Genomic DNA, 144179 nt, shown 5'->3' with positions numbered 1-144179 from the left:
TGAAGCACGAAGGAAGGAACTGGAAGAGAAAATGGTGGCTCTTGTTCAGGAAAAGAATGATCTCCAACTGCAAGTCCAAGCGGTATCAATATTCAAAGTCTTACAAAGTAAATTCTGCTGACAACTTGTAAAAAAATAGAACTGGGAGTAATTCATGGTGTTCTTTTTCTGCAGGAAAGTGAAACTCTAGCAGATGCAGAAGAAAGATGCGAGGGATTGATTAAGAATAAAATTCAACTGGAAGCGAAAGTGAAAGAAGCTAATGAAAGACTGGAAGATGAAGAAGAGATAAATGCTGAACTTACAGCTAAGAAGAGGAAACTGGAGGATGAGTGTTCAGAACTGAAGAAAGATATTGATGACTTGGAGCTCACTTTAGCCAAAGTTGAAAAAGAAAAACATGCAACAGAGAACAAGGTATGAACAGGTGGTCTTTAAAATGTATAGTAGATCTATAACTCACTGCAGAATGCTCATATCTGTTGATTACACTTTATGAAATTATTCTGAGCACTTGATTTTTGATGAACACAGGTGAAAAACCTCACTGAAGAGATGGCTAGTCTTGATGAAGGCATTGCAAAAGTAACTAAGGAAAAGAAAGCCCTCCAAGAGGCCCATCAACAGACCTTAGATGATCTTCAGGCAGAGGAAGACAAAGTCAACACGCTGACCAAAACAAAGACTAAGCTGGAGCAACAAGTTGATGATGTAAGTCTTCTTAAACACAATGAGAGCAAATGGATTTGAGGGTACAATCACTGTTTGTGCCAAATTTTGATCAATTTTGTTTTCCTTTAAAGCTTGAAGGTTCTCTAGAGCAGGAGAAGAAACTTCGCATGGATCTTGAACGTGCTAAGAGAAAGCTTGAAGGTGACTTGAAGCTGTCACAGGAAACCATAATGGATTTGGAAAATGATAAGCAGCAACTGGATGAAAAGTTGAAAAAGTCAGTATTGATCTTAGTTTCTGTGCACCTTCCTTTGCTGGAATTCTGAACCCATCTGTCCTATTGAGTAGATTATTGGAGACATTGACACTTCAGGCAGGGAATTTCCAGTAATTAACATGATCTTATGAAACATTAGTCATTGAATGATTAGTCACTGATCTAGTGTATGTAATCAAGAGTCATTGTTCAGAAAAGAAGACTCCTCATTGGGAGTAAGATGTTAACATAAGAATTGAGGTTGCATTTAAAGTATTCCATCATTTCAGCATGTCAGTAAAAAAAGATTTCATACTATCAAAGAATCCCAGCAATGCAGGAGGCGGCCATTCGGCCATTGTGTCTGTTCTGACATTCCATCAGAGCATCCCACCCAGGGCCCTATATCCATTGCCCCATGTATTTGCCCCGCTAATCCCCCTAACCAACACATTTTGGGACTCATAAGGGGCAATTTAGCCTGGCTAATCCACCCAACCTGCATATCGTTGGATTGTGGGACAAAACACACGCTCATACGGGGAGAACACGCAAGCTCCACACAATCACCCAAGGCCAGAATTGAACCCAGGTCCCTGGTGCTGTGAGATAGCAGTGCTAACCAATGTGCCACTGTGCCATCCTGCTAGGAGTTCATTAAAAATGGGTGGCATGGTGCCTTAGTGGTTGGCACTGCTGTCTCACCAGGGACAAGGTTTGATTCCACCTTTGTTGACTCTGTATGCTTGTTCTCCCTGTGCGTGCATGGTTTCCTCTGGTTGTTCCAGTTTCCTCCCACAGTCTAAATATATTTATCGGTCAGGTGGATTGACCAATGCTAAATTGCCCCTTAGTGTCCAAAGGAGTGGAGGTTAGATATAGGTGGATTTGCCACGGTAAATGCATGGAGTTATGAGGATAATGTTGGTGGGTTTGCATGGATAAAGTGCTCTTTCAGAGAATCGGTGCAGATGCAATGGGCCAAATGGCCTCCTCCTGAACAGCAGGGATGAGAATAATACAATAATTTCATTAGTAAGTGATTTTGTTGAATTTTTCACTCTTACTATTAAAGGAAAGAATTTGAGATCAGCCAACTTCAAAGCAAAATTGAAGATGAGCAGGCTTTGGCTTCACAACTGCAGAAAAAGATTAAAGAATTACAGGTGATTTATATGTTCAGTAACATTAGCGATCCATTCTTTGCAAAGGTTATGTGCATGAACTGATGTTACTTGTTCTAAAATTATAATCAATACATATTCATCTTAAGGCTCGTATTGAAGAGCTTGAAGAAGAAATTGAAGCTGAACGTGCCGTTCGTGCCAAGACTGAGAAACAGAGAGCTGATCTTTCTCGGGAGCTTGAAGAGATCAGTGAACGTCTAGAAGAAGCTGGCGGAGCCACTGCAGCACAGATTGAAATGAACAAGAAACGAGAAGCAGAATTTCAGAAGATGCGCCGCGATCTGGAAGAGTCCACCCTACAGCATGAAGCCACGGCTGCTGCTCTTCGCAAGAAGCAGGCTGATAGTGTTGCAGAACTTGGGGAACAAATCGACAACCTGCAACGTGTCAAACAGAAACTAGAGAAAGAAAAGAGTGAGTTGAAGATGGAAATTGATGACCTTGCCAGCAATATGGAATCTGTGTCTAAAAACAAGGTATGGTTCCAAATGTTACTAAAGCTTCTCCTTCCTATAAATATGCTAAATAGTTGTTATCTCTTTGGTTTCACATCCTTTGACAATTCTGCATTTTGGTTTTAGGCAAACCTTGAGAAAGTGGCTCGGACTCTTGAGGACCAGGTCAGTGAACTGAAGACCAAACATGATGAGCATCAGCGTTTGATCAATGATTTATCAACTCACAAAGCACGTCTTGGAACAGAAAATGGTATTTATCAGTTGCACAAGCATTTTTTTTGGTGTCTAGAAAATTTAAATTTAATTTATAATTTTTTTGCTTGGAATCACTTCTGATTTGCAGGTGAACTGAATCGCCAATTGGAGGAGAAAGAAGCCTTGGTATCTCAACTAACAAGAGGCAAACAGGCATATACTCAGCAGATTGAGGAGCTCAAGAGACAGCTGGAGGAGGAAACCAAGGTACCAGAGTAATTTAAGTAACTAATTCATATTAGTTTTAAAAGAAAATATTATATATTCAGTTTAAATTGTGCAGTTTGCAACATTTTAAGATTTGATTGTCTAGTAAATAACCTCAGATACTCCTGGGTAAGACACTCTGTCACAGAATTAGTGCAGTCTTGATGGGCCAAGTGGCCTCCTGCACTGTGGGGATTCTATGAATCAAGATTTACCAACACAGTAATAATCACAGATATATTAACTATTATGCTATCACCAATTTCAGGCTAAGGGTGCCTTGGCACATGCCCTGCAATCAGCCCGCCATGACTGTGATTTGCTCCGTGAGCAATATGAAGAGGAACAGGAAGCAAAGGCCGAGCTCCAACGTGGCATGTCCAAGGCGAACAGTGAAGTTGCTCAGTGGAGAACAAAATACGAAACTGATGCAATTCAGCGCACGGAGGAACTGGAGGAGGCCAAGTATGTTATAATGAAATGAGAATTTGGTTTCCTACAAAATGCTGTTTAAGATGATGTTATTAGAACATCTTTGGTTTTGCACATTTTAGGAAAAAGCTTGCTCAGCGCTTGCAGGATGCAGAAGAGCACATTGAGGCTGTGAACTCCAAATGTGCTTCACTGGAAAAGACAAAACAGAGACTGCAAAATGAAGTGGAGGATCTAATGATAGATGTGGAGAGGGCAAACTCAGCAGCAGCAGCTCTTGACAAGAAACAGAAGAACTTTGACAAGGTAAGAGTTTGTTTATTATTGTTTCACATTCTCTATCATTCTATAAATAACAGCAACTTCATATTAATGTTAAGTAAATTCAGCTCTAGATAGATGCAGGTTTGACATAGGATTAGACTGAATTTTTGAATGGACCATGCTCTTCAGAAAACCATCCAATAACACTTAAATTTCACAATACTTGGAGCGCAATTCACTTTCCCACAAAATGCTGTGAATGTTGTCCAAATCAAAATGATGAAGCCTAAAATCGAAAGATTTTTGTTGGTAAATTTATTAGGTATTTGTAGGGAAGGAGATATATGAAGTTGAGGTACATGATCAAGTAAGACAGCAGAATAAAGCTGAGGGGCTGAGATATCTACTTCTCCTTGAGTTTTTATAAACAAGTTTTAAATGCATTCATTGTGCACTGAATTTCAAGCACATTTAAAATTTAGTCCTGAACCTTTTTAGATAATAATAATAAAGCTAAAACCATCCCCTGTTCTGCCTAACAAAATATACATAAGAACATAAGAAATAGGAGCAGGAGTAGGCCATCTAGCCCTTCAAGCCTGCCCCGCCATTCAACAAGATCATGGTTGATCTGAAGTGGATCAGTTCCACTTACCCGCTTTCTCCCCATAACCCTTAATTCCCTTGTCTATCAGAAACCTATCTACCCGTGACTTAAATATATTCGGCGAGGTAGCCTCCACCACTTCAATGGGCAGAGAATTACAGAGACTCACTACCCTTTGAGTGAAGAAGTTCCTCCTCAACTCTCCCCTTATTTTGAGGCTGTGCCCTCTAGTTCTGCTATCCTTTCTAAGCAGGAAGAATCTCTCTACCTCTACCCTATCTAGCCCCTTCATTATCTTATATGTCTCTGTAAGATCCCCCTCATCCTTCTAAACTCCAATGAGTACAGACCCAGTCTATTCAATCTCTCCTCATAGGCTAGCCCCCTCATCTCTGGTATCAGCCTAGTGAACCTTCTCTGCACTCCCTCCAAGGCCAATATATCCTTTCGCAAATGCGGCGACCAAAACTGCACACAGTACTCCAGTTGCGGCCTCACCAGTGCCCTGTACAGTTGCAGCAAGACCTCTTTGCTTTTATATTCTATCCCCCTCGCTATTAAAGGCCAACATTCCATTCACCTTCTTGATCATCTGCTGCACCCGCAGACTGGGTTTTCGTGATTCGTGCACAATGACCCCCAGGTCCCTCTGCACCGTAGCATGCTGCAGTTTTTCGCCCTTTAAATAATAATCCCTCCTACTATTATTTCTACCAAAGTGGATAACCTCACATTTGCTAATGTTATACTCCATCTGCCAGGTCCTCGCCCACCCATTCAGCCTATCCAGATCTCTGTGCAGACTTTCCGTGCCTTCCACGCAATTTGCTTTTCCACTCATCTTCGTGTCAACAGCAAATTTCGTTACCCTACACTCAGCCCCCTCCTCCAGATCGTCTATGTAAATGGTGAACAGTTGAGGCCCCAGCACCGATCCCTGCAGCACTCCACTAGTCACCAACTGCCAACCAGAATAGCATCCATTGACTCCAACTCTCTGCTTCCTATTAGACAACCAATTCTCTATCCACGCTATCACCTTACCCCCAACTCCGTGCACCCTAACCTTTTGCAGCAAGCTTTTGTGAGGCACCTTATCAAATGCCTTCTGGAAATCTAAAAATACCACATCCACAGGTTCCCCTCTGTCTACCGCACTCGTCACATCCTCATAGAAATCCAATAAATTTGTTAAACACAACCTCCCCTTCATGAATCCATGCTGTGTCTGCTTAATCAAATCGTTCTTTTCTAGGTGCCTCGCTATTTCTTTGATGACGGATTCTAGCATTTTTCCAACTACGGACGTTAAACTAACTGGCCTATAATTCCCTGCCTTTTGTCCGCTACCTTTTTTAAACAGCGGCGTAACATTAGCCGTTTTCCAATCTTCCGGCACTTCCCCAGAGTCCAGCAAATTTTGATAAATAATTACTAAGGCATCCGCAGTCACCTCTACCATTTCTTTCAGAACCCTGGGATGCATTCCATCCGGTCCCGGGGACTTGTCTGCCTTCAGTCCCATTAGTCTATCAAGCACTACCTCTCTAGTGACAGTAATTGCATTAAGGACCTCATCTCCTACCATCCTTTTATCTTTAATATTCGGCCAGATATATAGGACACTAATATATAGGACACTATCTTACCAGCTCGCCACATTCGTTGATCAATGGAGTAAGTGGAAAGATAGCACAATGATGAGGGAGGGACTTACATGCAGGCCAGGAGCCACACAAGTGTTGCGCCGCAGAGGGGGTCGTAATGGAGGTGATGTGTCAGGAGTCCACCAGGGACTCAACGGGAGCTTCCAGATGGTGGTGACCTGCATTGTGGAGATGGGAGGTCGGGGGGAGGGGGGTGAGGTGGCAATACCACTAATAATGAGGGTAGGGGTCTATGAGTGCGGGTGGGAAGCAGTCTCCTGGTTCAGTGGAGGAGGTCTTCTGGTTCAGTAGAAGCTCAGGGCGCCCTGTGCATGGCTTCACCAGTGTACTTAGGCTCTGTCCCCCTAGCAGTGCAAAGCTTCCAGTTGTCAAAACAAATAACACAGTGCTGACAAATTGAAGTGTTGAATTCACCCAAAACACTGGATTCTCGTTTTCACACTATGATGACAAAATCTTTTGGGTAAATGCTGCTCATATTTTTACAAAAGCAGACTGTTATGCATGCATCAAGTTCTCTTGCAACAGCAGAAAAGTTTAGTTTCAGCCTTGCAGTCTGCCCTCAATATTCCCCAGCTATCATGTCATGTCAGCATTGGGATAGAACTTCATTCTCACATTTCACTTGTACCTTTTGCAATCGTCCACTACAGATCCTGGCAGACTGGAAGCAGAAATATGAGGAAAGCCAGGCTGAACTGGAATCAGCCCAGAAGGAGTCTCGCAATGTGAGTACTGAGCTCTTCAAGATGAAGAATGCATATGAGGAGTCTCTGGAACAACTTGAAACTCTTAAACGAGAAAACAAGAATCTGCAGCGTATGTCTTAAACCTTCCTTATTATTTTAAGCATTTAAGAATGTTAATATTAATAAATGTATATGTATTTACATTGCTGTTAAAATCTACAGTAAAATGCTTTTCTTACCTATTGTGCTTTGCACAATTAACTCAGTCTCACATCATAATTATAACCATATGGTGGTCTGGTAATCTTAGTTTCATCACCACAAAATAGTTATAATTTTAAACTTTTTGCATAAATTAGAGGAGATTGCTGATTTGACTGAGCAGCTGGGTGAAAGCAGCAAGGCCCTCCATGAGATAGAAAAGGCAAAGAAGACAGCTGAGCAGGAGAAGAGTGAAATTCAAACAGCTCTAGAGGAAGCAGAGGTAAAACTAATAATTGTTTTATTTTAGCCTTTATACAATAGAAATAGAAGTTTAGAATAATAGTATGCCTCATTCTGCACTCTGGTGATTCTATGGTTTGTTAATTAGTCCATATTTGCTCAACTGACTACTAATTTTGTGACAGATTACATTTTTTAAAAAACTTTGCATCACCAAGGTTAAACTAATTGGCCTGTAGACTATGGGGTTTCCATGCATCACTTTTTAAACAATAAATTTTGTCATTATAAATTGCAAATCTTCAATCCTCTGTATCTAAGGTGGATTGGAAGATTATTGCCAATGGATGCATACTTTCAACCCTTTTTTGCTTTGTGCCCTGGAATGCATCTAATCTGGTCCTAGTAGTTTACCAACTTTAATTATAGCCAGCTTTCTTCAACAGTTAATCAAATAGCATCAACAAACAAATGGGTGAAAAAATTTGGAAATCTCTTCTGCATATGGCAATTGATGCCTGATCAATTTTTAAATCAGAAATCGATAGATATTTTGTGAACTAAATATTCTCAGGGCTATGAGGCAAAGGCAGATATATGGACTTAAGTCACAGAGTTAAGTCAGAACCTCATTGAATAGCAGAATATCCTCTAGTGGCTAAATGGACTTACTCCCTTTCCTGTACTTCTATGTTACAACAATGTAATAGTCTTGAAGAATGAATGAATTTGATACACAGCAAGAACATAGCGAGTACAAACAACTTTTATGACAGTAATATGTGAAATTTTGAAAAATTATAGGCTTCTCTGGAACATGAAGAGAGCAAGATCCTCCGTATTCAGCTAGAACTGAACCAAATCAAATCTGAAGTTGATAGGAAAATTGCAGAAAAAGATGAAGAGATTGACCAGCTGAAGAGGAACCACCAGAGGGTTGTAGAGACAATGCAAAGTGCCTTGGATGCAGAAATCAGGAGCAGAAATGATGCTCTAAGAATCAAAAAGAAAATGGAGGGTGATCTGAATGAAATGGAGATTCAGTTGGGACATGCGAACCGCCAGGCTTCCGAAGCTCAGAAACATCTCAGAAACCTGCAGGGTCAACTAAAGGTTTGTTTAATAGGGCATTTCTCTCTGATTTATTGTCAACTTTAATCTACTCCTAAATTCTGTGCAACTTTCTGTCAATAAAGTAAATATAATGCATTTTTCCATGAGCTAACTAACAGTTTTAGAATTATCAAACTACTCAAGCTTTTATTCAAAAAAATCATTTGAATTTTTGTTAATATAATATAAATACCATGCTTCACTATGATGTCTGCTTTCAACATATTTCTGCCATCTAAATAGGATACCCAGTTACACCTGGATGATGCTGTCAGAGGCCAGGAAGACTTGAAGGAGCAACTGGCCATGGTTGAGCGCAGAAGTGGTTTGCAGCAGGCTGAGATTGAAGAACTGAGAGCAGCACTGGAACAGACAGATAGATCTCGCAAAATTGCTGAACAAGAGCTTGTTGATGTCACTGAGAGAGTACAGCTGCTACACTCACAGGTTTGTACAGACATTGATGACAATTTGAACTTTGAACAGCGTGGCTGAAGCTTAAGATCATCAAAGGAGCTGGCATGGCCTGTGTGTGGTGATTCTGTTGGAATGAATGGCAGGAACTCATTAATGGTATTAGATACATTTCCCATCCGGAACAAGATTAACTGGTTGGTTTGAAGGAACGTCAGTGACAGGAGGTTGCAGCATATGCCACCCATTCACTTTCTTAATTCCCAATTTCTGAAAACCCACAGTAAAATGTAAATTGAATTTCCATTTGTTCAGTCATGGGACTCACAAACAAAGCTTGAGCCTATTTGTGATTGTAGTTTACAAACCCTACAAAATGTGTTCTTATAGACTGACTTTCCTTGCAGAACACAAGTCTCATCAACACCAAGAAGAAGCTGGATGCTGATCTGAATCATCTCCAAACTGAAATGGAGGAAACAATTCAGGAATCGAGGAATGCTGAAGAAAAAGCAAAGAAGGCTATCACAGATGTAAGCCACAAGTTAACTTAATTATATGCTCATATTTTCACAAATGGTGATTTGTCATACTCAGTTACTTTGTTCATACTATTTCAACTTTAAACTTGAATAATGATTTGCTCCATTACCTCACCATTATAAGGCTGCCATGATGGCTGAAGAGCTGAAGAAGGAACAGGATACCAGTGCTCACCTTGAACGAATGAAGAAGAACCTCGAGCAGACAGTGAAGGACCTGCAGCATCGTCTGGACGAGGCTGAGCAACTGGCAATGAAAGGAGGAAAGAAACAACTCCAGAAACTGGAGGCTCGGGTAAGTGGCATGACTGTGTTATCATGTGCTGCTTGCTAAGGTTTGTGAATATAATGAAGTTTTGGCTACAAAACAAAATTCATAATTTTGCAGCAGTACATATCTTGCACAAATGTAAAATAATTAATGCCATCTGGTGACTGGTTTAGGTGCGTGAGCTGGAAAATGAACTGGAAGCTGAGCAGAAACGAGGTGCTGAAGCCGTCAAAGGTGTTCGCAAATATGAAAGAAGAGTCAAGGAACTGACTTATCAGGTATTTATAAGTTGGTTAATTGACATGGGAAATCATTGTGGGAAGTGGTGGTAATCATTACTTTTACAAAATATCAGTGTAACTGCTGCCTCTTTTGCACTATTTACAGTCTGAAGAAGACAGGAAAAATGTTCTGAGACTGCAGGACTTAGTTGATAAACTGCAGCTGAAAGTTAAGGCTTACAAGAGGCAATGCGAGGAGACTGTAAGTACCAAGGACAGTAGTTCCTTCAAAATGTTTTCTGATAATTATTTCATAAAGTTAAAATTTAGATTTCAAATATTTGAGTTTTTTTCTATAGTGTAAAGTTTGTCAAATACTTGTGCAATTTACATTAAAGGCAACTCAGGAATATCAAAAATCTGATTATACATAAATCATATGGGTCACCACCTCATTTCAATGATTTATGTACCCTGTTCAATAAGAATATATTAAGCATTGTAAGCTTCAATTCATATTAACATGAATCCAAATCCAGAACTATGGTACAGAATCATTGCTGTCATTATCAACTGAATTGTCAAATTCATTAAAACTTTCTGGAAATCAGGTACCCCAAAAATATACTCAGTATATTAATTAACTTTTATTGTTACTTATGGGATTTTGGTATGACTGGCTGGGCCAGCATTTACTGCCCATTCCTAATTGCCCTTTAATTAAGTGGCTTGCCATTCAACCACATTACTGTAGATGTTACCACTTGTCGGCAAAACCAGTTCTTTCCCTGAAAGCCATCAGTGAGCCAGAAGGTTCTTTGTAACATCAACAATGGTCATTATTAAACTTTTAAAATTCCAGATGTTCAGTGAATTCAAATTTCACTACCTGTCCTGGATCTCTGGATTACTAGTCCAGTGACAATACTACTTTGCCATCGTCTCCCCCTGAGTTCACTACCAATAAATAGTTACAATTAACTATATTATATTCAAGCGCTTTGAGAATTATCTCAGTTTTTTTCTTCTTTGTTAACATCATAAGCCAGAGCAGGGGAAGGTTTCAGTGAACTCGCATTAATCTGAATATTTTCACCTTTCATTTTATACCCTTTCTGTATTAAAATCTGGACCATTGCATATTGCAATTAATTGGTCTGGATGTATGCGATTGCATTTAATCACCTTTTATATTTGTCATATAACTGCAACATAATTTAAGAATATTGTGACCAAGGAAATCTGAATATGACATTCACATGAAAAATCATATATGACAGAGTTCTTCATTTTATTTTCATTCAATTCCTTACTTCTAAGTAAACGTTCGGTTTACCTGACAAATACACGCTGTTCCCTTGGTCCTGGTGTTTTAAAAATTACACATGGTTCCTCAAATCCAATGGTAATCTTCATTTGCTATAGTTCCAGAAACTGAGTCTGATTTATTGTTCTTTGGCTCTGCATTGTATAATTCCCTTTCACATATTTCCCAGGAGAATTAATTATGATTTCCTGATTCATATCTAACTCTTTTGAATATTATATGATCCAGACTCCAAATGCCATTCTTATGGAATTTGTAAAAACATTTATGAAGCTACACCTATTTTATTAATGAATATGTTGTTTTGCACCATTTTGGCACAAATATTACGTCTGCGTTTGAGATGTAAATCAAACATTGTATATACTAATGAAGTCTCGAAAAACTGAAAAGGCAACATAGAAAGTGAAAATGCTTTCCTTTGCCCACCGCATGGAGACTGAAGTCCCAAATATAAAAGGAAATATTTACACATATTGCAGAAAGCAATGTCCAATCAGTGTATCGAGTCTTCCATCCAATTTAGGCTGGATTCAAAATCAAGTCGCAAATATAAAAGAACAATGTGATAAGACTGAATAATGAAATAGTTTATCTCACAAAGTAAAGATTGTGCAACTTGTGAATAGTTATATTCTAGATGTCAAATTGTGTGGATCACAGCATTAGAACTGATAGTCATCCCTCCCTCCAAACACATTTGCCAAAACCTGTGTAAAAGATTCACTCTTATTATTCAAGTGAACTGCTACATTCTCCTACGGTCAATATTCTAACCTGCAACCTAATCATTTCTTCTACTCCAACTCCTTTAGGAGGAACAGGCTAACATTCACCTTTCCAAGTTTAGGAAGGTGCAGCATGAACTGGAGGAAGCTGAGGAACGTGCTGACATTGCAGAATCTCAAGTCAACAAACTGAGAAGCAAAAGCCGTGACATAAGTGTGAAGGTATACTGGATGTAAATTATTTCAAAACTGAATAAATAGTGAAGCTTAAAATACATTGACTAAAAGTGTTGGTAAAGATCTCTATTGTTTGTCAAAATATAAGTAATATTTTAAAAGCAATCTTTACATTATATTGGTTTAACCATTTGCTATTTCTTTTTGCCCATTAGAGCGCCGCTGAAGAGTAGATGACAATTTGAAATGGTCCAAAGAAGAAATCCACAAAATGTGTGTTTCTTTGTAACATAGTTTCATAAAAATAACTCTGTCAGTCGAAATAAAAGAGCATCTATGAAAAATCTTTCTTTGTCATCTTTGTCTGTTAGTTGGTTTGATAATCATTCTAGGAATAAAAATGCAGTACAGAAAAATCAAATGAAATTATATTGTGAAAAAAGCTTGGTGTGGCAATGGGAAGGAGAACCCATTAGATTGGTGCACATGAAATTTTGTAACAGAAGCACTTCCTCCCTCCCAAGTGCTGGTCCCACGCCACCCTGTGCCTCTTGCCTGAGCTCTGAAAACCATCCCTTCTCTTAAAGCCCAGAACTTAGCTGTCTCTAGCAGTCATCAGTCTTCTTCCTGCTCCTTCTTGCAGCCCAGCAGTGCCCACCACTGAGCTCTGGGGCTGTCAGATCTGCTGGCTACTCCAGCATCTTCAGATGTGCCAGCTGCCAAATGCCTTTGTTCCAGGAGGCCAGTAAATCTGCAACATTCCCCACTCTCCCCCACAACTGAACAATCTCAATTTAACAACCCCAATGCTCAGAACACAAGTTTTGTTCTGTGTTTCTTCCAATCTCACAACACCAGCTTAAAGTCCAACAAGTTTATTTGGCAGTAAATGCCTCTAGCTTTCAGGGTTTGCCCCTTTGTTAGGTCACCTTAATCTGGTGTTGTGAGACTTCTTACTGTGTTTATCCCTGTCCAATGCCGGCATCTCCACATCATTTCTTCCAATCAGCCAGGCTTTGTTAGAATTTCTGCTACTGTTCTTTAAGCACCTTTATTGTACAATTATAAATTTAATTCTGGGAATAGACCATGGAACATTACTTTTGTATAATATCTCTATACTGTTGTCAAAAGTTCTTCTGCAACTGAATTTGACTTCCCCACATCTTTGACACTGGAGTAGCGCACAGAAGACCACTGATTAAGATGTACATTAAGATGCTGGATGCATTAGCTGACCTGTAGGCAGCCATCTATCACTCTCAAGTAGCAACGGTGAGTCCTGCTCTGACTTGGCATCAGGCATTGCCCAGAACTTCCCCGCTCAGCAGTCTCTCTGCTCCACTGTCCTGTTGAGGTCTAGCCCAGGGGCACTGAAACTGCAGCTCCCATATCTGCTGCAGCTTTTGGGGGGATAGTTGACTAGTTTTCTGCCCGACCTTTGAGGGTGTAGCAACACTTCCTGACAAATCCAGCAACTCATTAAATGCTTCCAAAATCACACCATACATACTTCTGGAGGCTTTTTAATAGGAGAAGAAGTTATTCCAAATGACCTTACCTCCAAGTTAGATACCTGGTCCTTTAAATAATTCCAGAGCTCAGCCCCTGTAGTTGCATGACAAGTAAGTATGTTGAATGGACTTGTGTGGTCTAAGTTTGTAAGTCATGCATCACATCAGCCAATATGGTTCTTTCCTATCACAATCGCACCAGTCGGGAGGCTTCCAACGCACACAAGGAACATCTGCAGGAGCACCCTTCCCATTGCAGGTGCCACGACGGCCATGCCTGAAGTGGTTGGAGGCGTTGCACATTTCACTCATCGCCAAAGAGATGACTTTAAGGTCTCTCAGTGCCTTAAGAGAAAACCCCTGAGAAATCAATGAGCAATGGACACAGAAATATTAGATCTTGTTCATGTTTTATTGCATAATCTTACACATTATAAATTCATAAAACCGGAACAAATCAAAATTGAAGATGTGGAAGACAAGAGTCTTACTCATAGGTGAGGAACCTTTAATTCTTCCAGCTTCTCAGGGTGATTTTAATTATATATAAGGTAGCTTGTTGCAGCACCAAACATGCACCTGAGTCTGTAACCATTGAAGGTTATGGGCTGGATATTGGGGGAATAAAAACACTAAGACTAATAGCATTCACCATTATTTGTGTGAAAATTGGACAGCACATACAACAAAATACAGGAATCACAGTAATCAGCAGGTTACTCTCCCAGATGCTGTTCTTCTCTCAAAGTTATGCACTAACAACATTTTACCATCTGGACTCACCATTCAAATACACTGAAAGGTGTGAGATTCCTCTATTTTCTTTATAGAGATAGATCAAACTCACTGAAAAAAAGGTAGGGCTTATCCATCAATAGCATGTTAAACTGTCAAATATCATTTCTTGGACTGAAGATTTATATTTTACAAGCATAGAGTCTGATCCCTTTAGACTTCAATTATTGTTTAAGAGTTTCAAAAATAAAAGCATAAGTTATGGTTGGTTTTATTCTTCCTGTTTCTTTTGTCTCTCAATTTAATCCTGTCCTTATTTTATCTTCTGTACCTGATTTGCCATTGAATTGAATGTACTGACATAGCTTAGTTCAGACTCTGCACTGATTGGGAAACAATTCAAGGAAACAGCAGTCATTTGCATGCTTCACACAGCTTTCACATGTTCTGTGGAGGGTGCTGTAGCTTAAATAGCTGGCTGACAAGGATATTTCAATGCACAATCCCTTAATTATACATGGGCTAGCACAGTATAACAAGATTATTTTTAAAAATAATTTAAGAATCTAGCAATTAATCATGATGGCAAAAGGTGTTCGGCAACACTACACAAACATAAAATGATTTTTACAGCATCAGATCTTTTGTTCTTACTCAGTTCAGGGGGAGGTGGAAAAGTCATGGTATTGTCACTTGACTAGTAATCCAAATGCCCGAACTAATGCTGTGGGGACATAGGTTCAAATCCATTTAATTAATGAAATCTGGAATTGAAAGTTAGTCTCAGTAATGGTGACCATGAAATAATTGTCGATTGTTGTAAAAACCATTGCCAATGATCTTTAGGGAAGAAAATCTGCCGTCTTTATCTAGTCTGGCCTACATGCGATTCCAGACCCATGACAATGTGGTTAACTCTTAACTGCCCTCTCAAATAGCCCAGCATGCCACTAAGTTCAAGGGCAGCAAGGGATGGGCAACAAATGCTGGCATTGTCAGCGACACCCACAACCCATGAATGAACAGAAGGAGTTCACTGTTAAAAAAATCCAGTTATACCAGATTGAATAGATGTAAGTTCTTATGGAGCTTCAAGCAATGAAATAATGGAAAGTGGAAATTCTCCCTAAGAAGTGTCCACAACATAGCCTGTGAATGAACAGTGAATGACAGACCACAACTTCAGGATTTTAGTGTCAACCTGCCCATGTGCTAAATCCTGAATTTCTGATCAGTTTCAGAGAGGTAATAATGGTAAATGCTAAAGCATCTGCAAAATCTGGACCTTTGTTTAAGTAAACATAGTTTGTCAAGTGGGCACCTTTTCCACCCCAACTGCTCCTAAATCAATTGGTATAGTGAGAATTTCCACTTTTCATTCTTACATCACTGCTTGAAGCTCCACAAGAAGTTTAACTTAAGTTTATACAGGATGGGAAATGGGAGTCCAAATAGGAGAGCATGAAATAGCCAGGTAGCAATGACATGAAGAAAGGTTTCAACAACAGATCAACTGAGGAAGAGATGGAGTCAGGTGGTGCTACACAGGTGGAAGTAGGTAAGGGAGGAGGGGGAGGAGGGGTGAGGGAGGAAGGGGAGAGGTGAGGGGAGGGGGCGGGTGGTGAGGGGAGGGGTGAGGGGGCAGTGGTGTGGGGAGGGGGAGGGGTGAGGGGTGAGAGGAGGGATGAGGGAGAGGGGTGAGAGGAGAGGTAAGGGGAGGAGAGGGGTGAGGGGGAGGGAAAGGGAGGGGTGAGGGGAGGGCAAAGAGGAGGGTAGGGGTGAGGAGATGGAGGGGAGGAGGTGAGAAGAGGGAGGAAGGATGGGGAGGGGAGGGAGAGGAGGGGGAGGAAGGAGGAAGGGGAAGGGGAGGGGAGGGGGAAGGGGAGGAGGAGGGGATGGAGGTGAGGCGAGGGGAAGAAGGGAGGGGGGAAGAGGAGGAGAGAAGGAGAGAGGAAAAGGGGAGGGGAGGAGTGGGGGAGGAGCAGGAGGAGGGGGAAAGGGGAGTGAGGGGTGAAGAGGGGAGGGAGGGGTAAAGGGAGGAAGGGAGTGTGGAGAGAGGAGGGGGGAGGGAAAAAGAGGTGAGGGGGTGGGGTGGAGGAGGGGAGGAATGAAAGGGGAGAAGGGGGATGGGGAGGGGCAGGGGAAGGGGTGGGGGAGAGGGGTGGGGCAGGAGGAGGGGTAGGGCAGGTGGGAAGGGGAGGGAGTAGGGGAGGGATGGGGAAGGATGGGGGAGGGATGGAGAGGGGGAGGGGGAGGGGGTGGGGGATGGGTGGGTTGAGGATGGGAGGGGTTGGGGAGGGGAGGTGAGGGGTGAGGTAGGGGTTGCGGGTGGGGCAGAGGTGGGAGACGGGTAGAGGTTGTGACAGGGGATGGGGGAGGGTTAGGGGATCGGGGAGGGGTGGGGGAAGAGGGTGGAGGAGGGTGGAATAAGGGGGTGGGTGATGGTGAGGTAGGGTAGGGTTTGGGGGGAGATATGGGGAGTGGTAGGGGATGGAGGGAGCAGTAGGAGGTGGGCATAAGGGTGGCAGGAGAGGTAGGGTATGGGGGAAAGGTTGAGAGTGGAAAAGGAAGGGGAGGGGTAGGTGGGAGGGGGAGGGCTGGGGGAGAGATTGAAGTAGAGGGATGGAGGAGAGGAGGGTTAGGGGGTGGGGGAGAGGATGGGTCGGGGAAGGGAGGGTTAGGGAGTGGGGAGAGGGGAGGGGTGGGCGAGGGGAGGGATAGATGGGTGAGGGAAGGGGTAGGAATGGGAGAGGGGAAGGGTGGAGAGGGGAATGGTAGGGGTTGAGAAGGTGGGGGTGTGGGAAGTGGTAAGGTTGTGGGGAGGGGAGGGGGGTAGGGGATGGGGAAGGAAGAGGGAGGGGTAAGGGGGTAGGGAGGGGAAGGGATAGAGGGGGGTAGGGAGGGGAAGGGATAAAGGGGGTAGGGAAGGGAAGGGATGGGGGGTAGGGTAAAGGGAGGGGAAGGGATAGAGGGAGGTAGGGAGGGGAAGGGGTAGAGGGGAGTAGGGAGGGGAAGGGATGAGGGGTGGGGAGTGGAAGGGATAGAGGGGTGGGTGGGAGGGGAGGAGTAGTGGTGTGGGTGGAGCTGGTGGAAGGTTAAGGGGTGGGTGGGAGGTTATGGGGGAAGGGGGAGGGAAAGGGATGTGGGGACGGGGGAGAGGTAGGGGAGGGGATGGGGAAAGGGAGGGATAGGGAAGGATAGCAGAGGGGGAGGGTTAGGGGGAGGGATAGGGGAGAGGTGATAGGGGAGGGAGAGGGTAGGAGTTGAGGGGAGGGGAGGGGTAGGTGGAGGGAGGGGTGAGTGGAATGGACGGATGGGGGAAGGGTAGTGGAAGGCAGGAGTAGGTGGAGGGAAGGGGTAGTGGAAGCATAGGTGCGAGGGATGTGGGAGCAGTGAGCTGGGCGGAGGTGTTGGGGGTGGGGATGTGGGGGTCAGAGGGGGATGGGTGGTATTGGAGGCAGCGGGTGAGTGATATTGGGGCAGGGGGTGGGTGGTGTTGGGGGCAACAATTTGGAGTGGGAGGTGGGTGGTGTTGGGGGCGGAGAGGGTGGGTGGTGTTGGGGGCGGAGGGGAGTTGAATGGTGTTGGGGGCAGGGGGGTGGGTGATGTTGGGGGCGGAGGGAAGGGTGGGTTGTGTTGGGGGCGGAGGGATGGTGTTGGGGGTGGAGGGGAGGGTGGGTTGTGTTGGGGGCGGCGGGAGGGGGTGGATGGTGTTTTAGCCATTCTGCTTTAATAACATTACAAAAGGAACAAAAACATAGCGGGGGGGTGGTGGTGGGCGAAGAATAGCAGCAACATGTATTCATTTACAACCTCATGATTCCTTCTGCTATTAGCTGACTCAATGCTAATTCTCTTCCCCACCTCGATGGTATCTGCCCTCATCTTAAGTAATGCGTACTGGTGTCTAATTTTGCTTGATAAGACTCTTCTGAAGCTCCATGGGCCATTTAATTACAGTAAAGGAGCTATATAATATGTAGTAATGTATTTATAACACAAGTCAAAACTTAGCAGCTTTCAGGATAAGGCAAGTAATTTGTTGGTCATTACATTTAAACCTCTGTATTAATTTTAGTAGAAAAAAGCTGGGTGTTATGAACAGACGAATACACAATATTATGAGCCCTGATTAAATGTCATTTAAATTGATATATGATATTTTGTATACATCATTTCTGAATCAGTTGCTTGTAGTAAAGTATTGAATGACAACCGGGGTACAGTGAATAACAAGCTCATTGCCTTAGATTGAATAATCAGCATTTACAATAAATTCAACTTTAACGTGATCGATTAAATCTTGTTTTTGCTTAAGGCTAAATAGATTTGATTCTACTATATTATCATCTCTTACCTTGATGAATTCAGCCTTTAAAAGGTGCACAACGGCCACTGTTACAAAAGAAGAGAAAAGAGGCAAGTGAATCAACTGTCTACCATTTCTGAAAGCAGACAGTACTATTTAGAAATTATACAATACGGTGTACAAAGTCATTACATATTAAACAAGGTCCTCACAAGTATAAACATTTCAATATTTTAAGCAGCACAAGATGTCTAAATAAATATCTGAAAATCACAAATCTCATTCAGAGCAATACTCTAATATCATGAGTAGCCTCATGAGCATGAAGAAAGTTAATGTTGAAGAGACAAGATGATTGGACTTCAGAAACATTCGATGCTCTGTCTGACAACTTATATGCACATTTTCTTCCGCCTACACAGCAGTTTCATTCCCATTTGATACGTGAAAAGCCCGACCAGCAGATTTAGTTATTACATGAACTCTTGTGTTCTCACATCAGGATAAAATTAGAGAAGCAATGTCAGTAGTTCTGTGTGGAAATGATCCTGCCCTCATCAAATGTCTTCAGAACTGACCATGTACAGCTAACGTGGCAATTTTTTATCAAGTGCAAAACCTTGATGAAATGGAAACTTTAATTGAGACAAGTAGCTTTTCTTTGGCCATTACAAAGCGTAAATAAATTTAATTTAATTAATTCACCCAAAATACCCTGCATTACAGAAACTTAGTAATGCCTTCATTATTACCATTGATTGGAAAGCAATGCTTGACATTTACTTATATCGATTAAATAGTGTTTAACTGTGGTTTATATTTTTAAAACAAAAAAGTTGTCTCCGACCCTAGGAATTCTCGTGGATTATATGGTAGGTTTCCAGAGAATTTTAGGAACATCAGAACCTGGAAATATGAATTAAGAGCAAAAGTAGGCAAATTCAGCTCATTGAGCCAGCTCTGCCATTCAATCAGATTACGGCTGGTCTCTCTCTGGTCTCAAATCCGTCTGCCCACCTGTTCCCCATATCCCTCATTCCTTTTTTTCATTAGAAATATGTGTAACTCCCTTTTGAAACCATTCAACACTTCAGAGTCCATCGCGTTATGGAGCGGAAAGTTCCACAAATTCACCACCCTTTGGAAGAAGTAGTCTTCCCCATCTCAGTTTTAAATCTACCATCTCTCAACCAATACCTGTGACCTCTTGTTCTAGATTGCCTCATAAGAGGAACCATTTGGTCTACATTTACTTTATCAATCCGTTTTAAAATTTTATATATCTCAATCAAATCTCCCCTCCATCCTTCTAAACTCCAAACCCAAATAGTCTAATCTCTCCTCATACGTTAATTTCTTCATCTCCTGAATCAATCTGGTAAACCTCTTCTGCAGTGCCTCCAATGCTGCCTCATTCTTCCTCAAATAAGGAGACTAATACGGGACATAATACTCCAACACCCTATATAATTGCAACAGCACTTTTCTACTTTTATATTCCAGTCCCTTTGTAATAAATGCCAATATCCCATTTGCCTTTTTTATTACATGATGCATCTGTATACCAACTTTCTGCAATTCATGAACATAAACACCCAGGTTCCTCGTGCCGAGACGCATTTTGAATCTGCTTTCCGTTTAGGTCATAATTTGCCTTTCTATTTTTTCTGCCAAAATGGATAACCTCATACTTATCTACATTAAACTCCAGCTGACAAATTTTGTCCCAATTTCCTAGCCTATCTTTTTTCTGTTTGTAAAATCTTTATATGCACTGCCTGCTTTCCTACCTATTTTAGTATCATCCACAGATTTTGCTATGTTAAACTCTATTCCTGCTTGCAGATCATTTGGATAGATTGTAAACAGTTGAGGTCTGAGGACTGACCCCTGCAAAACCCCGCTAGTTACATTTCGCCAGCCAGAGAAGGACCCATTTAATCTGACTCTCTGCTTTCTGTCAGTCAGTCAACCTCCAATCCAATCTAGTACTCTACCCTCAGTCCCCTGCAGTCTTACCTTCTGAATCAGGCTTTTATACGGCTCCTTGTTAAATGCCTTCTGCATGTCTAGGCATAGGCTCCCCACTATCCACCTTGCTGGTTATATCTTCAAAGCACTCAAACAAGTTTATCCAGCGTGACTTTCCCTTCATAAAAAGGGCCACATGGTGCACACTGGGGACGACATGGTGGCATAGTGATTAGCACTGCTCCAGGGACCTGGGTTCGATTCCTGGTTTGGGTCACTGTATGTGTGGAGTTTGCTTGTTCTCCCTGTTTGTGTGGGTTTCCTCCAGGTGCTCTGGCTTCCTCCCACATTCCAAAGATGTGCGGGTTTGGTTGACTGGCCATGTCAGTATGCCCTTTAGTATCCCGGGATGCATAGGTTAGGGAACTTAGCGGAGTAAATATGTGGGGTTATGGGAATAGGAGCTGGGTGGGATTGTTGTCAGTGCAGACTCAATGGGCTGAATGGCCTCCTTCTACACTGTAGGGTTCCTTTCTATGATAAAACCATACTGACAATAGTAGATTGAACTTTGTCTTTCCAAATGCTCAGTCATCTCCTCCTCAATGATTGATTCCAGCAATTTCCCCACTGAAGTCAAGCTAATTGGCCTATAGTCTCCTACTTTTTGCCGCTCTCCTTTTTTGAATAAGGGTATCACATCAGTGTGTTTCCAATCCACCAGCACCATACCACATTCCAATAAATTTTGAAATATCACAACCAATGCATCTACTTTCTCTGCTGCCACCTCCTTAAATATCCTAGGCTGCAGGCCATTAGGTCCCAGAGACTGATCTGCCTTTGATCCCATCAGTTTATTTAGTACCTTCTCCCTCGTGATGGTTATTGCATAAAGTTGCTCTGCATTAACTACAGCTTTTGAAAAATCTTCACTATTTTCTGCTGTGAAGAGGCAAAATTTTGTTTCGATGCCTCTGCCATCTGTGCTCCCCATTAATATTTCACCAATATCGTCCTCTTGCTCTTTCGCTCTGGAAAATAAACAAGACAAACTTAAAACGAGACTCACTTTTCAAAGAGAACTGAGGGACTGCTGTGTTCTCTGTTTCACAGAAACATGGCTCATTCCTGGTTCACCAGACAGTGCCCTACAACCAGAGGGCTTGTCAATCCACCAAATGGACCACACAGTGGCCGCAGGGAAGGCTGTGGTGGTGGGGTCTGCCTCCTAATCAACACCTCATGGTGCCTAGATGTAGCAACAATGGTGAGTTTCTGCTCCCCGGACCTAGGACATCTGACGCTAAACTACCGTCCCTTTCTATCTTCCACGGGAGTTTACCTCTGTATCTTGGCAACAGTTCACATCCCAACACACGGGGACGTGAAAACCACGCTGGACGAAATATACACCATTATGGAATCTTCAGGGGTGACTTTGCCATTGCATTGCACCCATTTTTGGGCACAACATGGTGGTGAAGTGGGGTGTAAAGTGTAATTGGCACCGGTTTTTGCAAAAACCGGCGCCATTTTATGAGCAGCGGATTTCCAGCACAGTCAGCCTCTCGCTGGAATTGGGCGAGAGGCAGGTTAATAGATGGAAATTTAATTAAATGTTACTAAACACTCAATCATCCAGGCTTGGCACTGCTTTTATGGCCTTGCCAGGAAAGATTCTCACTGGCAAGGAATAGACAAGACACGTGAACAGAGAGTGGCCAAATTGGCCTCACCGGAGGCCACTGAGGCTCCCTGGGGAGACCGAGGGCAAGGGGGGGTGCCCCTTTGGCAGAGCCAGACTGGCAGTGCCACCCTTGCACCTGGACAATGCCAGTCTGGCATCTGGACAATGCCCACTGGGCAGTGCCAGGGGATGGGGCTAATGGGGTGTGGGGCAGTGATACTGGGGGAGGGGGCCGGCTGCCACTCTGCAGCGATTAGTGGAGGGGGTTGGGCAGCAGGACTGCAATCAGTGGGGGAGAGGGCCACGACTGGTCTGGGCAGCAGGGCCTATATCTCGGACTGCAGGTCCCCATGATTGCATGGAGACAGGGCTGCTTCAGGCTGCCTGCACTAGCAGGGGCCTGACAGCTCTCTCTTTTCTGTCAGACCCCTGCTACTGCAAATGTGCATGTGCAGCATCAGAGGCCTGCACATGCGCAATACCTCCCTCTGCAGGCTTTTGGTGCGTGAAGCCTCACCCACAGGCTTCTGCAGCGAGCAACAGCCTCGCTCGCAGGTAGAGTGCATATGGGGGCTTGAAAACATGGCCAAAACTCTCTCAGTTTCAAATCCACCCAGCACATAGAAGCAGAATGGTAAAATCACCCTCATAGAGTCTTAGAGGTTCACAGCATGGAAACTGGCCCTTCGGCCCAACTTGTCCATGCCGCTTTTTTTTTTAACCATTAAGCTAGTCCCAATTGTCCCATTTGGCCCATATTCCTTTATACACATCTTACTCATATAACTGTAAAAATGCTTTTTAAGAGACAAAATTGTACCACTTCCATGAATATCTGGCAACTTGTTCCAAACACGCACCAACCTCTGTGTGAAAAAATTGTCCCTCTGGACCCTTATGCATCTCTGCCCTCTCACCTCTAGTTTTAGATTCCCCTACCTTTGGGAAAAGATGTTGACTATCTACATTATCTATGCCCCTCATTATTTTATAGATCTCTATAAGATCACCCCTAAGTATCCTATGCTCCAGAGAAAAAGTTCCACTATACCCAACCTCCCCTTATAACTCAAACCATCAAGTCCTGGTGGCATCCTAGTAAATCTTTTCTGCACTCTTTCTAGTTTAATAATATCATTTCTATAATAGGGTGACCAGAACTGTACACAGTATTCCAAGTGTGGCATTACCAATGTCTTGTGCAACTTCAACAAGACGTTTCAACTCCTGTATTCAATGTTCTAACCAATGAAACCAAGCATGCTGAATGCCTTCTTCACTACTCTGTCCATCTGTGACTCCACTTCTAAGGAGCCATGAACCTGTACCCAAAGATCTCTTTGTTCTATAACTCTCCCCAACACCCTACCATTGACAGAATGAGTCCTGTTCTGGTTTGATCTACCAACATGCATCACCTCGCATTTATCCAAATTAAACTCCATCTGCCATTCATCAGTCCACTGGCACAAATGATCGAGATACCATTGCAATCCTAAATAATCTTCTTCACTGTCCACTATGCCACCAATCTTGGTGACATCTGCAAATTTACTAACCATGCCTCCTAAATTATCATCCAAATCATTGATATAAATGAAAAATAACAGTGGACTCATCACTGATTCAAATTCATGAGACATGATTTTCCACTCACAAAGCCTTACTAATTGTCGTTAATCAGTCCTTGTCTCTCAAAATGCATGTAGATCCTGTCTCTCAGAATATCTTCTAACAACTTATTTACTACAGATGTGAGGCTCACTGGCTTGTATTTCCCAGGCTTTTCCCTGCAGCCCTTCTTAAACAAAAGCACATTTGCCACCCTCCAATCGTCAAGCACCTCACTTCTGGTGTTGATGATTCAAATATCTCTGCTCGGGTCCTACAATTTTCCTCCCCAGCTTCCCACAACATCCTGGGATATACTTCACCAAGTCCCAGGGATTTATTTACCTTGATGCACTTTAAGACTTCCAGCACTTCCTCCTCTATAATATGTACACTCCTCAAGGTATCACCATTTATAGCCCGAATTCCCTAACATCTAAGCCTTTCTCAACAGTAAATACTAATGAGAAATATTCATTTAGGATCTCACCTATCTTTTGTGGATCTGCACATAGATGACCTTATTGATCCTTAAGAGGCCCTGCTCTCTCCCTCGTTACTCTTTTGCCCTTTATGCACTTGTACAAGTTCTTTGGATTCTTTTTTGCCTTATCTGCCAAAACAATCTCTCATCCCCTTTTTGCCCTCCTGATTTCTCTCTTAACTTTACTCCTACACCCTCTATACTCTTCAGGGAATCTACTTGATCCCAGCTGCCTATGCATGTCATATGCTTCCTTCTTCTTGATGAGGGCCTCAATATCCATACTTCTATCAGCCTTGCCCTTTACAAAAAGCCTTGAGATGAAACATCCCGAGGCCTTGTTCATCATGGCTGGGGACTTCAATCAAGCAAAGCTCTAGAGTGTCCTAAAAAAAACCACCATGTGTCCTTTTCCACCAGAAGCCCAAACATCCTAGACCACTGCTACACAAACATTCCTACCGCTTTCTCGCCTGCCCACACTTTGGCAAATCAGATCACAATCTGTGCTCTTGCTCCCAGCTTGCAAGCAAAGACTGAAACATGAAAATCTGTCAAAGAAAGTCATGCAATGTTGGTCTGAGGAATTGGGTGATCTCCTACAGTATTGGACCAGTAGACTGGTCAGTATTTAAAACTCTGTGACCAGCCTGAAAGAACACTTCATAAAGTAACTGACTTCATTAATAAGTGTGTAGAAGACTATGTGCCAAATAAGCAAATCAGTGTGCTTCCCAACTGGAATCTATGGATGAACAGGGGTATCCACTGCTTGCTGAAGTCCAGGCGTTCAAGTCAGATGATCCTGACCTATACAAGAAACACAAAGAAATCCCATAACTCCGAGATTTCTTTTTGTTTTACCTCAGTCCAACGCCGGCATCTCCACATCATGACTATACAAGGAAACCAGTTATGATCTAAGGAGATTCATCAAAGACGCTGAAAGACAGTGCTGGACCAAGCTAGAGTCCCAAGCTAGCTACATAGACCCCTGTCGACTATGGCAAAGTCTGCAAGACATAACAGGCTACAAGATGAAGACATGTAAAATCGCCAGCACCAATGCAACCTTTCCTGATGAGCTCAATACATTCTTTGCCCAGTATAACAAGGGCTCAGGAGAGCACGCCCTCCACCTGGAAGACTTGGATGAACCTGTATCTGGGGTCACCACTGCAGATGTCAGAGCAGCCTTCTCAAAGGTCAACCTATGGAAAGCAACTGGCCCGGATGGGGCACCCGGGCGAGCGCTCAGGTCCTGCATGGACCAGATAGCAGGGGTATTTGCAGACATCGTCAACTTCTCTTTACAACAATCTGAGATCCCTATCTGCTCCAGGAAGATGGCCATTATCCCAGTACCAAAGAAAAGCCTGGCACCATGCCTTTAGTGACTATCATCCGGTAGCTCTTACACCCATCATTATGAAGTGCTCCGACAGGTTAGTCATGGCACAAATCAATTCCAGTTTCCCAGATTGTCTGGATCCACTACAGTTCGCCTATTGTTGCAATAGGTTCACAGCAGACACAGGGCCATCTCCCTGGCCCTGCACTTAACTCTGGGATACCTAGATAACAAAGACACCTATGTCATACTCCTATTTAGTGACTACAGCTCAGCCTCCAACACCATTATTCCTATAAAACTGATCTCCAAACTCCATTGTTTGGGGCTCAGCTCCCCCCCCCCGCCGCGACTGGATCCCGAACTTCCTAACCCACAGACCACAATCGGTAAAGATAAGCAACAACACCTCCTCCATGATCATCCTCAACACTACTGTTCGACAAGGCTGTGTCCTCAGCCCCTTACAATATTCCTTATACACCTATGACTGAATGGCCAAATTCCCCCCAACTTGATTTTCAAGTTTGCTGATGACACCACCATTGTAGGTCGAATCTCAAACAATGATGAGATGGAATACAGGAAAAAGATAGAGAATCTGGTGACTGGTGTGACAACAATAATCTCTCCCTCAATGTCAACAAAACAAAGGCGATAGTAATCGACTTCAGGAAGCATAACGGAGGACATGACCCTGTCTATATTAATTGGGACCAAGTAGAAATGGTCAAGAGTTTCAGGCTTTTTGTTGTCCAGATCACCAACAACCTGTCTTGGACCCTCCATGCTGACACTATAGTTAAGAAAGCCCATCAACGCCTCTACTGTCTCAGAAGACTAAAGGAATTTAGCATGTCAGCTACAACTCTCACCAACTTTTCCAGATGTACCATAGAAAGCACTTTTTCTGGTTATATCACAGCTTGGTATGGCTTCTGCTTTGTCCAAGACCGCAAGAAACTACGATGAAGCCCAGTCCATCACTCAAACTAGCCTCCCACCCATTAACTCCATCTACACTTCCCGCTGCCTTGGAAAAACGGCCAGCATAATTAAGGATCCCACACAGCCCGGACGTACTTCTGTCAGATACAAAACTCTGACAACACATACCAACTGACTCAAGAATAGCTTCTTCCCTGCTGCCATCAGACTTTTGAATGATTCTAACTTACATTAAGTTGATCTTTCTCTACGCTCTAGCTATGACTGTAACATTACATTCTGCACTCCTTTCCCTCTCAATATATAGTCAGCTTTGTCTGCATAGCACACAAGATACAATACTTTTCATTGTATAGTAATACATGTGACAATAATAAATCAAATCAATTCAAATCACATACTTGCAGAAGCTTTTGGTATCTGTGTTTACAGATTTTTGAATCTGTTTCGTCGAATTGCATGGAAATACCAATTAAATGGTAAAAACTGTTTTGAGAACAGGAACACATTTATTTGACACTGAATTAAATTGTTAAATTCAAACACCTTGTGCAAGTATATGAATAGAACATTGCAAACGTCGATTTATATGTAGACACGTTATTATCACACAGAATCGCACAGAATCCCTACCGTGCAGAAGTAGGCTTTTTGGCCCACCTGAAAGACCATCTTACCCAGGAACACCCTCCCTTCCCCAGCAAGCCTCCACCTACCTGCACTATCCCTGTAACTCTGCTCGTTCACCATGACCAATTCACCTAACCTCTGTATCTTTGGACTATGGGAGGAAACCGGAGCGCCCAAAGGAAACCCATGCAGATATAGGGAGAACATACAACTCCACACCATCACCCAAGGCCAGAATTGAACATGGGTCTCTGGCACTGTAAGGCAATGGTACTAATTACTGTGCTGCCCTCAACTTATTATCATTTCCATTAATAAATGAATGGAATAATTATGACTTATTGGCGTTCCATAATTCACCTGAGCCTTTTCTGTGAATTAGTGTGTGTGAGTCAAAATGAGTCCACATAATTTGGCATTTTCATTAGTTAAACTTAGTTCTAAAATTAGAAAATGCCATAAAGGTAATTATGAAACTAAAAATGAGTGAATATGCATTGATTCTCCAACTACCAATTTAAATTTAGAAGAAATTGCATATCTTAAAAGCATTTCTGATAGCACAATAAGTTACTCATATATAAATATATTTGCTGAAGTTAAGTGACGCAGGAGCCTCAGATTGGTGAAACAGCTGAGGCAAGACATGCCTTACAATTGCATTTCTATCTATATCTAAAATTGGCATGTCTGGATGGGGTTGAGTGGGATGTCTCATACTGCTAAATATCCCTTCAAGTATGACATTAAACTGCCATTTGGGGAACTACTTATTGGGCACTAGTCTGAGAGTTGCACAGTTGGTAAACCCATCGTGTTGTCAAAGGCAACCTTAACTTTGGGCCATTTAAATGCTGGTACTAGAAAAGAACAGGTCGTAATATGACTAGTTCTTGAAGTGGTGAGGAGTCTGAGCATTAAAGTTTCTTGGTTTTCTACTAGCAATCTTACAATATTTGTTTTTAGTTTTCTGCCACTACATCTTCCAAATGCATCTGAAATTATTTTGAATTGATGTGAAAATGGTAGCATGACAACCGTGATAGTGATTCCTGATGTTGACATAGGAATTTTTGTTAATGTACGATGCAGTGCAGTTCATGTTGAATATTGAACCGTACTCTAGTATGAATCAAACCAGCTGGCACGGTGGCACAGCGGTTAGCACTGCTGCCTCACAGTACTAGGAACCCTGGTTCAATTTTAGCCTTGGTTGACTGTGTGGGGTTTTCACGTTCTCCCCGTGTCTGTGTGGATTTCAACTGGTTTCCTCTCACAGTCCTAAGATGTGCAGGTTAGGTGGATTGGCCATGCTAAATTTGTTCCTTAGTCCAAAAATGTGCAGGTTAAGGCGATTAGCAGGGTAGAAATGTGGGGTTACAGCATAGGACCTGAGTCAGATGCTCTGTTGGACAGTTGGTGCAAATCCAATGGGCCAACTGTCTTTCTTCTGCACTATAGCGTTTCAATGATTCAATGCCTTCAAGATAGTAGAGAATGGGAGAAATGCAGTGTATAGTTGTAGAAAAAAGGCTTTCTAATAGAATGGAATATATAAAAAAAGTGCTTGAATTAGACCTCTGCACGCAACACCAAAATGATTGAATGGCAGAAATACTTTATCATTGAAAATGGACTCATGGTGGCACAGTGATTAGTACTGCTGCCTCACAACATCAGGGCTCTGGGTTCAATTCTGGCCTCAGGTCACTGTCTGTGGGGAGTTTGCATATTTTCTCCTTGTCTGCGTGAGTTTCCTTCAGGTGCTCCAGTTTCCTCCCACACTCCAAAGATGTGTGGATAAGGTGGATCACCCATGCTAAATTGACCCTAGCATCAGGGGGATTAGCTGGGTAAATATGTGAGGTTGCAGGAATACAGCCCGAGTGAGAATATGGTTGGTGCAGACTCGATGGGCCGAATGGCCTCATTTTGCAGTGTAGGGGATTCTGTGAAAACATGTGTGGCTAACATGAAAAATTGAATACTGAGAGTCAATTTATGTGTCCTCGTGAATGTGAATACAATAACGGGAGAAAAAAAGAAATATTCTCATTTAACCAATTATTAGCACTCACACCTAATTAAATCTCTCCAAAAATTGAAAATGCTGGAAAATCTCAACAGTCTGACAGCATCTGTGGAAAGAGAACACAGAGAAGAATCATTCAATCTTGAAACATTAGCTCTGTTGCTCTCCACAGATGCTGTCTGACTTGGTGAGATTATCCAATATTTGCTGTTTTTGTTTCAGATTCCATAGTAATTTGTTTTTTAATTAAATATCTAGTTCATACGGAACCATGCAGCAAACATCTATGTCATATGCTTTACTTTCTTTCTCTATCTTTACTTGTCACAGATTGCTCCATTTATGGCGTAATGGGGTTGTGTGTGTCATTGTAACCTGTTCGCAGGAAATCGCAACGATTTTTGATATTTATGAGATCTATTAAACCTTATTGGGTCAAATATGGCACGATGGTGTAAACAAATCAGCAATTCATTCAACTGATAAACCAGGTACTTAAATCTATAATTTTATAGCATCCGGGGAAGATACATAAATATTTTGCACGTGTTATTTTGATTTAAATATTATGTTGCATAGTTACCAGATATCTTCATCTCAAAGAAGTGTTATATTTCAGCCTGAAATGTAAACACTTGCTGCTGATGTTATACGAGCCCAAATATTTGCACCATCCACATTCTGGAGGGTAATGTAACATAATGCTTCAAGGAGTATTAGGAAATTTTGAAGCATTGCTTGTTCATGAGGCAAATATATTCATCCTTTCCAAAAGTTGCGGGTCCGTTTAAAATTATGTTCTTTAAATCGATGTTCAAAATATTTTTAGATTTAGCTACTGCATTTCAAAAAAAATGATCAGCTTTATACCTGAGGTTATAGTGAGAGGTCAAATTTTAAGCCTGGGATTTTCCTTCATAAAAATTAACCAACCAAGGATTAGGGGTATCATCAATAGTTAATATTAGTACAGTACAGTATTGATAGGAGTACACTTTCTTGATATTTTCTTCACTAACTTGGGGAATTAACTCAGATTTTTTCATAAAAAGTCTGCAATAATTAGTTTGCTTTCCCTTACAGTTCAACATGCTCAGAAACCTATGTTTTTCTCATTCCTGCTACTAATTTGTGCTACAGCTAATCTGTAACTGAGCATTCAATCAAGAATTGGGCACAATAGCTAGCACTGCTGCTTTACAACACCAGGGACCCAGGTTTAATTCTGGCCTCTGGTCACTGTAAGGAGTTTGCACATTCTTCCTGTGTCTGTGTGGGTTTCCTCCGGGTGGTCCAGTTTCCTCCCACAGTCCAAAGATGTGCAGGTTAGGTTGATTAGCCATGCTAAATTGACCCTAGTGTCAAGGGGAAGAGCAGGTTAAACACGTGGGGTTATGGGAATAGAACACAGAACATAGAACATTACAGCGCAGAACAGGCCCTTTGGCCCACGATGTTGTGCCGACCAGTTAAAAAACAATGACCCTCTCACCTAAACCAATCCCTTTTCATCCATAAACCTATCCACGGATCTCTTAAACGCCCCCAAACTAGGCGCATTTACAACTGCAGCAGGCAGGGCATTCCAATCCCCCACCACCCTCTGGGTAAAGAACCTACCCCTGACATCCGTCCTATAACTACCCCCCCTTAATTTAAAGCCATGCCCCCTCGTGCTAGCTTTCTCCATCCAAGGAAAAAGGCTATCACTATCCACCCTATCTAAACCTCTAATCATCTTATATGTTTCAATAAGATCCCCTCTTAGCCGCCTTCTTTCCAGCGAAAACAACCCCAAATCCCTCAGTCTCTCCTCATAGGACCTCCCCTCCATACCAGGCAACATTCTGGTAAACCTCCTCTGCACCCTCTCCAAAGCCTCCGCATCCTTCCTATAATGTGGGGACCAGAACTGCACACAATACTCCAAGTGCGGCCGCACCAGAGTTGTGTACAGTTGCAACATGACGCTGCGACTCCTAAATTCAATCCCCCTACCAATAAACGCCAAGACACCGTATGCCTTCTTAACAACCTTATCTACTTGATTCCCAACTTTCAGGGATCTATGTACACATACACCTAGATCCCTCTGTTCATCCACACTATTCAGAGTCCTCCCGTTAGCCCTATACTCGACACATCTGTTATTCCTACCAAAGTGAATTACCTCACACTTCTCCACATTAAACTCCATCCGCCACCTCTCGGCCCAGCTCTGCAACCTGTCTAAGTCTCCCTGCAAACTATGACACCCTTCCTCACAATCTACCACACCTCTGACTTTGGTGTCATCAGCAAATTTACTAATCCACCCAACTATACCCTCATCCAGATCATTAATAAAAATTACAAACAGCAGTGGCCCCAAAACAGATCCCTGACGCACACCACTCGTAACTGAACTCCATGACGAATATTTACAATCAACCACCACCCTCTGTCTCCTATCTGCTAGCCAATTCCTGATCCAATTTCCTAGATTACCCTCAATCCCATACATCTGCATTTTCTGCAGAAGCCTACCATGGTGAACCTTATCAAACGCCTTACTAAAATCCATATATACCACGTCAACTGCCTTACCCCCATCCACCTCTTTGGTCACTTTCTCAAAAAAACTCAATAAGGTTAGTAAGGCACAACCTACCCGCTACAAAACCATGCTGACTATCTCCAATCAATTCATTACTCTCCAAATAATTATAAATCCTATCCCTAATAATTTTTTCTAAAACCTTGCCCACAACAGAAGTAAGACTCACCGGTCTATAAGTCCCGGGGAAGTCTCTGTTCCCCTTCTTAAACAATGGGACAACATTCGCTATCCTCCAATCTTCCAGTACTATACCTGAGACCAACGACGACCTGAAGATCAGAGCCAGAGGCTCTGCAATCACCTCTCTTGCCTTCCAGAGAATCCTAGGGTAAATCCCGTCCGGACCAGGAGACTTATCTATTTTCAAACCCTCAAGAATATCCAGCACATCCCCCTTATCAACTGCAATACTGTCTAGTTTACACCCCTGCAACCCAGTGTTCTCCTCAGCTACATTCATGTCCCCCTGCGTGAACACCGAAGAGAAATATTGGTTCAATGCCTCTCCAATCTCTTCCGGTTCCACACACAACTTCCCTCTGCTGTCTGTAACTGGCCCTAATCTTGCCCTAACCAATCTTCTGTTCTTAACATACCTATAGAACGCCTTAGGATTCTCCTTGATCCTATCAGCCAAAGTCTTCTCATGTCCTCTTTTAGCCCTTCTTAACTCACTCTTCAACTCCCTCCTAGCCAATCTAAAGCTTTCTAGTGCACTACCTGAGCCCTCAAGTCTCATCCGAACATAAGCCTCCTTTCTCTTTTTAACCAACGAATCAACTTTTTTAGTGCACCACGGTTCCCTAGCTCTACCAATTCCTCCTTGCCTGACAGGGACATACCTATAAAGGACTCGCAGTAGCTGCTCCTTGAAAAACTCCACATTTCGGACGTTCCCAGTCCCTGTAGTCTCCTAGTCCAACCTATGCTTCCTAATTCTCTCCTAATAGCCTCATAATTACCCTTCCCCCAGCTAAAACTACTGACCCGAGGTTCATGCCTATCCCTTTCCATCACTAAGGTGAACGTAACCGAATTGTGGTCACTATCACCAAAATGCACACCAACTTCCAAGTCTAGCACCTGGTCTGGCTCATTTCCCAGCACCAAATCCAATATAGCCTCACCTCTAGTTGGCCTATCTACATGCTGAGTCAAAAAACCTTCCTGCACACTTTGTACAAAAACTGACCCCTCTAACGAGCTAGAGCTATAGCAATTCCAATCAATATTAGTAAAGTTAAAGTCCCCCATAACAATTACCCTATTACTTTCACTCCTAACCAGGATCGTCTCCGCAATCCTTTCCTCAACTTCTCTAGAACTTTTAGGAGGTCTATAAAAGACTCCCAACAGGGTGACCTCTCCTCTCCTATTTCTAATCTCCGCCCATACTACTTCAACAGACAAGTCCTCATCAAACTTCCTCTCTGACACTGTGATACAGTCCTTGATTAATAATGCTACCCCTCCCCCCCTTCTACCTCCTTCTCTACTCCGACTAAAGCATTTGAACCCCGGAACCTGCAACAATCATTCCTGACCCTGCACTATCCATGTCTCTGAAATGGCCACAACATCAAAGTCCCAGGTACTGATCCACGCTGCAAGTTCATCCACTTTATTGCGAATACTCCTCGCATTAAAGTATACGCATTTCAAACCCTGCTCCGCCCCACCCCCACGATGCCGTGCATTGCAGTCCCCATCTATGCCCCCCTCACTTTCACCCCCTCTACTCAGGATCCCACCCCCCCTCCGAATCAGTTTAAACCTCCCTGCATAGCCTTTCCAAATTTACCCCCCAGGATATTGGTCCCCCTCTGATTCAGGTGTAGACCATCACTCTTATAGAGGTCCCACCTTCCCCAGAATGAGCCCCAATTGCTCAAGTACCTGAACCCCTCCCTCCTGCACCATCCCCTCAGCCACGAGTTCAAACTTTCCCTCTCTCTATTCCGCTCTAAACTATCCTGTGGCACAGGCAAGAGTCGGAGATAACCACTCTTTCTGACTTGGCCTTTAGTTTCCACCCCCACTCCATAAATTTCTGCTTAATATCCCCTTCCCTTAACCTCCCTATGTCATGCGTCCCCACATGAACTACAACTTGGGGTTGATCTCCCTCTCCGCTAAGAGTCCTGAATACCCTTTCCGATACATCCCGGACCCCAGCCCCTGGGAGGCAACACACCAGCCCTGAGTCCCTACCATTACTTCCGACTCTCCTATCCGTCCCCCTAACTGTGGAGTCCCCAATCACTAGGCCCAATCTTTTACATCCCCTAACCACCTGAGCTTTCACAATAGGCTCACCCCCAGGGACCTGCTCCCTTTGGCTATCTCCAGTTGATTCCTCCTCAACTGTAGCCTCCAGGACCGAAAACCTATTTTGGAGGGGAACAGCCCCAGGGGATTGTCCCCCCAATTGCTTCTTTCCCCTCTTCCTGGCAGTTACCCAAGACTCATTTCTAGGAGTGACTATCTCCTTATAACTCCTATCGATGTCTGCCTCCGCCTCCCGAATTATGCGGAGTTCCTCCAATTCCAACTCCAGCTCCTTTACTCGCTCCTCCAGAAGCTGCAAACTTACACACTTCCTACAGGTATAATCAGCAGAAACTACTGGTGTCCCTCACCACAAACATACCACAGGAGATTTAGCTTACTGCCTGAACTGCCATCCCTGAAACAATTACCAGCAGAAAAAAAACAAAAAAACTTCCCACACACTTATAATTAGGTTAGAGGAGGTGGGAGGGTGGGATTCTCTACCAGTGTAGAGGATCGGGTATCCTCTCTGCGCTAATTTATAGGGTCAGGGACTTGAGAAAAAAAAACTACAACTACCGATAAGCGTCCTAGTGACGACTTCCGGTTTCTAACTAATTAAAAAAAAGCCGATACTCGTGACTTTAAACTAGAAATAAAAAGTTAAAAAATACAAACAGAAAATGTACCTTCCTTGCGGCCTCCTCACACACCCAAAAATCGCTGCCTCTCGATGCTGCTCCTCAGGAACAATGAGGCCGATACTCGGAGGTAGGTGCTTATAAAACCGAGAAAAAAAACTACAACTATCGGTAAGCATCCTAGTGACGACTTCTGGTTTCTAACTAATTTAAAAAAAACCGCCGATACTCGTGACTTTAAACTAGAAATAAAAAGTTAAAAAATATAAACAGAAAATGTACCTTCCTTGCGGCCTCCTCACATGCCCAAAAATTGCTGCCTCTAGATGCTGCTCCTCAGGAACACTCTTATTCAAAAAGAGAGGGAGGCAGAACGTAGGAAACTATAGACCAGTTAGTTTAACCTTTGCTGTTGGGAAATGGTTAGAATCTATTATTAAGGAAGGAATAACAGGACATTTGGAAAGTCAAAGTACAACCCATCAGAGTCAGCATGGTTTTATGAAGGGTAAATCATGTTTGACTAATTTGCTTGAGTTCTTAAAGATCTACAACTAGATATAGATAGGTTAGGTGAATGAGCAAAAATGTGGCAGATGGAGTTTAAAGTGGACAAGCGTGAGGTTATCTGTTTTGGTTGGAAAAATGGAAAAGCTATTATCATTTATCATCTAAATGGAGCAAAACTTTGGAATACTTTGGTGCAGACGAATCTGGGTGTCCTTGTGCATGAGTCGCAGAAAGCTGGCATGCTGTTACAGCAGGTAATAAGGAAAGCAAATGGAATTTTGGTGTTTATAGCTAAAGGAATAGAGTGTAAAAGTAAGGAAAGGTTGCAGTAACTATACAAGGCATTGGTGAGACTGCATCTAGAGTACTGTGTACAGTTTTGGTCCCCTTATTTGAAGAAGGGTGTAGTGGCATTTGAGACAGTTCAGAGGAGGTTCACGAGACCGATTCCAGCAATGAGGGGTTTCTCTTAACAAGATAGATTGAGCAGTTTAGGTCTATATTCGCTAGAGTTTGGAGAATGAAAGCAACCTGATTGAGGTATATATGACAAAAGGGACAAAGTAGACGTAGGACACATGCTATCCCTTGGGGAGCAATCTGGAATAAGAGGCCATAGTTTTAGGATAAGGGGTAGCAGATTTAAAATGGAGGTGAGGCGAAATTACTTCTCTCAAAGGGTAATGAATCCGTGTTATTCTTTACCCAAGATTGCCATGGATGCCAAGATTTTGAGTGAATTTAAGGAGATAAGACAGATTTTTAATTAGTAAGGATTGAAGGATTTTGGAGAACGGGCAAGAAAGTAGAGTTCAGGCCAAGACAAGGTCAGCCATGATCGTATTGAAGGGCGGAGCAAACTCAAGGAGTTGAATTGCCTACTCCGGACCTGAAAGAGGGGGACTGGAAGATTTGAAGTTCAAGATTTAAACTAGTATATATCTTTGAAATCATACAATAAACTGAAGGCTTCAATGAACCAAGCTGTGCAAGTTCTGTACAAATTTCAGAGATGACACAAAGAAGGGAGAAGCAGACTTACAATGAAACACACAGTGCTGCAGCGCAGGGCTCCAGACAATGGGGGGGGGACCCAAAATGAGAGGTGGCTGTTTGAGCATGGTAGCTCAGAACTTGCTGACAGGCATAAGAAATTCGAAAGAGCTTATCAGCAGGCAATGGAGCATAGCATCAGAACCATTTACAGCAGGAAAACATTGTCTGTCCCAGTTGAGAGGCGGTGGTGACTTGAGAGCAGTTCAGATGGATTCTTGGCTGTTTCTGAACATTTTTCTGTTAATAAAGCAGCAGCCTTCTGGAAGTCAAGCATGAAGCCTGAGGCAATAGTTAGGGGGATGGCAAGGCCTTCAGACAAAAGTCAACCTGAAAAGGCACACAAAGGTGCAACCCTGGAAGACTCCTAAAGAGCTGATATGTAGCCATGGGGAGCCAATCAGAGTACAAATCCTCAACATTCTCAACATGAGTCAGCACACACGGAAACTTGGGGCATGCATAGAAAAACTAGCATTTTGATCATACATGGCATAAGTGAATGACCAAATATGATGGTACAACATGAATAAGGCACTCACTGGGTGTTAAAATAGGTGGCGCGGGCTTGTAGGACCAAAGGGCCTGTTTCCTGTGCTGTGCTGTTCTTTGTTCTTTGAACAGCAGAAAAATCCAAACAAGGGAGCTACTCCTTTACAGCAAATGGCTGATCAGGAGGATGGGATCTCATGAGCTGAGTACAGAACTACCATCAATCCCAGATGTTCATGTCCCCAAGAATGGCAATGGAACCTCAACACTTACCACAACACTCTCTGGACAGTGAACATCACCCAGGCGAACTGTCAATGTCAACTCGCACATGTACCAAGCATAATTGAAAGACTGGATGCAATGCCAGTGCAGAGATTGATAAGTGGAACAAACAATTGTTGACGTAGGAGAACAATGGGTGTATAGTGGGTAACTTGAATATCTCAGTCACACATGATTATGCAAGCAAATCTGTTCTTGTTTGCTGGAAAGGGGGGATACTTGGATCTTTTGCCTGTAATGTAAATGATGTTTGGGTTTTGAAGTTTTACACATCCCATCTAGCTTTCCACAGTCAGATGACCTCTGCCATGAGCCAGCTCTCTTTAAGCTGACATCTTATGGCAGCTCAATAAAAACCTCTCAGAGAGACAGACAATGCAGACGCACTGCTGTCCTCAAACATAAAACACAAAGACAGGCTGTTCATCAGTTGAAGAAACACCCAGAAAACAACTTCATCCCATCAAGAGTATTTCTCCAAACCTCCTCTACGCTGACAGTTGAAATGCCTTAACCTATTCTTTGACAAAAAAAGACCTTTCAGGCAGGTCTGAAACCTTGAACTTCAGGTTACATCAGAGAAGTGATAATATGAACTTTAGCTTTTCCTTTACCCCTGTAAGGTGAGAGTAGTATTTCAAAAATCAACAATTATCTTCTTTCAAAACAAATTCCCAAACGTCTGCCATACAATTTCTTGACTACAGACACGGGGTTAAAGCAAACACACACGGGGTTAAAGCAAGCACAAACACGGGGTTAAAGCAAACACGTACACTGCTCCTACTCCTTGTTTATTCATCAAGGCAATTTGAAAAAGGATAAGGGTCATCGGGTGCCAGCCAGCATCTGCATCACCAGAATGAAAGCACACAGGTAGGCCGAACCAAGAATATTCCCAACTCCTGTACCCGCCTCAAGGATGGCTTGAGTGCTCACAGAAGTGCCAGTGGGTGCCAGTAACAAAACAACAAACTGAATTCCTATGCAAGCAGATCATTATTAGACACAGTATGAGAAATGCTTGTATTATTGTGAGAGTGGAACATTTTCACCTATGGTGCAAAGTTCGGTATAATCACAGACCACAAATCATTGTTAGGTATCTTCACTAAGCAGAAACTAATGTCTATTAGAATTGATAGAATTACAGGACAGTTAAAACACAGGAGGCCATTCAGCCCATCATGCCTAAGCTAGCTCTCCAAATGAACAATACATTTAGTTCCATTCCCACACCTTTTCTTTATAACCCTGCGCATTCATCCTTTTCAGGCACTAATAAATACCTCTTTAAAGACTCAGTTGAACCTGCCTCCACCAGAGTCTCGGGCAACGCATTCCAGACTTCAACCACTTGTTGCGTAAAAATGTTTCTTCTCATGTCTCCATTGGTTGTTTTGCCAATTACCTGAAATTTGAACCCACTCATTCTCGAAAGAAGACCCATGTCCGAAAAGAGTGCTCTAGCCTCCAGCTACCATCCTGAAACAGGGGTCTAGTTAACAGATTTATGCAAGCGGACAGGCTAATGGAGCTACAAGAAGACCTCATACTAGGGTCCTCAGCATCAGCACAGTGGCTAACATCACAGAGATAATAATGAACAAGCTTCAGTTAAAATAACATTCAACAATTAGTTTGTAGTGTAGTTATGTGTAATGATCAAATTATCTAAGTTTATTAATCTATTAACCTAATATTGTATTTCACTTAACAGATGGGACTGTGATCGGTGCAGACTCGATGGGCTGAATGGCCTCCTTCTGCACGGTAGGGATTCAATGATTCTATGAAAAACCTGCTATAATGCCAGTGAATTGCCAAATAGCCTGCATAATAAAAACGTAAGTGCCATACGTAACACTCAGCACATTATGCAAGCTGTTGAGTCAAATGAATGTGAAATGAAGAGGACAAGGAAGTCCAAAAAAAGGCGTACTCCCAGACAATATTTGCAAGTGGCTTGAATGTCCTCATTTAGCAGGACAATTCCAATCTAGCTAATTACCATTTCATCATTCTACTCTCAGTCATCAGCAAACTAATGGCAGGTGTTGTCGACAGTATCAAGTGGTATTTACTCACCTGCTCATTTAAGATCACTTTAGGTTCTGTCAGGGGAACATGGCTCCTGAACTCATTGCAGCCTTGATGCAAACATGTAGAAAAGACATGAATTCTGGAGGTGAGGTGAGTGATTGCCCTTGATATCAAGCCAGTATCTAACTATGTGTGGTATCAAGGAAAATTTGTGAAATTAAAGTCAACAGGAATCAAAGAAGAAAGTTCTCAACTGGGCGGAATCATGCCTAACTTGAGGGAAGATGCTTGTGACTGTTGGAAGCCAAGCATCTTAGCCCCAGAACATTGCCGTAAGTGTACCACATGGTAGCAGAAACGATTAATGTTCTTGAACTGCTTCATTGATGAATTTTTTTCTATCATAAGGCCAGAAATGGGGCTTTTCATTGATGATTTCACAGAATTTAATAAAGTCTCAGATTCTGAAGCAGTTCGCATTTTTGTGGAAGTAATATTTGCACAACACATGTGAAAAGACATTACCATCTCCAGCAAAAGACAATCAAACGATCCACCTTGTAATTCAACAGCATCATCATCACTGAATCTCCACCATCAACTTCCTGAGAGTTACCACTGAGTAGAAACTTAACTAAAACTTAAATACTGTGGCAAAAAAAGCAGATCAGAAGCTTGAAATTCTGCAGCCAATAACTCACTTTTTGACTCCCCAGAACCTGTTCAACATCTAAAAGTACAAGTCCTGAGTTTGATTGAACTCTCCCAACTTGGTTTGAATGAGTGCAGCTCCAACAACACACAAGAAGTTACCATCATCTAGGTTAAAGCAGCCTGACTGGTGTACCTCATCCACCACCATAAACATTCACTCCTTCCATCACCAGCATACAGTGGCAGCAGTGTGTTACATCAAAAAATACACTTCAGCAGCTGCCAATGATCCTTTGATAGCACTTTTCAAATTTGTGACCTCTACCACCTAGGAGATCAAGGACAGCTAACGTATGGGAACACTACCGCATGCATTTTTTCCATTCACTTACCCAACATCCTGATTTGGGATCATACTGCTTTTCCTTCACCATCAATGAGTGAAAACACCTGAAACTCTGTCATTTTTCAGGATTGTGGATGTATCTACCTCACATGAGCTGCTGTGGCTGAGAAAGACGGCTCACCACCACCTTCATCAAGGCAAATTGGGATGGTCAATAAATGCTGACCTTGCCAGGCATTTAATGAGTTGCAACCCTCTTGTTCAATGCAAGTTTTGGGCCAGTAGTGCTTGCACAAACTGGCTGATCCTATGACATAGGGATTTATTGTTGTAGTGTCTATTCAATGCCTTATCCACTGAGTCCAAATGGGTGACACTTCTCATCTATGCATCCCGAATGAAAGCCAATCTCCTCAAATGGAATTCCCTTGTTCACTCTGACATGGTACATTTAGCCTGGAGTAATTGCTTCCTTATCAAGTTAGCACTAATCAAGTTAGCACTGGATTTTCCTTTGGGGAGAAATTCTCACATCCCTGCTAGTGTTTCTTTTTGCCTCATTTTTACTGAAGAATTGCTTCAAAGGAATGAAAATAACACTAAAACAAGTAATGTATAGGATTTACAGGTGAAGTAGTCATTCTATAATCAGAATGACATCATTAGAATATTGGAGCATTTATTAAACTGACTGGTTTTGTTCTTTTAAAGTCATGTTGATCAGTTTGCAATTTTGCGCATCGATCTTTCCTGATACGAAATGAAAATATTCCATGTGCAGTTAAAATTGTGAGCAGAAAACACTATTCAGCTTTCCAACTGGCAGCCTTTTACCTTTGTGTTGGCAGAATGATAAGGACTCACAAAATAAAGTTCAAAAGATAAGGACTCACATACCAATGCCACCCCACCACTACTCCCAAGACCAGTGGCAGAGGGTGGAAGATTAAAGATGCAGAATGTAACCTGAACTGATTATAATCAGACCACCACCTTTTTTATGGCAGTAGATACCAGGGCATTCAAATATTTCATTGTGGAGTGGCAGCATGTTCATTAACAAATGTAAATTAACTCCTTCAATGCCATTAGGATCCTCATTTTAAATTAACAGCCACTCTTCACTGGTTTCAGGAGGCATTAAAATCAGCAGTGAAATGGAGATGAGATTGTGCAGCATTTTTATGATTAAACATCAGAAAGCTCGATCCCAATAGAGGTTTCATGCTCTAAGCTAGTTTCTCAGTTTCCTCTGGGATATAGTTTGACAAACATGTCTGCTTTATGAGAGTCTTGAATTCATCAGATAGAGGAACACATGCTGTTTGGTGCCACAGTTACTCTTGGCTTCACCAGAGGTGGAGAGTAATAAGCATAGCGTTGCCGCTATAAATATGGAAGAAGTTGCAAATAGCCAGCAGCGAAGGGAGCAACAGAGTGGCTGAGCCCTCGCAAACACTGCCCATTTAACAGATTGTACAGACAGAGGCTCAGCTTCCTTTGTGTTTCAAAGAAACTGCACTTCTGATGGCTTAGATTGATACTTCAGGTGGACAGTATATATCCTCAGACTCCGAGATGAAGACCTGTTGCTTACTGGACCTTGCAGACACAAATTACCTGTGGTGCCTGACCTCTGATTTCTTCCAGGAAACTTGGAGGTACTGTCAGCTTTACATAAATGCATAGGATATGCAATGTTTGCCAGGGCTGGGTGATATATAAACTTCCCCATGGTGAAATTAGACAGAGTGGACACTCAGATTAACGTCACTGGCTGGCTTGCTACAGGTGTAAGATGCAGTCCACTGCACTTCTTGCCAAGCTATTATGGCTGTAAAATTGACCTCTTTAGTACCAATGGTGTAGACACTGTGCAGACTCCAAACTGAAAAATTGTGTACCAAAATATTTCTGGCCAATTTTAGGGCAATTATTGCTGTGTTGATGGAGGTACTGTCTGTGTCTGTGTTATTAGAGGATTTTTGGATTTTCCAGGGAGCAATTCTATTTCTTGACAAGGATGGTTAGAGGAACTAGTTGGCCTGTTAGGAAGGAGTCAGCTTCAGTAATAGGGCTATAGCTTTTGCCTCTCTGGCTTGCAGTATGATTAGGAAATGGAGCACAGGAAGTAAAGAGGAAATGTATTACACAAAGGGAGCAAGAGGATTTTCAACATAAAGACCTACTCACAAAGAGTTTTAAAGAAGTGCTTCTCCTGCTGCAACCTCAGCCAGGAGCAGTGTGGCTTCTTAGGCTGTGTTTCACCAAGGTGATGATTACTGAACTGTGCCATTTCCTACAACTTGACCTGCAGCCTTATACCAGGGTGGGGATGATGCTGCCAGTGGTTGTCAAAGTTACCGCTGCCTTCACTTACTATGCCAATGGATCTTTTCAGATATGAAGAGGGAACAGTAGTAACATCTCACAGTCCACCACTGTTGTTTGCTATATCAGAGAGGTGGGCAAGGCCTCTTTGTTGGAGAGGGGCCTTCATCATCTTCTTAAATGCCAGAGAAATGCAAGACTAGAAAATCATAAAGTCCATAGAATCCAAGAATCCAGGAGAAAGTACAGGAGGAAGCCATTCCGCCCATCCAGTCTGAACCAAAGAACAAAGAACAAAATCAGCCCGGGAAACAGGCCCTTCGGCCCAACGAGCCCGCGCCACCATCTCAACACCACCAGTCCCCCTCTCCACCCACGACCCCTGTCTAATGTTTTATGGCCATCCAGATTGAGGGAATCTGATTTAGGGACAATTTATTCCTGCCAATCAGCCTAACAGCACATCTTTGGGGTGTGGGAGGAAACCGGAGCACCCGGAGGAAACCCACGCAAGCACGGGGAGAATGCGCAAACTCCCACAGACACCGGCCCAAATCCATGTGTCTGCACAGCAATCAGCGATAGTCACTGAGCTGTCGTCTTGCCCAGTATCTGGTCCAGTTTAGGCTCACACTAACGACATGAAGCACTAGGCCAATCTCGAACAACCAAGAGCAGCCCCAGTACGACCTATCGTGTGTATGCCCCTCATTGGACACGAGGCAGACCAACTTAAAACCTGTGAATGAAAAGAGAAAACAAATTATTATCATACCATATCCAATTACATTACCAGGGACGCCCCAATGCTAATGACCTTTATTTCAAACAATCTCCTATATCCACCCATCTCCAACCCAGTCATGTGCCTGTCTAAGTTACTCTTAAACAACTCTAATGTGTTTGCCTCCACCACAGTCGCACCCAAGCCCTTTCCCCAAACATTTACTCCGCTAATCCCTCTAACCTACATGTCCCGGGACACTAAGGGGCAATTTAGCATGGCCAATCAACCTAATCTGCACATCTTTGGAATGTGGGAGGAAACCGGAGCACCCACAGGAAACCCACGTAGACGCAGAGAGAATGTGCAAACTCCACACAGTGACCTAAGCCGGAAACTGAACCCAGGTCCCTGTGAGGCAGCAGCGCTAAGCACTGTGCCACTGTGCTGCCCCATATAAATTTGCCAGACTGGCAGGATTCACAATGAGGTGCAATCAGCTGCACTTCTGGCTTTGGCAAGCTCCGCAAGTAAACAGGTGTAATCACAAGCTCTACCACATGGTGTGCGACCTTTTCTCAAAGATAATTCTTCTTGAATACTTGCAACACTGGCAATAACTATAATACACCTATCCTGCACCAAGAAAACATTGGCATAATGAAACAACTTTCTGGACTGCTCATAAGAATCCTCTAGAATTAACAGGAATGGGTGTTCTAAGGCTTCTCCGCAACCTTGCTACCATGAGGGCATAGTGTTTGCCACCACAACTTTGGATGTTACCTCAAATAGAGAAAGAAGACTAAGAGGAGGAAAAGCAGTAAGAAGATGATTAAAAGAGAACTATCATAATAATAGAGTAAAAAACACTGAATTATGTCTGGAAAGATTGAGCTTTAAATAAGACCTGAGACTTTTTTTTTAATGGATGCACAATCCATTGGCTGTATTACTGCAGGGTAATTCTCTAAGAGACAAAAGAATGCCTATCCTGTTGCCAGAGCAATCAGGGAGGAATTGCCATATCTGGTAGAGGCAATTATATGTAATGGTCATCTCATAACAAGATTTCTTGTGTATTACCCAGATTTGTGGATTTGTCTTCACACTTGGAATGTTCAATGCTGGGGGTGGAGGAGGGCAGTGAGGAGGGTGCAATCTTATCAAAAGAATTCTAAGTCCAGGGCGGGCATGAAAATGGGGAAGATTCAAATCCATTTCTTGGGTGAGTTCAAATCTGTGATCTTACGCACTCAGTGCATGAAAAAACAGCAGAAATGGTTTCTTGCCTGCACAGGGAGGGCAGCAGGGCTTAAATACTCGAACGCTGGCTGAGAGCAATGGGACGCCCTTGCACCTGTGCAGGTCTCTAGCAGTAGAGGCCTGTTACTCAGCCTCTACTGTTCTCAGCCAGCCTCCCTGCCTAAACAAAACACCCTCTAGCTACCGCGGCCCCATCCTGCTTGGACTGATTCCCCAACCCCAACAATCGCTAGCCGACCCTCCGCCCTGATCACCGGCCTGACTGCTCAGTGATCAGCTGCCCCCCCTCACCCCGCAATCGGCCACCCAACTCCCTGCCAATCGTCTGACCTTCATGCCCAACCTCATGGCCAGCCCAGATTCTCCCCCTCCTTCAGCCCACTGATCCCTGATACAGAGTGCACAGTGGGTTCCCGTCCCTGCTCCCAACAATCTCTAATGCAGAGTGCAAAGTGGGATCGGGGTTGAGGAAGAACTTCTTCACTCAAAGGGTGGTGAATCTCTGGAATTCTCTGCCCGTTGAAGAGGTGGAGGCTACCTCGCTAAATATTTTTAAGACGCGGGTTGATGGGTTTTTGATAAGAGAGGGCATTAAGGGTTATGGGGAGAGGGCGGGAATGTGGAACTGAGCCACGACAGATCAGCCATGATCTTATTGAATGGCGGGGCAGGCTCGAAGGGCCAGATGGCCTACCCCTGCTCCTATTTCTTATGTTCTTATGTTGATCCCTCACCACCAACTGGCTGCCCTAGTCTGGCTCCTGCCCTGAAGGCCCCACCCTCTCTAGCCCTGCCTCCTTGGCACTGCCTGGTGCCCGTCTGGCAGTAAAAGTCTGGCACTATGCAAGGGCCACCCCCTTAGCCCCCAACCTTCCCAGGGGGCCTCAATGACCTCCAGATCTACCGGCGAGACCATCATGACTGGTCCCTGTTGCTGGGTACCAGATATGATCCTCCATTCCAGGTTCTTGCTGGCAAGGTCACAGAGGCAAGTGAATCCGGACGGTATCATCCCGGGTGCATTAAATCATGTAAAACTAATTTAAATATAGTTAAATAAATTATTCAGCCTTGCGCTAGAAACGGGCATGAGACTGATCATACCAGATATCCAGTGCCAGAGGGGAGAAATTGGGTGTAAACATGATTTCTCGGTTCCTGCATGATCAGCCATCAGCCCAGAAGGGTGCAATGGTAAGATTCACCTCCGAAGAATGGGTTTAAAGCCAGCTGAAAAGCAGCCCAACACTGTCTGCCCGTGTGTGCTCTGTGAGAACAAGTGCTGTAAATGTTGACACAGAAGTAAAAGCCAACAAGCACACTCGCATTCCCTATGCAAATAGCCATTTTGCAAGAATCTCTCTCTCTCTGACTGTGGAAGTCAATCAAGTCAGCAAAGACTGCAGCTGAACAAGAACCAGATAATGTCTCTGCCACACTATGGAACACCACAATCGCAAAACTGACAATGTGGCAAAGATTTGTCATAAGACAGAGGATTGCGCAAGTTTTAGAAACCAACAAAAGTTGACCTAAAAAGTAATAAAGAGGGAGCAGATAAACCAGGCAGGCAAACTCACAAGTAATATAAAAATGCACAGTAACAGCTTCATTAAATATACAAACAGGAAGAGAGGCCAAAGTTAAAATAGGCCCCTTAGAATGTGAGACTGGTGAAATAATAATGGAGAAGCAGAAAATGGCAGAGGAGTTAATTAAATACTGTGCACCAGTCATCACAATGGAAGATGCTAATATCATTCCAAAAATATGAAATAGTAAAGGGGCAAAGGGGTGGGGTAAAAGCATGGAGTTGGGGAGAAAATAAATATAACTAGCACTAGAAAAAAAAGTACAAGGGAAACTAATAGAGCTAAGCGCTGATAAGTCCTCCAAACCTGGTGGGATGCATCCTTAGATATTAAAGAAAGTAGCTACTGAGACAGTGAATGCACAGGCAGCAGTAATCTCGTAAGAATCCTTAAATTCTGCAAAAATGCCAGAGGATTGGAAAACCGCCAATGTAAGACTCTTTTTCAAAAAGGGAGACATGAAACAGGCAATTACAGTCCATTTAGCTTAACACCCATTACAAAAGAACATCCAGCAGAGCATTTAGAAATACAAAACATAATCAAGCAGAATCAGTAGGGCTTCAAGAAGGGGAATCATCATGTCTGACAAATTTGTTAGAAGTCTTTGAGGTAGTGAGCAGGATAGATAGTAGGGATAGTAGAGATGTTGTATAACTGGAGTTCCAAAAAGCATTTGATAAGATGCTGCACAAAAGGCTACTTAATAAGAGTCCATAGTGTTTGGGGTAATATATCAGCATGGGCAGAGGAATGGCTGAAAGAAGACAGAGTTGGAATAGGATTTTCATGATGGCAACCTGTAACTAGTGGAATAGAGTGCCACAGGGATCAGTAATTTACAATATATATTTAAGACATGGATGAGAGAAGTGAATGTACTATTGTCAAGTTTGCAGATGACATAAAAATGGTTGGGAAGGCAAGTGGTGAGGATAGCACAAGATTCTAGAGGGATATAGACAAAGTACATGAGTAGGCAAAAAAATTGACAATATAATGGAGGAAAATGTAAAGCTTTGCATTTTGGTAGGAAGAGTAAAGGAGCTGAATATTATTTAAATGGAGAAAGACTGCAGAAAGTTGCAGCATAGAGGGATTCAGGGATCCTCATATATAAATCAAACAAAGCTAGTGTGTAATTCAGCAGGAAATAAGGAAGTCAATGGAATATTGGCCTTAATTCCAAAAGGGATTGAAACCTAAAAACAGGGAAGCCATGATAAAACTGTACAAGGTACTAGTTAGACCAAACTTGGAAGACGGTGAAGAGTTTTGGCTCCCTTACTTAAAGAAATATATACTGGAATCAGAGGAACTTCAATAGGCTGATCTTGGGTATGGAGGTATTTTCTTTGGAAGAGAGGTTGGGCAGTTTGTACTCATTGGAATTTAGAAGAATGAGAGGTAACCTTATTGAGACATATAGGATTCTCACAGGGTTTGTCGGAGTAAATGCTGAGAAGTTATTTCCCTTTGTTGGAGAGTCTAGCACCAGAGGGCCATATCTCAGTGTAAGGACTTGCCCATTTAAGACAGTGCTCAGGAAAAATTTCTTCTCTCAGAGAATACTGGATTTATAGAATTCTTTGCACTGAGGCTATAGAGGCTGGGTTGTTAGATATATTCAAGGCTGAGCTAGACCGATTTTTAATCAGTAAGGGAGTGAAGGATTATGGGAACAAGGCCAAAAATTGGAGTTGAGGGAGATCATATGAGATCAGTCATGATCTCATTGAATGGCAGAGCAGATTCAATGGGCCAAATGGACTCCTTTTGCTCCTATGTCTTATGGTGCATTGGTCCCCTGGGGCATTGCCTCAACAATGCTAACAATCTACTGGAGGACAGATTGCTGACCTGTTGTGAGAGTCTGCATGACTCTTTTGGGAACTGGTGTTGGCAGCCATGGTAGCAGCATTCTAAGCCAGCACGGCATCAAGTTGTGTTTGCATGGTGACAAGCGTGGATCTCATGATTTCAGGTTGAATTTTCACAGTAGCACTGAGAAGTTGGTGGTTTCTACCTGTGCTGCAACTGAAATTGAGATATTGTTCACCAAATGCCTGCAAGATGGGTGAGTCTTCAGATGCTGTCATGGAATTGGTCACCACTTCCATGCTACTAAACATGGACTGTATGAAGCCCTGTGCCATACTGGATGTTGGATTCCTCCATGTTCCTTGATAGTGACAAGAGGCTTTGTCGCAGACCAGCCATTATACCCACTGTCATTCTCTTGTACACTGCCCCAATGAAGGCCACATCTGAGTGTCACCATAGAAGAGTTCCTCTTATCCAAGCCCCACCGAAGTTGCTCCCTTTTTGCATTTCTCATTTCAGATGTCCAAGAACTTTCAGCAGTCCAGTCTCTTTATGAATGACCACAGATGCACCAGGCATCTGATGAAGAAGCACCATCATTTGTTCCGGCAATCAAAGCCATCAGCTCCATTAAACTGAAAACAAAAGTGACAGCCTACACTTACACAGTGCTCTCTATGAGTACCAGACAGCTCACAGTGCTTTACAGTCAATGAAGTACTTTTGAAGTTCAATGACCATTACAACAACGGTAAAAAATTACAAGGTAATAGAGAGATTTAATAGATTGGCACATGGTGAGAAATCGAGCACAAGTGGGTTGCAGCCAGACCAAGGGAAATTGATACTACATCTAGAACATAGAACATAGAACAGTACAGCACAGTACAGGAGCTTTGGCCCCCTATGTTGTACCGAGCTATGTCTGAACCCAAGATCAAGCTATCCCACTCCCTAAAATTCTGGTGTGTTCCATGTACCTATCCAATAACCGCTTGAAAGTTCCTAAAGTGTCCAAATCCACTATCACAGCAGGTAGTGCATTCCACACCCCCACCATTCTCTGAGTAAAGAATCTACCTCGGACATCCCTCCTACGTCTCCCACCATGAAACTTTAAAGTTATGCCCCCTAATAACAGCTACATCCACCCAAGGAAATAGTCTCTGTACATCCACTCATCATCTTACAAACCTCTATTAAGTCGCCTCTCATCCTCCTCCACTGTAAAGAGAAAAGCCCCAGCTCCCTCATCCTTTCCTCATAAGACCTACCCTCCAAACGAGGTAGCATCCTGATATACCTCCTCTGCACTCTCTCCAATGCTTGCACATCCTTCTTATAGTGAGGTGACCAGAACTGCACACAATATTCCAGATGTGGTCTCACCAAGGTCCTGTATAGTTGCAACATAACCCCACGGCTCTTAAACTAATAAACGCTAACAAACTATAAGCCTTCTTCACAGCTCTATCCACTTGCGTGGCAACCTTCAGAGATCTGTGGATATGAACGCCAAGATCTCTTTGTGTCTCCACATTCCTCAGACCCCTGCCATTGACCCTGTAATCCATATTCAAGTTTGTCCTACCAAAATGAATCACTCGCTCTTATCAGAATTGAACTCCATCTGTCACTTTTCGGCCCAGCTCTGCATCCTATCAATGTCTCTTTGCAGCCTACAAGAGCCCTCCATTTCATCCACAACTGCACCAAACTTGGTGTCATCAGCAAATTTACTAATCCATCCTTCAGCCCCCTTGCCCAAGTCATTGATAAAAATCACAAATAGCACAGGATCCAGCACTGATCCCTGTGGTACACCGTTGGGTACTGGCCTCCAGTCTGAAAATTTTCCCTCCACCACCACCCTCTGTCTTCTATGAGACAGCCAGTTACTTATCCAATCGGCCAAATTTCCTTCTATCCTACATCTCCTCACATTGGTCATGAGCCTACCATGGGGAACCTTAGCAAATACCTTACTAAAATCCATGTATACGAACGACATCAACTGCTCTACCTTCATCTACACACTTAGTTACTTCATCAAAGAATTCAATCAAATTTGTGAGGCAGGACTTACCCCTCACAAAATCGTGCTGACTATCCTGGATTAAGCTGCATCTTTCCAAATTGTCATAAATCCTATCTCTTAGGACCCTTTCCATTAATTTACCTACCACTGAAGTAAGACTAACTGGCCTATAATTACCAGAGTCATTCCTATTTCCTTTCTTGAAGACAGGAACAACATTCGCCACTCTCCAGTCCTCTGGCACAATCCCCGTGGACAGTGAGGACCTAAAGGTCAAAGCTAAAGGCTCCACAATCTCATCCCTTGCCTCCCAAAGTATCCCAGAAGGCAATCTTACAGGCAGGTTCTGCTTGCTTTTCAGGCAGATAGCAAAATGAAAATAAGGTGCAAGTTTGTATTTTAATTAAAATGTTACATATACGAGATGCTGTGGCCATATTTCCAAAATATATGTTACCGACAACGGAAGGAGTAAACCTATCAAGCAAGTTATATGTTTGCAATTAGATTTCTTAATGCTGTATGTAGTCTTTGCTTATGATGACAGTTTCACCTGATCAGCACAAGTCTATTTTAGAGATTCAGTCCATGAAGATTTTAAAAACAGGACTTGTCATATCCAATTTCACGGGGTTAACTAATATGGACATACATGATGGGAACTGGATCGATGGTCAAAAATTCCAAACCAAATTACTGATCTTGCTTCTCTAATTATATCCTAACATGAGAATATCACTTTAAGTAACCATCGTGCTTTTGTACGCTAAATATAGGAGCAGGACTTGCTGTACCGACAAAAAAAACCGCACGTATATAAGTTATCCAGGAAACAGAGAAAGCTGCTGGTGCCCCATCATCAGGGTAAGTTTCTTGCTAACTTTCTCAAGTATCTGAGTGAAGGTATTGATTTATTTTCCAGTACAGAGACGATCTCATCAAATTACGTAAAGTTTAACAGAATGAACCAATCCAGAACATTATCTCAAAATAAGCGTCACAAAATATTAATGTAATTTGTCCGTTCAAATCGGATCTAAAGAAGTAAAATTAATTGATTTGTTCTGCATCTTTTTTACTAGAATTGCTGTGAAGGAGTTTTCTTACCTGGGACGCATAAAGGTAACGGCTGTTATGACAACCAAATGTAAACTCAAATTTCTTGAATAGAAAACAAGTCAGTGCCACTGTTTGCATTTGACAGTGGGATCTTGCAGACTAAAGGATTTCAGGGTCATTTCACATCTAGTTTGCCTTACTGCTATCAAAGAGGTTGTTACCTAACAAATATTTCACTGTAAGAAGCTAATTTAGCAGCAAGAAACACAACACCATGTTGCAGACCAAGGCCACATATACTGGACACGGTCTAGGTAAAACCGGCTGGGCGATCGGGCATTGCTTCCTGTAGTTTGGAAATCATTTCACACAATTATTCTGGACCATTAAAACCTTTAAATCACAATGGCACTCTTAAGATGCCAGACAAATTCACAGGACAAGACGTTTCCAACCTACTAAATTCAACGGCACACAACACAAATGCTCTGGTTTTGAAAATGTCAAGGCACACCCGGCCTTTTGGCAGTAAGCTGGGATCATCAAACCAAAGATGTATTTTCTTTTCCTAGAAATGAATAAACCAGGAAAATCGTAACAATAGGCTTCATGTGAGAAACAGCTACTCCTGAATTTGCGAACATGTCGCTCGCGGAGGCTTCTTACAGATTTTATCTTCTTTAACACACAAATTGCATTTTGTAATCTCGTGTCAATCAAATCACAGATCATCAATCGTTTTAAAGGATCTGAATAGCTTTCATGTTTAGAGGGACTCGCCATTACGTTTTAAAGTTTATTTATTGGTGTCACAAGTCGGCTTCACATGAGCACGGCAACGGGGTGACTGTTAAAATAGGAACTGACACTTCTACAAGCAGTTAGATTAGATTGAGTTCAAACGTGAGAGATCTTGCTTTCCGATAAACCAAGGAAGTATTTAATGGTGTCAAGAAATGATGCAATAGAAGGTGCTGATTCCGTTATTTATATAAACTCACCTGTCTATTTTAGCAATAAACCGAAGCCATGGGGGATTCGGAAATGGCAGTGTTTGGAAAGGCGGCGCCCTTTTTGCGTAAAAGCGATAAGGAACGACTGGAGGCTCAGAACAAACCGTTCGACGCCAAAACAGCCTGCTATGTCCCCGATCCAAAAGAATTGTACGTGAAAGGTACAGTCAAGAGTAGAGAGGGTGGTAAAGCCACAGTCGAGACACTTGAGACCAAGCAGGTTGGTTGAAATTTAAAAAATAAGTAAATCATCCTGAAACGCTTTAGTGTTTTCACAAAACACACATTACTGTAAATAACATGGTAGGTTTGTGGATCATTTTTCAGACAGTGACAGTCAAAGATGACGACGTCCTCCCAATGAACCCTCCGAAGTTCGATAAAATCGAGGACATGGCCATGATGACCCACCTGAATGAAGCATCTGTGCTGTATAACCTCAAAGAGCGTTATGCAGCCTGGATGATCTATGTAAGTACAAAAACTTCAGATTGCTAAATGAAAACGATAATTGTAGACACTAAAGATCTTTAATTGCTCCCCCGACATTAGACCTACTCCGGGCTGTTCTGTGTCACTGTGAACCCCTACAAGTGGTTGCCAGTGTATGATCCCGAGGTGGTGGCCGCTTACAGAGGCAAGAAGCGACAAGAGGCTCCTCCACACATCTTCTCCATCTCTGACAACGCCTATCAGTTCATGCAAACTGGTAAGTATGTGAGTTTTAATTCGTTGCGTCGGGTGTTCAGCGAGGAAACCTTTTCATTCTCGCCGAAAATCGGAGTAAATTTCGGCGAAACTCAGTTATCTAAACTTTGATCTCACGTTCGTTTTACTTGCAGATCGTGAAAACCAGTCTATTTTGATCACGTAAGTGTTGTTGCTTTAATAGATTCAGCAGAGTTGTTAATGCAATTGGAATTAACTCCGGTATTTTTAATCGCCTCTGGTAATTCACGAATTCGTTATTTTCCACTCTTGCCCCGTCCAGCGGAGAATCTGGTGCCGGAAAGACTGTGAACACGAAACGTGTCATCCAGTACTTTGCATCAGTTGCAGCGGCAGGGGACGCCAAGAAGAAAGAGGCTCAACAATCCGGAAAGATGCAGGTAAAAAAAAATTGATACAGTGAAATTCGTCAATTTTTTAGCTGTTTGGCTGCAATTCATTTCTTGACTCGGTAAATGCTGCAACTCCTGATGTTTTTACAGGGCTCTCTGGAGGATCAAATCATCCAGGCCAACCCGCTGCTGGAAGCCTTCGGTAATGCCAAGACCGTGAGGAATGACAACTCGTCTCGCTTCGTAAGTTTCCTGCACATTTCCTGCAGTTGCGTAAATTGGAGCCCCGAGTATGTACCACAATTATTACAACCAAGTTGCTAACAAGTAAAAAATGGATGATTCAATACAAACGCAATTGTTGTTGGAAATGCTTTAAATCTCTGATTTAAATTATCTTCACATTCCAGGGTAAATTCATCAGAATTCACTTTGGCGCCACTGGGAAACTGGCTTCTGCTGATATTGAAACCTGTAAGTTGTACTGAATTTTATTTATAAATATCAGCCAATTAAATTTTCAACACACACAGGTTCTTCAGTGAATCTATATTTGTGTGTGTACATTCTCTCTAGATCTACTGGAAAAATCCAGAGTAACATTCCAGCTAAAAGCGGAAAGGAGTTACCACATTTTCTATCAGATGATGACCAATTTCAAACCAGAAATTGTTGGTAAGGATGGAGGTTTTGGCAAGTCTGTACTTCAATTCTGTACTTCGCTAGGTTGAAATGATTAGTTCTAATACGGTAAATATACCTTAATCTCATCCTAGGAATAGATCGTTTGAAATAAAATCTGGTCTCTTCTAATTAATGATGTTACTTGTCAACTTTATCTGATGTTCATTTTCCAAATCCAACCATTAGTTTGTCAGTATAATGAATATCAGTCAAATGATGAATAGAAACTGAATTTGATACGTTGTCTGAGTGGAAGAGGGAAAGCCTAACTATAAAATTGGATGAAACACAAGTTTCATTCCCTTCATCACAATTCCTCCAACAAAACATTTGTTTTGCTTTCTGCAGAGAGTTGTCTCATTACCACCAACCCCTATGATTATCACTTCATCAGCCAGGGTGAGATTTCCGTTAGTAGTATCGACGATACGGAAGAATTGGTGGCGACTGATGTGAGTATCAGCCGTGCATCTTTAATTGTATTTTCTTATCCTGACTTGTACCTCCTAAATCTATTTAAATAGATTCTAAATCTATTGTTTGGGTTTACAGACTGCCATCGACATTCTGGGCTTCACCAATGATGAGAAATGGGGCATCTATAAACTCACTGGTGCAGTAATGCACTTTGGGAACATGAAATTCAAGCAAAAACAACGTGAGGAGCAGGCCGAGCCAGATGGCACAGAAGGTAACAGTTTCATACATCTCGCATCACTACAGTATTTACTAAAGTCTAGACATTCAAAAGAATATTCTGAGACATAGTGATTTCAGTTTATAATCTCATACTATACAGGCATTATTTTAACATTCTGGAACAATGCTGGGCCAATTTTGCGCTGGTACCTCAAAGAAAGCTCTTGTGATGTCTGTGGCAATAACTTCCCCTTCTTGACAATCTGCTGCCAAATTAAGGTGTTTATAAGGTGTACAGTAGCAATGAGTTCACCAAGGAGGAAGCTAAACTAATTACACTGAAGTGTTCTCCCAGACAATAACCAGGAAGTTAGAAAAACTTTATGCATTATTTTTAATTTAAATCTCCAGATAGTGAAACTAATGATTAGGATTGCATAAATACAGAAGTTAAAACATCAAGTAAAAAAAGCCTATTTAGCTTTGTAAAAAGTGGAAGTATTTACCCTCCTGATAAGGAAATAATTTTATATCTGAAATCTGACATTGAAAAAGCATGAAATTAATCTTCAAAGGCCAGTGAGGCTGTTCAACTGTAATTATGAATTTAACACACAATTAAAAGTCCAGTTACATGTCATCCAACAAGCTATACTTTTTAAGGGATTTTGAGAGAAAAACAGTATAAGAGAGGTAATGCTCATTGGTTCAATTCCCTTGGTAGCAGATTGGGAACTCAATGTCAAAGCAAATATTAAATTATTGCTTTGTCTAACAGGAAACATGATTGGCTGCAGTTAAAAAGTATAAAGTGTGACATCCTGTGATATAAACATTTGCAAGTACTATCCTTATTTTACATTATCCATTAAAGCAATTTAGCCTTAGTCCAAAAAGGACCATAGGTATATCTCTCTCCATTAATGAGAAAGAGACAGAAACGGAAAATGCTGCAAAAACTCAGCAGGTCTGACAGCATCTGTGGAGGATACAGCCAACATTTCGAGTGTGAATAACGCATTGAAAGAGACCACTGGTTACACATAGCTTACTCCATAGGCGTTGCCAAGGTAAGAAAGCAGGCCAGACTGAACTATCACAGCAAGTATGGGCATTGAACCCACACTGTAGATGTCATTCTGCCTCACAATCTGGCCAACTAACCTAATGTCTCATAAAATAAAGACATCGTATAACAGTCCCTATTTTGTACAGGAACAAACTTTGGCATTTGCCAATCTGATATCTATATGGTACTATTGTCTTGAACATTGTAAGGAAAATAAGTGTGTTGAACTTTAGGTCCCCAGTGTTGTATTACATGTCACTCAGGGAGTATGGATGTCTATAGCAGCATGCACTTTTGCCTAATGTACTCTAGAGCCATAGACAGTAGGGGATCTGAGTTTCCTTGCTTGATGACCAACAATCTCTGCCATGGTTACTGCCTATCAGTGGTACGTGTTAAAAGGATTTGCAGGTTGATACTCAACCTGTTTGACCATGTCATGAGTGCACCTTCATTGGCCTTCAAGTCTTGCAGTGAGGTATGAACCCAAATCAATGCTAATCATTGTGACACAAGACTTCCCAGCCATGATGTAAGACATCTTAACAAAACAAATAAAATTTTATTTTTTAATGTTCTTCTTAGAGCAGCATTCCAAATTTAAAATTAGATGTTGTACACAAATATACTGGATTGTCATTTCTATTTTGTTAGATGCCGACAAGGTTGCTTACCTGACTGGACTCAACTCTGCAGATTTGCTAAAGGCATTATGTTATCCAAGAGTGAAGGTTGGCAATGAATTTGTGACCAAAGGTCAAACTGTTCAGCAGGTAAACTTTGAAGAATTTTGTAAAGTGACATCTGTGTAAATCTTGAAAATATTTACTTAAGGTTTTGGCTAAAATGATTAATGTATTCTTTCAGGTCTACAATGCAGTTGGTGCCCTTGCCAAATCCATTTTTGAGAAAATGTTCTTGTGGATGGTTATCCGTATCAATCAGCAGTTGGACACAAAACAGGCCAGACAGTACTTCATTGGTGTGCTGGATATTGCTGGGTTTGAAATTTTTGATGTAAGAATCAGAAACACAAAATTCAACAAATTACTGAAACTTTTCTGCACTAAAAAGCACAATCCAACACTTAAATGAGACATTAATTTGCTCTACATATTCAGTTCAACAGCTTGGAACAGTTATGTATCAACTTCACCAATGAGAAACTGCAGCAGTTCTTCAACCACCACATGTTTGTTCTGGAACAAGAAGAGTACAAGAAAGAAGGAATTGAATGGGAATTCATTGACTTTGGTATGGATCTGGCTGCTTGCATTGAACTCATTGAAAAGGTCAGTAATATCATGCAAGACATTAATTAGAACTGAAATATATTTATGTGGACACTATTTGATTAGGGTAAATGTCTCAATGTTAACTATCTTTCTCATTGCTCCAGCCAATGGGTATCTTCTCAATCCTGGAAGAGGAGTGCATGTTCCCCAAGGCCTCAGACACTTCTTTCAAGAATAAGCTATATGATCAGCATCTCGGTAAGTCAAACAACTTCCAGAAACCCAAGCCTGCCAAAGGAAAGCCTGAAGCTCACTTCTCACTGGTCCATTATGCTGGCACTGTGGACTACAACGTTGCTGGCTGGCTGGAAAAGAACAAGGACCCTCTGAATGAAACTGTAACTGGGCTATTCCAGAAATCATCAGTGAAACTATTGGCTCATCTCTACGCTGTATCCGCTGAAGGTAAATTTCTAAGACACTCAAATATTGATATTGCTTTTTGTTAACATTGTGTTCCCATGTTTCCCAATCAGTTTAGAACAAACTAATTCGTTGTTTTGTTGTAGCTGAAGCCGGTGCAAAGAAAGGTGGCAAAAAGAAGGGTTCTTCCTTCCAGACAGTGTCTGCTCTGTTTAGGGTGAGTTTCTCTGACATATATATTTACAACATGTAGCAAACCAAATTTTAGTAAATTTGTGTCAGCTACCAAAATATTGATTAATAAATTGTTTGTCTTGTATTATTGTTATAAATACATTGGGACAAAACTGGAGATCAAATTACTTTTCTGTTCAATACACAGGAAAACTTAGGCAAGCTGATGACTAACTTGAGGACCACACACCCCCACTTTGTGCGTTGTATAATCCCCAATGAAACAAAGACACCAGGCAAGTGTGATTCCCTTGCTATGTACTACTGGATGTCAACGTTTCAGGTCTTGGGATAATTGCTTGATGTGCTGCATTTTAAATATTCTGTTGCATTCATCAGGTGCCATGGAAAACTCCCTTGTCATTCACCAGCTGAGGTGCAATGGTGTGCTAGAAGGCATCAGAATCTGCAGAAAGGGATTCCCAAGCAGAATCATCTACGGTGACTTCAAGCAAAGGTAATGAAACTTAAAAGCTACACCTAAATTTTCTATTCTATGGAATTGTAATAATGTGGAATTTTAAAGACAAAAATCAATAATGTGCTTAAAACTTTGATGCCACAGATACAGGATTCTTAATGCAAGTGCCATTCCTGAAGGCCAGTTCATTGATAGCAAGAAGGCTTCTGAGAAGCTACTAGGATCCATTGATGTAGATCATACACAGTACAAATTTGGACACACAAAGGTAATTAGATTTAAAATTGATGTTTCTCACTGTAATATAACATTTTAATTAACCTATAAACACAGCTTTGCTTTTATATTAGGAAGCATAAAAGTTCCCTTCTGATTCTTGCCTTATTATGAGGTTAGATATATGGAGCTAATTCAGACCCACTACAAACCACTCCATTTGAAGGGAATGAACCATTTCCACGCACACACATTCTAGTATCAATTCCAAAACCCAAATTGATTTTAAAATTTTATTTGATGATTTGATCATGAAATGTAAACACTTACTTTAATCTTTTTAAGGTGTTCTTTAAGGCTGGTCTCTTGGGTTTACTTGAAGAGATGAGAGATGAAAGGTTGGCGCAACTTGTGACCCGAACCCAGGCTATTTGTCGTGGATTCCTAATGAGGGTTGAATTTAAGAGAATGATGGAAAGGAGGTAAACATCTTCATATATGAACATCAAAAAAGCATATTTGTCAGTAAAATTTTTTATACATTTTATGAGTTTCTTCTGATACAAAATGTATTGAAGGATGATTATGAACTGTGTTCCTCTGTCTGACTATATTCTTCAGGGAAGCACTGTATACTCTACAGTACAACATCCGTGCATTCACAAATGTCAAACACTGGCCATGGATGCAATTGTATTTCAAGATCAAACCTCTTCTGAAGAGTGCAGAAACAGAGAAGGAAATGGCAAACATGAAAGATGAGTTTGAGAAAACTAAGGAGGCACTTGCCAAATCTGAAGCACGAAGGAAGGAATTGGAAGAGAAAATGGTGGCTATTGTACAGGAAAAGAATGATCTTGAACTCCAAGTCCAAGCGGTATCAATGTTTACAATTTTATTATGGCAACTTTGTAAACATTATACAAAACTGTAGCCTGATATAACTACCTGTAATAATTTTCTGCAGGAAAGCGAAACTCTGGCAGATGCAGAAGAAAGATGCGAGGGATTGATTAAGAATAAAATTCAGCTGGAAGCAAAAGTGAAAGAAGCTAATGAAAGACTGGAAGATGAAGAAGAGATAAATGCTGAACTCACAGCTAAGAAGAGGAAACTGGAGGATGAATGTTCAGAATTGAAGAAAGATATTGATGATTTGGAGCTCACTTTAGCCAAAGTTGAAAAAGAAAAACATGCAACAGAGAACAAGGTATGAACAGGCGGTCTTTAAAATGTATAGTAGATCTATAATTCACTGCAGAATGCTCATATCAGTTGATTACACTTTATGAAATTATTCTGAGCACTTGATTTTTGATGAACACAGGTGAAAAACCTCACTGAAGAGATGGCTACACTTGATGAAAGCATTGCAAAAGTAACTAAGGAAAAGAAAGCCCTCCAAGAGGCCCATCAACAGACCTTAGATGATCTTCAGGCAGAGGAAGACAAAGTCAACACTCTGACCAAAACAAAGACGAAGCTGGAGCAACAAGTTGATGATGTAAGTCTTCTTAAACACAATGAGAGCAAATGGATTTGAGGGTACAATCATTGTTTGTGCCAAATTTTAATCAATTTTTTTTCCTTTAAAGCTTGAAGGTTCTCTAGAGCAGGAGAAGAAACTTCGCATGGATCTTGAACGTGCTAAGAGAAAGCTTGAAGGTGACTTGAAGCTGTCACAGGAAACCATAATGGATTTGGAAAATGATAAGCAGCAACTCGATGAAAAGTTAAAAAAGTCAGTATTTATCTTAGCTTTTGCTCACCTTCCTTTGAATATCTATTATTTGCCCTGTTGATAAAAAAATGGAACTCATTATTGAAGATGTTGAATCTTCAGACAGAAGATATTAACTCAACCACTTGGTCATAAGAACATAAGAAATAGGAGCAGGAGTAGGCCATCCAGCCCTTCGAGCCTGCCCCGCCATTCAATAGGATCATGGCTGATCTGTCGCTGCTCAGTTCCACTTTCCCGCCCTCTCCCCATAACCCTTAATCCTCTCGCTTATCAAAAACCCATCAACCCGCGTCTTAAAAATATTTAGCGAGGCAGCCTCCACCACTTCAACGGGCAGAGAATTCCAGAGATTCACCACCCTTTGAGTGAAGAAGTTCCTCCTCAACTCCGTTCTAAACCGCCCCCCTTTTATCTTGAGGCTGTGCCCCCTAGTCCTATTGTCTTTTTTGAGCGGGAAGAGTCTTTCCACCTCTATCCTATCCATCCCATTCATCATCTTATACGTCTCAATGAGATCTCCTCTCATTCTTCTAAACTCTAACGAGTACAAGCCCAGTTTATCCAGCCTCTCCTCATAGCTCAACCCCCTGAACTCCGGTATCAGCCTAGTAAACCTCCTCTGCACTCCCTCCAAGGCCAAAATATCTTTGCGCAGGTGCGGCGCCCAAAAATGCACACAGTACTCCAGTTGCGGCCTCACCAATGCCCTATACAGCTGCAGCAAGACCTCCCTACTTTTATATTCAATCCCCCTCGCTATGAAGGCCAGCATCCCATTCGCCTTCCTGACCACCTGCTGCACCTGCAAGCTGGGTTTTTGCGACTCATGCACAAGGACCCCGAGGTCCCTCTGCACCGTCGCCTGCTGCAGTTTTTCGTCCCGTAAGTAATGGTCCTTCCTACCATTTTTCCTACCAAAGTGGACCACCTCACACTTGCCAACATTAAATTCCATTTGCCATTTCCTGGCCCATTCGCCCAGCCTATCTAGGTCCTTCTGCAGACTCTCCACACCCTCCGCACAATTTGCCGTTCCCCCAATCTTGGTGTCATCAGCAAATTTCGACACTCTACACTCGGTTCCCTCCTCCAAATCATCTATATAAATGGTAAAAAGCTGAGGCCCCAGCACCGACCCCTGGGGCACTCCACTAGTCACCATCCGCCAATCCGAATAGCACCCGTTGACCCCCACTCTCTGCCTCCTATTTGACAACCAATCCTCTATCCACGCTAACACCCTACCCCCAACTCCATGTCCCTCGACCTTCTGCAATAACCTCTTGTGAGGCACTTTGTCAAACGCCTTCTGAAAATCTAGAAAGACCACATCCACCGGCTCTCCTCTATCCACCGCCCTAGACACATCCTCATAGAACTCCAGTAAATTTGTCAGACACGACTTCCCTTTAATGAAACCGTGCTGCGTCTGCTCTATCAAGCAATTCCCTTCAAGATGCCTTGCAATTTCCTCCTTAATGACAGATTCTAACATTTTACCTACCACAGACGTTAAACTAACCGGCCTATAATTCCCCGCCTTTTGCCTGGCACCCTTCTTAAACAACGGCGTAACATTAGCCGTTTTCCAATCATCCGGCACTTCCCCGGAATCCAGCGACGTTTGGAAAATAACCACCAAGGCATCCACTATCACCTCTGCCATTTCTTTCAGAACCCTCAGATGCATTCCATCCGGTCCTGGGGACTTGTCCACAATCAGCCCCTCCAGTCTGTCGAGCACCGCCTTTCTAGTAACAGTAATGTCATTAAGACCCTCCAGTCCTACCACCTTTCTATCGCTAACACCCGGCAAATTATTCACGTCCTCCTCCGTGAAGACAGAAACAAAAAAGTTATTCAATACCTTAGCCATATCCCCATCCCCTACCACTAGGTCCCCTTTCTCATCCTCTAAAGGACCAACATTCACCCTAGCCAGCCTCTTCCTTTTTATATATTTATAAAAACTCTTGCTATCCTTTTTTATATTAAGCGCTAGCCCAGCTTCATAGTTTCTCCTACCCTTCTTTATCAACTTCTTTGTCAATCTTTGTTGACATTTAAACCTCTCCCAATCCTCTTCTCGCCCACTACTCTTAGCTACTCTAAATTCCTCCGCTTTTAGTTTAACACTTTCCTTCACCTCCTTTGTTATCCACGGCTTATTACCTCTCCTCCTACTATCCTTTTTGACCATCGGAATAAATTTCCGTTGAGCACCAAGAAAGATCTCCTTAAAGATCCTCCACTGCTCCTCAACAGACCCTCCCTCCAACGCGCTCTCCCAGTCCACATTCGCCAATTCTTCTCTCATCCTACCGTATTTCCCTCTATTCAAACAAAGGACGCGTGTCCGGGAACCCACTTTCTCCTCCTCCATCTGCACCAGAAACTCCACCATACAATGATCACTCTCCCCAAGAGGATCCTTCACCACAAGGTCCCTAATTCTACCCGCTTCATTACATAGCACCAGATCCAAGATAGCTCGCTCCCTCGTCGGCTCCAACACACACTGTTCGAGGAAACTATCCCGGCAGCATTCCAAGAACTCTTCCTCGAGCCCCCCACGTCCAACATGGGTCGACCAATCAATATGCAGATTGAAATCCCCCATAACTACGGCCGTCCCATTCCTGCACGCCGCACTTATTTGCACGTTAACAGCCCGCCCCATCTCCAGATCATTATTCGGGGGCCTATACACGACACCCACCAGCGTCTTCCTCCCTTTGCTGTTCCTAATCTCCACCCACAACGATTCCACCCTCTGCTCCTTGGCTCTAATATCATCCCTTGCTACCACCGTGATGCTATCCTTAATCAGTAGAGCTACGCCCCCCCCTTTTCCTTCCTGTCTATCCTTCCTAAACACTTGATAGCCCTGTACATTCAGCTCCCAGTCCCTGTCACCCTGCAGCCACGTCTCTGTAATGGCAACCAGATCGTATCCATTTGTGTCGATCTGCGCCATCAGCTCATCCACTTTATTCCGAATGCTTCGTGCATTCAGATAAAGTGCTTTCATCCCAGCCTTCACCTGGACCCTGTTTGCCGCAACGCCACCAACTATACTCACGCCCCCTACTCCCTCTATTATTGGGACATCCTCGGCCTCTTCCCTTACATGTACACTCTCCTTAACTTTAGACCTCGTAAGGTCACCTACCCTCACACCCTCCCCCCCCCTAATTAGTTTAAAGCCCTGTCTACAGTCCTCTTTACTCGATTCGCCAGCACTCTGGTCCCAGCACGGTTCAGACCAACCCCATCCCTCCCGAACAGGTCCCACCTACCCCAATACTGGTGCCAATGCCCCATAAATTCAAACCCATTCCTCCCACACCAATCCCTGAGCCACCCATTCACTTCCTTAATCCTGTCAACCCTACGCCCATCTGCACACGGTTCAGGCAGTAGCCCAGAGATAACCACCTTGTCGGTTCTACTTTTTAATTCCATTCCAAGCTTTTCATACTCCCTCCCCAGATCCTCAGTCTGCATTTTGCTTACGTCGCCGGCACCCACATGAACCACAACGACCGGATTCTCACCCTCCCACTCCAGGTTCCTCTGCAGCCCAGCTGCGACATCCCGGACCCGAGCACCAGGCAGACAACACACCCTTCTGTGCACTTTGTCATTGTGACAAAGGACAGTGTCAATACCCTTCACCCCACTATCCCCAATAACTACTACGTTCCTTTTCCCTTTCTCCTTGGCTATGTCCTGCTGCAGCACTGTACCGTGTGCAGCTTGCTCACCAACCTCATCTGCCTCGTTCTCGTCCAACTTGGAAGCAAGAACCTCAAACCTGTTATGCAGATTAAGAGGTTGAGGCCTCCGCTCCTCACCCCTCTTCCTCTTCCCAGTAGCCCCCTCTTGTCCCTGACCCTTAGAGTTAGCCAGTCTAGGGGGGGTGGATGTCACTTGCACCCCATTGATAATGGCACCCTCTCTCCCCTTGATGAGCCTCAGTGTCTGTAGCTCAGAGGCCAGCTCATTTACCCTGAGCTGGAGCTCCTCCAGCAACCTGCACTTACTGCAGACATGGTCACTGGGATGAACCCTAGGGTCCACCAGTTCCCACATCATACAGAAACCACACATCACATGCCCCTCCATTATTCACTGTAGTAGTTTTGAAAAAAATTTTTTTTTTTTTGTTTTTCAAACGAACTCACCTGGCCTTTTTTCCCTCAAGCCTTTTTTGATATTAAGCCCTAGTAGCTCACTCTGCTGCCCGCTCACTCCGCTGCCCGCTCAGACGCTGCCCGCTGTCTACACCAGGCCTCCTTTTAAACCTGGCGCTGATTTAAATCTGATGGCCCACAATTGCCTGCTAACCACTCCCTCAGAATTCTTAAAGCAGTAAATACAATAAATAAATGCTTTAAACAGTTCTACAAAGAACAAAGTGCTTTAAACTTATTTTAAATAGGTTTTTAACAGGTAAAATCTTAGCTCTCTCTCTGCTCCTTCACTCGTCTGCTCCAGCAAACAATGGAAGACTTCACCTTGTGGTCAGTTGATATTTAAATCTGATGGCCCACAACTGCCTGCTAACCACTCCCTCAGAATTCTTAAAGCAGTAAATACAATAAATAAATGCTTTAAACAGTTCTACAAAGAACAAAGTGCTTTAAACTTATTTTAAATAGGTTTTTAACAGGTAAAATCTTAGCTCTCTCTCTGCTCCTTCACTCGTCTGCTCCAGCAAACAATGGAAGGCTTCACCTTGTGAAGATTATTTTCTAAGATTATTTTCTAATTGTCTCGAGATTATTTTCTAATTTTATGTTTTCTAACATAGTTATTCTAACCAGAGTACTGCTCAGAGAAAGTAATTTGAAGTTACTTAATGATGCATTATACATATTCCCGAGTTTCAGCATATCAGTGAAAAGATTTACATAAGAACATAAGAAATAGGAGCAAGAGTAGGCCATCTAGCCCTTCGAGCCTGCCCCACCATTCAATAAGATCATGGCTGATCTGTCGTGGCTCAGTTCCACATTCCTGCCCTCTCCCCATAACCCTTAATCCCCTTGCCTATCAAAAACCTATCAACCCGCGTTTAAAAATATTGAGCGAGGCAGCCTCCACCACTTCAACGGGCAGAGAATTCCAGAGATTCACCACCCTTTGAGTGAAGAAGTTCCTCCTCAACTCCGTTCTAAACCACCCCCCCTTTATCCTGAGGCTGTGCCCTCTAGTCCTACTGTCCTTTCTGAGCGGGAAGAGCCTCTCCACCTCTATCCTGTCCATCCCATTCAACATCTTATATGTCTCAATGAGATTTCAGACATAATCACTGGGCAGCACAGTGGCACAGTGGTTAGCATTGCTGCCTCACAGTGCCAGAGACATGTTGCAGTTCGAGCCTTGGGTGACTTTGTGTGTGGTGTTTGTACGTTCTTCCCCCGAGTCTGCATGGATTTCTTCTGGGTGCTGCGGTTTCCTCCCACAGTCCAAAAATGTGCGGGATAGGTTGATTGGCCATTCTAAATTGATCCTAGTATCAGTGGATTGGCAGGGTAAATGTGTGGGGTCATGGGAGTAGGGCTTGAGTGGGATTGTGGTCGATACAGACTCAATGGGCCAAAATGGCCTTCTTCTGTACTGCAGGATTCTATAAAACATTATTCACTGGAGCATTAGTTGCCTATCTAGTGTATATAGTCTAGTGTCATTGTTCAAACAAGAGTTCTCTTCATTGTGAATAATATGAAGTTAACACAAGAATTAAGGCTGCATTTTAAATAGCCCACATCTTGAGCCTGTCAGTGAAATAGTTTTCTGATGTGAGTTCATTAATAATTCAGAAATTTCCTTACTAAGTGATTCAGTTTAATTTTTCACTCTTACTATTAAAGGAAGGAATTTGAGATCAGCCAACTTCAAAGCAAAGTTGAAGATGAGCAGGCTTTGGCTTCACAACTGCAGAAAAAGATTAAAGAATTACAGGTGATTTATATGTTCAGTAACATTAGCGATCCATTCTTTGTATAGGTTATGTGCACGAACTGATGTTACTTGTTCTAAAATTATAATCAATACATATTCATCTTAAGGCTCGTATTGAAGAGCTTGAAGAAGAAATTGAAGCTGAACGTGCTGCTCGTGCCAAGACTGAGAAACAGAGAGCTGATCTTTCTCGGGAACTCGAAGAGATCAGTGAACGTCTAGAAGAAGCTGGCGGAGCCACTGCAGCACAGATTGAAATGAACAAGAAACGAGAAGCAGAATTTCAGAAGATGCGCCGCGATCTGGAAGAGTCCACCCTACAGCATGAAGCCACGGCTGCTGCTCTTCGCAAGAAGCAGGCTGATAGTGTTGCAGAACTTGGGGAACAAATTGACAACCTGCAACGTGTCAAACAGAAACTAGAGAAAGAAAAGAGTGAGTTGAAGATGGAAATTGATGACCTTGCCAGCAACATGGAATCTGTGTCTAAAAACAAGGTATGGTTCCAAATGTTACTAAAGATTCTCTTTCCTATAAGTATGCTAAAAAATTGTTATCTGTTTGGTTTCACATCCTTTGACAATTCTGCATATTGGCTTTAGGCAAACCTTGAGAAAGTGGCCCGGACTCTTGAGGACCAGGTCAGTGAACTGAAGACCAAACATGATGAGCATCAGCGTTTGATCAACGATTTATCAACTCACAAAGCACGTCTTGGAACAGAAAATGGTATTTATCAGTTGCTTAAGCATTTTCATCAGGTGTGCAGAAAATACAACTTTTTTTGTAATACTTTGCTTGGAATCACTTCTGATTTGCAGGTGAACTGAATCGCCAGTTGGAGGAGAAAGAAGCCATGGTATCTCAACTAACAAGAGGCAAACAAGCATATACTCAGCAGATTGAGGAGCTCAAGAGACAGCTGGAGGAGGAAACAAAGGTATCAGAATAATTTAAGTAACAAGTGCACATTAGCTCTAGGAGAAAATATTAATAATTAACTTAAATTGTCCAATTTGAAACATTATAAAATATTATGTTTTGTGATTTGATTGTTCAGTAATAGATCTCAGATGCTACCATTATAAGTGGCAATATTCCTTGTCATCCATAAGCAAAGTATCAAGATTTATTAGCATAGTAATAACAATAGATATATTAACTATTATGCTATCACCAATTTCAGGCTAAGGGTGCCTTGGCACATGCCCTGCAATCAGCTCGCCATGACTGTGATTTGCTCCGTGAGCAATATGAAGAGGAACAGGAAGCAAAGGCTGAGCTCCAACGTGGCATGTCCAAGGCCAACAGTGAAGTTGCTCAGTGGAGAACAAAATACGAAACTGATGCAATTCAGCGCACGGAGGAACTGGAGGAGGCCAAGTATGTTATAATGAAATGAGAATTTGGTTTCCTACGGAATGCTGTTTAAGATGATGTTATTAGAACATATTTGGTTTTGCACATTTTAGGAAAAAGCTTGCTCAGCGCTTGCAGGATGCAGAAGAGCACATTGAGGCTGTGAACTCCAAATGTGCTTCACTGGAAAAGACAAAACAGAGACTGCAAAATGAAGTGGAGGATCTGATGGTAGATGTGGAGAGGGCAAACTCAGCAGCAGCAGCTCTTGACAAGAAACAGAAGAACTTTGACAAGGTAAGAGTGTGTTTATTATTATTTCTCATTCTCTAACATTTTATATATAACAGCAGTTTCATATTAATGTTAAGTAAATTTTGCTGTAGGTAGAGACAGGTTTAACATAAGAGTAGAGTGGATTTTTGATAGGACAGAGCTCTTCACAACAGTTGAAGTGCAATTCATTCTTCCAGAAGATGCTGTGAATGATGTCCAAATCAAAACGAAGAAGCCTGAAGTTGATAGATTTTTGTTGGATAAATTTAACACATACTTACAGGGAAGGAGATATATGAAGTTGAGGCACATGCTCAACCATGTTCTAATAAGATAGCAGAAGAAACTCAAAGGTGTTGAAATACCTATTTCTCTTCTGTTGCTTAAAGAGAAGTTTTAAATGCACTCAAACTGTGCACTGCATTTTCTGGACATTTTAAACTTAGTACTGAATCTTTTTAGTATCAAAAGAATGCGAATACCATCCCCTGCTCTGCCTAATAAAATATAATCGTTCAGAAGCCCATCTTTGTGCTTCTGTTTAAACATGCATGCCTCAAGTTCTCTTGCAACAGGCAGAAATTGAGCTGCGTCCCAAAGTTTAATTCGCCTTGCAGTCTACATTCCATATTCCTCAATTATCGTCTCATGTCAGCATTGGGATAAAACCGCATTCTTATACTTCATTTGTACTTTTTTCAATTGCCCACTACAGATCTTGGCAGACTGGAAGCAGAAATATGAGGAAAGTCAGGCTGAACTGGAAGCAGCTCAGAAGGAGTCTCGCAATGTGAGCACTGAGCTTTTCAAGATGAAGAATGCATATGAGGAGTCTCTGGAACAACTTGAAACTCTTAAACGAGAAAACAAGAATCTGCAGCGTATGTCTTAAACCTTCCTTATTATTTTAAGCATTTAAGAACGTTAATAATAAATGTAGATGTGTTTACATTGCTGTTAAAATCTACAGTAAAATGCTTTTCTTATCGATTGTGCTTTGCACAATTAAATCAGTCTCACATCAAAAGTGTAAGCATATATTGGGCTGGTAATCTTAGCTAAATCACCACAAAATGGGTATAACTTTAAACTTTTTTTCATAAACTAGAGGAGATCTCTGATCTGACTGAGCATCTGGCTGAAAGCAGCAAGGCCCTCCATGAGATAGAAAAGGCAAAGAAGACAGCTGAGCAGGAGAAGAGTGAAATTCAAGCAGCTCTAGAGGAAGCAGAGGTAAAACGAATAATTCTTTTATTTTAATCTTTACACAATAGAAATTTAGAATCATAGCATTTGTCAAATAAATTAAGAGTTGCAACACTTGTCTTATGCGTTCAAATTATTTGAAAGTCAACAGGCAAAATCTTACCAAAAAATGTTGTTTCTGGTGTGAAAACTGGTGTGTTTCTCTTCAGAGGAACCAGTCTGTTCTCCCCTCAAAAGTTAGGACATTTGCCAAAAAAAATCAAGGAGATGCTATTTAAGCTGCTTCTTGGCCCTTTGGCTAGGTGTAGTACTGACATGCTGCGCTTGGTTGAAGTCATTAGGTTACATTTCAGCATCATTTGAAGCAATTTTTAAAAGCTGCATCTAGGTCTTTTGGCTAAGATGCAAATGAGATCAAGCCTTCGAGCAGGAGCAATGCCTACTCGAATCAGCTTGGATCATGTAGATTAAGCCCAAGACAGGAGTTGACAGCCCTGTCTTGTCAGCTTGGATCGGGAATGTCTCAACTTGTTGAGACTCTGAATTGGACTTAATTTGATTGAATTGGGATAAAAAAAAAAGCTATCATGGGGGTGAAGGGGCCTAAACCTGCCAGCAAAAAGTAGCTGCTCAGAAGACTCCATCCTTAGAGGATATCCTGATCAGAGCAGCAAAAACCTCACCCAGCCCACCATGGTGGCCTCAGCAGTTCCCCTCCCCACACCCGATAGGAGCCAGCATTCACTCTGACTCCCTTCCGCCCCTGCTATCATCAGTTCCTTCTTTACCCACTCACCCCAGCGATCATCAGCCATTTCTACCTGCTCCTCTGTGCTTATTGTCCCCATTCATAACTCCCTGTGATTATGGGCCCCTTCTTGCACCCCTATCCTTTTCTACTCTGGCCAAATGACCACTGCTTGTCAGTCCAATCCTGGTCCAGAACCACATCTGCATGTATCCCCCACGCTGCCCCTTCAGAGGCTCCAAATGTCCATAGGTTGGCATTGCTAGGATAACACTGCTAGGGTGGCATGGTGCCAAGGGGCAGTGCCGGAGGGCATTTCCTGGCTCTTTATTATTGTATTTTTTATTTCAAATTACCCCTCCTCATTCTTCCTACTAAAATGGATCACTTCACATTTTTCTACATTATTTCACCTGCTGTATCTTCCCCTCCCCAACTTCCATCAGTCTAAGTCCTCTTCATGTCTATCACTATCCTCCCTGCAATTCACAATACTTTCAAGTTACATGTTAAGTAATGATGTGTAGCATTTAATCAGCCACCGTTTGGAAATCCATATATGGCATGTCAATTTTATTACAGTAATCAATCTGTTAACACATGGCAGAACGTTATCAAGTTTCTTAAATACATTTACGTTATAAATAATCCAGACTGGCATTTGATAATTAATCCATATTTGTTCAACTGATTTAATTTTATGATAGATTATAATTTTTCAAAGAGTTTGCATCACAGATCTTAAACTAATTGGCCTGTAGTCTCTGGTGTTTCCATACAGTAGTTTTTAAACAAATTTTGTAGTAACAATTTGAAAATTATTGCACCACCTCTGTATCTAAAGTGGATTGGAAGATTATTGTCAGTGCTCCCATACTTTCAACCCTTTTTATTCTTTTAGTGTCCTTGAATGTATCTAATCTAGTCCTGGTTACTTACCAGCTTTAAGTATAACCAGCTTTCTTCAGCAGATCATAGATCATAGAATCCTACAGTGCAGAAGGAGGCCATTCGGTCCATCAAGTCTGCACCTGCCACAATTCCACCCAGGCTCTATCTCCATAAACCCTAGCTAGTCCCTCTGACATTAAGGGGTGATTTAGCATGGCTAATCGACCTAACTTGCACATCTTTGGACTGTGGAAGGAAACTGGAGCACCTGGAGGAAACCCACGCAGACACAGGGAGAATGTGCAAACTCCACACAGACAGTGACACAAGCCAGAAATCGAACCCAGGTCCCTGCACTGTGAGGCAGCAGTGATAACCACTGATAATTATCAAATAACATCTACAAACAAACAGAAGCAGAAGTTTGAAAATCTCTTCTGTATATGGCAGCTGATGCCTGATCAATTTTTGATTTTACATCTGAAATCGATACCATTATATGAACTGAATGTTCTAAGGGACATGAGGCAAATGCAGATATATGGAGGTAAGTCACAGATCAGTTATAATCTCATTGAGTGGCAGAACATGCTCAAGTGGCTAAATGGACTTACTCCCTTTCCTGTATTTCTATGTTCCAACAATGTAATAGTCTGGAAGAATGGATGAATCTGATGCACAGCAAGATCATAGCGAGTACAAACAACTTTTATGACAGTAACGTGTGAAATTTTGAAAAATTATAGGCTTCTTTGGAACATGAAGAGAGCAAGATCCTCCGTATTCAGCTAGAAATGAACCAAATCAAATCTGAAATTGATAGGAAAATTGCAGAGAAAGATGAGGAGATTGACCAGCTGAAGAGGAACCACCAAAGGGTTGTAGACACAATGCAAAGTGCCTTGGATGCAGAAATCAGGAGCAGAAATGATGCTCTAAGAATCAAAAAGAAAATGGAAGGTGATCTGAATGAAATGGAGATTCAGTTGGGACATGCGAACCGCCAGGCTTCTGAAGCTCAGAAACACCTCAGAAACCTGCAGGGTCAACTAAAGGTCTGTTCAGCATTTGTCTTTAACTTATTGTTAATTTTAATCTACTTCTAAATATTTTGCAACCTTTGACAATAAAGTAAATATAATATATTTTTCCATGAGCTAACTAGCAGTTTTAGAATAGTCAAACTACTCAAGGTTTTATTCAAAAAATGATTTGAATTTCCGTTAATATAATACAAATACCATGGTTCACTGCAATATCTACTTTCAATATATTCCTGCCATCTAAATAGGATACCCAGTTACACCTGGATGATGCTGTCAGAGGCCAGGAAGACTTGAAGGAGCAATTGGCCATGGTTGAGCGCAGAAGTGGTTTGCAGCAGGCTGAGATTGAAGAACTGAGAGCAGCACTGGAACAGACAGATAGATCTCGCAAAATTGCTGAACAAGAGCTTGTTGATGTCACTGAGAGAGTACAGCTGCTGCACTCACAGGTTTGTACAGGCATTGATGTCAACTTGAACTTGGGAAGAGTGTGGCTGAGGCTTAAGATCATGAACATAAGAACATAAGAAATAGGAGCAGGAGTAGGCCATCTAGCCCTTCAAGCCTGCCCTGCCATTCATTAAGATCATGGCTGATCTGAAGTGGATCAGTTCCACTTTCCCACCCGCTCCCCATAACCCTTAATTCCCTTATCTATCAGAAATCTATCTACCCGTGACTGAAACATATTCAAAGAGGTAGCCTCCACCACTTCAATGGGCAGAGAATTCCAGAGATTCACCACCCTCTGAGAGAAGTTCCTCCTCAGCTCTGTCCTAAGGAAGCTGGCATGGCCTGCGTGAGGTGATTCTATTGGAATGAATGGCAGGAATTCCTTAATAGTGTTAGATACATTTCCCACCTGGAACCAGATTAACTGATTGGTTTGAAGAAACATCAGTGACAGAAGGCTGCAGCATGTGCCACCCATTCACTATCTTAATTCCCAATTTCTGAAAACCCACAGTAAATTGAACTTCCACTTGTTGCGTCATGGGACTCACAAACAAAGCTTGAGCCTATTTGTGATTGTAGTTTATAGACCCTACAAAACGTGTTCTTATAGACTGACTTTCCTTGCAGAACACAAGTCTCATCAACACCAAGAAGAAGCTGGATGCTGATCTGAATCATCTCCAAACTGAAATGGAGGAAACAATTCAGGAATCGAGGAATGCTGAAGAAAAAGCAAAGAAGGCTATCACAGATGTAAGCCACAAGTTAACTTAATTATATGTACACATTTTCACAAATGGCAGTTTGTCACACTCAGTTACTTTGTTCATACTATTTCAAGTTTAAACTTGAATAATGATTTGCTCCGTTACCTCACCATTATAAGGCTGCCATGATGGCTGAAGAGCTGAAGAAGGAACAGGATACCAGTGCTCACCTTGAACGAATGAAGAAGAACCTCGAACAGACAGTGAAGGACCTGCAGCATCGTCTGGATGAGGCTGAGCAACTGGCAATGAAAGGAGGAAAGAAACAACTCCAGAAACTGGAGGCTCGGGTAAGTGGCATGACTGTGTTATCATGTGCTGCTTGCTAAGGTTTGTGAATATTTTGAAGTTTTGGCTACAAACAAGATTCATAATTTTGCAGCAGTATATATCTTGCACAAATGTAAAATAATTAATGCCATTTGGTGACTGGTTTAGGTGCATGAGCTGGAAAATGAACTGGAAGCTGAGCAGAAACGAGGTGCTGAAGCCGTCAAAGGTGTTCGCAAATATGAAAGAAGAGTCAAGGAACTGACTTATCAGGTATTTATAAAGTTGGTTATTTGACATGGGAACATCATTGTGGGAACTGGTGGTAATCATTACTTTTACAAAGTATCGATGTAACTGCTGCCTCGTTTGCATTATTTACAGTCTGAGGAAGACAGGAAAAATGTTCTGAGATTGCAGGACTTAGTTGATAAACTGCAGCTGAAAGTTAAGGCTTACAAGAGGCAATGTGAGGAAACTGTAAGTACCGAGGACAGTAGTTCCTTCAAAATGTTTTTGAATATTATTTTGTAAAGCTAAAATTTTGATTCAAACATTTGAGTATTTTTCTATAGTGTAAAGTTCATCAAATTCTCGTGCAATCTACATTAAAGGCAAGTTAAGAATATCAAAAATCTTATCATATATAAATCATACAGGGTCTTTAGGATTAACACCACCTTATTTCAATGATTATGTATCCTGTTCAATAAAAACATATTAAGCATTGTAAACTTCAATACAACGTGAGTCCAAATCCAGAACTATGGTACGGAGTCACTGCTGTCCTTATCAACTAAATTGTCAAATTCAACTGAGTGTCTTGCCAGTCAACTGCATTGCTGTGGATCTGTACCACTTATAGGCAAGACCAATTGAAGATGGCAGAGTTCCTTCCCTAAAGGCCATCAGTGAGCCAGAAGGTACTTCATTATAATAGTCAACAATAGTCATTATTAGACTTCTTTAATTCCAGATTTTTATTGAATTCAAATGATACCATTTGCTCTGGGCCTCTGGATTACCAGTCCAATGACAATACCACTTGCCCTTCCATGGGTTCACCATCAATAAAAGGTTACAATTAACTATATTACACTCAAGTGCTTTGAGAATTACCTCAGTTATTTTCTTGTTTGTTAACAACAAAAGCTAGAGCAGGGGAAGATTTCAGTGAACTAGCATTAATCTGAAATTTTTCACCTTTCATTTTATACCCTTTATATTAAAATCCATGCACCATTGCATATTGCAATTAATTGGTCTGGATGTATGCGATTGCATTTAATCACCTTTTATATTTGTCATATAACTGCAACATAATTTAAGAATATTATGACCAGAGGAAATCTGAACATGACATTCACATGAGAAATCATATGTGACACAGCTCTTAATTTTATTTTCATCTTCAACTTTCTATTTCGAAGGAAATTTTCAGTTTACGTGGCAAATTGGTAAGTTTCCCTTGGCCTTGGATTTAAAAAAAGATACACATAGTTCCTCAAATCCAATGGGCAATCTTCATCTACTATAGTTTCAAAGAATTCTTGAAATGATTGCTTCTAATTTTTTTTTGTTCTTTGGAACCACAAAGTGCAATATCCTCAAACATTTTTCCCAGTAGAATAAGAATATGATAGCTTACTCTCTTGAATATCAGAAATGATTGTCCTGTTATTCAGAATCCAAATAAGCTTCTTACGGAACTTGTAAACGTACTTATGAAGCTTTACCCATATTTTCATGGAATATACCTTGCTTTGCACCCAAATGGAAACATTTTGGCACAGAAATGATTGTGCCTGTGTTTGAGATGCAAATCAAATAGTGGATATGTTAATAAAGCTCTCTAAAGAATGAAAAAGCAGTTTAGAAATTAAAAACATGTGGAGACTGAAGTCCCAGATATAAAGGGAAATATTTACACACTGCGCAAAGCAATGTCCAAACAGTATATTGAGTCTTCCACCCAATTTAGGCTGGATTCAAATTCAAGTCACAGATATAAAAGACCAATGTGATAAACTAATTCATTATTCAGTTTTTTTCTCACAAAGAATGAAAAGCTGGTGTAGCTTGTGAATAGTTGGATTATAGATATCAAAATGTGTGGATCACAGCACTAAACCGATGGTCACCCTTCCGAACATTTATGTCAAATCTTTTGTGAAAGATTCACACTTAATCAACTCCAAAAATGTGCGGGTCAGGTTGATTAGGCCATGGTAAATTGACACTTCGTATCAGTGGGATTAGCAGGGTAAGTACCTGAGGATACAGGGATAGGGTCTGGGTGGGATGATTGTCGGTGCGGGCTCATTAGGCTGATTGGCCTCCTTCTGCACTGTAGAGATTCTATGATTCTAAGTGAACAACTACATTCCCCTGCAATATTTAATTTTCTAACCTGCAACCTAATCATTTCTTCTACTCTATCCCCTTTAGGAGGAACAGGCCAACATTCACCTGTCCAAGTTTAGGAAGGTGCAGCATGAACTGGAGGAAGCTGAGGAACGTGCTGACATTGCAGAATCTCAAGTCAACAAACTGAGAAGCAAAAGCCGTGACATAACTATGAAGGTATGCTGGATGTAAATTATTTCAAAACTGAATAAATAGTGAAGCTTAAAATACATTGACTAAAAGTGTTGGTAAAGATCTCTATTGTTTGTCAAAATATAAGTAATATTTTAAAAGCAATCTTTACATTATATTGGTTTAACCATTTGCTATTTCTTTTTGCCCATTAGAGCTCCGCTGAAGAGTAGATGACAATTTGAAATGGTCCAAAGAAGAAATCCACAAAATGTGTGTTTCTTTGTAACATAGTTTTATAAAGATTGCTCTGTCAGTAGAAATAAAAGCGCATCTCTGAAAAGTTTTTTTTGTCACCTTTGTCTGTTAGCTGTCCTGATAATCATTCTGGGAATAAAAATGCTGCACAGAAAAATCCAACGAAATTAGATTGTGAAAAAAATGAGGGGAAGAAGAATCCACTAATACGGTGCACACCTAGATCCCTCTGCTCATCCACACTATTCAAAGTCCTCCCGTTAGCCCTATACTCGACACATCTGTTATTCCTACCAAAGTGAATTACCTCACACTTCTCCGCATTAAACTCCATCCTCCACCTCTCGGCCCAGCTCTGCAACCTGTCTAAGTCTTCCTGTAGACTATGACACCCTTCCTCACAATCTACCACACCTCCGACTTTGGTGTCATCAGCAAACTTACTAATCCACCCAACTATACCCTCATCCAGATCATTAATAAAAATTACAAACAGCAGTGGCCCCAAAACAGATCCCTGAGGCACACCATTCGTAACCGAACTCCAAGACGAATATTTACCATCAACGACCACCCTCTGCCTCCTATCCGCTAGCCAATTTCTGATCCAATTTCCTAGATTACCCTCAATCCCATACATCTGCATTTTCTGCAGAAGCCTACCATGGTGTACCTTATCGAACGCCTCACTAAAATCCATATACACCACGTCAACTGCCTTACCCCCATCCACCTCTTTGGTCACCTTCTCAAAAAACTCAATAAGGTTAGTAAGGCACGACCTACCCGATTAAACACTTCTGACAACAAATGTATGGGGAGCAATTCTCCCAAAAAAATTGTAAGTGTCGAATTCACATAAAAAATGGAGTAAGTCACGCTGAATTTTTCAGCAGGAGTTTCAAAATGAATCTCCCAATTTCCCACACACAGTGCACTGCAAAGAGCACTCACATGAATCATGCCGAAAATCAGTGGGTCTATTGGCGAGGTTGGTAGCAAAGTGCTGAGCGGGCCAACTGCACATGTGCCGATCAGTCAGCGCCAAGATCGGCACACGTGTAATGGTCTCTGCCTGCCGGCCTCCTAATTGCTGGCCAATTCTTCGACCCCCACATTGCTGGCCCTCCCAGCCCAATTTCTGGCTCCTTGGATGTATCTGGGACAGCCTCTTCTCACACCCCCCACCCCACCCATGTTAAAAGCAGCACAGTGGGATGGGAGAGTCGCCCCCATTGTCTTTTATGCGTCTCTTTGCAGTTCTTTCCAGATAACTTGCCTGTTCTGAGATGATGGCTTTCCATTTAAAATATGTTTGGATGAAATTGATAGTAATCTCACTATGCTGTTTCTAGCAATGCAGAATATAACTCCAATGTTGAATCTATTTAAAAGTTTATTTCTCCCATATTCAAATAGAAAATTTTAATCTGCCATTGACAATTAAACATAGAACAAGGTCAGTCGTAAATCTTAACATCCAATGGTTGGTTCTAACTCCCCCTATCAGATTTTCCTAACTACTTCAGCTATTCCAAATCTGCTTGAGTCCCCATTTCTTTGGTTCAGGACCATACAGCTGTCACTACATGAGGCAATTCAGCTCAAGCAGTGTTCGTATTGGGGTCACCTGGTTACTTTTAAACAAGCCTAAATTTTGAGTCCATTGAGTGCATGCACTGGGTAGATTAGAACTGAAAGCAAAGTGCATTTCCTGAATACAACTTCATTCTCCTTGGCCAATGAACAGGCAGCCAACATGAAACGTGCACTGGGAAAGACACAGCACTGCTGAGGAAGCGGGAAAAGGACAGGCACTGAGAAAAGAGAGGGTGCAGGCTGCTACTTCTACTGGGATCCCTTAAGGTGGACAGCTGTATGGTTCTGTCACAGACAGCTGCAAGCCTCTCAAAATTAAGTGATGAAAAGTGCAGCAAACTGTGACTTGGCAGCACAGTCAAACACCTGACAGCAATCTTCAGACCCCAGACATCTCATCCTCCAGATAGAGGTTGAAGCAAAAATATAAATGCTGCCTGGCCAATAAACTCATCGACCATAAAAGTGGATGTGCCAAATAGAATTGCTTTTATTTGACTCCTTAACGCGCTTAACTATGTTTGTAATTGGTGGGGGATGCACTTTCGATTACTGAACGGGCCCACTGAATAAAATGTGGCAAAAGTGGACAATAAGTCAAGATGGTGCCTAATATCTATTGAAGCAATTTCACACGCTGTTGTATTGAAACTTGGGTGGTCGGGTGGTAAGTGGATCAGATCAAGCCTTGGGAAGTTGGGTGGATCGGGCCAATTGTTGTGCGGGTGGCTGAGTTGGCCTTTGAGGGTTGGGGGAGATCAGATCAGACATTGGGGCATGAGTGGAGGTTTAGGTCGGGGCTTGGCATGTGGGTTGTGAGGTTGAATCTTGGAGGGAGATGGGCAAATTGACCTTTAGAGGAGAGGAGGTGGTCTGGCCGGGCCTTGTTGTGTGGAAGGCTCCAACGGCTTGGGCTGTGTAGTCTCAAGGGGATGGAATGGGAGAGACCTACAGGTGGGTGTCACCCGGGAATTCAGGATATAAAGGGGGTTCCTGCAGGTAGGTGGAAAGTGGGGATTTGGTGCACATTTTGCAATAGTTAGAAGCATTCTAATTCTTCATACAAGTTCGAGATAAAACAATTTGAACTATCCAAAGTTAGTGACTTAAATTGCAACTTTTGGATAATTCTAGTGTAAGGAAATTGATTGTTGAAGTTTGCACTTTGCAGCCAATTGCCATGACCCATGTACTTCGGGGGGAGGGGGTGGTTACTCAGCGCAGGCTTGGGATACCCCCTCAGATACCACCCTAGAGCTCAGAAGATAGGGACTACTGTTTTACTTTGATAACATTGCAAAAAGAATAAGATCATTGAGGGAGAAAAAAATCATTGAGGGTTGAAAAAATTTTTTCAACCTCATGATTTCTTCTGCCATCAGCTGCCTCAACCCTAATTCTCTTCTCTGCCTCTTTGACATCTGCCCACATCTCATGTCAGTGCATGGGTGTTTAATTTTGTTTGATAAGACTCCTTATTAAAGGAGCTATATAAATATATTGTAATGTATTTACAACACAGGTTTAAACTTACTACCTTTGCGAATAAGACAAGTATTAATGGGTCATTACATTTCAACCTCCGTATTAATTTAAGAAGAAAACAGCTGAGTGTTATGAACAGATGAATACATAATACTATGAGCCCCAATTAAATGTCATTGAAACTGGCATATGATATCTTGTACACATCATTCCTGAATCAGTTGTTGTAGTAAGTTACTGAATGACAACCGGGGTATAGTGAATAATGAGCTCCCTCCCTAAAATTGAATAATCAGCATTTACAATCAAATTCAACTTTATGATGATCGATTAAGGCTTGTTTTCATTTTATGCTAAATAGATTAGATTCTGCTATATTATTATCTCTTACCTTGATGAATTCAGCCTTTAAAAGGTGCAAAACAGCCACTGTTACAAAAAAAGAGAAAAGAGACAGGTGAACCATCTATCATTTCTGAAAGCAGAAAGTGCTATTTAGAAATTATACAATATGGTGTACAAAGCCATTACATATTAAACAAGGTCCTCACACAGATAAACATTTCAATATTTTATGCACCACAAGATGTCTAAATAAATATCTCAAAATCACAAATCTCATACGGAGTGATACTCTAATATGAGTAGCCTCATGAGCGTGAAGAAAGTTAATGATGAGACAAGATGGTCGGACTCCAGAAACATTCGATGCTCTGTCTGACAACTTATATACACATTTTTTTCTGCCTACACAGCAGTTTCATTCCCATCTGATATGTGAAAAGCCTGACCAGCAGATTTAGTAAATACATGAACTCTCGTGTTCTCACATCAGGATAAAATTAGAGAAGCAATGTCAGTGTCGAAATAATCCTGTTGTCATCAAATGTCTCCAGAACTGACCATGTACAGCTAACGTGGCAATTTTTTATCAAGTGCTAAATCTTGACGAGATTGAAACTTTAAGACAAGTAGCTTTTTCTTGGCCTCTACAAAGTGTAAATAAACTTAATTAAATTAATTCCCCAAAAAACCTTGATATATACAAACTTAGTAATACCTTAATTATTACCATTGATCTGATAGGAAGGTTTGACACTTTTTTCAATTAAATGGTATTTAACTGTGATTTATGTTATTAATGAAAAAAAATCATCTGCAACCCTAGGATTTGACATGGATTATATGCAGAAATGTGAGCTGTGTTAGGTTTCCAATGAATTTTGAATCTTTTTTCATCAAATTGTATTGCAAATTTATTAAATGGTAAAAACCATTTTGGGAATGGAACTATTTATTTGACGTTGAAGTTATATTGTCAAATTCAAGTATATAAGGCCTTTATAAAACAAAGTATTGAGTATAAGAGTTCGAATGTTATGGTGAGGTTGGATAAGACATTGGTGAGGCCGAATTTAGAGTATTGTGTGCGGTTTTGGTCATCTAATTACAGGAAGGATAGTAATAAGGTTGAAAGAGTGCAGAGAAGGTTTACAAGGACGTTGCCGGGTCTCGAGAAACTGAGTTACAGAGAAAAGTTGAATAGGTTAGGACTTTATTCCTTGGAGCGTAGAAGAATGAGGGGAGATTTGATAGAGGTGTATAAAATTATGATGGGTATAGATAGAGTGAATGCAAGCAGGCTTTTTCCACTGAGGCTAGGGGAGAAAAAAAACTAGAGGACATGGGTTAAGGGTGAAGGGGGAAAAATTTAAAGAGTGGTGGGAGTGTGGGATGAGCTCACTTTTATCATCTAAGAAAAACTTGGACAGGTACATGGATGAGAGGGGTGTGAAGGGATATGGTACAGGTGCAGGTCAGTTGGACTAGGCAGAAAAATGGTTTGGCACAGCCAAGAAGGGCCAAAAAGGCTGTTTCTGTGCTGTAATGTTCTATGGACTATATGAATAGAATATCATGAAGATCAATTAGTATGTAAATGCATTATTATCACATAGAGTTCGGACAGCGCAGAATGCGGCGATATGGTCCATCGAGTCTGAGCCAACTATTCGAAAGAGCATCTTTCCCATGTTCACCCACATACTACACTGCCCTATACCTGTAACTGCATGCATTTACCATGACAAATCCACTTAACTTATATACGTTTTCGATACTAAAGAGCAATTTAGTACGCCCAATCCACTTAACCTGCACATCTCTGCGGGAGGAAACGAGAGCACTGAGAGGAAACACATGCAAATGTGGGAAGAGTGTACAAACTCCACACACATAGTCACCAAGGCCAGAATTGAACCTGGGTCCCTGGCACTGTGAGGCAACAGTGTTAATCACAGTGCCAACATTAACGTGTTATCATTTCCATTAATAAATGAACAGATTACTTATGACTTACTGGTATTCCATAACATCTACTCCTTTTCTGTGAGTTAGTGCGTGAAGGAGTAAAGAGTCAAGTCGAGTCTACATTATTTGGCATTTTAGTGAAGCCATTTAAAAATGAGAAAACGTCATAAAGATAATTATTAAACAAAAAATGTGTGAAAATGCATTGATTCTCCAACTATCAATTTAAATTATGAAGAAAAATTGTATATTCTAACACAATTTGCAATAGTACTTATATTGAAGTGTATTTGCGGAAGTTATCTGAAGTAGGAGCCTGAGACTGGAGAAACAGCTGAGGCGAGACATACCTTACAATCAAATTCCTTATCATTATCTGTGTAAAATTGGTATATCTGGATGTGGTTGAGAGGGATGTCTCACATAGTTATATATCCCTTCAAGTTGGCATTAAACTACTTTCTGGGAACTAATTATTGGGCACTAGCCTAACAGTTGCACAGCTGGTAAACCCATCTTATTGTCACTGGAAACCTTAACTTTGGGCCACTTAAATGTTAGTGCTGGAAGAGGGCAGGTAGTAAACATGACAACCTCCTGTAATGGTGAGGAGTCTGAGCATTAATGTTCTATGGACTATATGAATAGAATATCATGAAGATCAATTAATATGTAGATGCATTATTATCACATAGAGTCCGGACAGTGCAGAATGCGGCGATATGGTCCATCGAGTCTGGGCCAACTATTTGAAACAGCATCTTTCCCATGTTCACCCACCCACTACACTGCCCTACACCTGTAACTGCATGCATTTACCATGACTAATCCACCTAACTTATATACCTTTTCAGTACTGAAGAGCAATTTAGTATGCCCAATCCACTTAACCCACACATCTCTGCAGGAGGAAACGAGAGCACTGAGAGGAAACACATGCAAACGTGGGAAGAGCGTACAAACTCCACACACATAGTCACCAAGGCCAGAATTGAACCCGGGTCCCTGACACTGTGAAGCAACAGTGTTAATCACTGTGCCAACATTAACGTGTTATCATTTCCATTAATAAATGAACAGATTACTTATGACTTATTGGTATTCCAAAATAATAATAAAACCAAGTAAGATTTCTTGGTTTTCCACTGGCAATCTTATAATGTTTGTTTTTAGTTTTCTGCAACTAAATCATCAAAATGCATCTAATATAATTTTGAATTGATGTGAAAATGGTAGCATGACAACAGTGACAGTGATTCCTGATGTTGACATAGGAATTCTCGTTAATGTAAGATGTAAAGCAGTCTGTGCTGACAATTGAACTGTACATCTGATATGATTCAACGCTTTAAGAAAGCAGAGTATGGCAAAAATGCAATGTAAAGCCCTAGAAGAAAAATTTCCAACAAAATAGGATATAAAATGATAAATAATGATTGAATTTAGAACACTTCATTCAACACCAAAGTAATTGAACGGAAGAAATGAATTATCATTAAAACTACTTGTTGGTAACATGAAAAATGTAATACTGTGAGTTGATCTCTATGTACTCATGGATGTGAACACAATAACAGGGGAAAAATATTTTCATTTAACAAATTACCAGAATAAATTAAATCTCTACAGAATCAGTAAATGCAGGAAAATGCAGTTAGCAAGTCTAACTGCATCTGCAGAGAGAGAACAGAGAGGAATCATCATCCACATCTGAAATGTTAATTCTATTCATTCTCCACAGATGCTGCAGACCTGCTGGGATTTTTGTGCATTTGCTGTTTTTATTTTAGGGTCCAGCATCCACAGTAATTTATTTTTTAATCAACCGTGCTATATGGTTTATTTTCTTCCTCCATCTATACTGGGTCATGGATTGTTCCATTTATGGCCGAATGGAGTGTTGTTGGGTGTCATTGTGACCTGTTTACAGGAAAATGCAATATTATTTTTGATGCTGCTGTTACAAGATCCAATAAATTTTACTGGATTAAATTTGGCATGATAGTGTAGAGATCAGGAAGTCAACTAATCAACAAATCGTATACTTAAATCAGTAACTTCATTACATAGTATCCGGGGAAGATACATAAATATTTCACATGTGCTATTTTCATTTAAATATTATGTTGCATAGTTACTGGATACCTTCGTCTCAGAGAAGTGTTATATTTCAGTCTGAAGTGTAAACACGTGCTGCTGATGTTAATACGAGCCCAAATATTTGCACCATCCACATTCTAGAGGATAACGTAACATAATCCTTCAAGGAGTATCTGGAGATTTTAAAGCACTGCTTGTTCATGAAGCAAATATATTAGTCCCTTCCAAAAGTTGCAGGCGCATTAAAAATGATATTATGTTAATCGATGTTTAAGACATTTTTAAATATAACTGTTAATATCCTTTAACTAAACTTTCTATATTAAATAATGCCTTCATTCTTCAATCTCCTTTCACCATGCACTAATCTGTCATCAAAAAGATAACTGCATTTCCAAAAACAAAATCAGCTTTATATCTGAGGCTACAGTAAGAAGTCAAATTTTACGTTTGGGATTTCCCTTCATAACAATTAATCAACCAAGGATTAATAAGACAAGGATCATTGGCTACCATCATTAACCAATATCAGTATAGTACAGTACTGGTAGGAGTTTACTTTCTTGATATTTTTGTAATTAACATGGGGAATTGATTCACTCTTTTCACAAAAACACTGCATTAATTTAAAAGCAAAATACTGCGGATGCTGGATTCTGAAACAAAAACTGAAAATGCTGGAAAATCTCAGCAAGTCTGACAGCATTTGTGGGGAGAGAATTAATTTGCATTAATTTGTTTGTTTTCTATTCCAGTTCAACATGCTCACAAAACTGTTTTATGTTTTGCTCATTGCTGCTACTACGTGTTTGGCTAATCTACAATAGAGCATTTAATCAAGAAAAACCTGCAATAATGCCACTGGACTGTCAATTAACATGTATAATACACACACAAATGCAATATTCAGCACATCAATTAAGCTAAGAAGTCAAATGAATGTGAACTGAAGAGGGCAAGGATGTCCAAAAAAACCCAGACAATATTTGCAATTGGCCTCAATGTCCTCATTTAGCAGGACAACCCCAACCCTGCCAATTATCAAACCATCATTCTACTCTCAATCATCAGCAAAGTAATGGAAGGTGTTAATGACAATGCTGTCAAATGGTGATTTCTCACCAGTAACCTGCTCATTTAAGGTCACTTTAAGCTCAAGAGAACAAGGCTCCAGACCTCATTGCAGTCTTGGTCCAAACATGGGCAAAAAAGATGAATTCCAGAGATGAGGTGCATCCTTGATCTCAAGCCAGCATTTGACCAAGACTGGCATCAGGAATCCCTAGTGAAGCTGAATTCAAAGGGACTCAAAGGAAAACATTTTTAACTGCTTGGGATCATGCCTAACTCAAGAGAAGAAGGTTGCGGTTGTTGGAAGCCCAGCATCTCAGCCCTAGAACATTGCTGCTGGCGCACCTCAGCATAGATTTAGCACCAATCATCCTCAGCTGCTTCATCGATGAAATTTGCTCTTATCATAAGGTCACACGCAAGTTCCCTTTATCATGAGCCAAAGGAAGAATCCACTTCTGCAGCTTACAGTCTGGTAGTCTTCACCTTGGTATCTATAAGTTTCAGGCTTAAGAACCCCTGCTCCCTTCTCCTCATTGGGCGAGCCTCACTCGCTCAATAAGGAAGTCCACAAAGCCCATGGTCTACTATTGATCCTCCAAGACCTTTCTGGCCATCATAACTTTCCTTCACCTTAGGTCCCTGTTTCGCACAGCGCTTCCCCTGCGAGGACGTCCTTTTTGGTGCTTGGTGCTTGAGCGGATGTCCATTGAAGGCAGGGCGGAGCCAGGTGATTTATACCAAATAGGAGAACTTCTACTTCAGTGGAAATGTATTGGAGTTAATGACTAGAGGGCACAGCCTCAAGATAAAGGGGGGGGGGGCGATTTAGAACGGAGCTGAGGAGAAACTTCTTCACTCAAAGGGTGGCGAATCTCTGGAATTCTCTGCCCGTTGAAGTGGTGGAGGCTGCCTCGCTAAATATATTTAAGACATGGGTTGATAGGTTTTTGATAGGCAAGGGGATTAAGGGTTATAGGGAGAGGGCGGGAATGTGGAACTGAGACATGACAGATCAGCCACGATCTTACTGAATGGCGGGGCAGGCTCGAGGGGCTAGATGGACTATTCCTGCTCCTATTTCTTATGTTCTTATGAAACAGGTTCCTCCTCAATTTCTGCTTCAGCCTGGAAGTCCATTTCTTCAGCCTCCATCTCAGAGTCTATAACTTTGCTATCTGGAAGGACCTACGTGAAGTTAGTTTCAAGTTGAGGACTGGCAGTGATAGCGGCTATCACCATGGCTGATGGAAGGGTAGTTCGGGCAAGGACTCCCTGGCCCCGAGCTGATCTAAGTACCCTGAACTTTGACATTGTAAAATACTGATCCTGTTTGTTCCATAATGATCCCAGGGACCCATGTTTCTGACATGAATCAGATCACCTGGTGCAAAAGTTCTTTCTGGTTTTGTGGAATTGAAGTTTCTTTTTTTTGATTTTCCTGTTGGGCCTCCACCTTCCCTGATAAATTCTGAATAATAGAGTAAATGTGGTACAAAGCACTGTCCCACCAACATCTCTGCTGGAGTGACACCTGTTGTGGTGTATGGTTTGGTCCTGTATTTGAGCAATAAGTGTGTCAGTTTAGTCTCCATGGATGCTACAGGTTGATTCTTCATACCATACTTGAAGGTTTGATCTGCCTGTTCTGCCAATCCATTTGATGGCGGGTAATAAAGTGCAGTCTGGACGTATCAGATATCACTGGAGAGCATGAAGTTCTGGAAATCACTGTTAATGAAGGTCATGCCATTATCTGAAACTAGGACTTCCAGTCTCCCACGTATAGCTTGCTGCAATTTCTCAATCGTAGCCTCAGCAGTTATGTAGAGCCCACGTGATGCACCTCCAACCACATGCACTGTGCGTCCACCATGATTAAAACCACAGAGTCTATAGAGGGAGCTGAAAAGTCTGCATGTACTCGTCCCCATGGCCTGCCAGGATGCTTTCATGGGTGTGGACAACCCTAGGGTGGGAAATTCAAATCTTAATGGTACAAGTCACATTGCTTTACCAAGTCTACGCTGTTGGAAACAAGACCAGGAAGCCAGATGGGTGGCCATTATATGTTTTCTTTAATGTTGGACGTCATCCAGGGGCAGAACAATTCCTCAAACCCCCAAATAATGATCCCATCTCCCACACTAAGTTTGGACTCCTTGGTGAGGTAGGGTTCATTTCTTTGGAGATTCATCCTTGGAATCCCCCAAGTAGAATTATGTGCCTAATTTTGGAAAAGGTTGGGTCTTCTTAGGTCCAGCCTTTGATCTGTCTTGCTGACACTGTCAAGGTCTCCAAAAAGTTCAGGGTTATCATAACTTCTTCTATTCTGATAAGGGAGCCAGGTGTGTAGGCAACAGAAGGCAACTCAGTCTGTCCACATTAGCAATCCAGGTTCTGGGGCGGTGTTCTAGAATATGTTTGTAGGCTGCCAATAGCAAGCCCAGTGCTGGATCCAAGCAGAGGTGATACGATGAATGGCTTTGTCCTCTTTGAAGAGGGCCAGTCTGTATAAGTGGTCGGCAAATTTAACAAACTGTCAACTGTAGACCTATTGATGGAATTTCTTCACATCAAATATGACTGGCAATCCTCCTTTCTCAATTTGTGAATATTATTGCTTTGCATCCAAAAGGGTCCTGGAGGCATACGCGATGGGCTTCTCCATCCTTTCATTCCCGTGATGTGACAGCACTGCAACAACACTGTACGGTGAGATGTCATAAGTTCCTTCTTTTGAGTCAAAATGGGCCAGGAAGTTGAATGATAATAATTGACCTGAAAAAAAACCCCTGCTTTGAGGCTCCCCAAGGCCATCTGTGATATTTTTGTAGAAGGGCGTGCAAGGGGCAGTAAGCATGTGAAGCCAAATTTGGGATTAATTTTCTGCAATAGTTGACGAATCTTAGGAAGCATTTTAGCTCTGTGTTGTTCCTTGGGGTTGGTGCCTCCTTGATGGTCTTTACTTTATCCTCTACTGGATGTAACCCCTTGCCATTTACTTGGCAACTTAAATAGTTTACTTTGGCTGCCTGGAAAATGCATTTTTTTCTCTTCATGTGGACTCCTGCCCTGAAAAATCATCGCAGGACTTCTTCTAATTTGGCCACATGTTCCTGTTAACAAGCCACTGTGACCAAGGCATCATCTAAATATACTGCTATCCTGGGTAGCCCTTGAGGGATGTTCTCTATAACGGTCTGGAAGATGGCATAAGCCAAGGAGATGGCAAAAGGCAAACAAGTGTACCCGTAGAGTCTCTTACATGTGTTAATTGTCACATATTTCAAAGAAGACTTGTCAAGTTCAAGATAGAGATAGGCATGGCTCATATCCAAACTGGAGAATGTTTGCCACTTGTTAACTTGATGTACAGACCTTCAATCTGGGGTATAGGGTAACTATCAAGTTTGAAGACCCAACTATCCATATGTTTATAGAATCATAGAATCACTACAGTGCAGAAGGAGGCCATTTGGCCCATTGAGTCTGCACCAAACACAATCCCATCCAGGCCCTATCCCCATAACCCCATGCACTTACCCTAGCTAGTCCTCCTGACACTAAGGGTAAATTTAGTATGGGAAATCCACCTAACCCACACATCTTAGGAATAATGGTAGGAAGGACTATTACTTACGTGGTGAAAAACTGCAGCAGGCGACGGTGCAGAGGGACCTCGGGGTCCTTGTGCATGAGTCGCAAAAACCCAGCCTGCAGGTGCAGCAGGTGGTCAGGAAGGCGAATGGAATGCTGGCCTTCATAGCGAGGGGGATTGAATATAAAAGTAGGGAGGTCTTGCTGCAGCTGTATAGGGCATTGGTGAGGCCGCAGCTGGAGTACTGTGTGCAGTTTTGGGCGCCACACCTGCGCAAAGATATTTTGGCCTTGGAGGGAGTGCAGAGGAGGTTTACTAGGCTGATACCGGAGTTGAGGGGGTTGAGCTATGAGGAGAGGCTGAATAAACTAGGCTTGTACTCGTTAGAGTTTAGAAGAATGAGGGGAGATCTCATTGAGACGTATATGATGATGAATGGGATGGATAGGATAGAGGTGGACTCTTCCCGCTCAAAAAAGACAATAGGACTAGGGGGCACAGCCTCAAGATAAAGGGGGGAGCGGTTTAGAACGGAGTTGAGGAGGAACTTCTTCACTCAAAGGGTGGTGAATCTCTGGAATTCTCTGCCCGTTGAAGTGGTGGAGGCTGCCTCGCTAAATATTTTTAAGACGCGGGTTGATGGGTTTTTGATAAGAGAGGGGATTAAGGGTTATGGGGAGAGGGCGGGAAAGTGGAACTGAGCCACGACAGATCAGCCATGATCTTATTGAATGGCGGGGCAGGCTCGAAGGGCTAGATGGCCTACTCCTGCTCCTATTTCTTATGTTCTTATGTTCTTATCTTTGGACTGTGGGAGGAAACTGGAACACCTGGAGAAAACCCACAGAGATACAGGGAGAATGTGCAAACTCCACACAAACAGTGAGTGACCCAAGTCGGAAATCAAACCTGGGTCTCTGACACTGTGTTAGCAGTATGACCCACTGTGCCATCATGCTGTCCTGCAAAGACAAACTGATTTAGTGGGTTTAAGAACATGTTTGGTGCAATAGTCACTCTTGACTGGGCTTCAACAGAGTGGAGAATATTAATTTATACCAACAATGCAATGCTATGGAAGAAGTTGCAAATGGCCAGCAGTACAGGGAGCAACAGAGTGGCTGAGCCCTCGCAAACACTGCCCACTTAACGGAGCGTACAGACAGAAGCTCAGCTTCCTTTGTGTTTCAGAGAAGCAACACTACTGATGGTTTAGGTTGACATTTGAGGCAGACATTACATATCCCCAGGCTTTGAGATGAAGATCTATTTTTTTGTTGGACCTCGCAGGCACATATTACCAGCGGCGTTTGGCCTCTGGTTTCTTCCAGGACATTGTTGGAGGTACATTCAGCTACACATAAATACATAAAACATGCAATGGATAAATTGTTTGCCTGGGCTGAGAGGTGATGAGATTAAACAGACTGAGTGGGCACTCAGATCAATGTCACTAGTTGGCTTACCACAGGTGTAAGACGCAATCCACTACATACACATTGCGAACTGAGTAGTCCTGATCCAACAGGATGTTTGCCAAGCACAAAGAATTTCATTTAATCACTCTGCAGCTGTTGTACAACCAAAAAAAAAGGTTCATGTAGACTTGTGTGAAAGTTACCAGGAGCTGCTTGATACTTTTGTACTGAGGCAGTCCTTTACACTTGACTTGTTCAGAGTTGCAGACAACCTCAAAGAATGGCTAAAATAATTACAAATTACTGCAGATGCCGGAAATACGAATCAAAACAGAAAATGCTGGATACACTCAGCAAGTCTGGCAGCATCTGCAGAGAGAGAAACAGTTAACATTTAGAGTCCATGTGAGTCATCTTCAGAGCTAAAGAGAGGAAAATATGTGATGGGTTTCATACTAAGAAGTCTTACAAGACTAGGTTAATTTCCACATCATAAATTTGATACTGTTAAAGAGGGGTGGAGCAGGTGGAGCAAAAGAGAAGGTTGATGACAGGTATGAACTAAGAGAGATTTCGCAAAAACGTTTACGGCACAAGGCAAAGGAAGTGTTAATGGCAGTTTTAAGGACTACAGACAGTGTTGATAATGGCATAAGACATAAAAGTAAGATAGCCATATGTGTTAAAGTGATAAAAAATGTCACTGTTCAATGAAACCAAATCTAAAGAACAAGTGACAGATGACACTGTTGGGGGTTGCATTAAAATAGATTTTAAAAAAGGGTCAAGATGGAGGAGCAAATTAACAATCTAAAGCTGTTGGATTCAGTGATGAGGCCAATCGGCTGTCACTTGCCTAATCAGAAGATGAGGTGGTGTTTCTCCAGTTTGCATTGGGCTACACTGGGGGAACATTGTAGCAAGCCAAAGATGGACATATGGGCATGAGAGCAAAATAATGAGTTGAAATGGAAAATGACAGGAAAGTTGGCATAATGCTTGCAGACTAAGTGAAGTTGCTCCACAAAATAGTCACCCTGTCTGTGTTGTATCCCCCATTGTGGAGGAGATTACATCATGCAGCTTCACTTAAAGTGAGTGTCTGGGGCTTTAGACAGTGAGGATGGAGGAGGTGATTTGGGAAGGTCATGAGGGGATTAGGCTGATGGAAGAGTGGACAAGGGTGTCACAGAGGGTGAATACCCTGTGGAATGCTGATGGTGAAATGGGGGTGGGGAACAGCTGAAAAGAGGAGGAGCTTCATCATGGCATTACATAAGAACATAAGAAATAGGAGCAGGAGTAGGCCATCTAGCTCATCAAGCCTGCCCCGCCATTCAATAAGATCATGGCTGATTTGAAGTGGATCAGTTCCACTTTCCCGCTTTCTCCCAATACCCTTAATTCCCTTGTCCATGAGAAATCTATCTACCCATGACTTAAATATATTCAACGAGGTAGCCTCCACCACTCCAATGGGCAGAGAATTCCAGAGATTCACCACCCTTTGAGTGAATAAGTTCCTCCTCAACTCCGTTCTAAACTGCCCCCCCACCCCCCCTTATTTTGAGGCTGCGCCCTCTAGTTCTGTTTTCCTTTCTAAGCAGGAAGAATCTCTCTACCTCTACCCTATCTAGCCCCTTCATTATCTTGTAAGTCTCTATAAGATCCCCCCCTCAGCCTTCTAAACTCTAACGAATACAGGCCCAGTCTATTCAATCTCTCTTCATAAGCTAACCCCCTCATCTCCCGTATCAGCCTGATGAACCTTCTCTGTACTCCCTCCAAGGCCAATATATCCTTTCACAAATAAGGGGACCAAAACTGCACACAGTACTTCAGTTGCAGCCTCACCAGTGCCCTGTACAGTTGCAGCAAGACCTCCCTGCTTTTATATTCTATCCCCCTCGCTGTAAAAGCCAACAAACCATTCACCTTCTTGATCACCTGCTGCACCTGCAGACTGAGTTTTTGTGATTCGTGCACAAGGACTCCCAGGTCCCTCTGCACTGTAGCATGCTGCAGCTTTTCACCCTTTAAATAATAATCCCTCCTACTATTATTTCTACCAAAGTGGATAACCTCACATTGGCTAATGTTATACTCCATCTGCCAGGTTCTCGCCCACTCACTCAGCTTATCCAGATCTCTCTGCAGACTTTCCACACCCTCCACGCAATTTGCTTTTCCACTCATCTTCATGTCATCAGCAAATTTTGTTACCCTACACTCAAGCCCCCTCCTCCAGATCATCTATGTAAATGGTAAACAGTTGAGGCCCCAGCACTGATCCCTGCAGCACTCCACTAGTCACCAACTGCCAACCAGAAAAGCACCCATTGATTCCAACTCTCTGCTTCCTGTTAGATAACTGATCCTCAACCCATGCTAACACTTTACCCCCAACTCCGTGTACCCTAACCTTCTGCAGCAACCTTTCGTGAGGCACCTTATCAAATGCCTCCTGGAAATCTAAAAACACCACATCCACTGGTTCCCCTCTGTCTACGGCACTAATCACATCTTCATAGAAATCCAATAAACTTGTTAAACATGACTTCCCCTTCACAAATCCGTGCTGCGTCTGCTTGATCAAACTGTTCTTTTCTAGGTGTCTTGCTATTTCTTCTTTGATGATGGATTGTAGCATCTTTCCAACTACGGACGTTAAGCTAACCAGCCTATAATTTCCTGCTTTTTGTCTGCTACCTTTTTCAAACAGCAGCGTAACATTAGCTGTTTTCCAATCCTCCGGCACTTCCCCAGAATCCAGCGAATTTTGATAAATAATTACTAAGGCATTTGCTATTACTTCTGCCATTTCTTTCAGAACCTAGGGATGCATTCCATCTGGTCCTGGGGACTCGTCTACCATCAGTCCTGTTAGTCTATCAAGCACTACCTCTCTAGTGACTGTAATTGCATTAAGGACCTCATTGCCTACCATCCCTCTATCTTTAATATTCAGTAAGCTATTTGTGACCTCCTCCGTGAAGACCGACACAAAAAACTTATTTAAAGTCTCAGCCATTTCCTCGTTACCCACCGCTAAATCCCCCCTCTCATCGTCTAAAGGTCCAACATTCACTCTAGCCAGTCTCTTCTTCTTTATATATTCTTAACGCTGAAATTGGTAGAAATGTTGAAGGATGATCCTTTGCGTCTGGAAGCTGATGGGATAGAAAGTGAGGATAAGGGCGATCCTATCTGGGAGGGAGGGGAAGGATTGAGGGCAGAGATGTGGGAAATGGGTCAGACATGGTTGAGTTCCACGTTCAACTACAGTTAGAAGGAAACAACAGTTAATGAAAAAGGCAGACATGTCAGAATGTCATTTACGACGGTGACATCAATAATTGTCTGGGATAAATAATTCCAAATCAGACTTACATGGAGTATGTCTGCTTTGAGCTGTTTCTGGATGGGCAAACACGGTGGTAAAGGGGGAAGTGTCGGTAAAGTTATATGTAAAGAGGGAACTGGCGCAGAGTGGGCGTAAATCACAATACTCGCCTCATACCTGACTTTACCAAGTTTCAACACCTAAAAATGGGAACAACTTGATGGTAAAATTGGGCCCAATGTGTGCAATATCTGTAAGAATATTGCCATTTTCTACAGTATGATATTTTAGACAAAGTATACATCTCGGCAATATTGCAATTTAAATAAAATGTTACATGTACAAGATGTTGTGGCCATTCTTCCAAAATATGTTAGCCACAAAGGAAGGAGTAAACTGATATGTTATATGTTTGCAATTAGATTTTGTAACAATATATGCAGTCTTTCCTTACAAGGAAAGTTCCACGTGGTCAGCACAAGTTTATTTTAGAGATTCAGTGGATGAGGATTTTAGAAAAAAGACTTGACATATTCAATTTCAGGGGGTTAACAAATATGGATATACATGATGGAGACTGGATTGATGGTCAAAAATTCCAAAGCAGATTACTGATCTTGCTTCTCTAATTATATCCCGACATTAGAATACCACTTAAAGCATCCATCGTGCTTTTGTACGCTAAATATAGGAACGGGACCTGCTGTGCTGACAAAAAAAAGTATATAAGCTATCCAGGAAACACAGAAAGCTGCTGGTGTCCAATCATCAGGGTAAGTTTCTTGCTAACTTTCTCAAGAATCTGAATGAAGGTATTGATATTTTTTTCAGTACTGGGATGATCTCATCACATTATGTAAAGTTTAACAAAACGAATCAATCCAACAAATCTCTCAAAGTAAATTTCACGAGACATAAATGTAATTCGTCCGTTAAAAACAGATCCAAAGAAGTAAAATTAATTGATTTGTTCTGCATTTTTTTTACTAGAATTGCTGTGAAGGATTTTTCTTACCTGGGACGCATAAAGGTAACGGATGTGATGACAACCAAATCTAAACTCATATTTCTTAATAGAAAACGAGTCAGTGCCACTGTTTGCGTTTGACAGTGGGGTCTTGCAGACTAAAGGATTTCAGGGTCATTTCACATCTAGTTTGCCTTACTGCTTTCAAAGAGGTTGTTACCTAACAAATATTTCACTGTAAGAAGCTAATTTAGCAGCAAGAAGCACAACACCATGTTGCAGACCAAGGCCACATATACTGGACACGGTCTAGGTAAAACCGGCTGGGCGATCGGGCATTGCTTCCTATAGTTTAGAAATCATTTCACACAGAATTATTCCGGACCATTAAAACCTTTAAATCACAATGGCACTCTTAAGATGCCAGACAAATTCACAGGACAAGACGTTTCCAACCTACTAAATTCAGCGGCACACAACACAAATGCTCTGGTTTTGAAAATGTCAAGGCACATCCGGCCTTTTGGCAGTAACCTGGGATCATCAAACCAAAGATGTATTTTCTTTTCCTAGAAATGAATAAACCAGGAAAATCGTAACAATAGGCTTCATGTGAGAAACAGCTACTCCTGAATTTGCGAACATGTCGCTCGCGGAGGCTTCTTACAGATTTTATCTTCTTTAACACACAAATTGCATTTTGTAATCTCGTGTCAATCAAATCACAGATCATCAATCGTTTTAAAGGATCTGAATAGCTTTCATGTTTAGAGGGACTCGCCATTACGTTTTAAAGTTTATTTATTGGTGTCACAAGTCGGCTTCACATGAGCACGGCAACGGGGTGACTGTTAAAATAGGAACTGACACTTCTACAAGCAGTTAGATTAGATTGAGTTCAAACGTGAGAGATCTTGCTTTCCGATAAACCAAGGAAGTATTTAATGGTGTCAAGAAATGATGCAATAGAAGGTACTGATTCCGTTATTTATATAAACTCACCTGTCTATTTTAGCAATAAACCGAAGCCATGGGGGATTCGGAAATGGCAGTGTTTGGAAAGGCGGCGTCCTTTTTGCGTAAAAGCGATAAGGAACGACTGGAGGCTCAGAACAAACCGTTCGACGCCAAAACAGCCTGCTATGTCCCCGATCCAAAAGAATTGTACGTGAAAGGTACAGTCAAGAGTAGAGAGGGTGGTAAAGCCACAGTCGAGACACTTGAGACCAAGCAGGTTGGTTGAAATTTAAAAAATAAGTAAATCATCCTGAAACGCTTTAGTGTTTTCACAAAACACACATTACTGTAAATAACATGGTAGGTTTGTGGATCATTTTTCAGACAGTGACAGTCAAAGATGACGACGTCCTCCCAATGAACCCTCCGAAGTTCGATAAAATCGAGGACATGGCCATGATGACCCACCTGAATGAAGCATCTGTGCTGTATAACCTCAAAGAGCGTTATGCAGCCTGGATGATCTATGTAAGTACAAAAACTTCAGATTGCTAAATGAAAACGATAATTGTAGACACTAAAGATCTTTAATTGCTCCCCCGACATTAGACCTACTCCGGGCTGTTCTGTGTCACTGTGAACCCCTACAAGTGGTTGCCAGTGTATGATCCCGAGGTGGTGGCCGCTTACAGAGGCAAGAAGCGACAAGAGGCTCCTCCACACATCTTCTCCATCTCTGACAACGCCTATCAGTTCATGCAAACTGGTGAGTATTTGAGTTTTAATTCGTTGCGTCGGGTGTTCAGCGAAGAAATCTTTTCATTCTCGTCGAAAATCGGAATAAATTTCGGCGAAACTCAGTTATCTAAACTTTGATCTCACGTTCGTTTTATTTGCAGATCGTGAAAACCAGTCTATTTTGATCACGTAAGTGTTGCTGCTTTAATAGATTCAGCGGAGTTGTTTACGCAATTGGAATTAACTCCGGTATTTTTAATCGCCTCTGGTAATTCACGAATTCGTTATTTTCTACTCTTGCCCCGTCCAGCGGAGAATCTGGTGCCGGAAAGACTGTGAACACGAAACGTGTCATCCAGTACTTTGCATCAGTTGCAGCGACAGGGGACGCCAAGAAGAAAGAGGCTCAACAATCCGGAAAGATGCAGGTAAAAGAAAATCGATACAGTGAAATTCGTGAATTTCTAGTTGTTTGGTGTGATTCAGTATGTGAATGGCCCCTCTAGAAGGGGTAAAACTTCATCTCCTCTTCCGAAATAAGGAAGGGCAGGTGACAGAAGTGTTAGTGAGTAATCACTTTGGGACCAGTGACCATAATTTTATTGGTTTTAAGATAGCTATGGAGAATGATAGGTCTCGCCCAAAAGTTAAAATTCTAAATCGGGGTACGGCCAATTTTGATGGTGTCAGGCAGGAACTTCCAAAAGTTAACTGGGGGAATCTGTGGGCAGCAAAAGGTAATCTGATAAGTGGGAGGTTTTCCAAAGTGTGCTAACCAGGCTTCAGGGTAAACATTTTCCTCTTAAAGTGAAAGGCAAGGCTGGTAGAAGTAGGGAACCCTCAAAGACATGGGATATTGAGGTCCTGGTCAAGAAGAAGAAGGAGGCACATAGCGTGCATAGGCAACTAGGATCAAGAGAATCCCTTGAAAAGCATATGAGGTATTGGAGTAGAGTTAAGAGAGCAATCAGGAGGGCAAAAAGGGGTACAAGATTGTTTTGGCAGATAAGGCAAAGGGGAATCCAAAGAGCTTCTACAAATACATAAAGGCTAAAAGAGTAACTAGGGAGAGAGTAGGGCCTCTTAAGGATCAACAAAGTTATGTATGTGAGATTCACAACAGATGAGTGAGATCCCAAATTAATATTTCTCATCAGAATTCACTGTTGAGAAAAGCATGGATATTCAGGAACTTGGGGAAATAAATAATGATGTCTTGAGGAGTATACATATTACAGAGGAGGAGGAGCTGGAAGTCTTAAAGCGCATCAAGGTACAGAAATCCCTGAGAACTGATGAAGTCTATCCCAGGAGATTGTGGGAGGCTAGGGAGGAAATTGTGGATTCCCTAGCAGAGATATTTGAATCATTCATAGTCTCAGGAGAGGAACCTAAAGATTGGAGGGTGGCAAATGTTGTACCTTTGTTTAAAAAGGCTGCAGGGAAAAGCCTGGGAAATATAAGCCAGTGAGCCTCACGTCTATCGTGGATAAGTTGTTATAAGGTATTTTGAGAGACAGGATCTACAAGCATTTAGAGATGCAAGGACTGATTGGGGACAGTTAGCATGGCAATGAGAGTGGAAAATCATGTCTCACAAATTTGATTGAGTTTTTTGAAGGGGTAACCAAGAAGGTAGAGAAGGGCAGTGCAGTTGATGTTGGCTAATGGACTTTAGCAAAGCCTTTGGCAAGGTTGTTGCATAAGGTTAAATCTCATGGGATCCAGGGTGAGGTAGCTAAATGGATACAAAATTGGCTTAATGACAGAAGCCACAAGGTGGTTGTAGAGGGTTGTTTTTCAAACTAGAGGCCTGTGACAAGTGGTGTGCCTCAGGGATCAGTACTGGATCCACTGTTATTTGTCATTTATATTAATGATTTGGATGAGGATATAGGAGGCATGTTAGTAAGCTTGCAAATGATACCAAGATTTTTGGCATAGTGGACAGAGAAGAAAGTTATCTCAGATTACAATGGGATCTTGATCAGTTGGGCCAGTGGGCTAACGAATAGCAGATGGAGTTTAATTTAGATAAATGCGAGGTGAATTCCTTTGGTAGATCGAACCAGGGCAGAACGTAGTCAGTTAACAGTACGGCGTTGGGGAGAGTTACAGGACAAATCTGGGGCACAGATTCATATCTCCTTGAAAGTGGATTCACAGGTGGACAGAATGGTGAAGAAGGCATTCAGTATGCTTGGTTTTATTGGTCAGAACATTGGATACAGGAGTTGGGACGTCTTGTTGAAGTTGTACAAGACATTGGTAAGGCCACACTTGGAATACTGTGTACAGTTCTGGTCACCCTATTACAGAAAGAATATTATTAAACTAGAAAGAGTACAGAAAAGATTTACTAGGATGTTATCCGGACTTGATAGTTTTGAGTTATAAGGAGAGGCTGGATAGACTGGGACTTTTCTTTCTCTGGGCCGTAGGAGGCCGAGGGGTGGACTGAAAGAGGTCAATAAAATAGTGAAGGACATGGATCAGTTAGAGAGTCAATATCTTTTGCCAAAGGAATGGGAGTTTAAAACTAGAGGGCATAGGTTTAAAGTGAGAGGGGAGAGATACAAAAGGGTCCAGAGGGGCAATTTTTCACACAGGAGGTGGTGAATGTCTGGAACGAGCTGCGAGGGGAAGTAGTAGAGGCGAGTACAATTTTGTCTTCTGAAAAATGTTTAGACAGTTACATGGGTAAGGTGGGTATGGAGGGATATGGGCCAAATGCAGGCAACTGGGAGTGGCATAGGGGTTTTAAAAAAAGGTGGCATGGTCAAGTTGGGTCAAAGGGCCAGTTTATATGCTGTAAACCTCTATGACTATGACGCTAATTCATTTCTTGACTCGGAAATGCTCTAACTCCTGATATGTTTGCAGGGCTCCCTGGAGGATCAAATCATCCAGGCCAACCCACTGTTGGAAGCCTTTGGTAATGCCAAGACCGTGAGGAATGACAACTCATCTCGCTTCGTAAGTTTCCTGCACATTTCCTGCAGTTGCATAAATCAGAGCCCCGAGTGTGCACGACATTCTATTGGCAACCAAGTCTAACACAATGGATGAATCAATAATATAGACTCACTTGTGCACCTGTTTTGAAATTATGCTTTAAGTCTCTGATTTAAATTATCTTCACATTCCAGGGTAAATTCATTAGAATTCACTTTGGCGCCACTGGGAAACTGGCTTCTGCTGATATTGAAACCTGTAAGTTCTGCTGAATTTTATTTATAAATATCAGCCAATCAAATTTTCAACATGCACATGGGTTCTTCGGTGAATCTGCATTTGTGTGTGTATATCCTCTCTAGATCTACTGGAAAAATCCAGAGTAACATTCCAGCTAAAAGCGGAAAGGAGTTACCACATTTTCTATCAGATGATGACCAATCACAAACCAGAAATTGTTGGTAAGGGTGGAAGTTTTGACAAGTTGCTCCCTTCATTTTTGTACTTTGCCAGGTTGAAATGATTAGTTTTAACACGGTAGATATACCTTAATCTCATTTGAAGTAAAATCTGGTGTATTCTTCTAATTGATTGATATTATTTGTCAACTTTATCTGACATTCACCTTCCAAATCCAACCATTAATTTGTCAGTATAATGAATACCAGTCAAATGGTGAATTGAAACTGAATTTGACAAGTTGTCTGAGTGGAAGAGGGAAGTCCTGACTGTAAAACTGAGTGAAACACAACTTTAATTTCCTTCATTCACAATTCCTCCAACAAAACACTTGTTTTGCTTTCTGCAGAGGGTTGTCTCATTACCACCAACCCCTACGATTATCACTTCATCAGCCAGGGTGAGATTTCTGTTAAGAGTATCGACGATACGGAAGAATTGGTGGCGACTGATGTGAGTATCAGCCGTGCATCTTCAGTTGTATTTTCTTATCCTGATTCATACCTCCTAAAGTATTTAAAAATTCAAGCAGTCAGCGCCAATCCCTCTCTTACTAGCACAAAACACGTCTACAAAGGACAGCTTGGTGACAATGTCATTGCCACTGCTGCTTCACAGCACCAGGGACCCGGTTTCGATTCCCGGTTTGGGTCACTGTTTGTGTGGAGTTTGCACATTCCGCTGTGTCTGTGTGGCTTCCCTCTGTGTGCTCCAGTTTCCTCCCACAGCCCAAAGATGTATGGGTTAGATGGATTGGCCATACTAATTTTCTCCTCAGTGGGGGGAACGAGCTGAGGTAAATGCATAGGTATGGGGATAGGGCGTGGGTGGGACTATGGTCAGTGCAGACTCAGTGGGCCAAATGGCCTCCTTCTGCACTGTAGGATTCTGATTCAAATCAAGGTGATATGGAATAGACGTCAACTGGACAAAATCAAGCAATGTTTTGAGTAAAATATGGCAGAATGATATTTTAAAGGACATTTCTTTTTATCCATAACTAAGTAGATGAAAGATTTCAAACTATTTGAAACTGTTTCCAGTTCTAACAAGTAATTTATTTTTGTTGGATTTTGAATCTATTGTTTGGGTTTAAAGACTGCCATCGATATCCTGGGCTTCACCAATGATGAGAAATGGGGGATCTACAAACTCACTGGTGCAGTAATGCACTTTGGGAACATGAAATTCAAGCAAAAACAACGTGAGGAGCAGGCCGAGCCAGATGGCACAGAAGGTAACAGTTTCATGCATCTCACAAAACCACAGTATTGACTAAAGTCTAGATCTTCAGAAGAATATTCTGAGACATAGTGTATTTCAATTTATAATCTCATATAATACGGTGTTATTTTAACATTCTGCAACACTGCTGGGCCAATTTTGCACTGCTGATCTCAAAAAAGCTCTTGTTATGTCTTTGGCATAGACCTCCCCTTCCTGACAATCTGCTGCCAAATTGAGGTGTTTATAAGGTGTGCAGTAGCAATGAGTTCACCAAGGAGGAAAATCAACCAACTCCGCTGAAGTGTTCTCCCAGACAATAACCAGGAATTAGAAAAACTTTATCTCATTTTTAATTTAAATCACCAGATAGTGAAATTAATAACTAGGATTGCATCAAGACAGAAACTAAAGTATCATGTCATCATGCTTTAAAAAGTTGTTGTAAAACATGCAAGTACTTATCCTCCTAATAAGGGTATTGTTATATCTGAAATCTAACATTGGACAAGTACAAAATTTTCAGGCCCATTGAGGCTGTTTAACTGGAATTATGAATTTAATACACAATTAAAAGTCATAGAACATAGAACATAGAACATAGAACATTACAGCGCAGAACAGGCCCTTCGGCCCACGATGTTGCGCCGACCAGTTACAAAAACAATGACCCACTAGCCTATACCAATCCCTTTTCGTCCATAAACCTATCCAGAGATCTCTTAAACGCCCCCAAACTAGACGCATTTACAACCGCAGCAGGCAGGGCATTCCAATCCCTCACCACCCGCTGGGTAAAGAACCTACCCCTGACATCCGTCCTGTAGCTACCCCCCCTTAATTTAAAGCCATGCCCCCTCGTGCTAGCTTTCTCCATCCGAGGAAAAAGGCTATCACTATCCACCCTATCTAAACCTCTAATCATCTTATATGTTTCAATAAGATCCCCTCTTAGCCGCCTTCTTTCCAACGAAAACAACCCTAAATCCCTCAGTCTCTCCTCATAGGACCTCCCCACCATACCAGGCAACATCCTAGTAAACCTCCTCTGCACCCTCTCCAACGCCTCCACATCCTTCTTGTAATGCGGGGACCAGAACTGCACACAGTACTCCAAGTGCGGCCGCACTAGAGTAGTGTACAGTTGCAACATTACACTGCGACTCCTAAATTCAATCCCCCTACCAATAAACGCCAAGACACCGTACGCCTTCTTAACAACCTTATCTACTTGATTCCCAACTTTCAGGGATCTATGTACACACACACCTAGATCCCTCTGTTCATCCACACTATTCAAAGTCCTCCCGTTAGCCCTATACTCGACACATCTGTTGCTCCTACCAAAGTGAATTACCTCACACTTCTCCGCATTAAATTCCATCCGCCACCTCTCGGCCCAGCTCTGCAACCTATCTAAGTCTCCCTGCAGACTATGACACCCTTCCTCACAATCTACCACACCTCCAATTTTGGTGTCATCAGCAAATTTACTAATCCACCCAACTATACCCTCATCCAGATCATTAATAAAAATTACAAACAACAGTGGCCCCAAAACAGATCCCTGAGGCACACCACTCGTAACTGTACTCCATGATGAATATTTACCATCCACCACCACCCTCTGTCTCCTATCTGATAGCCAATTCCTGATCCAACTTCCTAGATTACCCACAATCCCATACATCTGCATTTTCTGCAGAAGCCTACCATGGTGAACCTTATCGAACGCCTTACTAAAATCCATGTATACCACGTCAACTGCCTTGCCCCCATCCACCTCTTTGGTCACCTTCTCAAAAAACTCAATAAGGTTAGTAAGGCACGACCTACCCGCTACAAAACCATGCTGACTATTTCTAATCAATTCATTACACTCCAAATAACTATAAATCCCATCCCTAATAATTTTTTCTAAAACCTTGCCCACAACAGAAGACTCACCGGTCTATAATTCCCGGCAAAGTCTCTGTTCCCCTTCTTAAACAATGGGACAACATTCGCTATCCTCCAATCCTCCGGGACTACACCAGAGACCAATGACGACCTGAAGATCTGAGCCAGAGGCTCTGCAATCACCTCTCTAGCCTCCCAGAGAATCCTAGGGTAGATCCCATCCGGACCAGGGGACTTATCTATTTTCAGCCCCTCAAGAATTTCCAGCACATCCCCTTTATCAACCGTAATACTGTCTATTTTACACCCCTGCAACCCAATGTCCTCCACAGCTATATTCATGTCCCCCTGCGTGAACACCGAAGAGAAATATTGGTTCAATACTTCTCCAATCTCCTCCGGTTCCACACACAACTTCCCCCTGCTGTCTGTAACTGGCCCCAATCTTGCCCTGACCAACCTTCTGTTCTTGACATACCTATAGAACGCCTTAGGATTCTCCTTAATCCTATCAGCCAAAGTCTTCTCATGTCCTCTTTTAGCCCTTCTCAACTCACTCTTCAACTCCCTCCTAGCCAATCAAGTCCAGTTACTTGTCATCCAACAAGCTATACTTTTTTAAGGGATTTTGAGAGAAACTAACAGTATAAGAGAGGAAATGCTCATTAGTTCAATTCCCTTGGTAGCAGATTGGGGAACTCAATGTCACAGACTTGGGGAAATTTTGAATGAATGACAGTAACTTTTGGTTTTCCACATTATTCTATGCATGTGTAGACTCCTAGAGTGTCTGTCAGTTTCAGTGGGGCAATTATGGTGAACACTGACAGCCTTGCTGCCATTATCACTGTAAAGTCTCGGCCATTCTTAAATGTGGAAGGAATTATCTGCATCTCCTTTTTTAGTCCAGTGCCTGTATATCCAGGGTTAGTATCAAGCTCCCTTCAGTCAGTTAGATTGCAGAGATAGAGAACACTGTCCTGTAATCAGTTATTTCATTCAGATATGCTAAACATTACTGACTGGCAAATCTGTTGTTTCTGCGAACTGAAGGCTTTGAGATTTCACTAGTGTATTTTTACACAGTTATTTCAAATGTGTCCTTTACTTGTACATGTGTCTCAGACGGCAGAGGAATTCTTATCATGGTACACCTTAAACCAAATGTCAAATTATTACTCTGTTTAACAAGAAACATAATTGGCTGCAATTAAAAAGTAACCCTTTGGTGTAAAGTGTGACATCCTGTGATAAAAACATGTGCAAATACTGTCCTTATTTTATATTATCCATTGAAGCAATTTAGCCTTAGTCCAAAAATAACTACAGGTATATCTCTCTCCATTAATGAGAAAGAGACAAAAACAGAAAACGCTGAAAAGATCATCAAGTCTGACAGCATCTATGGAAAGATAGTAGAGCTAACATTTCGAGTCTGGATGACCGTTTAAAAGATACTATTGGTTATACGTAGCTTGGAGGTATTTCTCCGTAAGTGTTGGCAAAGTAAGAAATGAATGAACAATCACAGCTGGTGTGGGAATCCAGCCCACACAGTAGATGACATTCTGCATCACAATCTGGCCACTCAGCCAACTGGACTAAAGCCTCATAAAACAAAGACATAAAATAGCATTCCCTATTTCATAAAGGAACAAACTTTGCATTTGCCAATCTGATATCTCTACAGCATTTCTGTCTTGAACAATCATGTGTGTGTTGATCTAAAGGTCCCCAGTGGTGTATTACACGACTCAAGGAATCTGGGTTTCTATAGCAACATGCATTTTTACCCAATATAATCTGGAGCTGTAGATAGTACAGATTCCAACTTTCCTTCCTGGCTCATCAGGAATCTCTCCCATGGCTACTGCCTACCATTGGTGTGTGTCGAAAGGATTTGCAGGTTGATACTCAGCCTGTTTGACCACATCATGAATACACTTTCCATGCCAACCAAGTCCTGTAGTGGGGTATGAATGCAAAGGCAGAGATACATTCCAAATTTAAAATTAGATGTTGTACACAAATATACTGGATTGTCATTTCTATTTTATTAGATGCCGACAAGGTTGCTTACCTGACTGGACTCAACTCTGCAGATTTGCTGAAGGCTTTATGTTATCCCAGAGTGAAGGTTGGCAATGAATTTGTGACCAAAGGTCAAACTGTTCAGCAGGTATACTTTGAAGAATTTTGTAAAGTGACATCAATAAACCTTGAATATATTTACTTAAGGTTTTTGACTATGATGATTATTATATTTTGTCAGGTCTACAACTCAGTTGGTGCCCTTGCCAAATCCATTTTTGAGAAAATGTTCTTGTGGATGGTTATCCGCATCAATCAGCAATTGGACACAAAACAGGCCAGACAGTTCTTCATTGGTGTGTTGGATATTGCTGGGTTCGAAATTTTTGATGTAAGAAGCAGAAACATAAATATCAACAAAATAAATTACTGAAACTTTACTACACTAAAAAGCACAATCCAACACTTAAATGAGACATTAATTTGCTCTATATATTCAGTTCAACAGCTTGGAACAGTTATGTATCAACTTCACCAATGAGAAACTGCAGCAGTTCTTCAACCACCACATGTTTGTTCTGGAACAAGAAGAGTACAAGAAAGAAGGGATTGAATGGGAATTCATTGACTTTGGTATGGATCTGGCTGCTTGCATTGAACTCATTGAAAAGGTCAGTAATGTCATGCAAGACATTAATTAGAACTGAAATATATTGATGTGGACACTATTTGATTAGGGTAAGTGTCTCAATGTTAACTATCTTTCTCATTGCTCCAGCCAATGGGTATCTTCTCAATCCTGGAAGAGGAGTGCATGTTCCCCAAGGCCTCAGACACTTCTTTCAAGAATAAGCTATATGATCAGCATCTTGGTAAGTCAAACAACTTCCAGAAACCTAAGCCTGCCAAAGGAAAGGCTGAAGCTCACTTCTCATTGGTCCATTATGCTGGCACTGTGGACTACAACATTAATGGCTGGCTGGACAAGAACAAGGACCCCCTGAATGAAACTGTAACTGGGCTATTCCAGAAATCATCAGTGAAACTATTGGCTCATCTCTACGCTGCATCCGCTGAAGGTAAATTTCTAAGACACTCAAATATTGTAATTGCTTTTTGTTACCATTGTGTTCCCATGTTTCCCAATCAGTTTAGAACAAACTAATTCGTTGTTTTGTTGTAGCTGAAACCGGTGCAAAGAAAGGTGGCAAAAAGAAGGGCTCTTCCTTCCAGACAGTGTCTGCTCTGTTTAGGGTGAGTTTCTCTGACGTATATATTTACAACATGTAGCAAACCAAATTTTAGTAAATTTGTGTCAGCTACCAAAATATTGATTAATAAATTGTTTGCCTTGTATTATTGTTATAAATACATTGGGACAAAATTGGAGATCAAATTACTTTTCTGTTCAATACACAGGAAAACTTAGGCAAGCTGATGACTAACTTGAGAACCACACACCCACACTTTGTGCGTTGTATAATTCCCAATGAAACAAAGACACCAGGCAAGTGTGGTTCCCTTGTTATATATCAATGGACACAGTCAATTATTGTCAATCTTTCAGGTCTTGGGATAACTGATTAATATGCTGCATTTTAAACATTCTGTTGCATTCATCAGGTGCTATGGAGAACTACCTTGTTATTCATCAGTTGAGGTGCAATGGTGTGCTAGAAGGCATCAGAATCTGCAGAAAGGGATTCCCAAGCAGAATCATCTACGGTGACTTCAAGCAAAGGTAATGGAACTTAAAAGCTGCACCTAAATTTTCTATTCAATGGAATTGTAAGTACGTGGAATTTTACAAAGAAAGTCAATAATGTGCTTAAAACTCTATGCAACAGATACAGGATTCTTAATGCAAGTGCCATTCCTGAAGGCCAGTTCATTGATAGCAAGAAGGCTTCTGAGAAGCTACTGGGATCCATTGATGTTGATCATACACAGTATAAATTTGGACACACAAAGGTAATTAGATTTAAAATTGATGTTTCTCACCATGAAATAACATGTTAATGAACCTGTAAATCCAGGATTTTGCTTTCATATTAGGAGACATAAAAGGTCCTTTATAGTTCTTGCATTATTATGGGGCTAGATACATGGAGCTAATTTAGACCCACTACAAACAACTCCATTTGGATAGGACTGAACCATTTGCACATACAAACATTCTATCATCAATTCAACAATATAAAACCAACTTCATTTTAAAATTTTATTTGGTGCATTGAACATGAAATGTAACACTTACTTTAATTTCTTTAAGGTGTTCTTTAAGGCTGGTCTCTTGGGTTTACTTGAAGAGATGAGAGATGAAAGGTTGGCGCAACTTGTGACCCGTACCCAGGCTATTTGTCGTGGATTCCTAATGAGGGTTGAATTTAAGAGGATGATGGAAAGGAGGTAAACATCTTCATATATGAACATCAAAAAAGCATATTTGTCAGTAAAATTTTTTATACATTTTATGAGTTTCTTCTGATACAAAATGTATTGAAGGATGATTATGAACTGTGTTCCTCTGTCTGACTATATTCTTCAGGGAAGCACTGTATACTCTACAGTACAACATCCGTGCATTCACAAATGTCAAACACTGGCCATGGATGCAATTGTATTTCAAGATCAAACCTCTTCTGAAGAGTGCAGAAACAGAGAAGGAAATGGCAAACATGAAAGATGAGTTTGAGAAAACTAAGGAGGCACTTGCCAAATCTGAAGCACGAAGGAAGGAATTGGAAGAGAAAATGGTGGCTATTGTACAGGAAAAGAATGATCTTGAACTCCAAGTCCAAGCGGTATCAATGTTTACAATCTTATTATGGCAACTTTGTAAACAATATATAAAACTGTAGCCTGATACAACTAACTGTTACAATTTTCTGCAGGAAAGTGAAACTCTGGCAGATGCAGAAGAAAGATGCGAGGGATTGATTAAGAATAAAATTCAACTGGAGGCTAAATTGAAGGAAGCTAATGAAAGATTGGAAGATGAAGAAGAGATAAATGCTGAACTTACAGCTAAGAAGAGGAAACTGGAGGATGAGTGTTCAGAATTGAAGAAAGATATTGATGATTTGGAGCTCACTTTAGCCAAAGTTGAAAAAGAAAAACATGCAACAGAGAACAAAGTATGAACAAATGGTCTTTAAAATGTATAGTAGATCTATAACTCACTGCAGAATGCTCATATCTGTGCATTTGATTTTTGATGAACACAGGTGAAAAACCTCACTGAAGAGATGGCTGCTCTTGATGAAAGCATTGCGAAAATAACTAAGGAAAAGAAAGCCCTCCAAGAGGCCCATCAACAGACCTTAGATGATCTTCAGGCAGAGGAAGACAAAGTCAACACTCTGACCAAAACAAAGACTAAGCTGGAGCAACAAGTTGATGATGTAAGTCTTCTTAAACAGAACTGGAGGGTACAATCAATGTTTGTGGCAAATTTTGATCAAATATTTTCCTTTTCCTTTAAAGCTTGAAGGTTCTCTAGAGCAGGAGAAGAAACTTCGCATGGATCTTGAACGTGCAAAGAGAAAGCTTGAAGGTGACTTGAAGCTGTCACAGGAAACCATAATGGATTTGGAAAATGATAAGCAGCAACTGGATGAAAAGTTGAAAAAGTAAATATTTATCTTAGTTTTTGTGCAGCTTCTTTTGCTGGAATTCTTAACCCATCTGTCCTTTTGATTAGATTATTGGAGACATTGACACTTCATTCAGAGAATTTCCAGTAGTTAACATGACTTAGTGAAACAGTAGTCATTGAAGGATTAATCACTGATCTGGTATACATAGTCAAGTGGCACTGTTCAGAAAAGAGGACTCTTCATTGGGAGTAAGATGTTAACTCAAGAATTAAGGTTACATTTAAAATAGTCCATCATTTCAGCATGTCAGTAAAAACAGATTTCATGCTATCAAAGAATACCAACAATGCAGAAGGAGGTTATTCGGCCATCTTATTTGTTCCGACATTCCATCAGAGCATCCCATCCACGCCGAAACCCGTAGCCCCATACATTTGCCCCACTAATCTCTCGAACCGACACACCTTGGGACACTTAAAGGACAATTTAGCATGGCTAATCCACCAAACTGCATATCTTTCGATTGTGGAATGAAACCCATGCACACATGGGGAGAATGTGCAAGTTCCACACAATCACCCAAGGCCAGAATTGAACCCAGGTCCCTAGCGCTGTAAGGTCGCAGTGCTAACAAATGTGCCACCCTACAATGAGTTCATTAAAAATGGGTGGCACAGTGAATCACAGTGCCAGGGATCCAGGTTTGATTCCACCTTTTGTGACTCTGCGTGCATATTCTCCCTATGTCAGCTTGGTTTCCTCTGGTTGTTCCAATTTCCTCCCACAGTCCAAATATATGCAGGTTAGGTGGATTGGTCATGCTAAATTGCCCCTTACTGTCCAAAGGGGTGGAGGTTAGATTTAGGTGGAGTTGCCACGGTAAATGTGTGGAGTTATGAGGATAGTGTTAGTGGGATTGCCTGGGTAAGATTCTCTTTCAGAGAGTCGGTGCAGATGCAATGGGTCAAATGGCCTCCTCCTGCACAGTAGGGATTATAATAATACAGAAATTTCCTTATTACATGAATTCATTGAATTTTTCACTCTTACTATTAAAGGAAAGAATTTGAGATCAGCCAACTTCAAAGCAAAGTTGAAGATGAGCAGGCTTTGGCTTCACAACTGCAGAAAAAGATTAAAGAATTACAGGTGATTTATACGTTCAGTAACATTAGCGATCCATCCTTTGTAAAGGTTATGTGCATGAACTGATGTTACTTGTTCTAAAATTATAATCAATACATATTCATCTTAAGGCTCGTATTGAAGAGCTTGAAGAAGAAATTGAAGCTGAACGTGCCGCTCGTGCCAAGACTGAGAAACAGAGAGCTGATCTTTCTCGGGAACTCGAAGAGATCAGTGAACGTCTAGAAGAAGCTGGCGGAGCCACTGCAGCACAGATTGAAATGAACAAGAAACGAGAAGCAGAATTTCAGAAGATGCGCCGCGATCTGGAAGAGTCCACCCTACAGCATGAAGCCACGGCTGCTGCTCTTCGCAAGAAGCAGGCTGATAGTGTTGCAGAACTTGGGGAACAAATCGACAACCTGCAACGTGTCAAACAGAAACTAGAGAAAGAAAAGAGTGAGTTGAAGATGGAAATTGATGACCTTGCCAGCAATATGGAATCTGTGTCTAAAAACAAGGTATGGTTCCAAATGTTACTAAAGCTTCTCTTTCCTATAAATATGCTAAATAATTGTTATCTGTTTGGTTTCACATCCTTTGACAATTCTGCATATTGGCTTTAGGCAAACCTTGAGAAAGTGGCCCGGACTCTTGAGGACCAGGTCAGTGAACTGAAGACCAAACATGATGAGCATCAGCGTTTGATCAATGATTTATCAACTCACAAAGCACGTCTTGGAACAGAAAATGGTATTTATCAGTTGCTTAAGCATTTTCATCAGGTGTGTGGAAAATACAACTTTTTTTGTAATACTTTGCTTGGAATCACTTCTGATTTGCAGGTGAACTGAATCGCCAGTTGGAAGAGAAAGAAGCCTTGGTATCGCAACTAACAAGAGGCAAACAAGCATATACTCAGCAGATTGAGGAGCTCAAGAGACAGCTGGAGGAGGAAACAAAGGTTCCAGAAAAATTTAAGTAGCAAATGCATATTAGCTTTAGAAGAGAATATTAATAATTAATTTAAATTGTCCAATTTGAAACATTATAACATATTATGTTTTGTGATTTGATTGTCCAGTAATAGATCTCAGATGCTACCATTATAAGTGGCAATATTCCTTGTCATCCATAAGCAAAGTATCAAGATTTATTAACATTGTAATAACCACAGATATATTAACTGTTATGCTATCACCAATTTCAGGCTAAGGGTGCCTTGGCACATGCCCTGCAATCAGCCCGCCATGACTGTGATTTGCTCCGTGAGCAATATGAAGAGGAACAGGAAGCAAAGGCTGAGCTCCAACGTGGCATGTCCAAAGCCAACAGCGAAGTTGCTCAGTGGAGAACAAAATATGAAACTGATGCAATTCAGCGCACGGAGGAACTGGAGGAGGCCAAGTATGTTATAATGAAATGAGAATTTGGTTTCCTACAAAATGCTGTTTAAGATTATGTTGTTAGAATATCTTTGGTTTTGCACATTTTAGGAAAAAGCTTGCTCAGCGCTTGCAGGATGCAGAAGAGCACATTGAGGCTGTGAACTCCAAATGTGCTTCACTGGAAAAGACAAAACAGAGACTGCAAAATGAAGTGGAGGATCTGATGATAGATGTGGAGAGGGCAAACTCAGCAGCAGCAGCTCTTGACAAGAAACAGAAGAACTTTGACAAGGTAAGAATTTGTTTATTATTGTTTCTCATTCTCTATCATTCTATATATAACAGAATGCTATTATTCTGTTATATAGAATAACATATTTCAAATGATTCATATTAATGTTAAGTAAATTCTGCTCTAGATATAGGTTTGACATAGGATTAGACTGAATTTCTGAATGGACAGAGCTTTTCACAACAGTTGGAGTGCAGTTCACTCTTTGAGAAAATGCTATGAATGATGTCCAAATCAAAATCAATAAGCCTGAAATTGGCAGATTTTTGTTGGATAAATTTAACAGGTAAATACAGGGAAGGAGATATATGAAGTTGAGACACGTGCTCAGCCAAGATCTAATAAGATAGCAGAAGAAACTCAAGGGGCTGAAATATCTACTTCTCTTCTATTTTTTAAAGACAAGTTTTAAATGTACTCAAACTGTGCACTGCATTTTCTGGACATTTTAAAACTTAGTACTGAATCTTTTTGGTATCAAAAGAATGCAAATACCATCCCCTGCTCTGTCTAATAAAATATAATTGTGCAGAAGCAGGCGTTTGTGCTTCTGTTTAAAGATGCATGCATCAAGTTCACTTCCAACAGGCAGAAAATGAGTTGTATCCCAAAGTTTAGTTCCAATCTTGTCGTCTGCATTCCATATTCCTCAATTATCATCTCATGCCAGCATTGGAATAGAACCTCATTCTCATGCATCATTTGTACCTTTTTCAATTGTCCACACAGATCTTGGCAGACTGGAAGCAGAAATTTGAAGAAAACCAGGCTGAACTGGAAGCAGCTCAGAAGGAGTCTCGCAGCGTGAGCACTGAGCTCTTCAAGATGAAGAATGCATACGAGGAGTCTCTGGATCAACTTGAAACTCTTAAACGAGAAAACAAGAATCTGCAGCGTATGTCTTAAACCTTCCTTATTATTTTTGGCATTTAAGAATGTTAATATTAATAAATGTAGATGTGTTTACACTGCTGTTAAAATCTACAGTAAAATGCTTTTCTTACCGATTGTGCTTTGCACAATTAAATCAGTCTCACATCAAAAGTGTAAGCATATATTGGGCTGGTAATCTTAGCTAAGTCACCACAAAATAGGTATAACTTTAAACTTTTTCATAAACTAGAGGAGATCTCTGATCTGACTGAGCATCTGGCTGAAAGCAGCAAGGCCCTCCATGAGATAGAAAAGGCAAAGAAGACAGCTGAGCAGGAGAAGAGTGAAATTCAAGCAGCTCTAGAGGAAGCAGAGGTAAAACGAATAATTCTTTTATTTTAATCTTTACACAATAGAAATTTAGAATCATAGCATTTGTCAAATAAATTAAGAGTTGCAACACTCGTCTCATGCATTAAAATTATTTGAAAGTCAACAGGTGAAATCTTACCAAAGAATGTTGTTTCAGGTGTGAAAACTGGTGTGTTTCTCTTCAGAGGAACCAGTCAGTTCTCCCCTCAGAACTTATGACATTTGTTAATTAATCCATATTTGTTCAACTGATTTAATTTTATGGTAGGTTATAATTTTTGAAAGACTTTGCATCACAGGCCTTAAACTAATTGGCCTGTAGTCTCTGAGGTTTCCATACACTAGTTTTTAAACAAATTTTATACTCATAATTTACAAATTTTCAATCCCCTTGCACCACCTCCGTGTCTAAAATGGATTAGTAGATTATTGCCAGAGTTCCCATACTTGCAACCCTTTTTATTCTTTTAGTGTCCTTGAATGCATTTAATCTGGTCCTGGTTACTTACCAGCTTTAAGTATAACCAGCTTTCTTCAGTAGATCATAGATCATAGAATCCTACAGTGCAGAAGAGGGCCATTCAGCCCATCGAGTCTGCACCTGCCACATTCCCACCCAGGCTCTATCCCCATAAACCCTAGCCGGACCCCCTGACACAAAGGGGTGATTTAGCATGGCCAATCCACATAACTTGCACATCTTTGGACAGTAAAACGAAACCGGAGCACCCGGAGGAAACCCACGCAGACACAGGGAGAATGTGCAAACTCCACACAAGTGACGCAAGCTGGGAATCGAACGCAGGTCTCTGGTGCTTCGAGGCAGCAGTGCTAACCACTGATAATCATCAAATAACATCTACAAACAAACAGATGCAGGAGTTTGAAAATCTCTTCTGTATATGGCAGCTGATGCCTGATCAATTTTTGATTTTAAATCTGAAATTGATACCTATTATATGAACTGAATGTTATAAGGGATATGAGGCAAATGCCAATATGTGGAGGTAAGTCACAGATCAGTTATAATCTCATTGAATGGCAGAACATGTTCAAGTAGCTAAATGATTTACTCCCATTCCTGTATTTCTATGTTCCAACAATGTAATAGTCTGGAAGAATGGATGAATTTGATGCACAGCAAGATCATAGTGAGTATAAACAACTTTTATGACAGTAACGTGTGAAATTTTGAAAAATTATAGGCTTCTCTGGAACATGAAGAGAGCAAGATCCTCCGTATTCAGCTAGAAATGAACCAAATCAAATCTGAAATTGATAGGAAAATTGCAGAAAAAGATGAAGAGATTGACCAGCTAAAGAGGAACCACCAAAGGGTTGTAGACACAATGCAAAGTGCCTTGGATGCAGAAATCAGGAGCAGAAATGATGCTCTAAGAATCAAAAAGAAAATGGAAGGTGATCTGAATGAAATGGAGATTCAGTTGGGACATGCGAACCGCCAGGCTTCTGAAGCTCAGAAACATCTCAGAAACCTGCAGGGTCAACTAAAGGTCTGTTCAGCATTTGTCTTTAATTTATTGTTAATTTTAATCCACTTCTAAATATTGTGCAACCTTTGTCAATAAAGTAAATATAATGCATTTTTCCAAGAGCTAACTAGCAGTTTTTGGATCGTCAAACTACTCAAGATTTTATTCAAAAAATCATTTGTATTAACCTTAATATAAATACTTTGGTTCACTGCAGTATCTGCTTTCAACATACTTCTGCCATCTAAATAGGATACCCAGTTACACCTGGATGATGCTGTCAGAGGCCAGGAAGACTTGAAGGAGCAATTGGCCATTGTTGAGCGCAGAAGTGGTTTGCAGCAGGCTGAGATTGAAGAAATGAGAGCCGCACTGGAACAGACAGATAGATCTCGCAAAATTGCTGAACAAGAGCTTGTTGATGTCACTGAGAGAGTACAGCTGCTGCACTCACAGGTTTGTACAGACATTGATGTCAATTTGAACTTTGAACAGTGTGGCAGAGGCCAAGTTCAACAAGGAAGCTGATATAGCCTGCATGAGGTGATTCTGTTGGAATGAATGGCGGGAACTAATGTTAAATGCATTTCTAACTAGTGTTAGACGCAAACCAAACTGTTTGGTTTGAAGAAACATCAGTGACAGGAGGCTGCAACATATGCCACTCTTTCATTGTCTCAATTACTAATTTCTGGATAACCCACAGTAAATTGTAAATTGAATTTCCATCTGTTCGGTCATGGCGCTTATAAACAAGGCTTGAGCCTATGTGTGATTGCAGTTTACAAATCCTACAAAACGTGTATTGACAAATTGACTTTCCTTGCAGAACACAAGTCTCATCAACACCAAGAAGAAGCTGGATGCTGATCTGAATCATCTCCAAACTGAAATGGAGGAAACAATTCAGGAATCAAGGAATGCTGAAGAGAAAGCAAAGAAGGCTATCACAGATGTAAGCCACAACTTAATTTCACATTTTCACAAATGGCAATTTGTCACACTCAGTTGCTTTTTCATACTATTTCAAGTTTAAACTTGAATAATGATTTGCTCCGTTACCTCACTGTTATAAGGCTGCCATGATGGCTGAAGAGCTGAAGAAGGAACAGGATACCAGTGCTCACCTTGAACGAATGAAGAAGAATCTCGAGCAGACAGTGAAGGACCTGCAGCATCGTCTGGACGAGGCTGAGCAACTGGCAATGAAAGGAGGAAAGAAACAACTCCAGAAACTGGAGGCTCGGGTAAGTGGCATGACTGTGTTATCATGTGCTGCTTGCTAAGGTTTGTGAATATAATGAAGTTTTGGCTGCAAAACAAGATTCATAATTTTGCAACAGTATGTATCTTGCACAATGTAAAATAATCAATGCCATCTGATGACTGGTTTAGGTGCGTGAGCTGGAAAATGAACTGGAAGCTGAGCAGAAACGTGGTGCTGATGCCGTCAAAGGTGTTCGCAAATATGAAAGAAGAGTCAAGGAACTGACTTACCAGGTACTTATAAGCTGATTATTTGGAACGAGAAACCATTTGCTAACTAGTAGTAATTATTATTTTCTTAAAATATCATCATGAATGTTTCTTCTTTTGCATTATTTACAGTCTGAGGAAGACAGGAAAAATGTTCTGAGACTGCAGGACTTAGTTGACAAGTTACAGATGAAAGTTAAGGCTTACAAGAGGCAATGCGAGGAGACTGTAAGTAACTGATGACTGAGGTTGCATTTATTCTATAAAGCATTTTATGAAAATTATTTTTATTGAATTCAAATGTCATCATTTGGTCTGGGTCTCTGAATTACTAGTCCCGTGACGATACCACTTGCCTCTCCATGGGTTCACCATCAATGAAAGATTACAATTAACTATCTTATTCTCAAGTGCTTTGAGAATTATCTCAGAATTGTACTTCTTTTAAACATCATTTAAGAATATTGTGAGCAGAATAAATCTGAACATGGCATTCAAATTAAAATCATATGTGACAGAGCTCTTCATTTTATTTTCATCTTCAACTTTCTATTTCGAAGGGAATTTTCAGTTTACCTGGCAAATTTGTAGTGTTCCCTTGACCTTTTAAAAAAATACACATACTTTCTCAAATCCAATGGGCAATCTTCATTTGCTATAGTTTCAAAGAATTTTCGAAATGATTGCTTTGGATTTATTTTGTTCTTTGGAACCGCAAAGTGCAAACCCTCAAACATTTTTCCCAGTAGAATAAGATTATGATTTCCTGATTCGTTTCTCACTCTTTTGAATATCAGAATTGCTTTTTTTTAATCCAAACTCCAAATGCGGTTCTCATGGAACTTTTAAAATATTTGTGAAGCTTCACCTATTTTTTCATAGAATATATGTTGTTTTGCAATGGGAACATTTTGGCACAGAAATGATTGTGCCTGTGTTTGAGATGTAAATCAAACATTGTATATATTAATAACGCTCTCTAAAAAATGAAAAGGCAGTTCAGAAAGTGAAAGTGCCCACTGTCAAGTGCGTGGAAACTGAAGTCCCAGATATAAAGGGAAATATTTACACACTGCACAAGCAATGTCCAATTGGTGTTTCGAGACTTCCATCCAATTTAGGCTGGATTCAAATTCAAATTGCAGGTATAAAAGAACTAATTCATTATTCAATTTTTTTCTCACAAAGAATGAAAAGCTGGTGTAGTTTGTGAATAGTTGGATTATAGATATCAAAATACGTGGATCACAGCATTAGACCTGGTAGTCACCCTTCCAAACATATTTGTCAAATCTTTTGTGAAAGATTCACACTTTCACTAACCAACTCCAAAGATGTGTGGGTCAGGTTGATTAGGCCATTGTAAATTGACCCTTTGTGTCAGTGGGATTAGCAGGTTAAATACATGGGGTTACAGGGATAGGGTCTGGGTGGGATAGTTGTTAGTGCAGGCTCGATAGGCTAAATGGCCTCCTGCTGCACTGTACGGATTTTATGATTCTAAGTGAACAGTTGCATTCCCCTATGCTCAATATTCTAACCTGCAACCTAATCATTTCTTTTATTATATCCCTTTAGGAGGAACAGGCTAACATTCATCTGTCCAAATTCAGGAAGGTGCAGCATGAACTGGAGGAAGCCGAGGAACGTGCTGACATTGCAGAATCTCAAGTCAACAAACTGAGAAGCAAAAGCCGTGACATAACTATGAAGGTATACTGGATGTAAATTATTTTAAAACTGAATAAATAGTGAAGCTTAAAATACATTGACTAAAATTGTTGGTAAAGATTTCTATTGTTTGTCAAAATATAAAATAATATTTTAAAAGCAATCTTTACATTGTATTGATGAGGTACAGAGATTCTTCCCGCTTAGAAAGGATAGCAGAACTAGAGGGCACAGCCTCAAAATAAGGCGGGGGGGCGGTGGGCGCAGTTTAGATCGGAGTTGAGGAGGAACTTCTTCACTCAAATGGTGGTGTGTCTCTGGAATTCTCTGCCCATTGAAGTGGTGGAGGCTACCTCGCTGAATATATTGAAGTCATGGGTAGATAGATTTCTGACAGACAAGGGAATTAAGGGTTTTGGGGAGAAAGCTGGAAAGTGGAACTGATCCACTTCAGATCAGCCATGATCTTGTTGAATGGCAGGGCAGGCTTGAAGGGCTAAATGGCCTACTCCTGCTCCTATTTCTTATGTTCTTATTTAACCATTTGCAATTCTTTTTGCCCATTAGGCTTCCGCTGAAGAGTAGATGACAATTTGAAATGGTCCAAAGAAGAAATCCACAAAATGTGTGTTTCTTTGTAACATAGTTTTATAAAGATAACTCTGTCAGTAGAAATAAAAGCGCATCTATGAAAAATCTTTGTCATCTTTGTCTGTTAGCTGGTTTGATAATCATTCTAGGAATAAAAATGCTGCACAGAAAAATCCAATGAAATTATATTGTGAAAAAAGCTTGATGTGGCACTTGGAAGGAGAATCCATTAGAATGGTGCACATGAAGTTGTTGCAATCAAGAAGCTGTCATATTTTTACTATACTATTGAAACTATGGGATGGAAATTATTCTGGGCCCATATGTACCCAACTGAGAGGCCCAGCATTAAAGCCAGCCTTAGGCCTCAGTAAGATGTTTTTTGGCATAAGCTGCCAACACCAGCGTTGCCTCGACAGGTAACTCCCTCATTTGAGGATGCTGATTGTTGGGTCACTGATTTCAAATTGCAGTGGACCTGGAAGTTGTTCTGAAGAGCAGTATGAGAGAAGACAGGACAACCATGGAGTCAAAAGGAGACTTCTGTTCTTCCCGGCTCTCTACAAGATTTGCTGAATAATTTTCTATTAAAATGCCTTACCTTTTATAATTGGCTGCTATTGCTGAAGAACCCTGACAAGAACAGGCTTATTGATTACAAGAACAGAAGACACCAGCTTATTGATAAACCTGCGTAGCTCTTCTTTAAACTATGAGAACAGACTGGGAAAACTCTAATGTGAAGTTGCTGAACTGAGGAGGTATAAATTCCATGAGTTCATAGAATCCCTCCAGTGCACAAGGAGGCCATTCGGTCTATCAAGCCTGCACCGACAACAAACCCTCCCAGGCTCTATCCTTTAACTCCGTGCAATCTGTCATCCCTAAGGGGCAATTTAGCAAGGCTAATCAATCTAACCCACACATCTTTGGAGTTGGAAAGGAAACTGGCTCAGGTAGACTGGAAACAAAGATTGTGAGGCAAAATAATAAACAAAACGACAGAATGCCACAAACCAATGAGGTGATTCAGTTGCATTCTAGACCCATTGCTAGGTGGGAGATAGGAATGGGACATAAATAGAGTCATAGAGGTTTACAGCATGGAAACAGACTCTTGGGCTGAACTTGTCCATGCCTCTCTTTTTTTTTCCACCATTAAGCTAGTCCCAATTGCCCGCATTTGACCATATCCCTCTGTAGCCATTTTACCCATGTTACTTACTAAACGCTTTATGAAAGACAAAATTGTACCCACCTCTACTACTACCTCTAGCCGCTTGTTCCAAACACTCAGCATTCTCTGTGTGAAAAAATTGTTCCTTTGTACCCTTTTGTATCTCTCCCCTCTCACCTCAAATCTATGCCTTCTAGTTTTAGATTCCCCTACCTAGCTGACCTGTACCCCACATTATTTTATAGTCCTCTATAAGATCACCCCTAAGCTTCCTACACTCCAGAGAAAAAGGTCCCAGTCTATCCAGCCTCCCCTTATAACTCAAACCATCAAGTCCTGGTAGCATCTTAGTAAATCTTTTCTGCACTCTTTCTAGTTTAATAATATCCTTTCTATAATTGTGTGTCCAGAATTGTATACGGTTTGAGAGTTTATAACGCTTGAGTTCCTCGTATGATTAAAGAAATAGAAAACCATGATACAAGTCAGATTCATCATTCAAAAGAGATTGAACCTGATTACAGAAAGTTCAGATGTGAACTGAAAAAGCAAATAAGGTGGGGGGGGGGGGCAGGGAGGCAAATAAATTGCATTAGAAAAGAGTAGTGGATAACATACAAAGGAATCATAAAGTCTTCCATAAGCATTATCAAGCATAAAAGCATAATCAAAGGAAAGTTGGGGTGCAATAAGGACACAAAAGGAAATCTTGTGGAGGCAGGAGGCGTGGCTGATGTATGTGATGAATACTTTGCATTTGTCTTTGCTAACGAATGGTCAGTAAATCAGCAAGTAATAAGAAATTGGATAGGATAAAATGCTTAAGAAATGCTTAAATAGAGTGCTCAAAGCAAAAAAAAAAATTTTAGATTGCTGAGAGAAGTAAGGATGGAAATAGGTGTTGGCTACACTCTTTCAATTCCCCTTCAATATGATGTGCTACCCAAGGACTGCAGGGTTGACAATATTTGATGCCTGTTTAAAAATGGATAGAGATATAAACTCTGTATCTATATTTGGCCAGTCAGCCAAATTACAGATCTGGGAAACCACTAGGGGCCTAGGGCTGGATTTTACAACCCTGTGTTTCTTTTCGGTTTTCAAAGGGCAATAGTGGGTCTGGGGTGAATTGAGGCGCGCTCCCCGCGGATGAGGCTGGCCAGCTGGATTTTACAGCCCTGTACTGCAGCATGTTTTCAGCATGGGGAGGCAATGGCCTAGTGGTATTATCACCAGACTATTAATCCAGAAACTCAGCTAATGTTCTGGGGGATACGGGTCTGAAACCTGCCATGGCAGATGGTGGAGTTTGAACTCAATAGAAAATATCTGGAACTAAGAATCTACTGATGACCATGAAACCGTTGTTGGAAAAAAATCATCTGGTTCACTAATGTCCTTTAAGAACATAAGAAGTAGGAGCAGGAGTAGGCCATCTAGCCCTTCGAGCCTGCCCCGCCATTCAATAAGATCATGGCTGATCTGAAGTGGCTCAGTTCCACTTTCCCGCTTTCTCCCCATAACCCTTAATCCCTTGCCTACTGAAAACCTATCTACCCGTGACTTAAATATATTTAGCGAGGTAGCCTCCACTACTTCAACGGGCAGAGAATTCCAGAGATTCACCACGCTTTGAGAGAAGAAGTTCCTCCTCAACTCCGTTCTAAACTGCCCCCCCCGCACTTACCTTGAGGCTCTGCCCTCTAGTCCTGCTGTCCTTTCTGAGCAGGAAGAATCTCTCTACCTCTACCCTATCCATCCCCTTCATTATCTTATACGTCTCTGTAAGATCCCCCCTCGTCCTTCTAAACTCCAACGAGTACAGACCCAGTCTATTTAGTCTCTCTTCGTAGTCCAACCCCCTCATCTCCGGTATCAGTCTAGTGAACCTCCTCTGCACTCCCTCCAAGGCCAAAATATCCTTGCGCAAGTGTGGCGACCAAAACTGCACACAGTACTCCAGCTGCGGCCTCACCAGTGCCCTGTACAGTTGCAGCAAGATCTCCCTGCTTTTATATTCTATCCCCCTCACTATAAAGGCCAGCATACCATTCGCCTTCTTGATCACCTGCTGCACCTGCAGACTGGGTTTTTGCGACTCACGCACAAGGACCCCCAGGTCCCTCTGCACCGTAGCGTGCTGCAGCTTTTTGCCCTTTAAATAGTAATCTCTCCTACTATTATTCCTGCCAAAGTGGATAACCTCACACTTGCTAACATTGTACTCCATCTGCCAGGTCCTCGCCCACTCACTCAGCCTATCTAGATCCCTCTGCAGACTTTCCACACCCTCTGCACAATTTGCTTTTCCACTTATCTTTGTGTCATCAGCAAATTTTGACACCCTACACTCAGCTCCCTCCTCCAGATCATTTATATTAGGGAAGGAAATCTGCCTGGTCTGGACTGCATGTGATTCACAGTAATGTGGTTGACTCTCAACTGTCCTCAGGCAACTAGGGACAGGCAATAAATGCTGGCCAGCCAGTGACACCCATGTCTCACAAATGAATTTTAAAAAAATGCGAGGATGCCCAGACTTTCATCCCACCCACCCTTGAGCAACCTAACATGGGGTTGGTGGGCTGCTGCCCAAAATCAGCAGCAAACTCACCATATTATAAGACATAATTAAAATCAAATGCGCTTGTTAACAAACCAATTGACTAGGATATTACACTGCCCCTTTGGTGTGGGCAGGTGTAAAAGTCATTCTTGAGACTTAGCTGAAAAATGTCAGGAAGTAAGTGGTAGAGTTGGGGGGGTGGGGAGTGGTTTGGAGGGGGTGGTACATCATTTGAGGGCGTTTGTAATGCATCAGAGCCACCGCCCCTCCCCACATTTTCATCCCTCATAGCCTGCTCTCTAAATTCTGGCCCCACATAACCCTATGACCCTTGCCAAATCTTTCCAAACTATCCCTTCTCTTAAAGCCCAAGACTTAACTCTCTCTAGCAGCCATCACTCTTCTTCCTCCTCATCCTTGCAGGGCCAGCTAGATCTGCTGACCAATCTGACTTGTTCACATTTGCTGGCTGGCAACTGACTTTGTTCCCCTGCCACCGCCATAAATTGCAGCTCCATAAATCCAGATAAAGTGGATTGTCACATGGAAGAACATTGACTAATATGTGGTAAGCATTATGTATTTGTTTAAACAGTTTGACTGGAATCATCTGGTCGTTCGCACTGGCGGATTCTCTGGTCCCATCGGCAGCGCACAGCTGTTTGCAGGTTTTGTGGCGCTGTGAGGTGACATCAATGTGAAATCCCATTGAAAGAGAAAGGACCTGTTGAACAGCAGGCTGTCTTTCACTGCCAGGAATCACATGGCTGGGCGGCTGGAGAATCTAATCCACTATGTTTGACTAACTTCGTAGAATAAAAGTGCCAGGTGGAACATTGATAAAAGTTGGCCGATTGATAGAAAACAGGAAGGAGTAATAACCAGTTGTTTATTAGATTGGAAGGAGGGATATAGTGGGTTCCCCAAGGGTCAGTTCTCGGACCACTGCTTTTCTTGATCTGTATAATTGACCTAGACTTGGATGCGCTGGGCAGAACTTCAAAATCTGCAGGTGTCACAAAATTTGGAAGTACTGTGAACTGTGCAGAGAATAGTGATAAATTTCAAAGAGACATAGACAGGATGGTAGAAGAGCAGATATGTGACAGAAAAATTTCATGCAGAGAAATGTGAAGTGAAAGAGTTTGAGGGAAAAAGATGAAGGGAGGTGATTTATAAAGGGTACAATTCCAAATGGGGTGCAGAAGCAGAGGAACCTGGGGGATATAACTCTTTTTATATATGCACAAGTTATTGAAGACGATAAGGAAAATGCAATCTTGGGTTTTATAGGTAAAGTCACGGGATGGAATTATCTGCTCCCATCAGCAGTGGGAATCTGGGAGGGAAGGGGCATTTAATCTGGCACTAGGCAAAAAATGTTTCTGACAATAGGGTAGGCTGTTGGAATTTTGCTCTCTTGACTTTCAAAGTGAGTTAAAGGTGGGTCAAGTTTCCTGACCATCAGTGTTAAGAGTTCCAGGATACTCCCCCAGTGACAGTAAAGAGCAGCGATATAGTTCTGAACAATGATATAAGTCAAGATGATGTGTTACTTAGAACTCATAGGTGATGGAGCTCCCCTGCATCTGATACATTTGTCCTTCTAAGTGTAGAAGTTATGGATTTGTAAGATGTTTTCTAAGGAGCCTTGATGAGTTGCTGCAATGAATCTTGTAGAAGGTACACTCTACTGCCACTGCATCAGTGATGGAGGGAGTGGCTTTTAGAGATAGTTGATGGAAATGCCAATAAAGCTGGTTGCTTTGCCCTGGATGGTGTCAATCTTTGTAGCCTACAGCCAGAAATCATTATTTTTTGTAATTTTATTTCTACTTCAGTTTTGAATTTTAAGTGAACATTTATTGAATCTTACTTTTATGACATGTATGGTTTTTCTTTTATTAAGGAATCAATAGTAATCAGTAGTGACATTATTAACTCTAGACCCAGGCCAGAAACTCCAAGGTGCTTGTGAGTTAGCCCAGACCCTAAATTTTACATTTGATTTTGGCATCGGTGAGCGTAAGGCATTTCAGTCCAGGCATGATTCAAGTGACCCACCAGGAAGCTTTAATCAAACAAAGTTTATTTAAGAACACAGTTAGAATGTAACAAAAAGAATTACCATAACTTATACCAATTACAAGATTTAAACATGACTCAGTTTAAGTCTCAACAGCTAGCTATCTCTGTTGGACCAACTTAAAACAAAATCCCACAAACATATACCCTTCCTCAGAATTAGTCAGCACAAACACAAGTATGCTCACATAATGCTGGGATTTCCAGCTTTGTGACACTTATGGACAGGAATTGAAACCAGCTGTTTTCAGAGAAGGATATAATCTCAAAACAGCCAAATCTCAAACAGCTAAACCCATTCCATGTCAGCTTCCAGTCTCCCCTTCTTCAGAGAGAAGAAAAGGGAGAGACTACTCTCTCTTAACTCAAAAGTAGCATCTAAAACAGCAGCTTGACACATGAGATAGTCAATTATGGCATGGAATCAGGAGATGGACTTTGATAAATGGACTTTAATCTGATTGATGACAGATGGGAGACACCATAAAATGTTGCATAAACAATTTGAAAATGTCAAATTCTATGAAGCCCTGCAATGCCCATGAGGAAAATGAATAAGCACTCATATTTCCCAGACTCTTGTTTTGAGAAAGTCTGAGTAAACTCTCAAAAGGCCGGAATGAGGCCAGGAATCTGGATTAAAATGGCACTGTTTCCAGGATTTGGAGCTGGAGTGGTTTATACGACAACTGAAAACTATGGAGAAGGGACATGAATCTGATTGGCCAAAGAGTCCTTCCCTCCAATATAAGGTTATCCATAAACTTGATAATGTATGTAGCGATAAAGTCTACCAATGTAGGGTCCTGTTATAGGGTTTGAGAATAGGCCAACACAGGCTACATTATTATGGAGATGGATGGAGCTTAAGAAGGGTTCTCTGGTTTCAATGTATCTGTGCATTTGCTGGGAGAGGGGATGATTGCAGTTTAAAACTCAGTGAGCACAACAACTCACAGAGAAGACCAGGGAGCTATTAGCATGCATCAGGCAGTTAGGACTTGAGGAAGTCCTTGAGGAGTTGAAATGTTGACAGAAGATTGCTGGTCCTGTGCTGGTAAAAGCGACGCCCTGACAGCCATTTATAACTTGGTGCAATTGGGAAATTAAAGTTCAGAGAAACCCAGGGGCAGGAATGCAGCTTTGTGAAATCCAGGCAGCCTCAGGAAAAGAGACTGAACCATCAAAATGTGGCCAAGAGTTTTAAGCGAATCCAATTTTGAAAGTGAAATGTTGAAATTCCTCATAAGAGAGATAAGAGGTTTAATGAGATTTTGTGACTCACAATGGACACTGACATCTGGGTGGACTGCTGTGGGATCAGACTTGGTCACATGCCATTTAAAGTGCAATGTGGCGTGCTCGATCATAGTTTGCCTGTTAATTCACACTTACCCCATGTTAATTTTAAATGGTTGAGCTGGACTCTTTTATTTTGAATGGAAGGTGACTGATCATCATACATATTTTGTTGTTGTAGGCTAATTGAGGGAGAACCAGTTTGAAACACGAAGCCAGCTATAGCATTATCTGTTATCACTCCTTATATGTAGGCACGCTAGAATTCATTTAGTCAGCCCACTGTCAACATCCTTGGGGTTACCATTGATAAGAAACACAACTGGACTCGCTACATGAACAGGGTGGCTATATCAGCAGGGTGGCTACATCAGAGGCTAGGAATACTGTGATGAGTAACTCATCTCCTGACTCCCCAAAGCCTATCCACCATCTATAAGGCATAGGTCATGAGTGTGATGGAATATTCCCCACTGCCTGGATGAGTGCAGCTCCAACAACATTCAAGAAGCTTGACACCATCCAGGACAAAGCAGCCCACTTGATTGGCATCACACCCACAAACACCCACTCCCTCCACACCAACACTCAGAGGCAATAGTGTTTGCTATCTACAATATGTGTTGCAGCAATTCACCAAAGATCTTTAGGCAGCACCTTCCAAACTCACAACCACTTCCATCTAGAAGGACAAGGGCAGCAGATCCCTGGGAACACCCCCACTTCCAAATTCCCCTCCAAGTCACCCTGATTTGGAAATATATCACAATTCCTTCACTGTTGCTGGTTCAAAATTCTAGAATTTCATTCGTAACAGCATTGTGGATCAACCCACAGCATGTGGACTGCAGCGATTCAAGAGGGCAATTTGCTGGCCAGCCAGTGACACCCATGTCCCATGAATGAACAAAAAAAAGTTTATTAGTTTCCAGGCGTTCAGAAACAAAGGAAGTCTATAGAAAGACTAAAACAAACAAAGAGGAAGTGAGGAGGTGATCTGGACCTGGACATGTTCATGATAAAGTGGAATGACAAGATTGGGGGACGTATGAAGCACTCACGGGAGAAATGTGATTGAATGAATTTTGCTGCAGTATAGTTTTAAGATGTAACTACTGGGTCTAGACTACATTCAGGGCAGTGCATTTAGCAGGGATGAGAAAGAAATTGCAGGAAGTATGAGCGACAATGTCATAGCCTTACCCATGGAACAATCTGGTTATGTAATTCTTGTTTGTCTGCTAAAGTGTTATATTTATGAAGTCATTTACGTTTAAATAAAAATCACAACTGTTACCAATATAGGGTCAACTTCAAATAGTTCAAGTCAACCATTTGTAGACTACATGTAGTCGTAGTATTTCAGAAAGTAATGTCAAACATGTTAACCAAGAATGCATTCATGCCACCTGAACATTGTAGATAGGCATTTAGCTGTTTGCTGTGAAATCAGAAACGCATGTGTTAAAGTCAATGAGCAATTTAAGCAAACTAAACAAGAAATAAAGAAATTGGGAGGAGTATTTCTTAAAATTCCAACAGGTTAGACCAGAAGGAACACTTCTTGAAATAAAATCAAAAAATGAGTTCTAAGACATTTCAGTCTCACTGCAAATAGAGACAGAGAAATGTATTTTTATTGTACAACTATACCAAACTTTTAACTCATGTGTCCTATATTTGTTCGTGTTCAGCGTTACCGACCATTCTTGTAAGAAAGCATTCAACTGTTTACAAGTGGAGGACACCAATACCTCGGTAGAAAATTGTGAGGAACAACAATCATAGCAAAAAACTCTTGCAAAAATGCCTCCAGAAATGCAACATGTTCCAACACGCAATGCTTTCTTAATGGAAAGGGTGATTGGATTTGCACTCTTATCAAATACAACTGAAGTTCTGGGCCAAAAGCTTTATTTACACAAGATAAATATTTAAGCAACAAACAGCATAACATACTTACTTGTCCATGCTACCTGATACATAAACATGATATAAACATTAGTAATTTTTTCTCTGGATATAGACTTCATAAAGAATCACTTATTGCAACATCAATTTAACTTAGCATACCTACCTACCTTTGAGAAAATACACAAATCTGTCCCCATTGGCTTCAAGACCGAAGGCTCATGGCAGGCAGACGCTGATCCCACTGGTATTATACAATTAGAAGTCTCCTGCCTGCAAATCAACAAGAAATCCATCTGATCAATGACACCTTTCATTCTGTAAAGGTTTCAGAAACAGATGTGAATCAAATTCTCAATCATTTGATCAGTATCCAGATGCCATGAATAATCAATGCAGCAATCCCAAAATAAACTGTGTTATCTGCCAAAGCAATGTAAAATTAATCAGCCATTTATCAATAATAAACAGAGATAATATTGAACAGTAGGAGAATTGTTTGTTCTGGGTTGATTAAACTCTTCTGATAACAAATGTATGGGGTGGCGATTCTCCCCCCAAAAAATCTAAGTGTCAAAATCGCTCAGAAACTGGAGTAAATCACCCTTTTTTCAGCTTTTTTTTCAGCAGGAGTTTTAAAATGAATCTCCCAATCTCCCACACACAGTGCACTGCAGAGAACACTAGCACGAAGCTAAAATGAGTGGGCCCATTAGAAAGGATGACCGCAAAGTGCTGAGTGGGCCACTGTCAGCATTGAGGTTGCCACATGCGCAGTGGCCCCAACTGCTGACCCCTGCATCACTGGCCATCCCATCCCCAATTGCTGCCCCCCCCACAATGTGTCCAGACCAGCCTCTACGCTCCCCATCCCCAGTGCAAAAGCAGCACAGCAGGATGGAAAAAACTCACTCATATGGTCTTACGCGTCTCTTTGCAGTCCTTTCCAGATAACTTACCTGTTCTGAGCTGATAGCTTTCTACTTAAAAGATGTTTGTATGAAATTGGTGCCAATCTCACCATGCTGTTTCTGGCAATACAGAATATAACTCCAACACTGACTCTATTTAAAATGTTTATTTCTCCCATTTTCAAATAGAAAATTTTAATCTGCCATTGACAATTAACCATGAACAAGCTCAGTCATAAATCTTATCATCCAATGTTGGTTCTACCTCCCCTTATCAGATTTTCCTAACTACTTCAGCAACTCCAAATCTGTTTCAGTCCCCATTTCTTTGGTTCAGGACCATACAGCTATCACTACATGAGGCAATTTAGCTCAAGCAGTGTTCATTATGGTGTCACCTGGTTACTGCTAACCAGGCCTAAATTTTGAGTCCATTGAGTGAACGCACTGGGTGGACCAGAACTGAAAGTAAAATGCATTTCCTGAATGCAATTACATTCTCCTTGGCCAATGAACAGGCAGCCAACATGAAACGTGCACTGGGAAATGCACAGCACTGTTGAGGAAGCGGGAAGAGAATAGGCACTGAGAAAAGAGAGGGTCTAGGCTGTTACTTCTACTGGGATCCCTCAAGGTGGACAGCTGTATGGTTCTGTCACAGAGAGCTGTAAGCATCTCAAAATTAAAAGTGATGAAGAAAAGTGCAGCAAACTGTGACAGCGATCTTCAGACACAGATATCTCATCCTCCAGATAGAGGTTGAAGCAAAAATATAAATGCCACCTGCCGATAAACTCATCGACCATAAAAGTGGATGTGCCAAATAGAATTGCATTTATTTGACTCCTTAACGGACTTAACTAGGTTTGTAATTGATGGTGGATGCACTTTTGATTGCTGAATGGATCTGCAGAACCAAATGTGGCAAAAGTGGACGATGAAGTCAGGACGTGCGCCTAATATCTATTGAAGCAATTTCACATGCTGTTGTGTTGAATCTTGGGTGGTTGGATTGGACCTTGGAGGATGAGGAAATCAGATCAAGCCTTGGGGAGTTGGTTGGGTCGGGCCAATTGATGTCGGATTGGCCTTTTAGGGGTGGGAGACATCAGATCAGACCTTGGGACATGGGTGGGGTATAGGTCGAGCCTTGGTGTATGGGTTGTGAGGTTGAATCTTGGAGGGAGATGGGCAAATTGGGTCGAGCCAGGCCTTGGAAGGAAAGGGAGATGGTCTGGCCAGGCATTTTCCAAGTGCTTGGGCTGTTTGTCTCACAGGGATGGAATGGGAGGGAGCTACAGGTGGGAGTAACCTGGGGGGCTCAGGACATAAGGGGATTCCTGCAGGTGGGTGGAAAGTGGGGATTTGGTGCACATTTTGCAATAGTTAGAAGCGGTTCTATTCTTCTAACTAGTTTGAGATAAAACAATCAGAACCATCCAAAGTTAGTGACTAAAATTGCAATTTTCAAGTGATTCTAGTGCAAGGAAATTGACTGTAGGAAGTTTGCAATTTGCAGTCAATTGCCATGACCTGTGTACTTTGGGGGGAGTGGGGTTATTCAGCACAGGCCCCTCAGATACCATACCCTGGAGCTCAGAAGATAGGGAACTAATGTTTTACTTTAATAACATTACAAAAAGAATAAGAACATTGAGGGGTAAAATATCACCTGTACATAATTTTTTCAGCCTCATGATCCCTTCTACCGTCAGCTGTCTCAAACTTAAGTTCAGGAATTCTCTTCCCTGTCACTTTGATGTCTGCCCGCATCTCAGGTCAGTGCATGGGTATCTAATTTTCTTTGATAAGGTTCCTCATTAAAGGAGCTATATAAGTATATTGTAACATACTTACAACACAGGTTTAGAATTGCCACCTTTCAGAATAAGACAAATACTTATGACTCATTACATTTCAACCTCTGCATTAATTTTAGTAGATAAAACCTGGGTGTTATGAATAGATGAATATATAATACTATGTGCCCTGATTAAATGTCATTGAAATTGACATATGACATATGACATCATTCCTGAATCAGTTGCTTGTAGTAAGGTATTGGATGACAACCGGGGTATAGTGAATAACAAGCTCCTTCCCTTATATTGAATAATCAGCACCTACAATCAAATTCAACATTAAGATGGTCGATTAAGGCTTGTTTTCACTTTACACTAAGTAGATTAGATTCTCTATATTATCATCTCTTACCTTGATGAACTCAGCCTTTAAAAGGTGCACAACAGCCACTGTTACAAAAGAAAAGAGGCAGATGAATCATCAGTCTATCATTTCTAAAAGCAGAAAGTGTTATTTAGAAATTATACAATATGGGTGTACAAAATCAATACATATTAAATGAGGTCCTCTCAAATATGGTGCAAAATACACAATACACATTTCAATATTTCAATCACACAATATGTCTAAATAAATACCTCAAAATCACAAATCTCATACAGAGCAACACTCTAATATCATGTGTATCTTCATGAGCGTGAAGAAAGTTAATGATGAAGAGACAAGATGGTTGGACTTCAGAAATCTCTGCCTGAGATCAGTCTAAATAAATAGCTCAAAATCACAAATCTCATACAGAGCAATACTCTAATATCATGTGTATCTTCATGAGCGTGAAGAAAGTTAATGATGAAGAGACAAGATGGTTGGACTTCAGAAACATTCGATGCTCTGTCTGACAACTTATATACACAGTTTCTTCTGCCTACACAGCAGTTTCATTCCCATTTGATACATGAAAATCCTGACCAGCGGATTTAGTTATTACATGAACATCAGGATAAAATTAGAGAAGCAATGTCAGTACTTTTATGTGGAAATAATCCTGTCCTCATCAAATGTCTCCAGAACTGACCATGTCTAGCTAATGTGGCAATTCTTAAATCAAGTGCAAAATGTGGCAATTCTTAAATCAAGTGCAAAATCTTGATGAAATTTAAACTTCGGGCCCTATTTTACCATTTTGATTCTAAGTGCTGGGCGGACTTGAAACTGGGATTGTTTCAGATTCAACTTTTGAGGCACCCCCATATGCACTTTGCCTACAAAAATAGTAGCGATTCAGAATTATGCTGCACAAGCATGTGGGTGAGGCCGAACACACTTGAAACCCTGCAGCTCTGATCAGTGCCTACAATGGCGCATGCACAAAAGAAAAGAATGCTGCTACCATGCCACATCCTTCCCGGGCCAGATAATCCCTCCCCCTGGCCTACACAAATATTGCCCACCTCCACAATATTATAATTTCCCTTGTCTCCCCCACCCCCAGCCATCCAGACAGATAGCGGTCCCCTCCCCCTTTCTCCTCCACTGACCTCAGGCAGAGTGGCACCAGATGCCACTTCCCCTCCACTAATCTCAGGCAGAGTAACTGACCCCCTTTCTCTCCCCACTGATCTCAGGCAGAATGGCAGTGGAGCCCCTCTTCCCCCCACCGATCTCAGGCAGAGAGATCCCCCTCCCCCGTACCAATCTCAGGCAGAGATCCCCCTCCCCGGTACCGTTCTCAGGCAGAGACATTTCCCCTCCCCCTCACTGATCTCAGGCAGAGATACTTCCCCTTCCCCTCCCCCCCAACCAATCTCTCCCCATCCCCTTCACACTGGACCCTCCTGCACATGGCCCCCATCTCTTCATGTCTCCTATGGCTCTATGATACCTCTCTGTCTGTCCCCTGTCCCCAATCATAGAGACACTGATCCACCCACCCCCCAAGAGCACACTTGCAAGTGCTCATTTGCCTTCCCCTCAATGCCAGTAAGCAGACTCCACGTAACTTGCTGGAATGCTCTGCCAAACTGCCTGCAGCTGATCTGCCCTGAAAAGGGACAGCTCCATAAAAACCTCAAGCAAGGATGGACAGGTAAGCAGGTAGTGCAGGAAAAACTGAGCACACAACCAGCCCCCCAATTTACTGAGTGCATCCTCAGGAGGCTGCTGCAGGCGGTAGAGGCGAGGCAGGACACCCTCTTCACCCAGGAAGACGCAGGCCCGAGGGTTTGATGGCAATGTGGCCCGGGAAGCAGTTGCCACCGCGGTTAGTGCCATGGCACTGGCCCCCAGATCAGGGAAGCAGAGCTGCAAGAAGGTCAATGACCTCACCCGGGCAGCAAGGGCTTCTTTCCCCAAATCGAACCCAGATCCTCCCATCCCCAGCACCCTGCATGTTTCCAGCTCCTGACCCCCAAGTACCTCCTTCCTACCCCACCCACCTCCAACAGTAGTACCGTGCTTGCCCTCTCAGTGCCACCACCTGATACTCTGCAGGAGTCATTCCATCATTTATTTCATGGCTCCTTCTATCTTAAGGTGAAGACCGACCATAACACCAAAGGACAAAGACAGGGGTGGTGAGCCAGACCTCTGGGATGTCATCCCCATCGAACAGCAGGTGCTGGAGCTGTCCAGGGAAGGAAAAATGCAGACTGTCAGTGACAGCATGGTCAAGCTGGAGTCAAGAAGCAAGCACATGTCAATTCTCCATTCAATTTGAGGCAACTTCTAGAGGGCATGAGTTTGGGTGTGAGGGGCCAGATTTAAAGGAGATATTTGAGGCATGTTTATTTGCACAGAGAGGTTTTTTCACCACCCACCTGTGATTAATTTGTCTCAAACAGGAATGCTCTTCCACTGATGACTGTCAGAGGTATTGCTTCATGTTGATAGCAGCTGGGGAGCTACTCAATGCTGTTGCACTGAGAAAATGAAGCCATTGGTTCCTCAGAATCCATGAGTGATTCCTCCTCTCGCTCACCCCACCAGCCACGGGGCCCTGTTTGCGGGTTTCAGATCCCTTATCTACTACACAAATGTGGGCCCAGGTGCCAGCATGTAATGGAGTTCAGGTAGGAATCAGACTAGTTGGCACCAGGGCATCATAATAGTGCTTAGTGGGTCGTCATCACCCTCCTGCCTGCCAAAGAAATTCACTAACACAACATACCCAGGCCCACCACTCTGGCGTGGTGATGTTGCAGGAAAAAGAAGGACTTTGAGCTGCCAGCCCTCCAGTGCCTTGGTGGTGGTGCTTGGCATGCTCCTCCTCTCCTTCCTCCTCCTCCTGCTGGGCGACCTCCTTCCCAGTGACGCCCGGCTGGTCGGCCTCTATGTTCTCATCCCCCTCCTCCAATAGGTCACCTCTCTGCTGTGTCGGGTTGTGCAGGGCACAGCACACCACCACAATGCAGGAACAGATCAGAGGGCTGTATTGTTGGGCCCCATCAGAGCGGTCCAGGCACCAGGATTGCAGTTTGAGAAACCCTTTGCAGCTCTCCACGATCGTGCAAGTGGCTACATGGGCCTCATTATAGTGGGTCTCTGCTTCAGTCACAATCCTCCAGACAGTCATCAGCCATGTCTGAAGTGGGTAACCCACATCACCCACAAACCACCCTTGCAGCCTGGGCTCCTCCTCAAATGTCTCCGGTATGTCAGAGCTCCTGAGAATGAGGCTGTCATGCGTGGTGCCAGGGCACAGATGTGCATAATGTTCATATTGTTGTCACAGAGCAATTGGACATTAAGGGAATGGAACCGCTTTCCGCTGACGAATCTTTGTGGATTCTGCAGCGGGGCCTTGAGGGCGATGTGAGGGCAGTCAATGGCCCCCTGTACATTAGGCAGCCCCGCAATGGCTGTGAACCCTGCAGTCCAAATTCCTGCTGGGCCTGATCCAGGTTAACTTTGATTTACTGTCCAGCATGGGCATACAGGGCTTCCATGACCTGACTGATAGAGGTGTGCACGGATGATTGGGAAATGCCACATATACCTCCGCTGGGAAGGAGCCAGTTGCATTAAAGTTCAGAACGGCTGTCAATGTGACAACCACAGACATTGCGTGCCCCCACCACTCTCCTGCCCCAAGGTGCCAGGTCCTGCAACAAGTGGCACAGGTCTTACACCATCACCTTTCAGAAGTGGAACCGTCAGCAGCACATGATTTCCAACTTCTGTTCAAATGACACTCGTGCACGGAACTGCCAGGTCTCCGTTCCTTCTTTCTCTTGAGCATTCCCCCCCCCACCCCCGAACTTCCCCAGCCGAATGGCGGCTACCTCCTGCCTCTACACAGAACATAGAACATAGAACATTACAGCGCAGAACAGGCCCTTCAGCCCACGATGTTGCGCCGACCAGTTAAAAAACAATGACCCACTAATCTAAACCAATCCCTTTTCGTCCATAAACCTATCCACGGATCTCTTAAACGCCCCCAAACTAGGCGCATTTACAACTGCAGCAGGCAGGGCATTCCAATCCCTCACCACCCTCTGGGTAAAGAACCTACCCCTGACATCCATCCTATAACTACCCCCCCTTAATTTAAAGCCATGCCCCCTCGTGCTAGCTTTCTCCATTCGAGGAAAAAGGCTATCACTATCCACCCTATCTAAACCTCTAATCATCTTATATGTTTCAATAAGATCCCCTCTTAGCCGCCTTCTTTCTAGCGAAAACAACCCCAAATCCCTCAGTCTCTCCTCATAGGACCTCCCCTCCATACCAGGCAACATCCTGGTAAACCTCCTCTGCACCCTCTCCAAAGCCTCCACATCCTTCCTGTAATGTGGGGACCAGAACTGCACACAGTACTCCAAGTGCGGCCGCACCAGAGTTGTGTACAGTTGCAACATGACGCTGCGACTCCTAAATTCAATCCCCCTACAAATAAACGCCAAGACACCGTATGCCTTCTTAACAACCTTATCTACTTGATTCCCAACTTTCAGGGATCTATGTACACATACACCTAGATCCCTCTGTTCATCCACACTATTCAAAGTCCTCCCATTAGCCTTATACTCAACACAACTGTTATTCCTACCAAAGTGAATTACCTCACACTTCTCCGCATTAAACTCCATCCGCCACCTCTCGGCCCAGCTCTGCAACCTGTCTAAGTCTCCCTGCAAACTTTGACACCCTTCCTCACAATCTACCACACCTCTGACTTTGGTGTCATCAGCAAATTTACTAATCCACCCAACTATACCCTCATCCAGATCATTAATAAAAATTACAAACAGCAGTGGCCCCAAAACAGATCCCTGAGGCACACCACTCGTAACCGAAGCCGTGACGAATATTTACCATCAACCACCACCCTCTGTCTCCTATCTGCTAGCCAATTCCTGATCCAATTTCCTAGACTACCCTCAATCCCATACATCTGCATTTTCTGCAGAAGCCTACCATGGTGAACCTTATCAAACGCCTCACTAAAATCCATATATACCACGTCAACTGCCTTACCCCCATCCACCTCTTTGGTCACTTTCTCAAAAAACTCAATAAGGTTAGTAAGGCACGACTTCCCCGCTACAAAACCATGCTGACTATCTCCAATCAATTCATTACTCTCCAAATAACTATAAATCCTATCCCTAATAATTTTTTCTAAAACCTTGCCCACAACAGAAGTAAGACTCACCGGTCTATAATTCCCAGGGAAGTCTCTGTTCCCCTTCTTAAACAATGGGACAACATTCGCTATCCTCCAATTTTCTGGTACTATACCAGAGACCAACGACGACCTGAAGATCAGAGCCAGAGGCTCTGCAATCACCTCTCTTGCCTCCCAGAGAATCCTAGGGTAAATCCCATCCGGACCAGAGGACTTATCTATTTTCAAACCCTCTAGAATATCCAGCACATCCCCCTTATCAACTGCAACACTGTCTATTTTACACCCCTGCAACCCAGTGTCCTCCTCAGCTATATTCATGTCCCCCTGCGTGAACACCGAAGAGAAATATTGGTTCAATGCCTCTCTAATCTCTTCCGGTTCCACACACAACTTCCCTCTACTGTCTATAACTGGCCCTAATCTTGCCCTAACCAACCTTCTGTTCTTGACATACCTATAGAACGCCTTAGGATTCTCCTTAATCCTATCAGCCAAAGTCTTCTCATGTCCTCTTTTAGCCCTTCTTAACTCACTCTTCTACTCCCTCCTAGCCAATCTAAAGCTTTCTAATGCACTACCTGAGCCCTCAAGCCTCATCCGAACATAAGCCTCCTTTTTCTTTTTAACCAACGAATCAACTTTTATGTGCACCACGGTTCCCTAGCCCTACCAAATCCTCCTTGCCTGACAGGGACATACCTATCAAGGACTCGCAGTAGCTGCTCCTTGAAAAAACTCCACATTTCGGACGTTCCCAGTCCCTGTAATCTCCTAGTCCAACCTATGCTTCCTAATTCTCTCCTAATAGCCTCATAATTACCCTTCCCCCAGCTAAAACTACTGACCCGAGCCTTTGGTGGTCATCTCCCTCTACTCCTGCAAGTGGTAAGGTCTGGGCTCCCTGTGCCCGCAATTCTTCCTCCTGCTCCTCCTGCTCAGCTCCAGCAGCAACCAAAAGAAAAGTTGATCAATTGGTTCCATGACAAAAGCTATCTCATCACTCTGAAGGGGATGTGGTGGGTGGGGGGGTGATTTGTTGGAGGTGGAGAAGAACAAATGTAGAGGTTAAGGAATGATGCTTACCCCTAGCCCAGCAACAGGCACTGTCTATACTGCCAATTTCCCCACGCACATGCTCCCCAGAATCACAGACAACCCATTCCCCCACCCATATGCTTCCCAGAATAACAGCTCTTTGAAAAGTTCAGAGGCTGAAGCAGTGCAATTTGCAAGGGCTTTGTGCGCACCCTTCAGCTGGTAGAGCGTTGAGTGCACTAGGACCTAGCAGCATCCACAAGATTCAAGGTCAGTGCTGAGACCCGGATCCACGCTGCAAATCAGACATTGGAGACCCTGCTGAGCAATAACTCTCCTGCCTCAGCGAGTGCCGGTAAAGTTGGGCATGCAGCGCATTTAGCCTATTGAAATGCATGCAAAGGCATTTAAATGGCTGTCGCAACCGTTCTGGGCACAGTCCTGATCGTGAGTATTTTTGGGCCTTGGTAACAGGGGAACTGGTGCAGGGCATCGCGGATCACGCTACTCACCTCAAGCCCGACTTTACCAAGTTTTCATGCCTGAAAATGGGCACAACACGATGATAAAATCAGCCCCTTTAATTCAGACAAGTAGCTTTTTTCTGTCATGACAAAGTGTAAATAAACTTAAATTCGTACCTCCAAATAATCCTTGCAATATAGAAAATTAGAAATACCTTAATGATGATCACTGATAAGTTTGATACTTATTTATATCAATTAAATGGTGTTTAATTATGGTTCATAGTATTATTTTTATTATATTATATGGATTACATGCAGGAGTGGCAGTTGTGGCAGGTTTCCAATAAATTTTGAATTTTCTTTCATCAAATTGTATTGCAAGTACTAATTAAAAAGCAAAAATGTTTTGGGAACAGAACACATTTATTTAACATTGAATTTACATTGTCACATTCAAATACCTCGTGCAAGTATATGAATAGTATATTACAAAGATCAATTAATATCTCGACGCATTATCATCACATAGAGTCCCTATAGTGGACAACAAGGTGATTCAGTCCATTGAGTCTAGGTGAACTATCTGAAAGAGCATCTTACCCAGACTCATCCACCCACCACACCAGCCTGTGATGTAACTGTGTGCATTTACCATGACTAATCCACCGAACCTATGTACCTTTTTGACACTAAAGGGTAATTTGGCATGCCCAATCCACTATCCTATACATCTCTGTGGGAGGAAACTCACACAAATGTAGAGAGAAGTTACAAACTCCACACAGTCACCCAAGGCTGCAGTTGAACCCTGGTCTCTGGCACTGCAAGGCAACAGTGCCAACTAACCACTGTGCACCCTCAAGGTGTTATCATTTCCATTAAAAAATGAATGGATTAGTCCATCCATATCTCTTCTGTGAGTTAGTGTGTGAAGGGGCAAAAAATCAAGTGGAGTCTATCTAATTTGGCATTTTCATTAGTTTAGCCATTTAAAATTGAGAAAATGCCATAAAGACAATTATTAGACTAAAAATGAGGGAAAATGCATTGATTCTCCAACTATCAATTTAAACTATGAAGAGAAATTGTATATTTTAACACAAATTCTAATAGTACAATGAATTATTCATATAAAAGCATATTTGCTGATGTGATGCAGGAGCCTCAAATTGGAGAAACAGCTAAGGTGAGACATGCCTTACAATTAAATTCCTTATTGTGTGTGTAAAATTGGCATATCTGGATGGGTTGAGTGGGATGTCTCACATAATCATGCATGCCTCAAGTGTGGTATTAAACTAATTTTTGGGAACTAATTATTGGGCACTAACCTGACAGTTGCACAGTTGGTAAACCCACCCTGTTGCCACAGGAAACCTTAACTTTGGGTCATTTAAATGTTAATGCTAAAAGAGAGCAGTCATAATATAACAACCTCTTGTAGTGGTGAGGAGTCTGAGCATTAAAGTAAGATTTCTTGGTTTTCCACTGGCAATCTTACAATGTTTGTTTTAGTTTTCTGCCACTACATCTTCAAAATGCCTCTGAAATAATTCTGAATTGATGTGAAAATAGTAACATGACAATAGTGACAGTGATTCCTGATGTTGACATAGAAATTCTTGTTAATGTCAGATGCAAAGCAGCTTGTGTTGACAACTGAACTGTACATCTTATATGATTCAACGCCTTTAAGAAAGCAGAGCATGGCAGAAATGCAATGTAACGTTCTAGAAGAAAAATTTCCGACAAAATAGGATATAAAACAATAAACAATGCCTGAATTTAGAAAGCTGAAATCAACACCAAAATAACTGAATGGAAGAAATGAATTATCATTAAAACTACTTGTTGGTAACATGAAAAATGTAATACTGTGAGTTAATTTCTATGTACTCATGGATGTGAACACAATAACAGGGGGAAAATATTTTCACATAACAAATTACCAGCGCTCAGAATGAATCAAATCTCTACAAAAACAGAAAATACAAGAAAATCTTAGCAAGTCTGACAGCATCTGTGGAGAGAGAACAGAGAGAAGAATCATCCAGGCTTGAAATGTTAACTCTGTTCATTTTCCATAGATGCTGCAGACGTGCTGAGATTTTTGTACATTTTCTGTTTTTCTTTCAGATTCCAGCACCCATAGTACTTTATTTTTTAATCAAATCTCTAGTTCACACAGACAAGAATTTAATGAAACAAGATTATGTAGCAAACAGTGCCATTTGGTTTATTTTCTTTCTCTATCCATTCTTGTCATGGATTGCTCCATTTATGGCCTAATGGGGTGTTGATGGGTGGCATTGTGACCTGTTTATAGGAAAATGTAATATTATTTTTGATGCTGCTGTTACAAGATCCAATAAATCTTACCATGTTAAATTTGGCACAAAGGTGTAAACAGATCAGGAATTCATCTAATTGACAAATCATATACTTAAATCTACAATTTTATTACATAGTATCCAGGGAAGATACATAAATACTTTGCAATGTGTTGTTGTAATTTAAATATTATGTTGCATAGTTACCGGATACCTTCATCTCAGAGAAGTGTTATATTTCAGCCTGTAAACACTAGCTGCTGATGTTAATACGAGCCCAAATATTAGCACGTCCACATTCTGGAAGACAGTGTAGCATAATCCTTCAAGGAGTATTTGTAGATTTTGAAGTGTTGTTTGTTCATGAAGAAAATATATTCATCCTTTCCAAAAGTTGCAGCTACATTAAAAATGACATTATCTAAATCTACATTCAAGACATTTACAAATGCAACTATCAATACCCTTTAACTTAACTTTTTATATTAAATAATGCCTTCATTCTTTAATCTCCTTTCACCATGCACTATTCTGTAATCAAAAGGATAATTGCATTTCAAAAAAAATTCAGCTTTATATCTGAGGCTATAGTAAGAAGTCAAATTTTACGTTTGGGATTTCCCTTCATAACAATTAATCAACCAAGGATTAATAAGACAAGGATCATTGGCTACCATCAGTAGCCAATATCAGTATGGTACAGTACTGGTAGGAGTTTACTTTCTTGATATTTTCATAATTAACATGGGGAATTGATTCACTCTTTTCACAAAAACACTGCATTAATTTAAAAGCAAAATACTGCGGATGCTGGATTCTGAAACAAAAACTGAAAATGCTGGAAAATCTCAGCAAATCTGACAGCATCTGTGGGGAGAGAATTAAGTTGCATTAATTTGTTTGTTTTCTATTCCAGTTCAACATGCTCACAGAACTGTTTTATGTTTTGCTCATTGCTGCTACTACGTGTTTGGCTAATCTACAATAGAGCATTTAATCAAGAAAAACCTGCAATAATGCCACTGGACTGTCAATTAGCATGTATAATACACACATAAATGCAATACTCAGCACATCAATTAAGCTGACGAGTCAAATGAATGTGAACTGAAGAGGGCAAGGATGTCCAAAAAAACCCAGGCAATATTTGCAATTGCCCTCAATGTCCTTATTTAGCAGGACAACTCCAATCCTACCAATTATCAAACCATCAATCAACACTCAATCATCAGCAAAGTAATGGAAGGTGTTAACAACAGTGCTATCAAATGGTGATTTCTCCACCTGCTCATTTAAGGTCACTTTAAGCAGAACATGGCTCCAGACCTCATTACAGTCTTGGTCCAAACAGGGACAAAAAAGGTGAATTCCAGAGATGAGGTGAGTCATTACCCTTGATATCAAGCCAGCATTTAACCAACAGTGGCATCAAGGAGCTCTTGCAAAATTGAATTTGATGAGACTCAAAGGGGAACATTTTCAACTGCTTGGAATGCTGCCTAACTCAAGGAAAGATACAGTAAGTAGTCTCAGAACACCAAAGTAAAGTTCAACAGGATTTTTTAGTAGCATATGCTTTCGGAATGTTGCCCTTGAAGGGGTGTTATGAGACTACTTACTGTGTCTACACCAGTCCAACGCCAGCAACTCCACATCAAGGGAGGATGGTTGTGGTTGTTGGAAGCCAAGCATCTTAGCCCTAGAACGTTTCTGTGGATGCACCTCAGGATAGCATCTGGCACCAATTATCCTGAACTGCTTCATCGATGAAATTTGCTTTTATCATAAGGTCACACACCGGTTCCCTTTATCACAAACCAAAGGAAAAATCAATTTCTGTGGTTTACATTCTGGTAGTCTTCACTTTGAAACCTACAACTAGTTTCAGGCTTAAGAATCCCTGCTCTCTGCTTCCCATTGAGTGAGCCTCCACTCACTCAATAAGGCAGGTCCACAAAGCCTGAGGTCTATTATTGATCCTCCATGGCCTCTGTGGCCATCACAACTTTTGTCCCCCTTATGTCCATGTTTTTTCACAGCACCTCCACTGTGAGGATGTCCTCTTTGGTGCTGGGTGCTCGGGCTGATGTCTGTTGAAGGCAATGTATATCGAAAAGGCGAACTTCTGCTTCAGTGGAACTGTCGTAGAGTTACTGAAGCAGGTTCCTGCTCAGGTTCTGCTTCAACCCACAGGTTTGCTGCTTTAGCCTCTATCTCAGAGTCTATAATTTTGCTATCTGGAAGGGCCAAAGCAGGGTCAGCTTCAAGCTGAGGGCAGGCATTGACAGCGACTATCTCCATGGCCGGTGGAGGGGCAGTTCGAGCAAGGACTCCCTGGCCCTGAGGAGATTCAAGTACCCTGAACTTTGACTTTGTAAAATACTAGTCCTGTTCATTCCATAATGATCTCCGAGACCCATCTGGGTCCAACCTCAAAGTTTCTTGCATAAGAACCAGATCACTGGTTGCAAAAGTTCTTTCTGCCTTTGTGAAATCAAAGTTTCTTTTTTGGTTTTCCTGTTGGGACTCAGCTTTCTCTGCCAAACGCTGAATAATAGAGTAAATCTGGTACAAAAGTGTTGTCCCACCAACATCTCGATTGGAGTAACATCTGCAGTGTGGTCCTGTAATCAAGCAATAATCGTGCCAGTTTAGTCTCCATGGATGCCACCAGTTCTTCATATCATATTTGACTGTTCTGCCAATACATTTGACGACGGGTGATAAGATGCAGTCTGGACGTGTCAGATATCATTGGAGAGCGTGAGGTTCTGGAAATCGCCATTAATGAAGGCCGTGCCATTATCTGAAACCAGGACTTCTAGTGTCCACATGCAAAAGCTTTGCTGCAATTTCTTGATTGTGGTCTGAGTAGTTATGTGGACCTCATTCAACCACATGTAGTGTGTGCATCCACCATGATTAAAACCACAGAACTTATAGAGGGATCTGAAAAGTCCAAATGTACTCACAACCATGGCATGCCAGGACCCTTCCATGGGTGTGGGCAACTCTAGGATGGGAGATTCAAATCTTAATGGCACAAGTCACATTGCTTTACCAAGTCTATGCTTTTGGAAACAAGTTCAGGACACCAGAAAGGTGACCATTATGTGGTTCCTTTAACGTTGGACATCATCCAGAGGGTGGACAATTACTCGAGTCCCCAAAGAATGATCACGTCTCCCACAATAAGTCTGGACTCCTTTGGTGAGGTAGGGTTTCATTTCTTTGGAGGCTCATCCTTGTAATCCCCATGTAGGATTATGTGCCTAATTTTGGATAATATTGGGTGGTCTTGGGTCTGGGCTTTGATCTGCTTTGCTGATACTGTCAAAGTCTCCAAAACGTTCAGGGTTACCATGATCTCTTCCACTGCTGGTAAGGGAGTTAGGCCTCTGGGCAACAGGAGACAACTCAGTCCATCCACATTAGCTATCTGGGTTCTGGGGTGGTGTTCCAGAATATGTTCTTAGGCTGTCAATAATAAGCCAGTGCAGGATCCAAGCAGAGATGACAGGGTGGATGGTTTCTTCCTCTTTGAAGACGCCCAGTGTGAATGGTCAGTAAATCTTAATAACTGTGGATCTACTGATGGAATTTCTTCACAGCAAATATGACCAGCAAACCTTCTTTCCTAATTTGTGAATATTGTTGCTTTGCGTCCAAAAGGGTCTGCAGGCATACACAGTTGGCTTTTCCATCCTTTCTTTCCCGTGATGTGACAACACTGCAACAACCCTGTATGGGGAAGTGTCATAAAAAGTTCTCTTTTTTGAGTCAAAATTGGTCGGTAAGTTGAATGTTCGTAACTGACTTTTGATCTGAAAAAAGCCTCTGCCTGTGAAGTTCCCCATTTCCCCCTCTTCAAGCAGACTCCTGCCCTGAAAAATCGTTGCTGGACTACTTCTAGTTTTGCCGGGTGTTCCTATTAACAAGCCCCTGTGACCAGGATGTCATCTAAATATACTGCTACCCTAGGTAGTCCTTGAAGGATGTCCTCTATAACTCTCTGGAAGATGGCATATGCCAAGGAGACACCAAAAGGCAAACAAGTGTACCCATAGAGTCCCTGGTGTGTGCTGTCACATATTTCGAAGACTCATCAAATTCAAGCTGGAGATAGGCACGGCTCATATCCAGATTGGAGAATGTCTTGTCACTTGTTAACTTAGTGTATAGACCTTCAGTCTGGGGCATAGTGTAATTGTTGAGTTTGGAGACCCAACTGACTTCTGTTTATTGAATCCTATAGTGCAGAAGGAGGTCATTTGGCCCATCGAGCCTGCACTGACAACAATCCCACCCAGGCTCTACCCCATAACACAATGCACTAATTCTAGCTAGTCCCCCTGACACTAACGGGCAATTTAGTATGGCCAATCCACCTAACCCGCACATCTTTGGACTGTGGGAAGAAACCGGAGTGCCCGAAGGAAACCCATACAGATACAGGGAGAATGTGCAAATTCCACACAGATAGTGGCCCAAGGCAGGAATTGAACCTGGGTCCCTGGTGCTGTGAGGCAGCAGTGCTAACCACTCTATCAGCATGCTGCTCCGCAAAGACAAACTGATTTATTGGGTTTAAGAACAGGGATTACAGAATGCAGCCCATTCTGCAAACTGCAGCAGCCAGCACTATTACACCCAAGCTTTTGAGGTGCCCACATTCAGTTTCCACCTTCTCCATCAGGGTTAGGAACTGGGCTGGCTCTGAGGTACCTGGCACTCAGAGCCCCGCATGCTGTTAGTAATATCACTTAATGCTTTTTGTCTCCTTCGATGTTGTTAGCACGGAAGAAGTAACACATGCGCTCAGTGTACTGGGCCCAGTCTTCCTCATTGGGGATGTCTGAGTCCTGTGACACCAAAAAGTACAGTATGGGCAGGATTTTTTGGCCTTGCTTATCCCAAAACCATAAAATCCCACCTGAGGTCAATGGTCCTTTCTATTGTCCACCCCTTGCCTGCTTCAATTTCTGTGGTGAGTGGAGTGGTAAAATTCCAGCCAATAGCTTTGCTTCCTGGAGAAATTCTTGACGTTCACATGTTGTCGATAGGATGAGAGAGGAATTGGCGAATGTAGATTGGGGGCGCAGATTGGTCGGTAGGTCTGCTGACGAACAGTGGAGGATGTTTAAGGAGATCTTTCTTGGTGCTCAGCAGAAATTTATTCCGATGGTAAAGAAGGATCATAGGAGAAGAGATAATCAGCCGTGGATAATGAAGGAGATAAAGGAGAGTATTAAATTAAAAGCTGATGCGTTTAGAGTGGCTAAAAGTAGTGGGCAAGAAGAGGATTGGGAGAGGTTTAAATATCAACAAAAAATGACAAAGAAGTTGATAAAGAAAGGAAGGATAGACTATGAATCGAGGCTAGCGCTAAATATAAAATAGGATAGTAAGAGTTTTTATAAATATATAGAAAGGAGGAGGCTGGTTAGGGTGAATGTTGGACCCTTAGAGGATGAGAGGGGGGATTTAGTGGTGGGGGATGAGGAAATGGCTGAGGCCTTGAATAACTTTTTTGCTTCAGTCTTCACGGAGGAGGACGCAAATAGTTTGCCGGGTGTTAACGATGGAAAGATGGTAGGAGTGGAGGGCCTGAATGAGATCATTGTTACCAGAGAGGCAGTGCTCGACAGACTAGAGGGACTGATGGTGGACAAGTCCCCAGGACCGGATGGAATCCATCCAAGGGTTCTGAAGGAAATGGCAGAGGTGATAGTGGATGCCTTGGTGATTATTTTCCAAACCTCGCTGGATTCCGGGGAAGTGCCGGAAGATTGGAAAACGGCTAATGTTACGCCGCTGTTTAAAAAGGGCAGCAGGCAAAGGGCAGGGAATTACAGGCCGGTTAGTTTAACGTCTGTTGTAGGAAAAATGCTTGAATCCGTAATCAAAGAGGAAATAGCGAGGCATCTTGAGAAGAATTGTTTAATAGAGCAGACGCAGCACGGATTCGTTAAGGGGAAGTCGTGTCTGACGAATTTATTGGAATTCTGTGAGGATGTGTCTAGTGCGGTGGATAGAGTGGAACCGGTGGATGTGGCGTTTCTCGATTTTCTTTTCAGAAGGCGTTTGATAAGGTGCCGCACAAAAGGTTGTTACAGAAGGTTAGGGGGCATGGAGTTGGGGGTAAGGTGTTAGCGTGGCTAGGGGATTGGCTGTCAAATAGCAGGCAGAGAGTGGGTGTCAATGGGTGCTATTCGGATTGGCGGTTGGTGACTAGTGGAGTGCCCCAGGGATCGGTGCTGGGGCCTCAGCTACTTACCATTTATATAGATGATCTGGAGGAGGGAACCAAGTGTAAGGTGTCGAAATTTGCTGATGACACGAAGATAAGTGAAACAGCAAATTGTGCGGAGGGTGTGGAAAGTCTGCAGAGGAATCTAGATAGGCTGAGCGAGTGGGCGAGGACCTGGCAGATGGGATATAATGTTGGCAAGTGTGAGGTTATCCACT

The 144179-nt window shown here is 41.9% G+C and overlaps 3 protein-coding genes across 3 annotated transcripts in view; all 3 read left to right on the top strand.

Annotated features, from left to right (window-relative positions):
- LOC145356387 (myosin-4-like) overlaps nt 1–12277 on the top strand; it is a 22189-nt gene extending 9912 nt beyond the window's left edge. The window contains exons 22-41 of the mRNA XM_080209067.1: nt 1–82; nt 175–417; nt 535–711; nt 804–949; nt 2004–2094; nt 2202–2591; nt 2697–2823; nt 2917–3035; nt 3304–3500; nt 3590–3773; nt 6659–6824; nt 7054–7178; nt 7943–8251; nt 8495–8698; nt 9073–9198; nt 9332–9502; nt 9652–9756; nt 9866–9961; nt 11842–11976; nt 12147–12277. The exon at nt 1–82 is cut by the window's left edge and continues 174 nt beyond it. Of these exons, the coding sequence (XP_080065193.1) occupies nt 1–82; nt 175–417; nt 535–711; nt 804–949; nt 2004–2094; nt 2202–2591; nt 2697–2823; nt 2917–3035; nt 3304–3500; nt 3590–3773; nt 6659–6824; nt 7054–7178; nt 7943–8251; nt 8495–8698; nt 9073–9198; nt 9332–9502; nt 9652–9756; nt 9866–9961; nt 11842–11976; nt 12147–12164 (3211 nt within the window). The 3' untranslated portion in view covers nt 12165–12277. The remainder of the gene's footprint in view (nt 83–174; nt 418–534; nt 712–803; nt 950–2003; nt 2095–2201; nt 2592–2696; nt 2824–2916; nt 3036–3303; nt 3501–3589; nt 3774–6658; nt 6825–7053; nt 7179–7942; nt 8252–8494; nt 8699–9072; nt 9199–9331; nt 9503–9651; nt 9757–9865; nt 9962–11841; nt 11977–12146) is intronic.
- A 39671-nt stretch (nt 12278–51948) lies between these two features.
- Nucleotides 51949–75545, top strand: LOC145356384 (myosin-4). Its single transcript, XM_080209065.1, has 39 exons — nt 51949–52167; nt 52275–52418; nt 52500–52656; nt 52790–52817; nt 52939–53056; nt 53159–53251; nt 53419–53482; nt 53585–53683; nt 54041–54144; nt 54245–54383; nt 56055–56173; nt 56268–56417; nt 56522–56692; nt 56800–57100; nt 57205–57275; nt 57441–57528; nt 57632–57749; nt 57858–57981; nt 58275–58411; nt 58551–58806; nt 58897–59139; nt 59257–59433; nt 59525–59670; nt 65553–65643; nt 65751–66140; nt 66246–66372; nt 66465–66583; nt 66830–67026; nt 67116–67299; nt 67994–68159; nt 68387–68511; nt 70870–71178; nt 71415–71618; nt 72253–72378; nt 72512–72682; nt 72831–72935; nt 73047–73142; nt 75111–75245; nt 75416–75545. Exons 1-39 carry the CDS (start codon nt 51964–51966, stop codon nt 75431–75433), a joined length of 5814 nt encoding a protein of 1937 aa, XP_080065191.1. The 5' UTR covers nt 51949–51963; the 3' UTR covers nt 75434–75545.
- Nucleotides 75546–94367: 18822 nt separating this feature from the next.
- On the top strand, nt 94368–120923 carry LOC145356588 (myosin-4-like). Its single transcript, XM_080209371.1, has 38 exons — nt 94368–94586; nt 94694–94837; nt 94919–95075; nt 95209–95236; nt 95358–95475; nt 97931–98023; nt 98197–98260; nt 98365–98463; nt 98811–98914; nt 99560–99698; nt 103645–104006; nt 104116–104286; nt 104394–104694; nt 104799–104869; nt 105035–105122; nt 105239–105356; nt 105463–105586; nt 105888–106024; nt 106164–106419; nt 106510–106752; nt 106843–107019; nt 107102–107247; nt 108273–108363; nt 108471–108860; nt 108966–109092; nt 109185–109303; nt 109550–109746; nt 109836–110019; nt 110749–110914; nt 111143–111267; nt 112470–112778; nt 113010–113213; nt 113587–113712; nt 113834–114004; nt 114153–114257; nt 114366–114461; nt 115812–115946; nt 120834–120923. Exons 1-38 carry the CDS (start codon nt 94383–94385, stop codon nt 120921–120923), a joined length of 5979 nt encoding a protein of 1992 aa, XP_080065497.1. The 5' UTR covers nt 94368–94382.
- The last annotated feature ends 23256 nt before the right edge of the window (nt 120924–144179 follow it).

This window comes from Carcharhinus amblyrhynchos, chromosome 21 (genome assembly GCF_965287045.1).
Source record: "Carcharhinus amblyrhynchos chromosome 21, sCarAmb.v2.hapA, whole genome shotgun sequence".
NCBI classification, from domain to species: Eukaryota; Metazoa; Chordata; class Chondrichthyes; order Carcharhiniformes; family Carcharhinidae; genus Carcharhinus; species Carcharhinus amblyrhynchos.
Note: the sequence above shows the minus strand (reverse complement) of the source record. Positions and strands in the feature narration are given on the sequence as shown.

Coding starts and splice junctions, on each gene's coding strand:
- LOC145356384 (XM_080209065.1), top strand. CDS start 51,964: ATGGGGGATTCGGAAATGGCAGTGTTTGGAAAGGCGGCGCCCTTTTTG. Junction 53,483..53,584: donor TTCTGCTGATATTGAAACCT/GTAAGTTGTACT, acceptor CATTCTCTCTAG/ATCTACTGGAAAAATCCAGA. Junction 54,384..56,054: donor CGAGCCAGATGGCACAGAAG/GTAACAGTTTCA, acceptor CTATTTTGTTAG/ATGCCGACAAGGTTGCTTAC.
- LOC145356588 (XM_080209371.1), top strand. CDS start 94,383: ATGGGGGATTCGGAAATGGCAGTGTTTGGAAAGGCGGCGTCCTTTTTG. Junction 98,915..99,559: donor AAGAATTGGTGGCGACTGAT/GTGAGTATCAGC, acceptor TTGGGTTTAAAG/ACTGCCATCGATATCCTGGG. Junction 111,268..112,469: donor CAGCTCTAGAGGAAGCAGAG/GTAAAACGAATA, acceptor GAAAAATTATAG/GCTTCTCTGGAACATGAAGA.